The sequence below is a fragment of the Oreochromis niloticus genome, linkage group LG6, assembly GCF_001858045.2.
Source record: "Oreochromis niloticus isolate F11D_XX linkage group LG6, O_niloticus_UMD_NMBU, whole genome shotgun sequence".
In the NCBI taxonomy this organism is placed as follows: Eukaryota; Metazoa; Chordata; class Actinopteri; order Cichliformes; family Cichlidae; genus Oreochromis; species Oreochromis niloticus.
This window is the reverse complement of record NC_031971.2, coordinates 37,161,211-37,305,389: the sequence shown is the minus strand read 5'-3', so window position 1 is coordinate 37,305,389 and position 144,179 is coordinate 37,161,211. Positions and strand designations below refer to the sequence as shown.

Genomic DNA, 144,179 nt, shown 5'->3' with positions numbered 1-144,179 from the left:
TCATAATATTAGTCATCTCTGACTGAGGTTTAAGGATTTACTCATCCAGCTAACACAAAGAAAGCCTGGCTATGTTGAACTTGGACTGCATTAAAGTCCAGCAGTTCTTTTCTTTTTTAAGCACAGCACGGATGTTGCTCAGTGATTTAGTTGGTGTCCTTTGTTAAGCTGACGGGTAGAGTTCAGTGTTATCGAGGTTCTTGTAACTGGCTGGGCCTCTTTAATCTCATGTTTGTATGTTTCTCCTCACACTGCTGTTCTGTATCTTTGGGCAGGACGGTCTGCTGTGGGTCTTTTTTTAAATACTTGCAGTTTTAAAAATCATTCTGATTGCTTTGAGGCAATAAAATAAGTTCTCCAAAAAAAATCTGATTTTATGCTGGTTTTAACTGGAAAAACTATTCAAAATCTGATTGATGCAATAACATAACAAAGATCGTGGCACACTTTTAGTAACACAAAACATTTTTGCCTCACCTGGGTCCCGATCTGTCTCCACTTCCTGTTCATTTCCCACTTCCTGCATGATATAGGCCTCATCACCATACAACAAGACTTGGGCTGAGTAATTCTGCTCCTCAGCCAGGCTGGCACTAGGAATCTCTTCCACTATGACTGCTGGGTAGTCCTCAGCCTCCTCCCTTTCCTCTTCATAGGCCTCCTCGGCTTCACACTCACCCTCCACCTCTCCTTCCAGCTCCAAGTCCACCTCACACTCTCCCTCCTCCTGGAGAAAGTCGTCGAGGAGAATAAAGAAAAGAGAAACTGTTACAAAAAGATTTTTCTAACTGAAAGAGTAAGATAGAAATGAGTTTGTGTCTGCCGCACCTGCTCAGGGTCCTCTTCAGCTGTGACATACTCCACCACTGTCCCACCAGTGTCAACCAGCACCACTGAGGTCATGACTCATGCTCGTCTGCAATTTGCCACAGCTGCTCTGCCTGGTGGGCTGGAAAAAAATAGAAGCGGCAACAAAAACAAAAACTCCGTTAATACAAAAAGTCCACACACCAGTCTCACTAAAAAGCTCCCAAAGCTGTGAAAATCAGAGTACAAATCATTACAAAACAGAAGTAAACTGGCCAGCTCCTTGCTACACCTTCCTTCTTTGTCCAAACTACAGGCCAAGATCTCATTAAAGGGAGCAATCTCATCTCACTCATCTCCACCCTTCTGGCTTTAGCCTACAGGAAGTGCCTTTCTGCTGTAACAGGAAGAAATGCGCTGACAACAAGCCAAATCCATCCCCTGAAACACATGCACAGTGTCCAGTGGAAGATCAAGACAAGGTGGAACCACAGGGCCCTCACTTTCCCGTCAGAGCTGCTCTGCTGGGCCAAAACATATACAAACATGAACACAACAGCAGGAAGTCATTTAAATCTTTAACTGCCCACTGTTTAAAGGGTTGGTGTGGTCTCATGTTGTCAAATGGAAAGTAAGGAAAGAAAGGTACTTCAAACAGAAAAAAAAACGCAACTCAACTTCTCAGTAAAAGTAAAACTAAAAGCATCAAAGTATCTCACCTCCAACCCTCCCTAAAACAGTCATAGTTCACCAAGTATAGACACTGAAACCCCGTCAAACTTCCTCCATGTACTTGAAAGGGGTTTAACTCTAAATACACTAAAAAGTGTAAGAAGTGAATTAAACAGTGCTTTCATATGCTCTGCAGTGCAAGCATTACTATGTCTGGCTAACTAACTATGTCTGGGTAACAGTAGTAACCAACCCGCAGGGCTTTTACACTGTGTCTGCAACTGCATGTGCAGGACTAGTATATCCACTGTGTGGAGAGCAGTCCTTAAGGTGGACGTATTATGGTTTTCCTTGTTTTTTAACGTGATATAAACTGTTACAATACTTGATGCTCATAACACAAAAGAAAATCTCTTCTGAGGCGAGCTCGACTCATGGCAGCTGATAGTTGTTGCAACTCAGAAAAAGAAAAGAAGTCACCACTTCATCTCTGGAATATTAACAGATGTTGAAATAGGAAACAAAGCACTTGAAGCGGTTTCCTTAAATGTTTCTGCAGTAATCTCCCTGTGTGCTAGGAACCTCTGAGCTTCTGCACCCATATGTCATTGACATGCTGGCAGATAGTGGCACAGTCATGCCTCTAGTCATGAGCAGTCGGTCACGATGCCTCACTTGTTGTAAGAATGACAACAGCGAGCATCAGCTGCCTGCCAGTCTTTAAACTCCTCTAAATGCTCACTCTCACTCACTTTTTTCTACTCTTGGATCTGTATAATGTCAAAAAGGAGGAATAGTTTTGTTATGATCATTTCAGCACATAGCTCTAAGCCCCACCCAACTGTTGGTTAAACGTTCTGTTTACAGGGGACAGCCAATCAGAAAGAAAGAAAGAAAGGGTGGAGAAGAGCTAAAAATGCTTCATGTTTCAGATACAGGATGAACTGAAGGTATTATTTTGAACTGAATAAAAATATAGAGCATAATAAACATAATAGGTCCCCATTAAATGCCACTAAAACAGAGTGTTGGTTAATATTCTGGCCGTAATTGGCTAGGGGTTGTTTATCCTCCAGTTATTCCACCCAAACTCACTACACAAACAGCCTGTCATCACACGTTCAGTCTCATGCACATAGCCATCGAGTGCATTTTAAAACAAACCACGTAGCTGGTAGTTAGGATGCTAAAACTTGGTTTTGTAATCTTAAAAACTTTCAGATGTAAGTAAGTATGCATTTCAATACATGTTTACTAATGTTCTGTGCAAGAAAGGAAAGCCAGGATGGACAGGATTTTAAAATAAATATAGGATTTTAATGCAAATATAGCTTATTGCAGATATATTTTATACAAAAAGGTTTGTCTGAAGCATGCACTACACTCTATTTTCAGTATCAAAGAGGACACAAACTGAGCAGGTCATTAAGTACAATACACAAGACATGGGATTCATGCATGGACCAGGGCTTTTTGCACCATAAAAGGCTGATGGGGTATTGTCGTCACCCTGATGGGCAGGTGGGCACACAGCCTGGACACCCAAGTTTGTGAATCCGAGAATGAAGCGATTCATACCATAGGGGCATCTACTAAGAGGCTGAGGGGTACCACTGGCCACTGCTAGTATTTTATAGTTTTATACCCACTCTGGTGTACCAACCTGACCACAAAACGCCCTCTACAGTGTGTTTCAGGTCACTAGGACATGCTCGGTTACTCTGAGTGCTGTATAATGGATGAGCCATGCTGTGCTGGTGTTCCCTCGGCTACTGAAACCAGAATGCTATCAGCTCAGATAGAAGTCCTCTGCTCAATTATTCAGCATCATATGGCAGACACTAATTGGGAGAGCTGTAAGGGCTACGTTATCCTCACAGACATGTTTAGCAATCATGTGACCCCTCTCAAAGAAGGACATTTAGTGTAGAGCCTCCAGAAATCAAGACACCGCAGGTTTCCATTCTGATGTTAAAAATCAGAAAGTACAGATGAGTAAACCTTCCTTTACTCTCAAGCAATCAGGCTACTTAACAGCTAAAATGATTGGGCGACCCCATTGTATTCTATACTGGAATACTTTTTAATGGCTTTTTGGCGTTATCATAACTGTTTGCTTTATCTGTAATAAAATCATAAAATTTCCAGTGCACTTAAAACGAGACGTTAGAGACACTGTACCTTTTCAGGTTTGAGGTTTCATGCCTCCTGCTCTCTGACACAGAAACAGGGTAACCAAATATAGGTGTGTGTGCATGCGCGTCTCTGTGTTTCATTACTCCGCTCAAACTGTCAGACGTTATTATGCAAGCTCATAGAGAAGTCAGCGATTGTGACACACAGGGTTTTTGTAAACTATCCAAGTTATCTCGCTCTGTCCATCAGAAAGCGACTGAGTGTCAAAGTACAGACTCCTGCGTGTGGCAAGTGTACTGTAGGTTTTCACTAATATGACAACACAGATCAGCAAAAACCCTTTCACCTACTCAACTAAACAATCAGCAGTGGTATTGAATACGTAGGTTGCAGGGCCAGTTCCACAGTGGGTTAATTACATGCACACACACACACACACACAAAAGAGATCTGCTAAGAGCCGGCTCTATCAGGCCGGTTGCACTGATTCAAACAAGTATTACAGGAGCTGCCACACGACACGTGGCTGTCTTTCACTTCTCAGCTCAAACATAAATGAGTAAAAAGCTAAAAATCGTGACGTCTCCACAAAACTGAACAGTCATTTTAAGTCAAAAGCAGCCAGTGCAATCTTTTCATTCTTACAGTTAACAGTTAGTCATGCTGGTATTCCAGGAATGGAAAATCTTTGCGCCGGTCTGCATTTCCTCTGCATGTGTGCGAAACCCACCTTTAACTTCATAACCGATTGCCAGGATGAGAGCAGAGTAGCAGCTAAATTTAATTACAAATGTTGTTCTGGATTCACAGTAAGCGAAGTCTCCAGATTTTGTGAGGTTAAGCAGCCATTGTGACATCAGGTAAGCCATCCCACCACCACCACCCAATCTCAACGAACTAAAAAGAAAACTAGAATAAACTTGCCTCGCCGCAGAGCCGATGCGAAATGCTGTGTTGCATCTTTACTGAAATCCAAAAAGAGAATCGAGGACAGTGAAAGAAGGATGTGATGTTTTCTTGCTGTAGAAATGAGAAAGCAACAGAACTTATTCTGAATCTCTCTGCGTCTCTCAAAATGTGTCTGTCTTCTTCTCTGTCCTGACATCCATCCACCCGACCGGCACTCTCCTCTCCCTGTGTGCATGCTCGTTTTCTGCCTGCTCCCTGGGTGGAAGGAACCTCTCAGAGCGACTCAGCACTTCTCAGACCCTGCCCTGAGCTCACATCACATGACAAGGGTGGAACACACACACACACACACACACACACACACAGTCACATGATCTCTCAACAACAGCCCTTTTGTTCCAAGTAACTGGGGCTGCTGGTCACGATACAACGCCATGCCTTGTGCCCTGCCCTGCTGGCCTTCGCCAAACACACACAGATGACAGAACAAGCACATACACACCAAGTATGACCTCAGGATTTACTTGACACCCACCCGACTCCATTCATACAGGCACACAAAAGAAAAATATACTCCGCTCATATAAAGTATTAAACAGCCATTAAGTTACTGATTATATATTTAATGTTTAGTTTGCTTTACAATACACAAGCCAGCACCGCCAAAATGGTGCGATGTAAATCAGCTACGCTGAATCTTTAACTTCTGGATGTCAGTTATTCAAATAGTCAGTTTGTGAATTGATGGTGGAGAGTTTAAGTGCCACGCTTCACGGGGGGAAAGCCATTAACAGCCAAGTCCTTGGTCGACCTCTGCTGCATATGAAGTATCTGATATCTCCGTGTTGGTGTTATTCTACCAGATCATAAAGCGGTTCCAGGACTATTGTTCATATCATTATCAACATGGAAGATAAGAGACGGACGTAGACATTATGATATCGCCTACTAGTTCTGGAGGCTGCATTTTGAAGCTTGACCGTAATTTATCATGTCAAACTCTAACATGCAGGTGCAATGCACACACACATTCTAGTTAATTATTTGCCAACTAAAAAGAACTAAAGACAAACTTCTCGGATGATCTATACGTCACAACAAACTATAATATCAGTCAGACAATCCATTAAAAACACTCCAAGTCTCCAACCTGCACAAACTGACTCAATGTAGTGAATGAAGCTCAATAAAAAAATAACACATAAAAACGGATAAACAATAAATAGATAATTCATCTGTATTTCTGACAGACTAATCAAATATTTAATTCAAGTTTAACTTGTTTCAACTTTCATTTTAAAACTACTTAAAACTGCCTTTTATAAATGTTAGAAGGATTGAATAACACGATTATTACAGAGATATTTATCACAATACAATTTATAAATGAGATGGAATTGGCAGTTTAGAAATGCATTGTTTATTTGTATCCTCTGTGCAAATAGAATAATGCATGTGATTCAGAAAACTCATCAGTTACAAATATGGTTTGAACAACTATAAGAACATAATAACTGAGATAAAAATTATTTTGCTTTGTTCCTTTTATACTGTTGATCTTTTATTTCTTTAGGCTGAAGCATTTTCACTCTTCTCTGAAACCCCAAATTCACTCCCCCTACAGGCTGTTGGAGCTTCAGATGAAGTAAAATGACTTCATCTCTTTTGAAACACTTTGGTTTCATGTGTAGTAAGGAGCAAGAGCACAAGTGCATGATGTCCCCAAAATCAAGTTATAACATTAAATAATAATGAGCAGAATTTTGGCCACAGTCACACAACAAGTGCAATCTTTTGTGATTTAAACTTGCACACCTCTCTTGTATCCCATTATACATCATCTTCTGTGGCAACCAACCCTTTGTATTCCAGGGTCCATGTTTGCAGTGGAGAACATTTGTGGAACCTTCAGACCACACAGTTCAACTGTTGACTCAAACTGCAGGATACGCTGTCTGGTTAATGATGAACGAGCACAAAGAGTGGACACTCCCAGCCTGTAGCATTTAAATAGGTCCTTTGCCCCCACACAATCAAACTGTAAATACCTCCACACACCAACGCACACAGCTGCGAGAAAGAGGGTGAATTCTTTGGAAATACTAATGTAATAATTACCCATACAAATGATCTCAGATCATTTCAGGAGCTCTAAGAACAGTCGGGATATGTTTAACCTTTCACAGGTTATTCCTCAGAGTCTCAGATAGATTAAGATCAGGACGTTAGGCTGATGCATGCACCAGCAGGGGGGCACATGCTGGGCCAGAATCAGGCCAGAGATAAATTTAAAATAAATAAATAAATCCATTTATCCACTCGTTCACTCACAAGGCAGAACCCCAAAACCATGATGCTACCTCCACCATGCTTCACAACTGCAATAAGGTTTTAGTGTTGGTTTCATTTTTGTCCCACCTGTCCAAGAACTGTTGCAGAAGAACGAGGTGCGACACAGATTTAAGAAAATCTGCAACATGTATTTATTATTATTATTATTATATTTATTTTATGTTATCGTATTTATTTATTTAAGTCTTGTAAAGCAATGCACCCCACCCCCCTGCCACTGTTGTGTCATTACATTTCCTATTCAGGATATTTGTAGGGCCTACATAAAATAAATAAATTAACAACATTGATGGCAAAATGCATTACAGCGTGTAGAGAAAATCTTTCAGTTGTCAGCTAATCACATTTTCTAACAGGAAATGAGGCAAAAAAAAGAATAAATACATGAGCAACAATGACCTACTTGTGACCACAACACCTGTTACAACATCATAATGCAAATCTGCCTCTTAACCCGCACACTCACCTGTGTTGACACTATTCTAAGTTTGCTCAATGTGGCACCTCTGACGCATAAAAAGCAGTGGAGTCAGATCCAAGATTATAGTTTATATGTTACATGCATGTAGTAGTTACCAGATCCCAACAAACTAAATGTGGAAAAAATTACTGATGTCAAAGGTGTATATAACTTTAAAAACAAACAGCTGCTGTATTTTGTATTATTGTCTGATGCCTTTCCGAAAGCAAATTAAAACCTCATAAAGACAACATGTTGGTGTGTAGATCTATAAAAGTTATAGATATACTGCATTTTATTTTTATCCAACTTTTACAGCTTCTCATACATATAAATGGATGCTAAAGTCGGGGTTTTTTTACGTTGGTGTCTTACAATTATTCTCTGATTGTAACACAATAACTTAAACATGTCAACTGGACTAAGGCTGAAGGTGCTGTGCAGTCCCACACAAACTGGGACACCTGCTAACCCTAACCTGTAGTCAAAGACTATGTTGGACATAAAGAGCAGCCCACAGGAGAGAATCTGTTATTGAAATGATACCTCCCTAAACTAATAGTCTACTCAACATGTAACGCCCAAATCTCTTTGAGAGCCCCGAGCAGAAACTGAATGTGGAGCATTAACTTTGCTAACGCTAGCTAGCTAAGTTAGCATTGAAAGAAAAGCAAGTAAACAGAGGATAACAACAAACCATGTGGCTAACGCTGCTACAGTCAGCTCACTCACCGTCTAATCCTTCCTTTCAGCTCCTGATCGGCTCACAGGCAGCAGTGTGTGGTTAGCTGGGTGCTAACCCCCTCCTCCTCTGAACCCGCCGCTGCTGTAAACTGTCAGCCCGGAGGAGTCCCGCTGTTAGCGGACACTGCTCGGCTAGCGTTAGCTGGTCGCCTTCATGGTGAGGAGGGGGAGGAGGAGACCTCCCGGAGCCTCTCGGCCGACCAGAATCAAGTCTTCCGCGATTCTGGGGTGTAAATGCGGGTCAGTGAGTGAGCTGCGAAGCGGTCGTTCGAGTCTGCAGAGGCTCATGGAGACTGGCTCGGTCAGTTTACTCTGCTTGTTCAGGCAAGTGACACTAGTGACGTCACGCCGTATCATAAACAATCCCAGCCCACCAACACATTAAAGAGTCATTCGTTACAGCAGTACACAGTGGGGTTTAAATCAAACAGTCCACACGTGACTGAAGTGCAGACCACATGCCGTTTCCTCTCATCAGATGCTTGTTTGTGGATCTCTGCCTTCGGGTTTGTCTTCAGCAAATGAAAAGCATGCTCTGTTTGCATAGAGAACATGAGATCATTACTTGGCCACTGAAGAATATCTGTTTTTTTGTTGCTTTTGCAGTTTGGGTCATTATCCATTTGCACTGGATCGTGTTTGCCACCTTTGCCAGAATCTAAGCAGAGATTATAGCCCTGTACACTACAGAATTCATCCTGCTGCTTCTGTAAGCAGTCACATCATTAAGGAACTCTGTCCCAGTGGCACATGGCCATGCCATTACACTACCTCCACTATCTTTGAGTGGTGATATGTTCTTCAGATCATGAGCACAAGTTTTTCTCAGTTTAATCTGTCCAACCCTCTGCAGGATCTTTTAGGTGTTTTCTTGTAAAGTCTAATTTTGTCTCATGTACATTAATGTATCTCTTGATTGTAGACTTTGACGGGATATTGTGAAGTTGTTTTTCGTAACCAAGTAAAGAATTCAGCAATCACCCACCTTAGATGTCTTCTGTGGTCTTCATGGCCTTTTGTTATTGCTGAACTGGCCAGTGCTCAGCAATAACAATAATCCTCCTTTTTTAAGAATAAAGTAGACTGTAGATTTTGGCACTCCTAAAGTTGACAACACATCAACTTGTTCTGCACCACAAACTTGAGCAAAGGGGACACATAATTTATCTTTCTTCTGTTTGCCTTTGAGCAAGTTAATCCAAAAAGATCAAAAAGAACAGACAAATGCTCAAAAACATATGATCTCATGTGTTATTACATCACTTTATTTAAAATTTGAGCACATTATCAGACAACAGAGAAGTCATTTGCAGAGCAATTTGCTAATTACAAGCTTTAAAGTTACTGTTTAATATGCAAATATATTAAACAAAGTTTCAATCTGTATATCTACAATCATTTTCTCTTATTCTCTTACCCAGTCTGCACATAAATGGAGATTTGTGTAAGTATAGACAGGTGTTGGTATGGATGTGGAAGTGTGTTTACGGGATATTTTCTGGCATCAGGTATTTTTCACCTCCGTATGTGTGTATATGTGTCTGTGTTTGTGTGTTTAACCTTTCAACACTTTTTTCTAAACTATTTTAGGTGCTAGTGGTATCAGAAAAGAAGGAAAAGTGCATCAATAACATGTTTATTTCTGTATGTAAAATAAAGCTTTTGTGTCACTCTTACATAACTGGAAGCACTGACGTTCACATACTTAATATTTAAACCACTCAAAGCAAACTTTTGTTGCAGAAGCTAAAATATAAACAACAACAATATTTTTCTGCCATTTGACAAACAAAATTCTTTTTTCCTTTGAGTAAATAAAACCCCACTTATTTTTTTTATTGTAGTTGTAGAGGAAGACTAAAACCTAGAAAATTCTAATATATATGGATAATAAGACAGTCATGTAAGTACCTGCCTTTGTATTATGAGAAAAAGATTGTCTGCCAGCCAGCCATCCATCCATCCATCCATCCATCTTCTGCCACTTATCTGGGTTTGGATTGTGGGGGAGCAGCTTACACAGAGAAGCCCAGACCTCCCTCTACACAGGCACCTCCTCCACCTTATTTATGGCGATAGCAAGATGTGTCCAAGCCAGCTGAGCGATATAATCTCTCCAGCGTGTGCTGGGTCTGCCCTCACCCAGAGGGCACCCAGGAAGTATCGTAGTCAGATGCTTGAATCACTTCAGCTGGCTCCTTTCAATGCTGAGGGGTAGCGGCTCCAGTCTAAGCCACTCATAAATAACTGAGCTCCTCACCCGATTTCTAAGTTAGAGGAATTTCCATTACTTGTATTTGAGATGACATTATTGTATCCACTACCTTGAGCTTGTGACCATAGGTAAGGTTGGTAACTGGTAAATGGACAGCTTTATTTTCATGCTCAGCTCTTTCTTCACCACAACAGACCGGTACAGTGTCCGCACTGCGGATGGAACACTGATCTGTTTGTCAGTCTCCTGTTCGTTTCACTTGTGAACAAGACCCCGAGATACTTAGACTCTTTCACTTAGCACAGCAACTCATCTCTCACCCAGAGTGAGCACTCCACCCAGGCTCAGAGGAGATCATTTTCATTCTCATTGCTTCAAACTCAGCTGCGAACCACCCCAGTGCGAGATGGAGGTGGTCACCTGATGAAGCCAACAGAACCACATCCATAAAAAACAGATATTAGATGGTAAATAGACTGATTCTTATATAGCACTTTTCTACTCTGCTTGAGCACTCAAAGCACTTGAGATCGATCAGCCACAAAACCGGAGACTTTCCCGTGCTTGCCTACACACAGAAATCCTGTCCATAGAAATTAGGAATATAATCCCCGACAGAGGACAGCACTGGCTGTCAAACTGCGATCAGGACTAAATCCAACTTATTATTGGCAATACGGACCAAGCTCTCACTGTGTTGTAAAAGAACTGAACAGCCTGTAACAACAGGCAAGATAACTCACACTCAAATGGATGGATAGATGGATTTCTCACATGCTTACTTCCCTCAGTGTTTCTTCCTGTTTTGTGGATTGTTTTTTTATTTTATTTTGATAGTTTGTTTTGGGTTTTACTCATCTGTCTGAATATCCTGATTACTTTCACCTGTGTCTCATTCTCCTGTTTTAGTACCATTTCGTTAGAGTAACACAAAACCGGTTAGCCCCGGGTGTATAAATAGTCCTGCCCTTCTCTTCTCTTCTCTTCTCTTCTCTTCTTTTTAAGTAACCAATATTTGACAACAGCATAATAAAACTGGAAATTCCCAATATTTTTAGTGGCCCCCATATGGCCACTCCTATGAAAAAAAATTCTGAAGATGCCCCTGCTCTTCACTTCATTGTCTGTGATTTGCCTCTTTTGGATTTTGTTATCTGTTATTAAACCTGATGCTTTTCCTCACCTTTATACATCTATTTGTGCAGTTCTCATTTTATAAACGTTCTACTGTTTTAAGATTGTTTTTTGTAAATATTTTGAAGAACTTTGTAACTCTGGTTCTGAAATAAAGTTATTACATGTATGTGAGCTGATATGAGCAGGTAAATCACACTGAGGTGACACTCCCATTAAAAAGTCTTGTCCACATTGGCAAGCTTATTATCTATAAAAGTGGTCTATCACAGTACTAAAATAAAACACAGTATTACAGTAACCCACTTCCACTGCCTGCTGAAAGATTTAAAGAAGCCTCAGCTGATCATGAAAGGTTTTGCAACAGTGGCACCTAGAGGACATGATAGGAATCACCTCACAAGCACTAATACAGAAGACAACTCTGATAACATTTCAGAAAGGACGTTCGAGTCAGTTACACCTGTGACTACCTCTATTCATGTTTTTTGTTTTCCGCCGGTCGCTCTGGCTTGGTTGACAGATAGGCGAGTGTTGTGGAAGGCACACTGTCTGTCCCGTCACGACTGGGCTATCACCACCACCGTCGCCTCCATGGCTGCAAGAAAACAAGCACAGCTTCGATTTAAAGGAGACAGAAACGCATTCACTCAGTGTACATGACTGTAGGATTTTGCAGTGCAAATATTGAATTCACAGCTGTGCAGCTCGAACTACATCTTCTAACATTTGAAGCAGAGAAAAGTGTCTGTGAATGTTTATGAGACCCACTGGAGCTGTTACAGTGTGAGCTGCTAAAATATGTGCATATTTGTCCATTTAACTCTCTTTAGGTCCGTGTACAGCTGTGCTGCTTTACCTTCTTAACTGTAAAATTACATGACTGAGCAGCGTTTTACAGTCCAGTTGGACTCCTTTGTCTCTGTGGATACAGGCAGAAATACATCTGGTCAGAGCCAAATACAGGAAAGGCTTTACTGCTGTCTTTGCTTGCTTGTTTTCGAGGGCAAACTTGAACAGGGATAAATTTAGCGTTGGGGGAGTTCACAAAGTTTTCATGAATGAGTGGCAAGGAGGCTGTTAGGGAGCTCATGAGTGACCTACTACTTTATTTATTTACTGATAATGTGTTGTATTTGGTGATCTGGGAAGGTTCGGTCAGCTTTGATGGCCATAACTTTGGTCTTGTTCACCTCTGAGAACCCGAGGTTTTGCCTTCCTGTGGTGATTCTTTTTATCTCTATCTTAGCTTTATCTAAATGTAATATAACTCCCTGCATTTGTCCAATGATTGTGTTGTTGGTTTCTTTTTTTTCTTTGAGATTTGATTTTTGTGTTTGTTGAATTTTTGGATTCCTGTTTTGATTTTTCTTCATTCCTTGTAGCTCTGCTTTGGTTCTCGTGTTTCTAGCATCCTCATAGTTTCCCCCTCTCTTTGTTTCTGCATGAGCTCCTCTGATCTCTTGTGTTTCCTTTTTTATGCCATCTTGTTTGGTGTTTGTCTCAGTGTTCTTTCCTTTTGGCCGTTTTATTTTAACAATTTGATAATTGTTTTCTTTTATGTGATGTTTTGGGTTTCACTTCCCAATATTTTACCCTTCATATAGTCACAATTCCTGTTCCCGATCCTTAAACAGCAGTAAAGTGCACACAAAACCTGAGAACATATATTAATACACATTACAAACTAAGTTCTAGAGCTTTTTTATACTAAGAGATAAAACTTGTTTGTTCAACCTGATAGGGAAGTGCTACAGAAATATCACCAGACAGAGCTGTAAGTCTACTGAATTCCTCCCCTGTGTCACTGTGGCTGCACTTCAAGTCACGCCACTATGAAGCTGGTCATGCCGTGCACCAACATTTGCAACATACCGACTTATCCTTATTTTTATGTACATATTACATAAACATACAAATATAAATGATCACCGTTTATTTCATATATCATCACTGCTGTTTTTGTGTCTTTGCAATTATTGTGCCGTGTGATCAGCCAATATTTACAGTGCTGAGAAACAGTATTTGTCCTCTTTTTGATTTCTTAGTTTTTTTGTTTGTTTTTTGTTTGATTTTTTTTTGTTTCAGATCATCAGACAAAGATAACCCAATGAAATACAGATTTTATATTTTTACATTTATTAAGGGAAGATAGTATCCAAACCAACCTGACACCTGACAAAGTAATTGTCCCCTCTTGTTAAATCATGAATTAACTGATTCACTGTGTGCATGCCCAGGACTGACTGCTGGCAGACCTGCTTAACCGAGAAATCACAAAAATAGAAGCTGCCTGACAAGATAAAGTAGGCTAAAAGCAACAGATCCTGCACTCGAAGTTCCTCTTTGTCTTTTGTTTGTTCAGTTTTGTTAGAGAAGAACTAAACTAAACCTAGGATTTTAGTTTTTGTCTGATTTTTGCATTTTGAGGTAAAACTAAAACCTATTTGTTTCAAAACTACAATTTGTTCCTCGTGTATAGCCAGCTTATTCCCTCACAGTCACTGTAAAATATTTTTAATAACTAAATCCTTTGCTCTTTATTAACCTTTTGCTAGTAAAGTAAAAGGTGCAACATCTGCAGCTTTCACTTATAATTGGAGAAGCTCAGAAGCAATAACAGCAACATGAGCTGTGAGCTGATCAGCTCTATCAAGTCCTGTCAGCATTCTTAAGAAGTAAATTAATTGATCAAAAATAGATTCAAATAACAGGATTGATTACAGACTCCCAGGTATTTGACATAAATAACGAAAAATATCTAACTAAAATGTTGTGCTTCCTAAAATTAAAATGCATCTATTATTAATGGCACTTTTATTTCACTCACCTTTCAGTCCCCTTCACGTTTACACCAGCCACTTTGAGCTTTTGTTACCTCTGCAGCAACACTTTAAATGTGTACTTTGAATTTATAGGTGTTTTAACTTTATGTGAAGTGGTAAATAATTCTCACTTCACAGTTTCGCTACACTGTTGATCCCTTGCTTCTCAGACCAGGTTGGAACATTTCAGCTGAAACAGTGTTTGAGTGGAGGAGTTTTTATTCTTACTTTGTGCTGAGGCTGCGTCCTTGGCTTCTTGTGAAGTATCCACAGCTCCATCGGCGATCAGCTCCTCTCCTACAGCAGCAGGTGGCGCCACCTCCTCTCCTGCTGAGGGAGCAGAGTGGCAGGAGTGGCAGGGTTTCTCCTCATGCACAGGAGATCCTGATGTAGGCTCTGTTTCTGCAACTGAAAGAACCTCTAGGTCCGCTCCAACGGAGGCTGCTGCCAGCTGAGTTGTGCTGACAGCAGCTTCAGCTGTCTCCTCTGCAGATGTTTCAGCTGCTGCCTGGTCAGCTGATGAAATCTCATCCAGTGGGGCACCTTCACCGGTGACTGTGGCCTCCTCGGGAGGAGCAGCATCTTCAGAGGAGACAGCCTCATCTTCAGCAGCATCTTCAGCAGCGATGGCCTCCTCAGGAGCAGGTTGAACTTCAGCCTCTGCCTCGTCCACAGTGGGCATTGGAGATGTTGTTTCCTCAGGATGAGATCCAGCCGCTGCCTCCTTGTCCACAGCTGCAGCCAGAGCAGATGTCACCTCCGCTATCACTTCTTCAGCAGCTGGAGTCTGAGCATCTTCTGCACTTTTCTCACCTTCTCCAGACTTCACCTCCTCCTCACCTTCTACAACTGCTCCCTCTTCAGATGCTTCCTTGGCCACTGCCTCTGAGGCTTCTTCCAAAGCTTCTGTTTCGAGCACCTTGTGTCCCTTTCCTTCACCTTCAGTTTGTTGGACAGTCTCCATCGGATTCTTCTCACCAACAGAAGCAGCAGCAATTTCAGCTGTTGAGCCGGTCAAGAGCTTAACATCTGTGAGCAGCTCTGGTGCAGACTCTGATGGAGGGAAAAAGACATGAGGTAATGGCTGAGAAACAGGTTTTGATGAAAAACCTTCAAGCTGTTAAAAATCAACAGATTTACTTCAATGCCAACATTTTAATATCTACTTTAGTTTTGCACTACATCACAAGTGTGACTAGAGTTTATTCTAAACTTGTGTTGTGCTTATTTAAGACCTTTAAATGGAATTTAAACCCTTCTCACTAATTTTTATGAATATAAAACATAATTTATTACATCTTCTATTAATTCCACTTACCTTGACCAGGAACTATTATTGGATGTTTTACAGTCACCACAGGTTCAGACACTCTACAGGAGACTACAAATCCCAGGTTTAATGCAATATACTCTTTTCTGGTATTGTAGACACTGACTAATTCCTTATTCACATTCTTATATTGTTCTCCAGATGAATTTCTTTTTCAAACAATCAAGCGTTTAATCGAGTATTAGTCATATCCCCTCTGTGCACTTGTAACCATGTGGTTATTTTTGCATTCAAGTTTATTTTTCAGCACTTTTCAAACAGATGTTTCTTTCTGCTCTTTATTCTGTGAGTGGGAGAAACTGTGAAATCAATTATGAAGGCTGGAAAAACTTATTAGTTTGATGGCATTCGAGCTGAAGCCTGACAGGAGCATGAACACAGCACAGGGATTCTTCAGGATAAGGAGCGTTTCTGCAGGAAGTAGGTGTTTCTACTCCAAATACAATATTAATGGTGTGGAGCAACAAGCAAAAACATCTGAGGACTAAAGAAAATCTTTATTACAGCTGTACCAAAGACCATTTTCAATTCACGGACATAAGGCTGAATGCATTTTCTGTAGTGTTTCCTGAAAGACTAAAGGTTCAGAGTAAAAGAGGAAAGAGACAGCAGTAACAAAAAGAGAACTTTGAATTTTTAGGGAACGAACTGGCAATGAAATAGAAATGTGTGCCAGGCAAATAAAGTGAGTGCAGGCCGATGTAGCTGTAGAAGAATAAGATGGATATGTGGTAATAATGAATATGAGAAAGCATCTAACTGCACGAGATTAAAAAAAGAAGACTGAGAAAAAGTAGGAAATGAAGTTTTAACCACGTCGCTCTCTGTGCAAAAACTGTTTTATAGTTTGAGAACACAAGACCAGCACTGCAGTCTGCTAACAAAGAGCTAAGTGGTTCAGGTAACTCTTCACAGTGAGTTCAGAGGTTGAAAGAAAACATGGCTGAACACATAAAATACCATCTAAACCTGCTGGAAAAGAACAAGAAACAGGGCTGTCCTGTTTTAAGAGCACTTAAAATCAGATTTTTCAGAAAGCATTAATTACCAACTTAGTTCTGTCCATTATATTTACCCCGTGTACTGCACAGTATCCAAATTATAATTTGGATTTCTTCCTTTTTGTGATAGATTTTCTATACAGACATAATTTTCCACAGTGGGTCTAATCACACAGACTAATTCCAGATGTTTCTGGATGTGAAGCATTAGGAGAGCTAAGGGAAGGAGGGCAGCTGAAAACTGGACTGATGAACCCCCAACAGATTTTTCAAGAACGACTGAAACTGCATTTTTTTCCCCTCAGTATCAAAAAAATGGGGTTAATGAGTCCGTTTTTCTGGGGCAGGGAGGAGGGACAGAGCACATCCAACTGGGTGAACTATCGAGCCATCACAGGTTTAAGCAGCCACCTCTGCAGCAGGGGCGACCTCGGCTTCAGCAGGTGGAGTGGGATCTACTGCTGCCGTACCAGCGTTTTCTGCCACTGGTTCCTCTGCTGGGGCCTCCAGAGCCGCTTCAGCAAACACCTCTGCCTCCACAGGTGGAGCGGCGTCCTCCGTCTCTGCTGACTCAGCTGCCGTCTCAGCTGCCGTCTCAGCTGCTGCCTCTGGAACGACCGCCTCAGAGACGGCGGCAGCTTCTGCTTCTTCAGATGCAGCTTCCACAACAGGTTCAGCAGCTGTCTCTCCTACAGGTTCTGCAGCAGCAGCAGTGGCCGACTCAGCAATGACCTCAGCAGCAGGGGCTTCCTCCTCCACTGGTGCAGGCTCAACTGCAGGTGGAGCTGCCTCTGGTGCTGCCTTTGCTGAAGAAGCTGCAGCGTAAGAGGCCAGAAAGAGAAACACGTGAAAGATTTCTCTCTAGTACATGTTAGCTATGTGATGCTTGTTTTATCTGTGCCTGAATAAAGTTTTAACCTCTGGAGATTAAAGGTGAAAGCAACTGTGCACTTTTATTACTGTAGGTTTAATCTTTCCAGAGTATGTTGCTCATCTGTGCATTAAAAGCTATTTGATATGAGACTTCCAGCAGCAGATAAAGAAGGCTTAAAGGTCAAGACTTTAGGTCTTTGAGGACTAAAAGGTGACATAGCTGCTGTTAAAACTGTAAACATGACAGAAATATATTATTACCACTCCTATAACTGCTTATTGACGATTGTGGAGTGAAAAAGTCAGAATCAATGCTCAGTACGACTTCAGTCAGCACTTCAGAGATAAAGTTTAACGTCTCAGGCTCCGAATCTGAGCTAATATTATGGACATTTTGGGCTGTTGCCATTTTAGATTTCTGAAACCAGTATCATTAACTGGGAAACAGAGCACATGCATAGAGTACTGAGTTGTCACTCATAAGGTAGACTGGCCTTACATCATACACTGATTTATTTTCCTATTTTCCTCTAACAGCGACCAATCGTACAATAATGATTTTACCACGTATGTGTGTGCGTGTAATATTTTAGAAATCACAGTTATTTAGATTTTTGCAGCCTTCATCCTGACGTGCGTGTGATGTTACAGTCTCCGTGTGTGTTTCATTCACGTGTCGCCCATGGTCACCCATACATAGCTTAATGGTCACCAAAATTTGTATCCAAGATGGAATTTTGTTCGAGTCACCACTAAATATGTGATGAAGAATTTAAAAGAGCACCACAGGATTTTTAACTAGTTTAAACATAATGTGGTTAAATAGCAGGAAAGCTTTTTCGGAGGTTATACATCACGTGAATGGTAGGTTTGTTTTTTCGGATTTATGTTTACTGTACTGGTTTTTACAGCAACACAATTCACCCCCTACTGGCCATTAGAAAGAATGCAGGTTTAACTTGCACCTTTCAAACCCGGAAGGTACGTCAATCTTTTAGTCTATACTGTTCTTTTCTGTCCAGTTGGTGTCAAGGAACTTATACTATTTTGCCAAACGTATTTACTCGCTGAGCTCAGGTGTTCCAATCACTTCCATGGCCACAGGTGTATAAGATCAAACACCTAGGCATGCAGACTGCTTCTGCAAACATTTGTGAAACTCTCAGGAGATCAGTGAGTTTCACTGTGGTACCGTGATAGTCCAGTCGTGACATTTCACAGTCAGCTGTTGGCGGTATTTTAAGAAAGTGGAAGTGATTTGGAATGACAAACTCAGCAATGAAGTGAGGCCAAGAAAAATCACAGAGCGGGTTGCCAACTGTCGGACTCGTCTGACTGCATTGTGCCAAGTGTAAGGTTTGGTGTAGGGGGGTTTATGGTGCACGGCTCGTTTTCAGGAACTGGGCTCGGCCCCTTAGCTCTAGCAAAAGGAACTTAATGCTTCAGCACAAGGCAAGGTCCATAAAGACATGGATGAGTTTGGTATGGAAGAACTTCACTGGCCTGCACAGAGTCCTGACCTCAACCCGACAGAACACCTTTGAGATGAATGCACCGATGTCGGCCTTCTCATCCATCATTGGTGTCTGACCTCACAAATGCACTTCTGGAAGAATGGTCAAAACTCCCCTAAACACACTAAATGTTATGGAAAGCTTTCCCAGAAGAGCTGAAGCTGTTATAGATGCAAAGCACGTCAGGTTAATGTGTGCATTCAGCTCCTTAAAGACCAGAGGTGGTTTCCTCTCCATCGATGTAAGCAGCAGCACTTTGACTTCTTATTTCGGAGTGAAAACAACACTTCCATGCTGCATGATCACAACTAACCCACTGACAGCTGCTGCTTATCAGCATTACAGCACAGTTGACAGCTCTGGGCACAGCGCCATGGCCTCTCCGGGCTGAGTAGACAAAACTTGCGCAGACAGAAATCAAAACAGACAGGCACGATGAAGCCATTCAGAGTGATCAGTCTACCGTGCAGCTGGTGAAGCTGGAATCAGCCCTGAAATAGATTCACTTCTTCTTTTCTGCTTTCTCTGTCTTCGATTAAACAGTTACAGACTCCAACATCAGACTTCTGTGGTCAAACAGCTAGTACGAATTACTGCTGCGGCTGTCACATCATAAAACCGGTCCTTTCACAGTCATCGATGGTGTTTCGGGGCTCTTCACTCATCGCTGTGTTTGAACCCACACACGGGAGCTCTGTGGGGAGTTTGCACTCTCTCACTGTGACTGTGTCAGTTTCCTGTAGGATCTCCAGTTTTTCTACTATCAAAAACAAGCTAGGTTGGTGCTGCCTATCCTTGAGTTTCACATACTGGTTAAATAAAAGGTTTTAAAATCCTTTAATTTACAAGAAATTAGTGTTTTAAGTTGCATATCAGACCTTCGCTTGCTTTAGCTGCGATAACATAAGTTGAAATCTGTGTCTTGTCTGTGCAGCGTGTACGGCTTGCACAATGTCATGTTCACAAAGCTGAGTTGTGGGTGACGGTGTTTGTTTTTGAGTGTGTGTGTATGAGAAAGTAGCTGACCCTTCGCCATGGAGCCCATGTTGGCGAGTCTTTCCTCGTAACGCTCGGTATCATCGTTGACCGTCTTGTATGCCTGAAAGAAACACAGCAGACATGTACTCATTACATTCCAGCACACAGCTAATGATAACGGCGCGACTCAAAATCCAACCTCAAGCTGACATTTTGTCCAACATGGACTAACACAGTCAGACACACTTGTTTGCTTTGCCAAGAGTCTGACGGTGAATGGGGTACAAATCTGACCGAACAATGGCTGCAAAAAGGGAGAGATTGTCAAAAAGCACAAAGAGCCTCTTTTGTCCCGTCCAGCGTCTGAGCTGTGGTAACGTCTGCAGACCAGGCTGGCTTCAGACTACATTGCTCCCAGTTTGCACCAGCAAGGACAGAAGCCTGTAAAACTACCAGGTAACTGCATCTATCCAATACAGCAGCTTATTGTTCTGGTTTTGAATGAGTATTAAAGTTCTATGAAGATGTAAAAAGAGAGAGCAGACCTTTTTTACACTCCTGTATAACACTGAAAAACACGGATTTATTGAAAAGTATAAAAGGGGATGAGTTACTTTCATTTCCAGCTCTGTGTTTCTATTCTTGCACTAGCTTTGCATGACTAACACTTCAAAATAATCCTCAGTCATCTTGTATTGGACCTTGAACCTCTCAGTTCATCCTCTGTCTTAACCCCATCACCCCCTCCCTTTTGGAAAACTTTCTTCACATAAACAACTAGTTCAAAATCTTTGCGCATCTGAACACATGACAAGTCTTTAACGAAATAACTGAATATAACTGCTGCACATTTAGCTAAACTTTGTGACTTAGTAAATTTATTCTCATTGAGAATGTGTGCAGCAGTAATATTTAATTATTCTGTCTCCTGTAAACCACGTGTTTAAGCAGCAGGTGACTTGTGTGCCAGAGATGACCATATTAGGGATATCCTCTCCCAGTGACATCACACAGAGCCAAGAATAGAAACAAACTGTGTGAAACAAACAAAGGTAAGGATTGGTCAGCAAGTGTTATTTGATCTTAAATTTAAAGGTTACTTGTAATGTTGTAATTCATGTTAACTACAGTGGATCTGTAGTACTGATGGTGGTTTTGTGCAGGTTAACCTCATTTTGCAGTGATGAGGAAGGCCTGGTGCAGAGCAGGCAGTGGTTCTTATAGGTTCTCATTCTCTGGGATGGGCACCTCTGATCGGACATGAACAACCAGGTGAAAATGATTTTCTTTGAAGGGGAAATAAATTAATTTAATGATGCTACTGCACTGATGACATGCACCTCTATTTATGTGAAATTTAACATGGATTTGCTTATTGTTAACTAAATGAAATATGTGACAAAAAGTCACAAAAAAACTGGGTTAGATCAATGTTAGCAGTCATCAGTGTTCAATTTAGACATGAATCCCTTTGTGGTGGCATCAGGAAGGGCATCTGGAGTAAAAAGTGCCAAATCAGTGTATAACACCTGCTTATTACTGAATTACATTGTCTAAATCAAGAAAGAGCAGTAAACCTCAGAGCAGCAGCACCGCAGGGCAGCTGATCACGGCTCATATAAAGGAAAACAACACAAATAACAGATATTAATACAAATGATCGCAAAGATTTTCTTTTCCTCACGCTGTAGCACAAGTTCAGGTTCCTCACCTGAAAAATCCATGTGTAACACCTACTTACAGCAGTCAAAACAGTACACACATGGTGAAAAGGTGGACTTAGAAACCATCGCCTATAACCTGATCTGATACTCACATAAACAACTGCCGCAGTGAGGCCGCCGCCACACAAAACAAAGTACGTCATGTTGGTGGAGCCTCCGGGAACACCGAAGGCCATGTGTCGCACCGGAGCTGTGGAGAGACACACACGGGTACAGTTATCCGGTGAGCTTGTAATAAAGACATTTATTCATATAAACACGTAAGTGCATTTAAAATAAGAATCAGTACTAATACTGGAGAGTCATGGATAGAAACCACTACAGCTCTGATACTTTGTGAGTTTATTTTGTTCAGAAAACTGTCGCTCCATCAGAAGCACGACGGGCACGAAGAACAGTGCATTCTAACAGCGTCAACATGTCTCCATCCCTTAATCCAGTTACACAATACAGCCCGGTCATTTGTAGCAGAGGAGATGGAAAGATTTAGCAGCAGCCAAGCCAAACACTGAATCTTTGCTTAAATTAAACCCCCGATACGCACACACACACACACACACTACACAAACACTAAGACTTCCTGAATGATGATCTCAGATTTGCATCAAAACAAACAACATAAACCAATGGGTTCAAATTCATATGGAATAGTCCTTTAGCACATATCAGGACTGCCGCTGTGGTGTTGGTGACGAGTGCAGCTGCAAAAAGATCAGCTGGTGTTTAAAGGTGGTGCCGGTGGTGCAAGCAGGGTGGCATAAATAAAATCACACTGCCTCAGTCTAATCTCTTCCTATCTGGACCTCTCACTCTCACACACTCTGTGAGACTGTGCAGTCACAGAACACAGGGTGCAGCACATCTCGCCCCTCTTTGTTTGTGTGTGTTCATGCAAATCCTAACCCATCCTGTCACTTTTGACTTTTCCACTGACTGACATTTAAACTTTATCGATTGTTCTTTGTCATCCAGCACATACCTCAGCAGCCACTGCTTTTCACAAGGTTGAAACTGGTTTAATCAGAAAGACTGAAAACAGAGCCTGCGAGACTCAACCTCAGCTCAATAATACAAGAAAAGGGCTTGTCTTATAAACGTCACTTTGTTCTCACAGGTTCAGAAGAACTGTGCCAAATGGCGTAGGTACATTTTGAAATCTTAAATGAGATCCACTATGCATTTGCATATTTTCTGTCATATATTAACTGTTAGAACGGTGGATGTGCATATTACTATTTACAAAAGTTTGAAAACAATCCCTGTGAACCAAAAGTTAAAGCTTCAGCCTGCTTCAAAATATTTTCTACAGTTGGCTCTGGATGATGTCAGTGAAAGCAGACATCCCTAACATCAGGCACACAGCTCTGGAAGGAGGGATTGTTTTGAATTGTGGATCAAGCAAAGCTACTCTCGTAGAGCACTAGAGGTAAAAAATAAAAGCATAATGTATTCCTTTTAAAGTAGCTGAAATGACACCATGAACCCAGAAAGCACTAAGGCTTAAATCTATCTACAGCCTCTCAATGGCTTCAAAAAGCTTTAAACTGAATTTATGTAATTGTTTAGCTGTCCTGCCTGAACCTAACCAAACATGCTTTTCCTTCAGTGCCTAAACTTAACCAATGAGCTTTCAGAGCTTAAACCTATGATGGTAGTTTTGAGTGAAAGTAAACAGTGAGAAAACACATAAAAGACCCAACAGGATATATGCATATAATACAAAGTCTGTGTGATGTCCTGTTAAACTGTCTGACTAAACCAGGGTTTTTCTAGCATTGATAGTATGTCTGACCATCATACAGACCTTTTCCATTTATATGCTACATGTGAGAAATCTGTTTCCAGCATCGTCTGGAGTTCCTGCGTGAGCTGTAAAAATGGCTTCAGTGAGCTTTAGAGGTGCTTTTAGATTATTTTTTATCTTTGGACAGAACCATTTCCCTCCTCTTCCCACTCTTTGCGCTAAACTGCAGCTTTATTTAACGTCCCATCAACCTTTTATCGAAGCCGACTCGCTGTCTCTGTTTTTGACTTTATATTTAAGAGCACTGTGCAAAGTTTCACTGCTGCACCGCTGAATTACAAACCCAAAACAGAGCTGAGGTTTGTCCTCCCTCCTGCTCTAATACCAATGACACAGCAGCACAGTGCAGGGACAGGTTACTTATACAGGTTATTTATACAGGTAATCACTTAATCCTGGCTGCTGGGTTCAAGCCTGTAAACATAGACACGCATGTCAGGGAACAGCAGACAAGACAGACATGTCTGAGGACATGATGGTCAAACAGGAAGGGACCTGCTGCATACTTAGGATGCAGTGTGTCGAGCTGGTGTGTAGTTAGAAAGCAGTAGCAGTATCCACCTCCTTTCTTTCACGTCACATCTTCTGTTTTTTTGCCTGCTTGTAACTTCAAAAACACAAAAACCTTCTATCGTGGCCAAATGTAGTCTGGCTTGCAGCATTTTGCCACAGATTTCTCAGCAGGAAATTAAAGCAGAAGCAGCAGCTTTGCCTCGGGCTGAATTCCACAAAGCTCTGATCCCAAACTAAAGGATGATCCGGGCCAGGCAGGCAGGCATGCGTGAAAACAGAGCCAGTCTGAAATCTCCGTCATTGCACGCACTCCAGATTCAGATTTGAAAAATAATTATTCTGAAAAACAGATGTTTTGTTCACTAATAGGTTATAAACGTTGTTATCCAGATAAACTGCATTTAGGACATGATTTTATCGTCTACACTCCTGAGATGCATCACAAAGAATCGCCTTTAATTGTTATTTCTGTTCAAACATTGCATTATTTATAAGTTATTATTTTTTTGTAACAAAGTTAAAATATGTGATATTTTAAGTGGTACACTTCTCTGTGTTCCCAGAGCACACGCCTTCTTTATCAGACTGCTGCAGCTCGACTGGAAAGCCCTCAAGTGCGTCTCTTTATGGGACTTTTACTTTTCCCTTTCTCAACCCACAAAATCATTAAAAAAAATAATAAACTGAACTGGCAGAAAATAAACGAGCACAAACTCCTCTATAAACTCTACTTAATTACTCTAATTAACGCCACAGTAATAATTCCTGGAAAGTCCCATTAAATGTCCTGACTCACCGTATCTGTGTGTCGGCTTGAAAGACCTCCGTGCCAGCGGCCCGACTCTCTGCCATGCCCGTCTGCAGAACATGATTGCTCGGGTATCAGCTGCAGCTAAACGAGTTTTTCTCCGGCAGGTTTTACAGAGAAATGATGGGAAGCGCTCAGCTGCTGCTCACCAGTGCTGATGGGAACAGAGCACACCCCCATTCAAAAGCAGACAGCTCCACCAGCACGCCCCCTGCAGACGAGAATCTAACAGAACAAAAATAGCAGGAACTGAAGCGCCAAAGAATGAGCAGAGCTGTGATTTTTATTTTCTGCTCGTGTTTGGATCCTTCTGAGGCAGATGTTGACCTGCGTATATCATATAATCCCCCTCTTCCTTCATTAAATCATTCTGCTCTCTCTCTCAGCTGTGACTGTGAGAAGGAGAGATCCCGCAGGCTGGATTTAAGCGCATCACATCCTAGTTCAGTTGCACGAAAACGGTCAGCTGTGGTTGCGTAATGCGCACTCTGCCAGAGTGTGCACGGAGTGACAGAGCCAAGGACAAAAGACTGGCCTGTAGATCAGATCTGGACATCCATAAAAACACAACGCCGAGCGTGAGAGTTTATCAAAGTTTGACTTCTCCTAAATCTACTGACAGTAATAATGTGTTTGCAAGGTTTGTGTAACATCCCATGATATGTCCGGTTTTATTCATTTAATACCACCTCACAAAAACAACAGGTGCTTTATATTCAAAGGTGTAAACCACAAAAACTACAATATTAAAAAAAAAAAAGAAAACCTCATCAGTGTTCAGCTGATCCTCCATGAGCACTTGGCGATGGCGGGGAGGAAGAAGTCCCTTTTAATAGGAAGATTCAGCAAGGCCATCTGCTGTGAGCAGTAAGGACGTGTAGGGAAAGAGAGGAGAAAAACAGATCACATAAATACAAAACACTAAGCACAGAAGAAAAAAGACAAAAGTTAATGACATGGAGTAATAAAAAAAATGGAAGAGAAGTGATGCATCATGGGAAGTCCTCCAGCAGTTTGAGCATATAGCTCCCAGGTCCCCCTTGGATCGGCAGATATGAATGTAAGGCACAGGAAAGAGACAAAAACTGAGGTAATTGATGTGCACAAGTACTCGAACTCAAACAAATATATATTTAAAAAGTATTTTTCAGAGTTCAGCTGAAGTTGAATAAAATAACTTATAATAGTTATTTTATTCAACTTCAGCGCTAATTAACGCTAGTGTTTACTTCCTGAAACTTTTTCATAAATATCTGACATGATGTGTCAAAATCATATTTGAGTTTTTCTAGTGACCCACTGATATTCTGAAGTGATGCGGGGATCAATAAAGTACACATTATTATTATTATTATTTATAAGGAACCCCATTAGCTTCCACAGTAGTGGTTGGTAGTGTTCCTGGGCCCAAGCCATCAAGTATAATCTGATGAAACATTACCCCAGAACGTAGATGCGAAAAAGTCCACATAATTTGGCTCTTACAACCACCGTAAGGTTTTACAATTGTAAAAATATAAGCATGCAAATACCAATAACATTGAGGCACAATACACACGAATCAAAAACGGGTCACAACTTTGCAATCTTAAAATATTTACAATAAATAAAAACTATGTAAACAGGCTTTTAAATGTTTTTTTTTTTAAATTATGAATAGTTTATAGTTAATAGGACTTGGCCTGTTTGTGGCAATAACTTTATATTATTTTTTAAGTAAAATAAAATTATTAAATGTTTACAGTGTGCATGTCGCGCCAAAGCCTTAAACCTGTAGCTGAAGTGGAAATCTGAGATAAAGTGAGTAATTTTACTCTGAGAGGTTTCCTGTACAACCATCATACGTTGCCGGTTAGGTCAGACTAAGAAGTGCCAAAATATTATCTCATTAAAGTCAGACTTAGCATTTTTCTGATATAATGGACATTGTGTTATAAGACTTAGAACAGACAGGTTGTAGTAGGGCTTTAAACCTCAAAACATCAGACCCTACACTCGCTTTATACGGAGTCCCCAAGTCATGTTTTAGTCCCCAGTTTAAAACTCATTAAAAACTCTGTTCAAAGTTTACATGCTCCAAGCTAAACCCCCACTATGAAATTATCAGGAGGCATTTCCTCTCTTATACCACCTGCAGGAGCTTTATAGAGCTTCTTTTGGTACAAAAACAGCAAATCAGATTTTACTTAAAAATGTCAGAGTAAGGAAAGCAGCCTCTCCTCCTCTGGTTCCACTCCTCCCTGCATTCAGAGAGACACACCTACCGCTGAGCTGTTGAATGTTGCACAGCTGTGATACTTTCATGTGTGCACACGTCCTTAAACACCAGACGCTGACTGTTGTTCAGCTGTAGGATCTGCAGAAGTCTGGCTGTTTGACTTTAATCATGTGACAAGCTCTGAATCATCGATTAGACACAAAGTCGTGAAAACACATGTGATGCACTTTTCCAACGCCCACATCATGCACAAGACCCGAGCATGACTGCTGCCGAGTCCGCGTGCAGCCAGGATGAGATGGTGATGTATCAAAACAGCACCAGCTCATATTACACAGTTAGTGAATCACATATGTGTTACATGTTTTATCCTCCTGAGAAAAGGACGAGTTCACCACAAGATTACATTTAAGCAGTTTTGCCCCAGAACCTCTAACTAATCTGATCTATCGGAAAAGAGCAGTTTAGATAAAACAATAAAAATTAATTTGACCTTTCTGTAATAAAGAAGCATATTCTGAAAACATTTAATGAAGCATCCGTTTATAAACAGCCTGAAATGTCTTGAGAAAAATACGTATTATTTTCCACATTCGGTGAGTCTGTACATGTTTACCACAAATCACAGATCTCAGAGGAAAGGCAAAACCCGCCATGTTTAATGGTTTTGTTTTTCCAATAAAGTGTCCAAATATTTTCACGCCTCCTTCTTCTCATCTAATTGGAAATATTGGAGTAAATTTTAACTTAACTACAAATTTCACTCTGTGACCCTTGGATGGGCTGCATGCTTGACACCCCTGGCACAGGATGATTTGACTCAAAGTTTTTAAGCACTGGAGAAACCAGAAGCAGAGATGTTTGTTTTCTTTTGAATATTATTGAACCAAATGACACGGTGACTCATTATGGTGAATGGAAGCACAGTGCCAGGGTTGGTGGGTGACAGTAGGAAGAAAAGACGTTGCACAACATCACACTAAGTTTGTTCTTTTGAGTAACAGAGTCAGTTTTTCCAAAGCCTGGAGTTATTTTTTGGTGCCATCACATCCCAGAGAAGACTCGCATCTTTGCAGCTGACATTTCCAAAACAAGGAAACTCACAGAAAGAACATCCAGACCAGCAGGGTCAAACTTAGAGCCCAGTTTGGTCTGGAGTGGGACAGGCCACTGAAACCACAGTACACACACCTGCACCGCTCTATGGGTTTACACTTTGAGTAATAAATACACAAAAGCTCATCAGTGAGCCTGATTGGACCCTTTGACCGGCTTGTTCTCTGTTTGACACCCCGATTGATACAGATAAATAGCACACATATCAGGATATATGAATTTGTAATTTTAGGGTAAACTGCTTTTTTAAGAGCTCATTCTCAGAGCTATGCACCTTGCTTCAATGCATCCAGTCATATTGGACATATTGGATCTGTGGTATCAGTTCCTGGGTGCACATTCAGTTTGAGTCAGTGAATAACAGCAGCTAAAGAAGCTGTAAGTTTAATGTGACTCGTGCCAGGTAGGAGTTTAGGATTTGGGCTGCTGCTCTGGGTCACAGAACTTTCTGTTAAATTCGGTGAAAGTTGAGCTGCTCGTAGACGATTGCATTACGTTGTATTTATGTCTGAGAAGTAATCGCCTGACACTTTCTAAATCCACAGTAATGGCTCCAAATTTTCATCGCTATTTACTCCGTGTTGGTATCCTTGGCAGCCCTGTTTCGGAGCTGTTATTTTACATGAATTAAACATGGCGTGGTAAAGCAGACCGTTATAATTCACGATCTGTCACGCGAGTGTATCAGAGTTCCTGATAAATTATCTCTCTAGCTTTAAATCAACTTGCAGAGTGGGCACAATGTGACGACAATGTGTGGATATCATGCATTTTTATTATTTTATTAATTGTAAAAACAGAAATAAAACACCTGTTTTTAGAGTCCTCGTCCTGCCGTGGTTTGCATATTTGTGCATACGTCACAGATGGAGATTACACACCTGTGCTCGTCCTGCAAAGCCTCCTCTCTCCTCGAGACGCACTGTAGGCACTGAGATACAAGAAGGAAAGAGGAGACAAGGAGGAACAAAACAGGGAAATGAGAAAGCCCTGAGCTCAGCCAGTGAGACCACACACGCTGAAAATAAACAGCGTCACTGCATCGAAAGCTCACTCGCATGTTTACATTCACAGTATTTTATTTTGCAGCTTTTGTAAACACTGAGATCACAAATATACACTAAATTTCCGAGTGGCACGTTTTGCATTTTTAAGAAGTTAAATATTAAAGTTCTGTGTGGGAGTGACTGGATTTGCATGTCCTCGTCCTCCTCACTCTCAGCAGCAGGCCATCGGCTCCTTCTCCGCCTTCTTCTTGTTAGCGAGTTTAAAGGAGCCGCTGTACGCCAGGGAATTCGCTGTCGGGAGTTTCTTCTGTCTCTTCAGCTTGAGGCTAACAGCGGTGACGATGTCCTCCACATTATCCTGCTGATACAGCGCCTGCTTGCTACCTTGCTGTCCGCTCATGCCTTTCTTTGGAAGATCCTTGGCGGATGTCTCAAAGAAGATCATGCCGTGGGCTTTGGAAAAGCTCATTGCCCGCTCCTGGCTCACCTGGCTGTCAGTCTTTTTGGGGTCACGGAGGTCGCTCTTATTGCCCACCAGGAATCTGAGAGGAGACGAGGAAATGAAAGGTCACAAAGAGTCTGGTCCAAGTTAAACAAACACTTTGCACACAGAGAACTGATGCAGGTACCTGGGTATGTCCTGGCCGAGGGAGTGCTGCCGGCATTCTTCTACCCAGGAAGTCATTCCGCTAAAGCTGGCAGGACAGGTGACATCATAAATGAAGAGCACCGCGTGGACGTTACGGTAGTAGTGTTGCACCATGGATTTACGAAAGCGCTCCTGTCCGGCTGTGTCCCACAGCTGGAGCTGATGTTGAGGAGGGGAAGTAAGAAAGGAAAGAAAGTGAGAGGCTGATTCTTCTTGAAGGCTGGTGCTGGCACAAACACGAGAAAAAGGACGGAAGGAACAGAGAGGAAGTGTTGAAATTCGTTAAAGTCAGTGACATGCACAGAGACGTACAATGAGTCATTTCTGAGAGGGAACCAAAAAAAGGAATAAACAAGCCGATCCTGTTTTTTGTTTTTAAACCAACGATTTCTCTTCAAGGCTTTGTCGAGGTTTATTCAAAGTTTCAAAACAGACCACCCTGACCCCTCAGACATACAGTCCTCATGTCCTCAGAAAAGACAGTAAAAAATAACAACATTAATGCAAAAATAGGGAAGAAACTTGACAAAGAGGGGCACGCAGACCAGGAGACATGGCACGCAAAAGAAAATCCTGAACAGAAATCTGTGGAGGAGCTCTGAAATGCCAAAGTTGGTGGCCCCTGGCCTTTCAAAGCCAGTCAACAGCTGAAACAGGAAATACATTAGCCAATCATCCCATTGCACTGCACGCCTTTACATGTGATCTTAGTAAAGATGGTGGTGAGTTTATTAATGTAACTTATTGGGGCTTATTGGATGCACAGCTCTTCAAGAGTTTTAAACCCGAAACAAAACATGCCATTTGTTCGGTTCTCCTGTGGGACGCAGCCATAACGGTGCAAACCTGTGTGCATGTGTTGTCGTTTAGGGGCTTCAAATAACTGTCTGGATTCGGACCAAGATGGCTGCTGAGCTGCAAACGGACAAAACCAAAGGGAGCCCAAGGGTTAGACGTGGCCTATAGACCAGACCTTCTCAATCTGGACACTGATGTCCTGCTACAGTCGATTTACCGGTCAATCTATTCTTGCCCACACCTATAACTGATAAGGAGTGGTTAGTAACACACTGAGGAGTGCTGGTTTTCTTTTAGAGACAGGGTGAGGAGCTCAGTCATTCAGGAGGAGCTCAGAGGACAGTTTCTACAGGGGCGCCTCCTGATGCCTCCCGACTGCTACATGAGGTATTTCAGGCATGCCGGAGGAGACCCACGAGGGCACGATGGAGAGTTTCTGCTTCTTAGATTGCTCAAAGGCACATCAGGTTTCACCTAGAGGAGCAGAAGGAAGTGAACGAGGTCTGGACATCTCTGCCTAAACTGCTTTCACGTAGATGGATGGATGCTTCATCAGCAACCTAAGCAGTGGTGCATATCAGACTTTAGACCAGATGTATGCCAAATTACATTTTGAGTTCAGTGATATTTTTATCCTCTAACTTTCATTTGAAGTTGTGATCTTTTTGGATTCAGTTGTTAGCACATTAGCTTCAGTGAGTAAGTCAGTTTGGGGTGGGGACTCTGGCCACTCCTGATCCCAGTGACCCCTTAAACAGAAGCAAGCATCCCAAGAACCCTACTGTTGGATCAAATCAGCATTAACAGGCGCAGTTTAAGCATATTCTTACTAAAATATATGAAAGTGTTTACTTCCTGAAACTTTTTGATAAATATCTGACATAATGTGTCAAAATCATATTTGAGTTTTTCTAGTGACCCCTGATATTGTGAACGTGAGGAATAGATGTTGGCATCCTGTGTGGATATATGCTTTCTAAAAAATTATTTTGCAGAAACTTCGGCACCACTTTGGAAGCCTCTCGTGTACAGAAGTTGAGTATTTTAGGTAATTAGATCTATGCTCTGAAGCTCCGAAAGCAACATTTAAAATATGCTTACTACCCACACCACCAGGATCTAGTCTTTACTTGTTGCCACAGAGCTGGGAGTCTGAACAGACCTGGGAGTCTGAACAGACCTGCTTGAGACAGGACCTGCAGTAGCTGCCTCTAAAGCTCTGAAACACTTCTCAATCATTTTGGAGCTGCTTATAGGAACATTACTAAAACATAAATGATTCATCCTGATTATCTGGTTTTCATTATCACTGAAATTCAGTTCAACTGAATCTTAGGAGTCGCCACCCGCTGGTCATTAGAAAGAATGTCCATTTTACGGTTTGACTGCACTGGATGGACCCGAAACACTTATGTCGACTGACTTGATCACGAACTTACGGTTTAAGATCCTGGGCTGTTGTTAAACTGTGTCAGATACTGGTAACTAAATGCACCGCTAAGCAAAAGGAAAAAAATATCCTAAGGTTACAAATCCTGTGTCACCACTCAGACACACTTCCTCTATCATGTGGTCATTTCAAAAGACAAACTGAGACTCACATTTTTAGTAAATACCGGATTCGATTTTCATTTCAACAAAACAAACAAACTTTCTCCACATCCTACAGCCTAAACATCTAATGTGTGTTTTTGTGGCTGTGGACGCTCGCAGTGATTTAGAGGCTGACACAGGCCTGCAAACACAAGCAGGTCTGCTGATTTTCTGCCATCCAGAGAATTTTTCAGTCGTCCAGTCTGGGACAAATAAGTGTGTGTTAATGCAGCAGAGCCACACTGCAGTGTAGACACTTACTGACAGCGATCCTGAGATCCAGGAGCTGACAGAGGAGATAAAAATGATTTAACTACACATAAACACGAGGGATCGAAGCCGTGGTTGTGTATTTTTCCTTTTATCATGAGGCTGATTTAAAAAAAAATACAAATGAACTCACAGAAATTATTTCTAAAACTTCAACAAACCGAAAAGTTACTTAATTGTTTGGGGATTTTCAAAATAAGAGAGTGTTAGCTATGCGTAAAAGTTGCCGTTCAGAACCCTCATCAGCGCAAATATCTCCAACTTGGTTCATTAATGCTTGTTGTTTAGTGCTGGATGACCGTCACCAGTTACCTTGATTTTCTCTCCATCGATTTCAAGAACTCTCTCCCGAAAGTCCACGCCGATGGTAGCCTCCGATCTGCAGGGAAACTCCCCGCCGCACAGTCGGTGGGTGAGGCAGGTTTTACCCACCCCGGAGTCTCCAATCACAAGCACCTTAAATGTCCGACAGCGGGTTAGCAGTGAGGAAACACTACCCAAAGAACCGGAAAACTCGAGAGACGAATCCATTTAGCCCGAGTCCTTCAAGGTAATAACAAAGCGCAAAAAATGCGCAGTTGGCTTCAAACGGCGTCTCCAAAGATGCAGCCTCTCCCCGTCTGACCAAAACTTCTGCAAACACAAAATCTTCTGCTGGTTTCGTAAACTTTTCCAAAATCTCCGTGCAGACTATCCACAGTGCTGCCCAGCGTGGGTGTGAGGAGGAGGACCCGGCGTTTCAGTGTGGTGATGAGGGTGGAGAGTTCAGGGTCTCAGCTTCCTGGCACATTAACGTGATTGGCTGATTTTAGTTCCTTTCCCTTTTAAGTGTCTGTGAAGGTTCTCAGTCATCCAGGTCATCGTAGTCAAAGGAGTTTGCAAAGAAAAGCGTCTGGACTTCTTTAAGTTGCTTGAAGACGTTTCACCTCTCATCCGAGAAGCTTCTTCAGTTCTAAGGTCAAATGGCCGAGAGTCCCAGATTTAAACCCAGTGGGAGTATCCCCCCCAAAGAGGGACAAAGGACCCCCTGGTGATCCTCTAATCACATAAGTGTTTTCACTTCACAACAGCGCGGGACATGGTGGTACCTTCTCCTGCCAGTGCTGGAAATGACAGGTCATCTTTTTTGGGGGGGTCAGAGGATAAAGAGGATAAAGGTGTCTCGTCTTCAGCACGATGCTGCCCCCTCCTGGTGGGCAAGTGACTCCGCATCCTGACCATTCATATCCATGAAGTTTGGTGGTTCCCTTTAATGCTCTGTTTCTTCATTTCTGGTTAATTATACTTTATATTGTACATAATACTTATGATGATTTGGTCAGGAATGACTCCTCACTCTGTGACAGCAGACGGCTACATTTTAAAAACTACTAGATTTTATAGGAATTTTAGGATAGCAGAGAAAAAAAAAACTTGTTGAGAATCACAGGTTTCCTGGTTTGTAACTGACAAGTGCACAAACATTAAAACTTTATTAAAATCACAGCTTTAAGTTAAATCAGTGTTTTGGAAGTGTTCAGTGCCAACATGATGGATCAGAGAGGAGGTCTACTTTTGTGTTTGGGAAAAAAAAAAAAAAAGGTGTTTTCAAAGGACTTTTTCTAGCATCTACACCAGGTTTTGCCATTCAAAAACTGCATGCTTGGATTAACCATCAAACATGATTAAAAAAAAATAATAATAAAAATAAAAAAAAAATACTGATTTTTCCCCCTCCTAAAAGGTTTTCACTCTTAGTGACCAGACATCATCTTCATTGTTACAGTAGGGAGCACTGACATCGCACACCAAGAGGGTCACAGGTTCAGGTTTTCAGTGTTCTCTGTGTGACTGTGAAGGCTCTGTTTGAGGATATTAGGCTATTTGGTGATTCTAAATTAACGTTCTCTAAATTAACGTGCCCTCTGACAGTTCGAGTAGGCTCCAGCAACCGTGAACTTCATAAGCGGTTTCAAAATAAAACATATTAGACTTCCCAAGCAAGGGAAGTCAACAATGTGGCTATAAAATGATTTCTTTAACCCGTTTTGTTAGGTGGGATTTGATGAAAATAAGTGAAAGCACAATTTTCTGTCAAATACAGTGTAAAAGCCTTTAAAGCACACAGTGTGATCATGCCTGTATGAGCAGGGAAAGGCTCCGATATAAAGTACCAAGACCTAATTGTGGGGTTTTCCCTACAACACATAAGCACTGATCAGCACAGAGAGGAAGCATAAAAGTCTGTTATCTGACAGAAGTCTGTGCATTGTTCTGTTGTTTTTGGCCATTTGATAAAGTACTTCTTTAAACTCTGTAACTTAAAACCAGCTTGTAAAAAACCTGGCCAAACATTTTCGTTTTTTTAAAAGCACAGTCCTGGTGAATTCCCTTTGGTACGAGGCCAAACCTGTTTGGTTAAAGTGCAGGAAAACCCCTGCACCTTCCTACTTTGTGACAGGTACGAAATCACCTTTGTTACCACTGAAGTGTCTCTAAATAAAGAGGTAGTGCTGACACGAAAGGGAAAGCCCTGGTGTTGGATAATCAAGCCAACACAGCAGTAACAACAACTGCAGTTTTTCTAAAGGCCACACGAGTCCACACAGACTTCGTCATGGTTGAGTTTGTGCTTGAATTTTCTGTGAATGAAATGTTTATATTGCATTAGTCCTTTATTCTGTCCAAGGTAGAGACGGAGATGCCCTCTTTCTCGTAAAGGCTGCTGCATTAAGATCACCGACAGGAAACTCTTCCTACTCTGATCTGAAATGTTCTCACTTGTCTTCTTTTTTATTATTATTGGGATTTTTAACACTTGACACTATGAAGCACCATTTGAAAAATCGTGAAAGCCATTTTATTTTATTTTATTGGTGAAACAGTCCTCCTGAAATAATCACACAGAACAAAATTTTTTGCAGGCGTGTGGATTTTCCTCCAGCTCACACAAAACAGGTGCTGCACATTCTTGATGTTTGGTTACCAAGCCCGCATCGATGTCAGAGGGCTTCATAACCCACTTCCACTCAAGGTTAGTTTGTTTGAAACAGCAGGTAAAACCTGGTCCTCACAAAAGCTTTACCTAACCCCTGCAAAGAAAACACGGGCAGCTCAGGGAGGCTAACAAGCATTTTTTTCCTGTTGGTTTTAATACAAAAATCCAGAGATATCATACATCACCATCTCAGATTTCATCTTTCACATTAGAACCAAAATCAGAGGAAGAAGGGGAAGAAAAACAAGATGTGGGGGTGGTACAGAAGAAGTAAAACAGCTTCCAGATGTTTGTACGTTTACTCGCCTTTGTTCAGGTCTTATTTTGGCAAAAGGGGGGCAGTGGATGTTGACTTCAGACTTTCAAAGTTAGCAGAGAAGATCCCTCTGAAAGCACTACAGGCTCGTAAACGCCTTCATCGAAAGAGTCTCTGTACATCATGCAGATAAAACCATTTCTAAAGAGCAACAACACAAGTGACTCTGCCTCGTCTGGAAAGCACCCGGGGCCAAACTCCTGTTACTAAATGTGCTGCATAAATAAAAGTGACCGCCCGGAGGCTCCGTGTAACCGCTTCAACCAGGTCCTGGAATTATTATCATCTGTAAGAGTGTCTGTGGTATTGCTTAGGTCTATCCATCTCTCTCAGAGCTATATAGAAAAGTTAAGAGTAGCTGTGTGTTTGAAACAGAACGCATCACACAATCTTTACAGTTTTTATTCTGTGCTACGAGGTGCTCCACGAGGACAGAGGGTTACGTGTTCCCATGTTGGACCTGGAACTGCGAGGGAAGCACTTTTTTAGGGGGGAAACTGTTCGACGTGCGAGGCGGCTTTCTCCGGCGTTTTACTTGAGTGAGCGTCACAGCAGATACAGAAACACCTGTGGTCGTCCTCAGTGTCCGTTTCAGGTAACTCTTCCCGCTCGGCTTCCTGCGGACCTGTCAGAGATCAGATCCGCTCCACTCAGTCCCCCCATCCCCCGTCCCTCACCGACAGCCGGGTCCCATATTCATTTAGATTAGCTTTTATTTTAAAATAAGAGGAGCAGAGTATGCGTCGTGTTGGCAGTCACGCCCGAGTGGTTGCCGTTGCCGTTATTGTTATTAATCAGAGGAAAACCAGCGCTCAGTTTCTCCTGATTCTTTATTTTCATGTTCAGCATTGCCAGCTCTGTTTTAAAAAAGTAAAATGGACACTCTGTTATCTTCTTCTTCCCCTCCCTCCTCCTTCTGTTTCCAACAAATACACAACCGCACACATGCACGCACACAAACACGCCCTCCAAACACACACACACGCACGCACACACACACACAGAGTCCTGATTTTCACCCATGTGGGAGAGAGCCGAGCCGAGCCAGGTCAGAGCTGAGCTGAGCCTGAGGACGAAACACCCATTTTTCGCTTCCTGTGTCCGGCTCTACAAAAATGGCTGCCGCAGGCGTACCACAAGGCTCCGTGCTCGGCCCAGTTCCTTTTCTCATCCGCTGCTGTACTGCCGTGCTCACATCTCGTTGGCTAGCTCCTCCGTTTCCGTGGAAACGTCTCCGTTGGCGATCTTGGTGTTCTCCTCGTATCCGGGGGGCATGAAAGCTAACGTGTAGGGATAAAGCTTGTGGCACTCGGCGCGGTACGACTCGGCGTGCTCCTTACAGTCGCCCAGGGCGCCACTGCGAAGACACTCGAGGACCTCTGTGCAGATCTGAAGACGAGAGGACAAAGGTTAAAAGAAGCTACGTTCAGGTAGGGAGGAGTGGACAGTTTATCACAGTCTGTCACAATCCCAACTCAAAAGGAACTGCTGTACTTCCTGACGTTATTGGTTACCACGGTTTTTATTGCAACTTCTCGATTGCGGTCGGTCCTTTGACCAACTTTTTAGGAAAACCTGTCTGGCTGGTTTCACTTCAGTGAAGAAACTTGCTTGTTCTGCTCCAGCCCTTTTTCAGGTCGATCCAAGAGAGATGGACACACTCAGCATGTGAGCCATGAGGACCTGGTACACTAACTTTTATTCCACAACAGCAGAGAATCCAGTGTGTGTTTAGCATAAGAATAGTTGTAACTGTTTCTTTGCTTCCCTCCCATCTTCTTACATGATGTCAATACGTACCTGTATGGTTCTGTTGTTCAGGGACTCATCCAGTGCACCGGCCAGTTCTGCTGCTTTCGTTTGCATCGAGGAGTCCAGATACACCATCATCTTCGCAGCTGCAGGCGGGAGAGAGAAGGTGAGTCTGAGAGAAAGTGTGTTCTTAATAATTCTACATTTTAAGTTCAATCCATCGTAGAGATGTTGTTTCTGCAGCATGAGGCTGGTCCACAAACCTTTAAAGGCATGTTTCAGGGGTAAGTCTTGGTTTTGGGTTTCATGTTAGGGCTGAGGTTGGAGTCGGGAGTTTAGTAAGGTGATTAATATTAAGGTAAGAGGTAAGGGCATGCATGATGTGAATCAGTGACTAAGGTAGAACAGGTTGGCCATTGTCTGTGCCCATCTATCATTCTTTAGGTGCAAAGTTTCCACAACGGGACCAACGAGCAGCAACGCCCGCCCCCAAAAAACCTGGTTTGCTTAAAATTTAAATAGAGTACTTGTAAGTAGGTGCCAACTTTCTCAGCTCTAAAATATTTGAAAGAATTAGTACTCAGAGTGAGGATACCTATGACTGACATAGGAGGCGGTAAATGAGTCTGAGGGTTACCTAGGCAACAGGAACCTGAAATGTCTGCTAGTGACCACCCGGCAGCTACAAAGCCCTGTGGACAGGGCTTGAAAAATTACATTTTAAGGGATCGTTGGGTGCAAAGATGAACTAAGAAGGGGGGGAAAAAAACAAACAAACAAACAAACAAACGGAGTGATATTCAAGCAAAAAACATTTGCAACAATGGAAGAAACAGCCTACAGGTCATTTCAAATATCCTTAAATGTTTTCATGAGTACGGCTCTTAAGAGTCAATTGAACTGTTGTTGCATTAAGTACCAAAGTATTAGAAGTGACGGTCAAAGAGGCTTACCAGCCAGTCGGTGTGGTATGGAGTTGGAGTGCTTGGTGAGGTAGGCCTGGTTGAAGCTCTTAGCGTTGCTGTCTCCGAACAGCCGGGTGATCTCCTGCTTCAGCACCGTCCTGACCACCTCTGGAAGCTCCTTGCTCTCTGAAACTGCAAAGAGGGATCAGAGAAAAAGGATGATGCAAGGATGAGGTGGAGACAGAGGAGAGAAGAAGAGCAACAGCATAGAGAGGCAATTAAAACAGAGTGCTTAAGAGCGTGCGCTGGTAGTGTAATAATGAATCCTCCCATACCTCCTTTAAAGAAGCGTACGAGACACTGGTGCAGCCATGGGTGGTCGGGGTCGATTGCCAAAGCTCTCTTCACTGACTGGAGCATCAACAGGTATTTTTCTGAAAGGAGAACACAGTAAATGTGTAAGGCAGAAATGGGGACGAGGGTGATACTGGCGGAGTAAAAAACAAAAGATAACATGTGTGCGCCAACCTTTCCTGAAGTAGATCTCAAAGGCCAGTAGGTGGGTGTCAATCTTGTCTTTGACCAGGTGTTTGAGAGGCGTCAGGAACTTGATGGCTTCTTCCAGTGGATTTTCTACCTGTAAAAGCAAATGTGCAAGACAAAAAAGTAAAACTCGAGTCCAAAAAACTGATACACAGACCTTGATACTTCAGGTATCGGCCACTGACCTTCACCAGCTTGTCAGGAATGAGCTCTTCTTTGGGCCCTCCGATCTCCTCGTCGTCATCCTCCTTCTTCTTCTTCTGGTTCTTGAGTTGCTTCTCCTTCTCCGCATTCTTCTTCTCTTCCTCCAGCTGGGCCTTCTTCTGGGCTCTTCGCTGCTTGTTCCTCAGCTTCTTCAGCTCTTTGTCCGACAGGTTAGCTAGAGAAGTGAAGACAAAAAGGACGGTCAGTGAAGGCCTTCCCTTGATAAGAGCCTCGGTGACTCAGAGCTTGATCTTCACTGTGCGTCTCTTACCAGTGTCCGCCTGCAGCTCTTTGCTGTCATCCGTCAGCGGATTGTCGTGGAGGCTCAGGTAGATCTGGATGGCCGTGATTGCGGCCTTGTAGTAGAACGGGTGCATCCGGAGCACATCCTCCAGCTTCAGCAGGTCCACATATGAGCGTAGCGTCATCTTCCGCATGCAGTAAGTGTGGAAATCAAACTGATCGTCTGTGATCTCCACAAAATGCTGATGAGAGTGAAAAAGGAACAAGTTTAGCACCCAGACAGACTTTATGTGGGCGGTTAGGGAGCATGTACTTTTGCACCGAGTTTAAATCCCGTCAGCCTCACCCTCTCAATCTCATGGCACTTCTTCAGGGCGTCTCCAAACTTGTTCATGGCTTTGTAGGCGAGCGCGCACTCAGTCTGGAACCACATACACTGCATCTCATTCAGGTTCTCCACTGCGGACGCTCCCTCCTGCAGAAACATGAGACATAGACATGAGCACTGGCAGTCTGACCATTACTGTATGTGTTCCATGGGGATCCATTCTTAACTGAATGCTACTGATGAGGTGAACTAACAGTGTTGAGCCTATGGTCTGCATTAAAACCCTCCATGAGTGTTGCGTTAACTGGTCAAGAACATTAGAATAGCTAGAATCCTGCTAATGTAGGATTATTTTAAAGTCCACAATTCTGCGTGTGCTTGACTATGGAGATGTTTGTGTGTATGACTCATCCTCCACTTTAAAACGATGTTGGCTGCGATTGATCACAGACAATTACTTTGCCATTCATCACTACAGCTTGTACAAAAAGTGTGAATCTATATCTCTCCATATCTCCAGCACTCTATCAGAGATCTAAAGATAGAAAGTACTCATCATCACTTGCCAACATTTTGTTTTGACATTTTAAAAGTCCTCATCGGTTGGTCAGCTGTCACTCTGCACGGTTTCTCTCACCCGGGTGAACTTGGAGCACATTTCCTCGGCCTCTTTGATCATGGTCGCCTTCAGCATGTACTTGGCACACTTTGAGTTGATGAATCTGTCAGCAGTGTCCAGAGCCTGGGCCTCATCCATCCACTGGGCAGCCTCTTTGATGTTGCCAGCATGCTGCAGGAGCGAAAAAGGTCAATCGAGAACACCACCGCAGCAGAACTACGCGCCTAAAATAGTACACAATCATACAAATCAGACACGCGCGCCACCTTGTAAATCTTGGCTTTGATGAGGAAGAGCTCGATGAGCGTGGGCGTGCTCTCGATGGCCGTGTTGATATATTCTAGAGCCAGTGTCTGCTGGCCAATCATGTCATAGTGCTGTGCCAGGAAGTACTGCACCCAGAGCAATGTGGTTGGAGGCTCCTCCTTACCGTCATCTGGAACAGCAGAAGCAGACGCTCGTTAGGGTTGTAACCAAACGACTGCAACAGCTACACAAAAACTTACAGCTGGTTTAACTTCGTCTGGTTTGTTAGGATGCTGAAATGTTTCTCTCACCGTTCTGGTTGAACATTCGGCAGCTTTTTAATGAGGTTTCATAGCCGACCACCAGTTCCTCTATAATTGCCACCTAAAAGGAAAGGAGGACAAAGTAAATATGAAGCATGACGCAAAGGGGATTTTTCAGAATCGTGCAGTTAATACAGTGACTTATTGTTCATAAATATTTCTTACAACGGTGGATGCTAATTTCATACGTTTCATACAGAGGATGAGCTGAGGGGCTTCACTGAGGCCCAGGATAAGATAATAAGGGATAATTTTGAACTCATGCAAAGCTATTCCAATTTTTTTATTTATTTATTTTAAATGGAGCTGGAATTGAGCCTCGTTAAGACTCTTTTGGTCCGAGGATGTGACTGTGGTTTAAATTTGGATCAGTCAGCTTCAGCAGGTGGCCGTCACCTTTTCTTTGTCGTTGTACAGCGATTTGAGCGTGGTGAAGACGGGCGGGCAGCCTTTACTGAAGTTCATCCTCAGATACCTGTCCAGACACTCTCTGAACTTGTCACCTTCAGAGAAAAACAAAAAGACAAAACAAAAGAAAATTAATCTTTACTCTGCAGTTTTATTCATTGTTAATTTCGTTGACTAATAATTTTGGTCAGTTTTCATTAACAAACCTTTTTCCCTGATGAAAAAAGCCGATAACTAAACAAAAACTAATGCACGAGGACAAGAGCTATGATGAAATGTACTTACACTTTCATCACTAATAAAAATGAGATGAAAATACGCCAGTAAAAACAACCAACCTCTTTATATTTTAGTCACTGAATAACCTTCAGATTTAGTCTACGATAATCTTATGATATTTAGTCAACTAAATATAAACTAAACTAATTACAGGCCTAAATTATGACTAGAGCTAAAGGGTGTTTTAGTCAAAAGGCTGACTAAAACTAAATCTAAGTTAACACTGGCTTTATTCTGTTTGATTTAGCGGAGAAAGGAGCTGCATACCAGAAAGGAAGTTGAGGGGTAGGCGGCGAGGCACCAACCCTTTGGGAAATTTCTCCCAGGCTTCTTCAAAGATTTTGTATCTCTCCTCTACAGTACCTGAAAATAAAATAAATAAAAATTGAGAGGAATTCAGGATTCAGCTTCAAAACTGATTTGGATATTTTAGAAGTCAGCGATGACAAGACTCGTGTCATACTTGGTTTGAGCGCCTTCTCCAGGCCGTGATAATAGGACCAGTTCTCTGGGTTCCTCTCCAGCAGACGGCGGTAGACTTCTGTTGCTTCATCCAGACGCTCCAACTTCAACAGTAACTCTCCTACAGAAACATGAGCGCAAACACTGTTAAATCGAGATAACAAGCCAAGAAACATCATGGCTGCCAGCAAAAACAAAACAAAAAACCCAGCAAACTTCTGCTCACAGGAATGTCAGAGATAGAAAAATTAAATCAGCCTCAGAAAAGTTTTCTAGACAACTTATTGAAGCTTGTTTGCCCTTCTCTCCTGCAGCTGCTTGCTGGAGCACCTGCATTATGCCAGATTACTGTTGGCATCACTGCTCCCCCTAGTGGCAGCAGGTTTTATCACACCATTAACACCATTCCGCCACTGTGAATGAAATGTGCTCTTTAAATAAAGTTTTGCTTGTTTGGTGTTACTTTGGTAAAGATGTTTGCACTTTCAAGGATTAACAGAGAGACTCTGCAGTCACCCACCTCGTGTCTCCTCCACTGCCAGTTTATCGCAGATCTGCTTCTCGTAGTTGGACAGATGCTCGAGGGCCTCCTTGTGCAAACCTGCTTCTCTCAGCACCTGGTTCTGGTAGAGCAGGAGCTCGCTGTACTCGTAGTCCACTTTGTCCGGAGACGTCTGAACAGACCAGACCACTGTGAGTGTCAGTAACATTTTGTACCAGGCACGCATGACTGAAAACCTCCAGGAGCTGCTGTGCTTTTCAGGAAACTCTGAATTATTCAGTGTGTGTGTGCACGGTCACACCAGCTCACTGTATTACACAGATGGCACAAAGACAGGAAGCAGGCTGGTCTTATCAGGAGCACGCCAGAGTGAAAGCGAGTGAGCTCTACTGCTGTTGTGACCAATGCAGAGACGACAGAAAAAACACCCACCGGCTGCGAAGCTACAAAGCACTCACTGTAAATCAGCGAGTCAGACACCTACAGCGTCACGAATACGAGTAAGCCTGTTACTCATCAAAGCGTGGAGCAGTGCATGGTGTCTGTAGTACACAAAATAGTTCATATCCAAGCTTCTTTAGTGGCAGGGGTTCTCCCTTGCACAAACTTTCCACACAGCAGGAGTTATTGGTCCACACTGGTGTGCGTCTGCGTACCGCCCCTGCTGCGTAGAAACAAACACTGCAGGAATGTGGCCAACGCAGAAACTATGGCGACGACTCGGGTGCAGTGCTTTAAAAAGCCAACAGGGTGTAGCCAAATCAGTGTGTGCTGATTGAATGACAGGAAGGTTCACCACAAAGGAGGAGAAAAAAGTGCAAATGAGCAGCACAAACAGCAGCTGCAGTGAACAGCTTTAAAGTTCTTTGTCTTTGTGTTCTGTTTTAGCCGCAGCAGGTGGAAAGCTAAAGCATCAACAACGCCACAAGCAAATAAGATCAGCCCACACTCTGCCAGCAATTTTCAGCCGATACTCACAAACTAACCTCAGCACAATCTCAGGTTTTTAGACTGAAGGATTATAAGGACCAGTTGGCTGTAACAGCTACTTGTACCCCTACTTTTAAGGATAGGTAAGATGGTCTTTATCAGTGATAGTGCAACTTTTTAATTTTTATTTTTTTAAATGCCAGTCAAAGATATTTTTGGACAAAGAAATTAAGGGAAAAACTACAAATTTTGCTTAAGGTAAGCTGTTAAGATTTATCTTGGGTTCTTGGCCAGAGCTTGTACTGAAATCTAACGCACCGACTCCCGCTGTGCCAGCTCTGAAACACTCTCTAAACAGAAATAGGTGCCTGGTCTGTGTTTGCAGTACTGGCCTCTGCACAGCTGCAGAGTCTCGACTGAATAGTCTGTGTTTGTTTCATTTACACTGTATCCCACTGGTAGCTAGCAGAAGGTGCTACTGGTGTGAGCAAGTGGCCACTCTATCTAAAACTGCAACATCAGAAGTAAAAATACTGGCAGCCTTCGGTGCATCTCCCTCAGCCTCCTAGCAGATGCACGTATGGTATGAATGTCAAAGTCCAAGGTGACTTCCTTCTTGAGTTCTTGCATTCACAATACTGTCAGAAAGTGTGACCTCTGACCTTGGCATTGAGATCACTGAAATTCAAACTGAAATTCAGGCCAGCTGCACAATAGGGTGACAACAAAACTGACAACAACTGAAAGTCGTCTCCTGGTTCGGGTAAGACAAATCCGAAACTGTCGCTGTGTCTAACCTGTTGTGTTTTCCTGAATTCCTCAATGATCTTTGCTGCCATCTCATAGTCTTCCAGGAGGTGATAGGCGATGGCATAGCCGATCCAGGAAGCCCGCTGGGCTGGACGCAGCTGCAGCAGCTGGTACCGTGTCTCCTGGAGAAAGACAATTTGCCGGCATTGGGTTAATTTGACATCAGGTGGAAAAATACTACGTTCCCTATAAGCCCACATTATCTCAAACCTGAGGCAGTGCTGGGAAGATAAACAAAGAGAAAGTGATTGTGCTGACTCATGGTAGTGACACCAGGATGTTGCTAGCTGGCTCAGGGAGAACTAAAATTAACACCTAATACACTCCGAGTGGGAGCCCCTCCCTGTCCTCTCATCCATATTTTTTAATCCTTTCAGCCAGACTTTCCTCTTGCCATTTCATACCTCTCACTATAAAAGCATCTAAATCCCAGGAGAGCTGTTCTACATTGTGAAGACTGACTGCAATCTGATATCTGGATGCTGATTCGCCCAGTCCTCTCTAATTCAGAGCCATACTGCGTCCTGGATGAGGCAGGGCGACAGATGGAAGTGTGTGCTTCTCTTCAGGAAAGTTCTTTCCCCACAAACTGAGGACTGTTTTTGTTTTCCTTTATAAAAAGTTTACTATTTTTTAAAAATATGCCTCCGCCAACAAGGTTTATCTCCTGTGGCCAAACTTTTCATCAAAACCTCCCAGCTTTTGATTAAGAACATGCAACATCTCTCAATTACTATTTAAAGAGACATAACCCCCCTCTGACTCACCCTGTAGCCCTCCAGGTCCCTCATCTGGATCTGCAGCAGGGACAGGTCTCGGAGGATCTGCAGGTTGTCCTTGTCCCACTTGAGAGCGTTGCGGTAACACTTGATGGCCTCATCGTACTTCTTATCCGAGCGCTGGAGTAAACCGTACACATGCCAGCCTGGGACGCAAGGCCAGTTAAGGAAGATGCACAATTCCCTTCGTATGATGCAATCAAATGAAGTACAAAAAAAGGGTAGTGGGGTTCAATGGACCTCTTCTCTTGTGGTTGAACTGAAGTGATGTGATCTTTTAAAAAGCTGCTTTCAGAGCAAAAGGATTTCAGGAACTAGGCACCTTCCTGCATTTTCTGTTATATGAACTCTGAAGCCTTGTAATAGCTAAACACTAGTTATGCATCATGTGGTCTTTCCTTTACTTGCAGCCCTGTGTCATCCTCTTCATTGTGTTGCTGCGTGGTGGGAGCCACTGTGATGCCACCATGTTTCATTTTGTCTGATTCATTTAAAACCTTCACTGGTGATTTCTGTCTCCTTGTTTTGTTCCATCATAATATCTACATTTAGAAGAATGTGAAAGTAGACTTTGTACGAGTAATTACATGTATATCAGTTTAAAATCAACAGGGAAACCAAATAAGAAGTGTTTGATTGTGTTTATAGATGTTGCTCAAATGTAAAAATAAAAACCTTGTCCCAAGTTTGAAGCACCTTTGACATACAAGCACTTCTGACTTAAACTGTGAAGAGTAATTGTTATTCTCAAGCCATTTGTCATCAAACTTGCTTCTTACCCTTTCCGTAGTCCAACAGCCACACTGCTGGGCCAACATGGACCTCGCATAAGATAAAGTGCATCTTATTAAACTGCTGTTATCTTTAACCAATTTTACCCACAAAAATGTAAGTGTGAGGATTTAATAAAACAGGCTGCGCTGAATGATCTACATAGAGACACACAACAAAATTATATTTAAGCTAATTTAATACTTTTAGTTTAGAAAACCAACTTTAAAAGCTGTGTTTTTAATGGCTGCTTCTGGTGCTGTATTCATGTGTCCCAACAATCCATGAACATTAGGAGCTGGACCAGTAACCTACACCTACACTCAAAGGTCTCTGAATACTGGGAAATTTCCTATCCTTCTGCAGGAGCTAAAAAAAGATCCTTAAATAGAGTTGTAACAATTATGGCTTCTACAGTTCCTCCTGCGCAAACAAAGGGGGGGAAAAAAAGAGGCTATTACCTCCAACAGTAGCTAACTATGAAGTTGTTCATGCTGTTCAAAAATCATCTCAACGCTGTGTTCAATGTGGGTTGAACACAAAGTAAAAACTACTAGCACTAGCTGCTGTGCTGCCAAGTCCAAATTCTGTGTAAACAGTGTTTTGATTAAGTTTTTATCCAGCACCACTGAAACTAAAGCAGGGAGAGGCAAATCTAAAAGGCTAGTAAGAGATAAATCCATAAAACATTTATGGACAGGATAATGTTTCTGAGGCTGTTCACGCTTCGTCTCCAATGTGGCTGAACATGATTATTTTTAAAACTGATTAATGACAAAGGAATGATCTAAATGAACTACCACTCATAATTCTGAGCTTATGCAACGCGTAACGCCGCGATTTAAAATCCTGATGTGTTGCAAAGCCTCGGCTATTTTAAAAGAACACACCTTTTTTTTTGTTTTTTGCATACGTGGCCCAAAGCACGCCCTCTGAGGGACGGAAACATGCCCCGGATACCGAATTACTGTGGAAGCTAAAGAGATAGCAGTGTATCTGCAGAGAGCTGCTCTGTCTTGACTTTAGGCGGGGTTTAGGTTCAGATAGACCTCATCCACCAGCAACGTGCACAGACTTCACTCTCTGCAAGAGAGTAACAGAGAGAATGTGCTGACAGTGCTCCACCGAGAGCAGAGCTCTTCTACACAATGTGAGGCACCTCAAGGTCCTTTTAGCATCTCTCACACACACACACACACACACACACACACACTGCAAAAAGACACTGCTAATAGTTCAAAGCGACAGCTGCTTAACCCAGAGGATGCAGTGCTGCCTATAAGGATACAGACATGGCTCTTGAGGTCATTGCGCAGGCCTCTCCTCACCAGGTCGTATGCCTCCTCCTTCTTCCCCAAACAGTTCAGGGTCAAGCCTTTCATTGCCAGGGTCTCTGCAGCAAGAAAAGGATGCAGTAGATGGTGAAAAACACATTTAAGAGAAAAAGAAAAATTCCGTACAGCTACATTTTTGCTGCTTACCTCCATGCTCAGCAAACTTGGGGTTGGACAGGATTTGTTTGCAGAACTTCAGCCCATTTCTGTATTGTTTGTGTTCGTAACATCGCTGTGAGAGGAAGGAAAGAAATCGCTTTAGGCCAAAGTGACTTTTAAACAGGTCAGCGGGTCAAGCCCGTGTTCTTGGTCTCTGCTCGTTCTGCTTTTGCATCTACTTAATACCAACGGACTTCATCCAGGAAATGGATTTTTCAACATTGCTAAGACACGTTCTGTTTTATTAAAAGTATAATAACACATTTTTTCCAGAGTCTGTGAGTGATCAGTCTTGCCCAAAATAATCGTGATTAAGATTCTTGGACCTAATCATACTCACGTTCATTTCCCCCCCCCTTACACAGAAACTTCTGGCGCCGTTTTAATCAACGCCAAAGAAAAATTGTGAGAATTTTTTTTTGAGTAATTTAAAATGCAAATGTTTTTAAATCACAGACAGCGATTGAACATGCAGCACATAAACATGAAGTATTGTGTCCAACTTCCAACACTCAACTCTCCTCTTATCTACAGCTACTATATTTTACACACAGGCCGGATCAGCTGGCTAAGCTGCAGTGTTTTAGACTTTTATCGCCCACAGTCCGAACGCTCGTCAGGAAACGCTGTCGGTTACAGCCCAGATTCTCCCGGTGGCTTTATCAGTAGTACATTACAGGCCTGCCGACTCTCGTGACATGTGCCTTTGCATTGTTCAAGCACCGGTGCAGGTCCGTATCACCCATTCCAAGTATCAGAGAAACCAAGGACCAACTTTTATTTCCTACAGTAACGTCCCCACAACAACAGGAAACCCAGCATGCTTTTCTAGTCCACAGCAAAACTTTTCTCTCCTGTTTTCTTTGCACACATTTTAATTCAGTTAATTTCAGAACAAAGCCGTTGTAAAGGCTATTACGGCTAAAGCAAACCAGTCTTTACTTCAAAGTCACTGTTAGCCTGCTTCTCTTTGCTGATAAAGTCCACACAATGAAACTGTCTGATGACTTTGACTATATTCACAAGTTAAATGACCAATCGGAGAGAAAGTTTGAAGTCACATGAGGCTAAAGCTTCTATTTAGTGAATATACTGATGGTCTTTTATTATTAAAAAAAAACAAACAAAACAAAACAAAAAAAAAAAAAAAACACAAAAACAATGCCAGCCTTCTGGAAATAGAAAACAGGGGCCAAAACATAGCTGCTGCAGCACTGTATAGTACAAAGATTATATCATAGCATGCAAACTTAGTCTAGTCTTCAAAAGGACGGTTCACCAGTTGCCATATATTTAAAAATTCCTTTCAGATAAGAAAAACCAACAAGGACTCTAAAAATTTAACTTTTTAATTCACAAATCCAACTGTACAGCTGTTTATCTTTACCCTGTAACACCCGTTTAACACCCGTTTAACACTGACAGCGATGCTTTCAGTGCTTTATAATGTAGGAATTGAGTTTAATCAGTTGAATAATAATGATAAATAACACAAGCTCATTGCAGTCCAATTTGCATTTACTGCCATCTACTACATACTACCTGTCTGAGCCAGGAAAAGCCTGAAAAAATACAAATGTGTGGTCACGCTGCCCAGCACTGTGTGTACTGCACATTTAAAGACCTTGAACAACAGATTTCTGGTCAGTCAACACTTCAACGTTGTAGTCATAAACTACCAGAGTCTCCCTGTATTACTGCAGCGAAACATTATCAGACATAGTTCTGAGCATCTACGATTTCCTTCCAAAAATATTAAAAACTAGCTACACTGGTTCTACATTTCCAATAAGCAAGCAGCTGCTCAGTCAGCAATAAACCCCCTCTGCTTTTTAAGCTGGTGGTCAGAGGAGACTGTGTGTTTGTGAGGGAGGCAGGAAGAGTTAAGCTGGCAGATGGCATTGCGTTGTACCACCAGCACCAACAGTGAAAAAAAACAAAACAAAACCCCAGAAATGACGTCAACGTCACATATGGGTGCCAAGGTTGGTTACGAAATTAAGCAATTCACTGTTGAACTATGGGGACAGTTACACCACCAGCTGAGATGTGGAGCTGGAGGACAGAAAGAGGCTCAGGTCCTGCCTGCGGCTGGAGTGTAAGGCTCCATCTTCTTATTGTACTCTGGAACAAAAGAATACCTGTTCATGGCTGTAAGACAGTCTTCAAGTTAATCCTGCATAAATATGATTTCAGGTTTATTTTCATTAAGGTATACTGAAACCATTCGTCGCTGTATGTAAATGAGCCCATATATGGCAGCGTGCTTGTTGTGGATATGTAGTCATTACTTACTCTTCATGCTGGAAGTGGGAATTAAATAAACCACCTGATGTCTCGCTACTCTCTTCACCTGTGTGCAGATGTGCACGTATGCAGCTCCACTTTTTGTCTGTGCTGCCATACAAAGGACACTAGGGATGGGTACCGGTGTCCTGTTCTGACATAAACGGTAGTAACCAGACCGAAAAGCAGCGCACATTTCGGTGCTTTTTTTTTCCTGAGCCAATTCTAGCCAATCATTTTACGTTTCCGAGGATAGTAGGCGGGGCCAGGTACGTACGTTCTTTTAGAGCAGAGCTACAGATTAAAAACGCCCAAGGCGAAGCGATCAAAAGTCTGGCTGTACTTCACAGAAAAAGATGCAAACTCAGCAGCCTGCAACAAGTGATTTAAGCTGATACTGTGATACTGTCAAAGGAGGTAACACCTCAAATCTGATGAAGCACCTGGCGACACAGTGTTTTTTTTTTTAAAGCCGAGAAATGCGCCGTGTTTGATAGCTTGCTGCGAGACCTCACACCGTGCACATCTACTGCGGGTGTGGTGCCTGTTATCGGACCCGGAGTTAGCAACATCCCCCAAAAACCCGACGACTAGAGTCCTGGCCCCTAGCCCTGCCAGCGTAGCAGAAATGATGATGATGATGATGGCAGCAGCAGCCGTTCTCCTCTGCGTGAGTAGCTTCATGTTGTTCGTGTGTAATTTACGTTGAGTACGCTAACCACATTATTACATTAATGCATGTAAGGTGAACTAGCAAACACCGTCGTAGTTACATGCGGCTGTCTTCTTGTTTGATGGCAGATACTCCCTTCACGCTGGCCAAAAAGGCTAAAATGACCAAAGAAAAAGTGGAAAACAGTTAAACATGAGAGGTTTTTGGACAAAGTTCGTGTTTTTTCCATTGTTTAAGCACTGCTTCCAGCCAAGAGTGAGACCATATATGCCCTATAGCTGCAGAAAAGGCTAACATTGTTATCTTTTTACAAAAAAACACAGCTGAACATGAGAGGTTTTTGGACCAATTTTGTGTTCTCCATTCTTTAAGCACCGGTTTGAGCACCGTTTAAGCACCGGCACCGGTATCGGATAAAACCTAAACGATACCCATCCCTAAAGGACACTCAAACTGTGTTCAAGGTTACAGAATGTCATGCATCTGTCCTGATGCATGCTCAATCACTCAGGTAAGGAAATCCCAAAAGTTGATTCTGTTCATCTGGACGTAGCGTTTTCAGAGGGAGAAACGTTTCATTGCTCATCCAAGTGACTCTTCAGTCTCCGCTGACTGCAGGTTTCCTCAACCTTATAAACGGTACATTTACATAATGAGTGAAACTAGGCCTCCTTGACTCCGCACTCAAACCAGCGTTCCTCCCTGTCCAGGATGTGTACATTCCCATCATTGAAAGAGTGTCCACTGGCCTGTAGGTGTAAATAGACTGCAGAGTCCTGGCCTGACGAGGCAGCTCTTCTGTGTTGTGCCATCGGCTTAGCTAGAGGTTGTTTGGTTTCCCCGATGTATAAATCACGGCAATCCTCCTGGCACTTAACAGCTTTCACTATATTGCTCTTTTTGTGTCAGGGGACCCGATACTTTTGGTGGACCAATTTTTGGTGCAGCGCGTTTTTGGGTTTGAAAGCCACAGAGACTGTGTTTAGAGAAAATGCGTCTCAGCTGTTCCGATACTCCTGACACATACTGAGGGTTTTCCTTTAGGCAGCAGTTGTCCTTTTTCTCTCCTGGAGCTTTCTTTAGGTGCCTCCATGTAGTGCACCTCGGTGGCACCTCATAGCCCAGTGCTAAACACATTGTCAGTCCTTTGTTTAATAAATCCATTTAAAGAACATGCAGCAGGCCCAGTTACTGAGCTCGCTGCCTGTGAGTAACTTTGTTCTTTAACAACCTGTTTATTCGCCGCAATGATCAACGTGATGATTTACCAACATCAGTCTCTTGATTTAAGATAAAGGCACAGGAGACTTTGAATTAACATGATATGATCAGCTCATGCCTCCGCTGGCACTCAAAGTTGAAATTCTGTTGACTTTCGGTGTCCAAGCACAGGATCCGAAATTCAGTTTGACAATACATGACACAACCCTACTTAAAGTGAACAGTAAGCGAGAGCACTGAAGCCCGAAACACACCCGTGTAGATCCTGCCTTCATTTGTTTTACTGCAGTTTTATTTAAGGATCAACAGTGCACCATCCCTCCTCATTATCAGGTCATGTAAAAGAGGCAGATCTGGTCTGCAGTCTGAGTTCTGAATGACTGCTTTCCTGCCATAACACATTAATGTGTACAATGCAAAAAACTGAAGCCAAGCTTTATTTAATTCAATATTCTAACATATGTTGTGTTTTTACTGGAAGTCTAAATGAGATGCTAAATATTGGTCTCGTCAATTACTAATAATCAGAAATGCTGGTTTAATTGTAGAACAACAAATCAAAATGACAGCGGCTTGTGCCCTACATTGTCTTTTAATAAGAGCTAACTGTTCCTCTAGGAAAAATTCCCAAAGTTTCCTACAAGTGAAACTGGAGTGGAAATTATGATTTCTCTTCCCTGGAAATCCAAAAGAGAAGGAAGAGGCATGTAACACAAGCCAGAGTGAAGAACACAATGTTTGGTATGTATTTAGAGAAATAATATCAAGAATGCATTAGGCCAATGCCAGACTCAAGTGGGTATTAATCAATGAGCAGTGCAGACTGGTAAAAACTAAAGTACAGTCAGTCACTTTTAAACTGTGTCTGCTGGTTCTCTGAGTCCTTTCTATATAAAACTATGTTTTAAATGATTCATTTATAAATGATTATGATCCGTTGACACAGACAATAAGTAATCAGTTCTCTGAGATAATACCATGTGTGCTTCATATAAATTTAGAAGCATTAAGACCATCAGCTGTGCTTATCAAGAATACTCTCTGCCACCACCAGAGACGTAAGTCAGAGTCTCAGCTCTAAGCTGCACAGATCGCTGCAAGAAGTCCCAAGTGCCAATGCTAGATTTCAATTAGACATTTCAACGCATAGTTTGATTATTTCAGATCAAAATCGTGGTGGAACGGAGGACGTGAAAATGAAGGCCCAACTCACAGGAGTTCATGTCAGTAGTGACTTCTTACTCAGTGCTGGGGTGTGAACTCACTTTATCATCACAGGCAGAGCCCTCAGAAAAAACACCAATCATTAGTAATCCCGCTAAAACTTAATCTTTCCTTTAAACTCAAAATATTACCTATAATAAAGCCAAAGAGGCGTAGACAAAGTTTAAAGTTCAGCAGTTGGTTGAACTCCATGGACGGTGAGAAAGCTCTGTTGCTCACAAACAACTATTATTAATTTAGCCTGATGTAATTAGTGAAAAATCAGAGGATGATATCAGCTGAACAGCTGAAACAGTTTATAACAACAATTGCCTGGCTCTTTACTTTCTTCATGCTCTAATTGTTCAGTCTGTTTTTATACATATGAAATGTCTCCCAGGTTTTTACTCAGCTCTTCACCACACACAGCCATGTCTTTCACAAATGCCCTGTGGAGATATACAAAATCTCTGCTCCAATTTCAAATCAAATCAACAGACATAAACACCCTCCTTCTGTTTTCACTCATTTGAAGATGATGGATGAAGCTGGTCACCACACACTTTTATTTCATATAGGGCAAAAATTTGAGGGAGATTTTACTATGAATCTCACAGAACAATATAAACTCAATGAATTAATGGGGCATTAAACTAAATATATACTTGATTTGTGACCTACATATCATGTAATTTGGAAGACAGAGCAAGAAGAACTGTAAGAGCAAACCCCCCTAGTTTGACAACCCTAGAAACCCTTTTATCCACAAGTCCCGTAGCTGAATGCATCCCAGGACAACACACACGGCATTTTTTTAGACCTGAAAAGTGCAGATAAGTTATAACAGCATAGATAGTACAAAGAACACATGTGCTTGCCACTGGTTTTTTTTCCTTCCTGTGATGCACTTGTTAGATGGATTGCACTGCCCTTCAAATTCAAAAGCATTAACAGGACAGCTGATGAAAACCACCATTACATTAAGATTACCGGTACAGGGCACACTGTTAGGTGAGGCAGGAAAATAGCAGCATGTTTGTGAATCCTGAAACCACAAAATGGAAACGTATCCACCTCAACTGTCAATGAAAAGCTAGACAACTGCCAAATTCCAATAATGCACTTGGGAATTCACTCTGGGAAGGCAATAATAAAGAGAGGTGTGGTCTGCTCCTGGCTATAGCCAGAGGGGGACAAAGCTTGCATCACATCTCTGCAGCAGGAAGAGTAATAATAGTAATTTCATTTTCTACAACTCCACCAAATGATTTTAAAGTCCTTGTTAACTCTGAAGAAGACGTAAAGTTCACCTGGTTCTATTATAGAGTTTTTGTGAAAATGACGTTTGCAGTATGTGAAATGTTTACCGTACAGAGATTGTACAAAATTAAAGACCACTCAAACTGAAAAGTAATTCAGTACTGCACAAAGTATAACAAGAATGTTTCTACTTGTTATGTGATGACGTAACAGCTGTTGCTAAATCAAGCTTCTACTGTGCTGGATGAGGCCCTTACTGTCTCGCTCTCTCTCTTTTGCTGTGTATTCTTTTTTTCTGCAAATAATTAAGTCAGAACATTGTATTTAACCTTTTATGTCAACATAAATCCTCTTTTTATGGACGTCAGAGTGTTAAAGACGCACTGATAATTTTATTGGAGATGAAAGAAACCAGATTGTTTGTAACTCTCTGCGGTGCCTGAGTGTTTGTTTTCTTTTGGGTAATGAAGGTGAATTTGGACCTGGCTCATGACATCAGACTTAACAAGCAAACACTGAGTTTGTTGGTGGAAGATTTTCTGTTAACCATTTCCTACCTTAAGAAACATCCAATTATTTATACTACTAGTTGCCTAAATTAAGAGTTTTTGCAGAACTTCTACATTTTTTAAAATATGGAAAGTATGTAATTTCATTCCTTTTCGTAATTACAAGTCAGCTTTAAAATAACCGATTATCACCAGTTCCATGAAAGGCTAAACTCCCACCAAGGAATGCAACACGTACAGCTACTAACGTCTCAAGTTCAGGTGCAGGTCACACAGGTTTGTTTTCTGTGCCAGAATTATAGGGACTGCCAATACTCAGATAAAGAGCCGCTAAGTCCCAGCTGAGTCCCTGCCTTTTAAAACAATGATGTTTATCAGATCCAGTTTGTGACGCTGAAGTGCTCACTGCCCACAAGGCTCCACAGTTCCTGGAAAGTGCGTTGCTAGATGCCCATGCAGCACTGTTTAGTGGTACACACCGCCAAGCACCAGGCATGATGGCAGAGAGAGGGGGGGACTAGTTTGGCATGCAGCGCACAGAAAGTTAACCGCACTTCCTGAAAAATACTGTGACAATCCTTAACTCACGCTTGTTCAGCCACACGTGTGGCCCACGTAAAACTGCCCGCAGATAGGACATGAACAACCCAGCAACACGGGAGAAAGGGAAGGATGGATCAGTAGCTCAGCAGGCCTGGAGTGGCTACAGATTTGCTGACACGGTCACACCGGTCCTCCCCGGACTTCCAGTGGCTTTCACACATCATACACATCTACGTCGGCCTATGCTAGCCTCTAAGGTTGATCATGACGGAGCCTGCAGGCCCCCACAACTCAGAGATTGCTACTGACATTTGTTTAGTGCCTCACATACCAAGATAACTAGCTAGGTAGAGTTAGCCGATTAAGTAACGCCAGGTGGCCTGCAAGCACGTTACTTTGTCAGATGGCACACATCTGACCAAGTAAACGCAATCCGGCTAAGAAGACAGCAGCTATGCACGCAGCCAGGAACTAAAATGCCACAACATTCACAAAACTGAGTGAGAAGCTAAGTAAGTGCAAGCTAATTCAGCAGCACACACGGCTAACGGGTTAGCTGTCGCTGAAAGGAGCATTAACGTGCTTTTCCCAGTGCTAAGGCCTGTCGCAAATAAACCACAAATACCGACTATTTAATCCAAAATCCAGATGTTTGTAGTGTCATTTAACCACACTGGAAGCATATATCGGAATAACATCAAAGTCATGAACAACCATTTTGGCTTTGTACCGCAGTGACAGCGCACATCAGGGGCCGGGCTAGCCAAGCTAACCCCATTCAATGATGCCATTTTGCTAACAGGCTAAACGCTACCAGCCGGAGAGCTCCGGTAAGAGCCGGACTGCGCCAACAGAGCTCCAAACTCGGCTGCAGTCGCTGTGCAGCTCCTTAAAAACCAACTCACCAGGATCCTCTTGAAGAGAGCGTTCTCTTTCGGCGGTAAAGTAACTGTCGGCATGGTTGCAGGTGAGATCAGTTTCCCCCCTCGACCTCAGCACATGTAGCTAAAGTTAGCCCGGGTAGTCAAGACGAGTTGAGTGATGTTTTTTAGCCCTGGCTCGCCCGCTTCGGCCGCTCCGCTCGATTGCTCCGTTTTCTCTTTTCACTCACTTCCTCCTCACATTGACGGAAGCTCCGACAGCTTCCAAAATGGCGGGGAAAAAGCTTTCAGGTGGACTGATCATGAAATATTTGAGATAAATAAAATGAAAAGTGTCGTTTAAGTATCCTTTAATGCATAAGACAGATAACATTACTTGGGCCATTCTACAGCTTCACGTAAAGAACATAAAGAAAAATCCAAATACCGCGGAGCACCTTATTATAAAGAAGAATTATGAAAGATAAAGGACACTATAGGAATATAGATAAGACATAAATATTTAAATCTATAAACAGAGCTGCTTGTGAGATGTAGTGCAATAGCCAACAGGTTTGACAGTAGTTCAAATGGTTGCAGTATTCGAATATAACATTTATAAATCCATTTTTTTTTGTTTTGATTTTGTTGGCATGTCTCTGATAGTTATTAAACTGTTGTTTAACATCAACATATTTTAAAGAACGGAAATTATACTGCAAGTTGTGTCCCACTCCACATGTGCAACCCTGTTACCAAAACATATTTAGTCTGGAAAAGGAAGAGTAACATGACGGCTACAGCAAAAGTCAACGCTCTTTGATATATTTTGTATTTTTCTATTCTTGCCCAACTAGATTGAAGGTGTCACTCTAACCAGTGCAACCTGTATCCCATGTTACCGAAAGAAAACAAATTAACTTAAAATTTTCCTTCTTTTGTTTCTGTAACTACATTTATTCTTGACTTTCACAGTCATTGAAAATATGTACTGAAATTACCCTAAAAAAGCCCCCAAAGCACTTTCTAGTACAAGTTTTCATTCACCCATTCACACACAGATTCATGGAGGGCTTTTATGTAGACCTAAGCACTTCTACCTAACATTCACACACACATCACGGGTACCTTGGGGTTCAAGGAGACTTTGATACAGAAAGAGGAGTCAGGGATTGATCCACTGACTGATCCAGTGACCTTACAATATATAGATGATCTTCTCCACCACCCGAGCTGCAGCCACCCATAATTGAGATATGTAATGAAAACGTAAATATTTCCCAAATGTTTTGGCAACTTACAAGACAAAAAATACAGAATGTAACAGAGCTGGGAAATTGGACTAGTATGTTAGCTCTTGGCAAGCCCAAGTCCTTGACTGGTGTTTGTTGTTGTTTTTAGATCAATAAAATCTTTTTTGTGATTTTGGGTTCTGATTTTTGTCTCTTTGAGGTTTTAACTCAACTTGTAGAAGGCCATTGCTGAATGGTACACAAAGTGTTGCTTCCTTCCTCTTTTTGCTTTGGCAGTTTAAAATTTTCGCCACGTATGATGGTTGGTGTGTCGCATAGTTGATGCTTTAGATTAGGGGTGTCCAACTCCAGGCCTCAAGGGCCGGTGTCCTGCAGGTTTTAGATGTGTCCTTGATCCAACACAGCTGACCTTGAGGCTTGGAGTTGGACACCCCTGCTTTAGATCAAAGGCAAAAGCACTTGTGACCTACAAAGCTCTTCCAGAGTTAAATGAATCACATATTGCTATCTGTTCTCTGTCACCGCCACACCTTGTGCATGTTTACCCCACTCTTTTCATCATTTATAGGCTGCAAAGCCCTCACCTGGCTTATGTTGTTGTTGTATGGGTAGGCAACTCCAGGCCTCAAGTGCCGGTGTCCTGCATGTTTTAGATAACGCCCTGGGTCAACACACCTGAATCAGATGATTAGTTCGTTCCCAGGCCTCTGGAGAACTTCAAGACATGTTGAGGAGGTAATTTAGCCATTTGAATCAGCTGTGTTGGATCAAGCACACATCTAAAACCTGCAGGACACCGGCACTCGAGGCCTGGAGTTGCCTACCCCTGATATGTATGAAGGAACATAAGTGTGTTGGCCTGTGTGTTTGCAAATTGGGGTATGTGCACTTAGTAACACATGTTTTATCCATACAAGTTGTAACTGTCTGTTTTTAAAAAGTGCAATACAAATAAACTCATCCATATTTTTTTTAGGTCTGAAGTTGTTTTTAATAAAATAAATTTAGTTCAGACACAATATAGAAGGAAAATTATTTACATAAACACAAAGACAACAGAAATACCAATCATCACTGAATACAGCACCAAACGACATTTTTTTTATGTTACCGGAAGTAAGTGCAATGTGCTATAAGTAGATTCAGTAAAAGCCACCAAAACAGTGTTTGTTTGTTAAAAAAAAAAACCCAACAGGGTTAAACAACACGTAAATATGTTTGTGCATACAATTTCTGAGCACAGCATGAAAGGCAGCAACATTCCAGCGATAAGCTTCAGATAAAATCTAATATGACATAAATTTCCTGTGCAAAAGGTTGGCAAAGTGCAAAGTGGACAAACGTACAAGGAGCCACTTCCCATTTCAGCCACTAGAGGTCACCAAATGAATATAAAAGAGGCGAAACTTATCATTGCCCTATCATCGCTCACCGCCAGGTAATTTGTTGTCTATTTGCCAACAAGCAGACTACTTCTGCACTACTTTAAAGCTGAGCGAGTGGACACTTCACTAAGCATGTGATTAAGTACACGTATATATTTATACATCCTGAACATGCTGGGGCGGCGTAGAGAACACTTTTGCACAGTCCGATGTTTTTCATTTAAATAACTCAATGAAACAGTGATAAAGTCATCTGAAGGTAATTAGAAATCTGTGTGTTTGCGTGTGCGACAGAGGGGTGCTTTATTCACGGTGTGAGACAGCTTAGGCCTTGCTCTGCTGTTATCTGGTGGCCTCCTACTCCTCCACCGCCACAATGTCTTCTGCTACCACATTTATCAACTTGACAGGCACACTTTTCTCTCTCTCGCTCTGCACCATCCTTTCCCCTGTTCCCTTCTTCCCCTCCATATGTCTTTCCACTCCACACTTCTCCGGCTACATTTCTTCACCTTATTACTCTCAGAGAGGGGAGAGAGTGAATGATTCTTCTAACTCATCTCCCACTCTTTGTGACACTTCATTTGTCGTTGTGATTAGAGCCCATAACAGTGCCTCTGGAGTGTGCACAAGGCTGACGGTGTGTGTCTGTAAGCGTTTGGCTACAGGAGGAAACGCGCTGTAATTAACTCGCTGTCTGCGCCGCTGACGATTTTTGAGGACCGATGAAGACATTTGTGAGAGTTCATGAGGCCTTTTACCACCTCCCCTGCGCAATAATGAAATTGCACTTTGTTAATCTAACCAAGAAAGAGATTAGGTGCTTTTTACCTACATCTTTAGAAATATAACATAAAGAGAAGTGCAGACGTTTATACTCCCTGGAGGATAAAGAATTTTCATTTTTTAATCCTTGGATTTTCCACTATACTAAAGGTATACAGGCCCAAACTAACTTAGACACAGTAAGCAAAAGGCCATGCACCGAAAAACTGAAGTATTTCCACCATTCGCAGTACACACCTAAATGCTGTAATCAGCATTTTCATTACTGAAACTGGAACAAGACAAACAAACAGCAAAAAGCAGCCTCCAAAGTAAAGAGGGAAACACCCAGCAGAAACAAGAAGACTTTACACTGAACATGACAGCAGAGGCAGGAAACAGACACTAACAGATAGCTGAGGCAGGGGGAAGGAACACTGAACAAACTTCAAATGCAAGAAGAAATAACGTGACTCTAACTTTGTGATGAACAACCTCCTCCAAACACCCAAAACACTTTGTAACTTAATCTTACTTTTGTTGTTGTTGTAAGTTTGCCTCTGTACACCACCACAGAGCATTTTAAATCAAGCAATCCACCAAACAAGTTACCAAATGCAAGTTAGACACTTGGAATTAACTCTAGATCTTTAATCTGCTTGATTTGTCATAGAATAACAAGAGAGCAGGTCTCAACTGGCCATCAAAGTGTTTATCACTCACTTATCTACTTATGTCTACTTGTCTGCTGTGGAACCTCTGAAAATGAGGGACTACATATAAAGAGGGCTGTAATTCCTAAACAGTTAACACAATACTTTATTCAAAGCCCTTTCATTAAAGCTGAAAGTCTGCACTTCAATCACAGTTTGATTGTTTGTTTTAAAATCTACTGCGGTGATGTGCAGAGACAAAGTTACAAAAACTGTCCCTGTCCAAATATTTACGAGACAATTACTCAAACATGGTAGTATTTTCCAAGTTTTGAGCTGTATTTGGGGTGTGGTCATTATTGCTCATGACATCAAGCTTAAAAGGCCTTTTTTTTGGACTCTAAGATATCTTATAACAGGAACCAGGACTCGAATAATACAGCCAGAGCTAAAGTCAAACATTACTCCCACGATAATTCAATTCAATTTTATTTATACAGCACCAAATCACAACAACAGTCACCTCAAGGCACTTTATATTTTAAGGTAGACCCTACAACAATAAGAAGAACCCAACAATCTTATGATCCCCTATGACCAAGCACTTTGGCGACAGTGGGAAGGAAAAATGCCCTTTTAACAGGAAGAATCCTCTGGCAGAACCAGGCTCAGGGAGGGGCGGACAAAACTCCAAAAGTCAATATAACAAAAATTCAAAAACTAGAACTTCAATAAAAACCAAACAGAAACCAAAACATAGAACTATTTACCGTTTCACGGCCAAATAAAAAGTCTATTTTTTTAAAAGGTATATGCTACTTTTTTAAACAGATGTTAACCTCGACTGGTACGCACCATTTACCGCACATTACTGAAGTCTTCTTTGTATCTGACCCAGCGTCTTAGCTTTTTGGAAAATGGACCCCCAATACAGACACTTCTTTTCACTTCTTATTGTGTGAAGACCTTAAATTAACAGTGTGCCTCTAATCCATAGTACATACTTATTCTAGCAGGCTTTAAGTATGTGTGTTGAGGATGAAAAAATGACTAAATTAAGTATGAATTAAATCCACTTGAACTAGATGGCATGCATATTAAATGTGTAATAGAAGATTATCTGTGAAACTAAAATGTGGGTGATGGTGAAACAGCTCTGGGGGGAAAAAGATTTATTGTATAATGTCCTGTTAGTATAAAAGTATATTTTAAAATGTAGTTTGCTGTTACTTGAATCATGTAGTTCAGTTATTTTTCTGACATATTTCGGATGCTTAACTGGCCATAAAAGAAAACGTGATAGTATTTATCTTACTGTTGCTCTTCTGCTGTTATTGAGCTCACTTTGACTCCACTGACCTGTTTTTCTCTTTATCCTGATGCTGTGAAAAAACCCGTCCAGACAATGCTTTCATTCAGCCAGCCACAAACTCACTCTTGACCTTTGTGTGCTTTTTGTATCAAAAGGGTGGGCAGCAACAATTTCAACATGAATAAACTTCCTGAATCTCAGCCTGAGGATGAATCTGTAAATGTTTAGAGAAGCTGTTGCAAGCTCATTTAGAGGTTACTGGCTGAGTAATTCTGCTCGGTGAAATGAACCCATCTGAAATATAGTTGGTTTGTTTTGTTTTTTTTGATGGACATTGAACACAAAAACAAAGCTGACACCTCCACACTGTCCCACAAAACGTGAGGCATTTAAATCATTTCTTTATTGCTTCTTTGTTTTTGTGTGACCTGCGAATAAGTGGGCACTTTTTTTGGTATTTTGTTTCTGGCATGAGAACTTTTTGCTCTATTGCAAGTGTGTAGAATCAAAAAATAAGAGACAACAGGCTTTTCTCATTTCTCTGAGTTGGCCTCCTCGTCTCCTTTGTCCTTCCTCCTCTTGCCTGTGACCCAGAAATCAATCTCAGTGTGTTGTGCTGACGGATGTCTCAACTCCTAAAATGCCCATAGATGAAAGAGGAAAGATGGGTGCAGGAGGAGATTAATTGAGGATGCTCTGGTGTATCCTTTGCAAAAGTGCTTTTACCTTCAGAGTGAAATAGATGTAAAGCGCACAGCTGGAATGTGCACCCCACCGAGGGAGGACGACTCTTAAAATTTCTTTTCACAAAACAAACAAATTCTAATATTTTTCCACATTGCACAATTTTTTTGTGAATTTAGTTAAGATGGCTATAAATTTAAATATAGTGCACTGAGCACTGTTACATCATAAAATCATAAAATCCAGCACTAGTCAAAGTTAAATGACATCACTTTGAAATGAGGATGTCTCATCTTGTTAAACGTCTGCTGCCTTCGCTTCTCTCTCCTCGTGCCTCTTCCTCGCCTCCTCAGCTCCTCCTCCTCCTCGTCTCAGGTGGGAGTGACTGAGATGCAAGAAGAGGAATCGGGCATGTGCACAGTGTGATATGAGAAAGGTGGATTAATGAGAATAACACAATAAAAAGAGATACTTATAAAAAACATGATGGGGAAACCAGCCCTACCACCCGTTGTATTTTCCAGACTCTAAATTCCTCTCCTTACATCTCAGCTCCACCTACCGGAGACCTTCCTGGTATGTATGGATGTGCTATCCTGGAAGAGCTGGACTACCTGTTCCAACTCACAGGGCTACAGGCACCATTTCATGCTGCAAGGACACTAGCAAAAAGTAAAGCAGAATATCAGGAGAGAAAACCACACAGGAAGAACACCAAGACTTGACACAGACAGGCCCTGGCTGGTGAATGGATTTGTACCCAAATCCATAGGGGATATCCCTAATATGGTCATTTCAGGCATACAACTCTAACTGTGAAGCTCCGCCTACCTGCTGTTTATACTTCTATAAGTATGAGGGGCAGCCAATCACCAAGTTAGCCTAATAGAGGAGGAGAAAATCAGCTTCTTTCATACAAAGTAGGAAGTGAGAGGCCACACCAAGGACCAGTATGAAATAAACGGCATTACTTTGAACTGCAAATCATGCAAAGTCACTCTACTAGAGCTGAAGATGATAAGGTCTACTTATAAAATATCCTGCTTTTAGGCATAGTTCTTATTAAAAATTCACTTCATTCAGAAGGAGTTTGTTTTGATCTCTGTTGATATCTGACAGATACTTTACTGTTGAGATTTATACAATAAGTGACCAATTAAAAGATTTCTTGACAAAGAACATATTAGTTTCTTGCAGCTTTATTTGATTTATGTCTGAAACTGATTACTTTCAAGCGCTCAGATGCTACAATCCACAGTTATTCTGCTTTTCACATCAGTAATGATCAGCTCAACATCGTGCTCTCTGGAGATGTTAACATTTGTAGCAAACACCTCCAACTGCAACCTCTCTTCTCCACCCCCTTCACTCACCATCTCCCTCCCATCCTGTCCTTCATCCTCCCTCTTACTCTCGTTTTTTTTTTTTTTTTTCCTGTCCTAGGTGGTGTCGCTGCTGAACATGAGTAATGATGCTGTCATCTCTGCAAGTCTCCATTTATCAATGTCAGAAGGGAAAGCCGGAGTGTTTGGTGGATATCTGCGTGTGTGTGTGGGGCGATGTTGGGTGGGGGATAGTGAGTGGATAAGAACCAAAGCAGCATGGGAGAGAAGGGAAAGATGTGGCAGAAATATGGGAGGAAGAAGAAGAGTATGGTGGCCATGGCAAAGAAAAGGGATGAAGACGAAGAAGAGTGGCACAAGGAGGAATAAGGAAGAGTTTGGAAGGGATGGAAAAGATGAATTTTGACCAAAAGGTCGTGGCCCTGCATGTGGTCTGTCTGTCTCTCTGTCTGCCTGACACCAACAGGGTGTCCCTGATTCATTGTCACACTTACAAGCAGACAGCATTAAGGCTCTGCTCTTTAGCATATTCCAGTCTAATTATGTAAATTGGGTGTGTTAGACAAAACATTACTGAAGCAGTTAGTCAGTCTGCTTTTAGGCGCCACATGATTGTGTGTGCATTTGTCTCTGTCAGTCTTACAACCTTGGAATGAAATGAGCTTGTCTACTTAACAGAGTAAGTATGAATGTTCCCTGTGCACACACACAGGGTCATTGTATGCAACCACCAACTACCACCAGCCACGGACCAGCCTGCAGGAGAACCTGAACGTGTTGAAATCTATAGATGTATAAACAGAAAACCTACATCGTCACCCGGGCTCAAATTAATTTTACACCGTGGTTTTGCACGACCGAGTTTTATCTTTAGTGAGATGGACAAGTAAAATTTTGGCCTAATAACCTATAGAAAAAGAAACCACGTCCAGATTGTTCCCCTTTCCTACAGTGTAAAGAATTTTAACTACACGTTTAAGCTCAGAATTGTCTTGAGAAAAATATGTCTCCGTTTTCTACCTTAGAAAGAAATGTTGCTGTAGTAAAGAAGCTGATTCAAAGAAACTCTCCAACACAGCTCCCTGGGCTTACAATATAAGAAAAAGGACTTTGAGAATAAATGCATACTATTACAGAAAAGGCACTGGCAGCTCTTTACCCTGACTAATACATTTTCTGTGAATTCATAAAAAATGTATTGTACTGTTGTACTGTTTACAAAACAGGAAATTCTACAGCGAAAAGTGAAAAACAGGAAGTAGGTTCTGTTATTTTATGTAGCATTAATAATATTAAAAACCACCTTTATATCTTTATTTCTGTCATTTAATGTTGTATTCCTTATTTCGCTGCAGGAGAGGCTGTGCAAAAAAATGAGAATGCACTGTACAGTCCAGTCTTTATGTCCTCTTTTGCAGTTTTCATTTTTTCCAAAGCCATCCAGTGGGCCTAACTGGAGCGTTTGGTGGGCTGGTTTGAACATCTGGGAAGGATGTTTGACACCCCTGTTATATATATTAGTTTTACCTTCTCATTTCCGTCAGGTTTATATCCATCCATCCATCCATCTTCATCCGCTTTATCCGAGGCCAGGTCGCGGGGGCAGCAGCCTAAGCAGAGAAGCCCAGACCTCCCTCTCCCCAGCCACCTCCTCCAGCTTATCCGGGGGAACACCAAGGCGTTCCCAGGCCAGCCGAGAGATATAATCTCTCCAGCGTGTCCTGGGTCTGCCCCGGGGCCTCCTCCCGGTGGGACATGCCCGGAACACCTCACCCAGGAGGCGCCCAGGAGGCATCCTTGTCAGATGCCCGAACCACCTCAACTGGCTCCTTTCGATGTGGAGGAGCAGCGGCTCTACTCTGAGTCCCTCCCGGATGGCTGAACTTCTCACCCTATCTCTAAGGGAGAGGCCAGCCACCCTTCGGAGGAAGCTCATTTCTGCCGCTTGTATCCGCGATCTCGTTCTTTCGGTCACTAGCCACAGCTCGTGGCCATAGGTGAGGGTAGGGACGTAGATCGACCGGTAAATTGAGAGCTTCGCTTTTACACTCAGCTCCCTCTTCACCACGACGGACCGGTGCAGCGTCCGCATCACTGCAGCCGCAGCACCAATCCGTCTGTCGATCTCCGGCTCCCTTCTCCCATCACTCGCGAACAAGACCCCGAGATACTTGAACTCCTCCACTTGGGGCAGGAACTCATCCCCGACCCGGAGTGGGCACTCCACCCTTTTCTGGCTGAGAACCATGGCCTCAGATTTGGAGGTGCTGATCCTCATTCCCGCTGCTTCACACTCGGCTGCGAACCGTTCCAGTGCGAGCTGGAGGCCTTCACCTGATGAAGCCAACAGAACCACATCATCCGCAAAAAGCAGAGATGAGATTCTGAGGCCACCGAAGTGAAAGCCCTCCGCCACTTGGCTGCGCCTAGAAATCCTGTCCATAAAAATTATGAACAGAACCGGTGACAAAGGGCAGCCCTGGCGGAGCCCATCACCCACCGGAAACGAGTCCGACTTATTGCCGGCAATGCGAACCAAACTCTTGCAACGGTTGTATAGGGATCGAATGGCCCGTAGCAATGGGCCAGACACCCCATACTCCCGCAACACCTCCCACAGGACCCCCCGAGGGACACGGTCGAATGCCTTCTCCAAGTCCACAAAACACATGTAGACTGGTTGGGCAAACTCCCATGCACCCTCAAGTATCCTTGAGAGGATAAAGAGCTGGTCCAGTGTTCCGCGACCAGGACGAAAACCGCATTGTTCCTCCTGTATCCGAGGTCCGACTAGCGGACGAACTCTCCTTTCCAGCACCCTGGCATAGACTTTCCCAGGGAGGCTGAGGAGTGTGATCCACCTGTAGTTGGAACACACCCTCCGGTCTCCCTTCTTAAAGATGGGGACCACCACCCCAGTCTGCCAATCCAGGGGTACTGCCCCTGATCTCCACGCAACATTGCAGAGGCGTGTCAACCAGGACAGCCCTACAACGTCCAGAGCCTTCAGGAACTCGGGGCGGACCTCATCAACACCAGGGGCTCTGCCACCAAGGAGTTGTTTAACTGCCTCAGTGACCTCGCCCCTGGAAATTGGCGGGTCATTCCCCTCATCCCCAGACTCTCCTTCCACCGCCTGACAATTTTCTCAGTCGACGTCAGTAGCGCTCCGCCAGCACTATACACAGTGCAGGTAGAGCACCGCTTTCCCCTCCTGAGACGCCTGACGGTTTGCCAGAATCTCTTCGAGGCAGTCCGAAAGTCTTTTTCCATGGCCTCTCCGAACTCCTCCCACACCCGAGTTTTTGCTTCAGCCACTGCCCGAGCCGCATTCCGCTTGGCCTGTCGATACCTGTCGGCTGCCTCCGGAGTCCCACAGGCTAACCAAGCCCGATAGGACTCCTTCTTCAGCCTGGTGGCTCCCTTCACCTCTGGTGTCCACCATTTGGTTCGGGGATTACCACCACGACAGGTACCAACCACCTTGCGTGGTTGGTTTATATTTAAATTATTTAAATTATTTTTTTCTGTCTTTTTGTCAGTCTGAATCAATTTTATCCAGCATCACTATATTAAAATATTTTTAGTTGATTATTGTAAATTTGTTCAACTTCACGTTTCATATTTTTAACTTATTTTTTTCAAGAATTGTTTCATTTTATTCAATTATTTTTAGTTTTTTTTAATGATTTCTCTTCTTAATCCATTTGCAGGATTTCTTAATTTTACCACTTGTTTAATCCTTTCGTGTTTTATTTTTTCCAGCAACACATTATTAAATTACTTTTAATTTATTGATAATTGCAGATTTTCTTATATATTTTCTTATTTCATGTTGGCTTTTTATCTTTTAATTGTTTTGTTTTGTCAAGTTTGCTCTTTCTTATTATCAGCTTATAACTGTCAGTTCAAAGAAAAGCCCTCTGAAGTGCACTAATGTATGAAGGGGCGCAGTATCAAAATAAAATAGGATTGATTGAAAGCTAAAGGCTCTTAAACACCCTAGGAACCACAAGTTAGACAGCAGTCTGTTGGGGTGAAACAGTGCTGTGAGTTCTTTAAGATAAGATCGGACCTGAATATTCAACACATTGTCTCTGAGGAGAAGGATTTTAAATTCAATTCAGAATTTAACAGGGAAAGAAATCAAGAGAAGCCAATGTGAGAGGAATATATGTAGTAATTTTAAATTATTATAAATTCGAATAAATATAAATGATATAACAATATATGATAATAATAATTTTGTCCATCTGAGAAGTAATAAATGCATGAGCTAGTTTTTCACCACCATCCTGAGACCGGATGTTTCAATTTTTATTGCAAAAGAGGACACAAAGAACCCAGCGGGTCCTCACCCATCTGTGGAAGGAAAAAAAAGTAATGTAAAAATATCAGGGTTAAAAAAAAAGGCATACTGTCATATTACAATGGATGGACTTAATTGCTTAGCCAAGATAATTGCTGGAATTTTGGGAATAGGGGCAGTGGATCCAACCACCGCCTAGCGTCTTTGAAAGCATGAACATGTATTATTTTGCATCTATAACAAGCACAAGCGCTTTATATTGTAAGGTAAAGCTTACAATATAAACTTGCCATACAATGCTACAAAGAGAATCCCAATGATCAGAAAGTTCCCTATGAGTGAGCCATGGCAAAAGGTGGGAATGAAGAACTCCTTCTTAACAGGAGGAGACCTCAGCAGAACCAGGCTTGTTCTCCAATCAGCTCCCCTTTGGAGGTGAGAGAGGAGAGACAACAGAAAAGATGGGTATATGAGTGTACCCATACACCAACTATGGTGAGAGTACACAAAGTTATGGCAAAGAAATACTGGCATATAAATGCATGGGGATCACTCGGTGAATGATGGTAAATCTCACAGGAGCCTGAGGCTAAAGTAGCATAAATAAAGGATGGTTCAGGGTTACTTTATCAGGCCATCAAGGTTAGGCTTCAAGTTTGAAGTCTAACCTTAAAAGTAGAGATGGTATGTATCTCTGCAGTCAGAGTGAAGTGCTGTATTCAAATAACATGATTCCAAAAAATTTTTATGTTACAAAAAAGACAAACATCTGTTGCTCAAAGTTTAGTTGAGCCTTTATGTTTAGTTAATTTAGCCTAATGGATCAGTCTGGCTGTGATTGGAGCAATACTGAGTGAATTCAAAGTAAATGGTTATAAACACTCACCAGCCACCTGTTCTACTGCTCGTTAACGGTAATATTAACACGGTCAAGACGAAACGCTGACGTTCAGAAACCTCGTGGATGTGCTGCAGACGCCATCATGTCAATATGGACAAAAACCTCGGAGGAAGTTTTCCAGCACCTTGTTAAATCAATGCAATTAAGAACTAAGGTGAAAAAGTGGGTCCAACCCAGTACTAACCAGGTGTACCTAACAGTGTCCAGTGAGTGCACGTTTCATGTCTTGACAGCTGCTGTGTAAATGATGTAAATGAACCCAGTGTAAACAGAAGCTTTCATGTAATATGATCAGCGAGAATAGTCTCTCTTTATTTTATCTTTTTGAAAAAACAAACAAAAAAAGTCTCTTGTAATTATCTTTTGTTAACATTTTCAGAATTCTGTACAGGATAAAAAGAAATAAGCACTGCTTAAGAACCGAGTCAAATCTCAAACTAGAAAAAACAACTGAAAAAAATTCCAAAAAAGAGAGGAGGTTTACAATACAAATTAGTAGTAAGACATTGTCTGAAGTGCAATGGCATAGCTCAGATGGGTTAAAAGTGAAACCAAAAAACTTCAAAATAAAAATACTTCTCTATTTTCCAACAAACAGTAAATTCTTTACAGAGTAGAGACTGTATTATCTGATGTATTTAAACCTGTAAAAACATATTTACAAATAGCCATTATCTTTTATATACTTTTTTTTCTCATAATCACATATATGTCAGCACCAGTAAAAAAAATAAAATAAAACAAAGAACATCAATAACAACAGTTTTCGTTAAAATGTTGTCTACAGACTTGGTCCCGGTACATAATGATATTTGGAGGAAGCTTCCTTTCTCTTCCTGAAGGGATTTCAAACCAGGTCACGCTGCCTGACTTTGGCTGTGACCTTAACACTGACCCACACATGTTTCTATACCTTCCTGCCTCCGCGTTGGACTCGTAAACCTCAGGTGTTTTCCCACAAACTGCCTCTAACATGTGATTTATGAGCCTGCCTGGACTGGCATCAAACTTTTGGAAGCATGAGCATCGGAGCCCCCGCAGGTTTGGGCGCTCCGCTGCTTTTCCTACACGAGGCAGGCTCAACGACCGAGAGGGTTTTAAATTTGTGACCGTGCTCCCCCTGGTAAAACTCGGGAATGCTATAAAACCCCTACATATCCGCCCATCCTTGACATTCAGTCTCCACACAGTGAGATGGAGGACTTCCCAAAGGTGACAGAAACCAAAAAAAAAGTACAGAAATTCATTCGCGGGTGCTGCCAAACGCAGCGGCGTTTACAGGACGACGGGCGTGGTGGTTAAAGTTTGTATTTAAAGGGTTGGATTATACAACACCAACAACCATGAGAACAGATGATGACAAGGAGTTAGTTTACAGAGAAGAAGGCTTTTTTGGTTTTGTTGATTACAGCATCGTCCTCCAAACTTTCACTCTGATGAGCTAAATACAAAGTAATGCAGACACGCTTTCATTCATCTTTTAAAGCGTTAGCGATGTAAGATGTTACCAACAAGTACAGTAATAAAACCTTTTTGACACATATTCATTATGCAAACATCAGGGCAGAGGAAGTCGACGGGGAAGGGAGACACTAACTTCAGTGGAAGCACTGATCATCTCGATACTAACTGCTGTCACACTTTAAAGGGACTGATCACCCCAGCCTTCATTTTATATGTTTTTCCTTCAGCCTCCAGTTTTCTTTATTCATCTCTATGAAACAGCACTTTTTGCAAACATTTTTATTCTAGGAATCATGAAACGGTTACCTCAAACATCACATAAACCGTGGGTAAAATAAATAATAATAAAAATAATAATAATTAAAGTTGCAGTTCCTCTAGTGGCCACTTGAGGCTGCCTTCAAATATGATTCAGTCCCCATAGACTCCCATGTTAAAATGCCCAGCTTTACAGCAGAATTAAACATGTTTACAGCCTGATGCAAAACAACTGGGGTTACTGAACTGCACCTCTCACCATTCGGTGTCTTTTGGAGCAACCCATGCTTCAGTTTTGATGAGTAAAATGCTCATGTGTTAAATCTGTTAGTTGTCACTAGCTAGCCGGTACCTGTGGCTGTGCAGTGCACCTGTACAGTTTAATGATGCGGTTTCCTAACCAAGCATGCAAGTGTGAGCTCATAGCTTAGCAGTCCACTGTCTCATACAAATAGGGTCATATTTGGGGTCCGAAAACCCTTCAGAGTAGTGGCCACAAGCCAATATTAGGACTTCAAAACCAACAGATTTTCTTTCTTTATACTGAATTACAGCTGATAGAAGTTCCAACTCAACTCCATCACTACTATGTGTACAAGTAGTGATGGGCTGACGCATGTTTGCCTCTTACTTCTGCACATTGATGTTGTTGGTGGCTGTAGTTTGGTAAAGCACATGGTTTGTGGATGTTTTCTGTGTAACCAGATCATGATTTCTGCAATGCAATTTATTTCCATTACACTTAAGTGAAGGTTGAAATCTCTGCAGCTGACCGGAGGAAGGACAAATAAAACTACACACCTGATGAAAAGTATGAGAATTTTATCTTTGGGGTGAGCTGTCCCTTAAAGGCTATCTGAAGCTTCTCTCTCTCCTTAAAACAAACTCAAGGCTTAGCAGTGGTTCATTTTCCTTGTAAAGCGCCAGAAGGGCCCGACTTGTATTTCTTCACAGTAGTGTTACAGTATAGCACAGTTATAGTTTGAAACGAGGGCGTTTTACAGCTGAGAGAAGCCACGATGTAAAGCAGGGCTACGGTGACTGACGACAAGCTGAGCCACAGTGGAAAAGGAAAGCTGTGCTGCGACTGGAGGACAAACAGATTTTCAAAAGATGATGAACTAAGAAAGAAAACTCAGCAAAAACTAATTTAAACTTTCTTTTCCGTGTGTAATTGACAAACTACCAGCATCACTGTAAGAGAAAAACACAGCGACTAACAAAACACTGCGGGCGGGCTTATCAATGAGCTTTTTTTCTCGTCTCTTTAAGACGAAGAAGTCACTTGTGGTGCTTGAATACATTCAGTGCCCAGCGATCGTTTCTGTCTGCCTGATGCATGCGATGTGGTTTGTGTCACGCAGACAGAAGGTTTAATGTGTAGCCTAATATTAGTTCTGTTTGCTGCCTCTCACACATCTGCACATCCTCCCGGGCTGACGCTTGTTTGTCTGTTTGTTGTTGTCTACGTGTGCTTGCTTTAGCTGCCTATTCTCTCCTCCTTTTCGCTGCTTTTTACTGCCTTCGTCTTTGTCTACATGTGCAACCACAGCGACACAACACAGGAAATGAACCACAACCCCCCTTTAAAAAAATAAAATAAAAATGCCACTCAGGTCGGTTGCCTAGCAAAAGCACTAGAGGGCAGAGCGAGCTTGCGTGGCACAATAGAGGAGCATCATTTGTTCTGTTGTGATGTGCACAGTTTAAACAGAGAAAGGAGCGTTGAGAGCGAGGAACGAGTCTCTGGAGAGAGGGTGGGAAAGACGGGAGGAGAGAGGAATGGAGGATGAGAGGGAAATCAAGTGAAAGGAACAGAGTGAAGGAGCGTGAGGGAATCAGATTTGTGAGTGTGTGTGTTTGTGTGTCTGTACGAGGGGGGGCTCAAATCTAAGAGGAGAAATGGGAGCGTTGAGAGTGCTTTCTACTCCCTTCAGCTCCTCACGTAGTTGAGAGATCTGAAGCACTGATCAGGGTGGCACAAACACACAAACACAAATAAATTGCTGTCTTGAGAACAAGTCTTGCTTCCCCTTCATCAGTCTACAGTTTTCAGTCAGCCCCTGCTGAAGCTCAGGCTCAAAGCGCTGCTGCGTAAATGGGCCTCGCTTTCAAACACTGAAGAAAAATTCATTCCATAGAGAAAAAAAGGAAAATTAGGAAACACACCTCTTAATCTCTATATTGGTTTTTCATTAATATGCACAAGACAAAATGATAGCTCTCTCCATCACACACACATACATACGCACAAAACGTAACACAGGAACTCATTTATAACCTTGCTCATGTTTTACAAAACAAAAACATGCCAGTCCACGTCATGTCGTCGTTTTTGTTTTACTTTCTCAGGTTTTAAAATTTGTCCAACTTTAAACGTTTTTAGTTCATCCAGTAAAAACTTTCCCCGTTGGCTATTAGCTCGAGAAAAACTCCTCCATCCAACCGTCACTTGAGTCCAGCTCTGCCCCCGAGCCGTCGCCCAATCCGAAGGCTCCTCCGCCTGAGGGCCCGCCCCCGTATCCATAGGATGACATGTCCTGATTGGCTGTCCTCTGGTAGCCCTGCGGCTGACCTCCAACCCCGACTGCCCCTGGTCCGTAAGATCCACCTCCTCCACCTCCACTTGCCCCTAATCCTGGCCCCCCAGGTCCTGGCACGAAACCCCCCATCCCAGTTATTCCCTGGCCCATCACCCCCTGGTTCATTCCCTGGTTCATAACCATAGGGCGGGGTTGGTTGGTCCTTGGTTGACCACCCATGTGAGGGCCCATCATTGGGCCAGCCATACCCGCAGCTGGGTTGCCCAACCTAGGGTCCATCCCCTGGCTCATCCCTTGTCCCGGGCCCTGAAAGTGTTGCTTAGCCATGCGTGGGGGTTGACCCGGCTGCATCCCATAACCCTGGGCAGAGCTGAACCCCACCATATCTCCTCCCCCTCCTCCTGTAGTCCTTCCAACTCCACCCCCCATGGCCTGCAGACTCTGTCCTTGCTGCTGCGGCCAGCCGCCCGCTGCCATTCCCCCACCGCCTCCTCCCAGCATGCTCTGCAGTCTCTGTGTTTGAGCTTTGGCATTAGGAGGTCCTTTAAGAGGTTGTTGGGGCATGGAGTTCATTAGCATCCCTTGCCCTCCATAACCTCCAGCTCCACCACCTCCGGGTCCTCCCGGCATACCTCCGACTCCAGGACCCGCACCTGCCTGCCGGGGTGGCCCCCCGGTGGGGTTGTGCTGTGGAGGAAGACCCATGGAGGCTTGGACGCTTTGGCTCTGGTGCTGCTGCTGGTGGATCATTTGGCTCATGGAGGGGTTGAGCCCATACAGGGAACCCTGGTTGGATCCCTGGTTACTGTAGGGAATTCCCATGTCAGTTTGGGGTCCCACAGAACCACCCTGGGCCTGAACAGAACTCATCTGGACCATCTGCTGCTGAGTTTGCGGCTGCTGCAGGAGGCGGGTAGCCCGAATGTTCTGGAGAGCCTGAGGGGTACCTAGGAGTGGAAAATAAGAGGAGTTAGCAAACAGATTCAGGAAATAGTTGTAGGGGAAAATCTGAGAGCCTACACAGTAGAGCCACTTAAATGAACCAAAGGCCATAAGACGGCTCTAATAAGTCATCGCTGAGGCAAAGATTTATGTTGGACGACAACCCCTTTACTCTGGAAACGAATGCTTCCCATCCAATTTGGCTGAAATCCTACCCCACCAAAATAAAACTAAACACACTGAAGCACCAACATCTCACTCCTCTACTTTTTCCTATTAGATGCTCGGAAGCAGCTGAGCTGAGGAGGTCTGCTAGCGTGGAAATGGCTTTAAATCCTATAATAAACCCACTTCTGACATCATTCCACTAATCCCCCACCTCACAGCTCAGGCTGAAAATGTAACAGAGGAGCGAGAATGAAGAGGATCACTCACTCCAGTAAGTAGGAAGTGAGTAGAGGTGCAGGTAACTGTCTATATACTTCACAGATCACAAATACATCGAGTGTGAGTTTTGTAGGTGATATGAGCACAATCACAGATACACTGCAGGACAGCTGAGTTAATGTGTATATCTGTAGGCCGGAGTTTCACACCGGAGCTTCCTCTTCCTCTCCATATTATCTCTTTCATTTGCAGACACTGATGGCTATAAATGGTTTTTCAGCCTGACTCTCTTCCTGATTCTCCTCCTCTCTCTCTCTCTTCCTCTGTATTTTCTTTGTCTCTCCATCATCTCTCTGTTCAACCTCTCCTTCTGCCCACCGAACCATCTACCTTTTCCTCTACTTGCCAGCCACCCCGCTCTCACTCCTCCTCCCATTCTCTCCCACTTCCCCTCCTCTCATCCATCTCTCCGACTTCACCGGAACTCTGGGGGATCCAGGACAGACAAGTTGCCGTGGTAACAGGCAGAGCAGGATTTTTTATTTTTTTATTTTGTATTTTTTTTCCCGGAGAGAGGAGAGAGAGAGAGGCTGGAGAGCATCTGAGCGCCAACTGATGTATCTGACAGAGACAGACAGAAAGGACGAGGCTTGGTTTCAGGGTGATGTTTGGTCAGTGCTGTTGTTTGCATACATATCTGTCTGTGAACGTGGCACCGAGTGAACTGCAAAATCTGTTACGTCCCTAAATGCCTTGGAGCGCCACCATGTATACCATACTTGTTGCTAACAAAACATGCGCGTGTAATTGTAGCCATCCCCCCCCCACATAGCCATCTGGGTGCTAAATCCATTTTCTAATTTTCCAATAAAGAATAATGTGTGAGAAAATCTTGTGGGGTGCTGCCATTCTTGTGCGGACGCATGCCGTGTGTGCATTGCTGCACAGGTGAAACGGACGCACGTGCTCATGTGTCTCACCTTGGTACTGATTGACTTGGGGATATGGATTCCTCTGGCCCTGGCCGATTTGTCTGGGGAGATGTTGCTGCTGCTGGAGCTGCAGACACAGACAGATGGAAGTTGTTAAGCATGTACGCTGAAAGCGTGTTACATCTGCTCATACCTATTTCATGAATTTTGTATCATTAGAGCGTGAGATACACAGAAGAACAGAATCACACTTGACAGTAAGAACAGTTTAGCAGAAGAACCTTTCTTTTGCTCCTCTATAGCCGGATTGAAGCCAATGTGGTAAAGTGCTAAAAGCTGCACTTCCTCTAATGGCCACCTGAGCTGGACCCATGCCTGCCCTTAAAGAGCCAATAACAGCCAAAACTACAGAATATAAAGATGCAGGTATTTGTCCTTAGAGTATTTCCTTCTTACTTATTAACCACATAAATTCGCATGGTGTTTTATCAGTGCTCTGGTGGGAGGAGCCAGAAGTGTGTTGATCCTCTTGTTTAGAGCCCCTAATGAAGCCGGAATTTTATGTATAGATCACGGTACACAAATGTTAGATGAAGGAGATGTTAAGTTACAGACAGATGTAGCTGAGAACAGATAGATGCTTGTTACAGTAGATGTTAGTTAAGTCCAGGTACAATAAGGCTTCCGGTACAGTGAGGCAGTGAGACTTGAGACAGTTGTTCATACTGTCAAGATCAGGCACAGATTTTCCACAATACTGATACAGTTAAAGTTTGCTGAAGTTATATAGATGCTGGGAACAGCGGAGACCTCACATACAAGGTCTCGAATAATCAGGCTCCTTATCTTAAAGAGTTCATATTACTGTATCCTTCGGTCTGAGACTGCAGGCTTACTTGTGGTTCCTCGAGCATTTAAAAGCAGAATGGGAGGCAGAACCTTCAGCTTTCAGGCCCCCACTCTGTGGAACCAGCTCCCAGTTTGGATTTGAGACAGACACCCTCTGTACTTTCAAGATTAGGCTTAAAACTTTCTTTTTTGATAAAACATATAGTTAGGTCTGGATCAGGTGACCCTGAACCCACTCTTTGTTATACTGCAATATGGGGGCATAAAATCTTTCTGATTTAATTTGAAGCTTTATTTAAACCTATGGACAGAAGCCATTTTTAGTTTCCTGTTTGCACGTTATTTTTTTGTTTAAATACTAGCATTTTAACTTGTTTTACCTAATATTTTTATTTATTTTATTTTTAATGTAATGTTAAAAATACATTTGATTATTTTCAAATTCATGTGTTTCCTGCTGTTTTGCTGTGGGACGAGACAACTGGGTGCTGTTCACAGGTGGTCAGACTTAAGCAGGTGAGTCACTGGAGCCTAGAACAGAAGGTTGGCCCACAGGAAGCAGAGATAAGAGTCAAATAATCATTGACTAATCGACTAATCAAAGAAAATTGGCAGATTAGTCGACTACCAAAATAATCTTTAGTTGCAGCACTACTCTGCATTTAATCATCAGTTAATATTTATCTCAGGTTCTCTTCCACAGCGTGTCTTTGTCCTCTCTTCCTCCCCTCATCCTAAAGAAAGTCACCAAGACTCAGGGAGGCCCCCTCTACCTGAGCCTAGGTTTATTCCTGTTAAAAGGAAGTTTTTCCTTCCCACTGTCGCCGAGTGCTTGCTCAAAGGTCCTTTGAGTGTTGGGGTTTTCGCCCCATTATTGTAGGGTCTTTACCTTACAATATAAAGCCTCTTAAGGCCACTACTGTTGTGATTTGGTGCTTTGGGAAGATGTGTTGGGTAAACGGCGTTGGGGACAGCAGAAGAAGATATCAGAACAGTTGAGTTCAGACAGATGTTGGTATAACTGAGTTAAGATAGATGGTATAATTGCATTAAGACAGATGTTGTTACAGCTGAGTTGAGACAGATGTTGGTACAGCTGAGTTAAGACAGGCACTGGTACAATTGAGTTAAGATGGATGATATAATTGTATTAACACAGATGCTGGTATAATGAAGTTAAGACAGATGTTGCTAGAGTTTATATGTTGGCCACCTGATACAGTGGAGTTAAAATAGATGTTGGTACAGCCGAGTTCAGGCAGATGTTGGCACAGCTGAGTCAAGACAGGTTCTGAGTTGAGACAGATGCTGGTACAGCTGAGCTGAGACAGATGTTGGTCGAGTTAAGACAGATGCTGATACAGCTGAGTTAAGACAGATGTTGGTATAATTGAATTTAGGCAGATGTTTTTACTGTTGAGTTTAGGCAGATGTTGGGTATAACTGTACTAAAACAGATGTTTTGGTATAGAAGAAGAGAGGAAGATGTGTGCTGACGGGGTTAGATTTGCGTACAGAACCTGTGTGATGCTCTTTTGCATTAACAGCATCATAACTGATTAGTGTAATGATGTAGCCACAGTTTGTTTTGCAGGTATAAAGAGAAACCTGAAAGGTCTGATTATTAATAAGCAGTCTGCACATTTTAAAGCAGGTCCTGAATGTATGCATGGACAGGTTGCTCGTTTTATACTCAGTTAACAACATACACTAAATCCCAGCAGGATGGCGTTCCTTTTGGGCACCTATATTTGCGTGTCTGTGTATGTTTTTGCAGATCCAATTAAAACCCTTCGTAGTGGGTGGTGACTTCAGAGTTCAGAACTCTTTTAACACTTGATTCCCTCACAGAGAGAGAAATAAAAAGAAAACACCATATTATCACAGCAGGCGGCATGTGACAAAAACACATCTACACACACACAGACACACACTGAAGAGATGAAAAGGAAGTAGTGAAGAGGGGGCTGGTTGAGGGTAATTATACATGCAACCAGACAACAGTGAGGAAGAAGAGAGGATGAGCTGCTCTTGTTTGAGCTGAAGATGCTGACAAATCTACATGGATGTATGAACAAACAAGGCAAACACACACACGCACACGCACAAATTATAATTTAATGGGTGACAGATGAGTCACAGAGGCCTTCCTTCCTGTTTAATCATCACCCCACTGAATGACATGAACATAAACTCACCTGTTCAGCCAAGAGTTGCTGCTGCTGCTGCTGTTGTCTCTGCTCTCTGAAGAGCTGCTGCTTCTGCTGCTCCATCATGTGCAACTGCGCCCTCTTCTCCTGCTCTATCACCATCATCTGCTTCATCACGTCCTGCCGGTAGACCGGAGGTGGACCTGATCCCTGGTTGGGGCCCACCCCAGAGGCAACACCGCTGGCGGGGTGAGGAGGTGGTATGGCGCCAGGTGGTCGTGACATCCCCACCACACCTTGCTCCTAGAAAGAAGAAGGCAGTGGGTCAGCTGGGCAATCAGCTAAGAAGACATCACAGCACACTTGCACAACTGTCATTTAAATATGATGCAAGCAGCCAGCTGGCTTAGCCTAGGATAAAGCATGGACTGTATATAAGAGATGAAAGTAGCCACTATGATGTCATCAGTTGGCTCCTCCCTAAAGCAAGCCCTTCTCTGTCACCCTTCTTGAGTTTAATAATGACAACAATTAACAAAATACAAAGAATTTAATGAGGTCACAGAGTAAAGTGGATAGTCAGAGGACTTGACCCCTGCTGGCCTTTAGAAAGAATGCAGGTTGATGATGGTTCTGCATCATAAACCTTCTCATATTCAGAAGCTATGGCAACTTTTTATATACAGTCTACAGAATAAAGACAGGAAACAGTAGGCTGTAGCTCCACCTTCTGTGTGAAAAGATAAAAAAAATCAGCCAACTAGCATCTATAAAGCTCTATAAAGCTACAGCTGCAATAATATTATTCCTAACCAGCTTGTATGTATGTTGTCTATTTGTCTGTCAGTATATCAGGATAAATTACACGAAACTCGTTGACGGGAAGGCAAAGAAAGAACTTCCACAAGGTCACCGGTGAATCACTACATGCTGTATAGCTAGGTAGCATTTAGCCACATGGTAAACAAACTCCTACAGTTTTTCTGTCAAGAATTTCTCTTTAGCAGTGCCAAGTGAGTCAAAAGAATACACGCGAAGGTGTAATTGTAAACCATACAGGTCAAAACTCTCAGTGCTAACACTCTCTTTGCAAGAAAGAAAAGTATATGTATTTCCCAAGATGTTTAAATATTCCACTGAAGCCATTTTTAATCATGTATGCTCGGTTAAAGGCGTAAAACCAAACAAAAAGGAGCCGCATTAGCTTCTCGGCATCTAACAAAACCATTTCAGACTCTAAAAATCTCCTCTCCACTGAGTCATTGTTATCGCTCTTTATCACAAGTGAAAGCCACACAATAAGATCAGATACATAAGGAAGGCATATTTGATACACTATCAGAGATGCAGGCATTTAGACTGCCGGCTTTGCATGGTCCTTTTTTGGCATAACGCTGCAGTCGAGCCTTGTGATGTATTTTAACTCACAAAGACACAGTCCAGCTGTCTGTGAATGACAGTGAAAAACAAGATAAAGACAAGACTGCCTCAAGATTCAGCATGCTGGGCCACCCTGAGTCCTCCCAACGGGGGCACCGGCTTGTCCTCACTGTGCTGCATACATTATCTCCTCATTAGCATATAAAGAGCACTTCCTCCTCCACTCAGGCGTATGCTAATCTCTAATAGGATGAAATAGCCTGCTCTGGCCAATGGGAGTGGAGTGTTTATGGATCTATTAAAGGTTAGACAGCTGAACGAGAGTGGACATTGTTTAGGCCTGCCAGCAATAGAAGGGGGGAGGACTGAGAGGAGAGGAAAGAATGATTCAGGCCAGTAAAGAGTGTTTGCTCGCATAAAAATGCACCAGCACACAGGAACAAAGAGTGTACAACAAATCACATTTAACTACAGGGCAAGAATGAAACAGCAAACGCGGGATTACAGCACCAAATCACAGCGCTGGCTTGAGTCAGTAACACACCAGTATACTCAATATGTTTTGAAAGAGCCAAAGCCTCATAATCCGCATTGAGGCTCGGCTCTTCTTAGAAGAGAGTTACGTGTAGATAAACCTCGTATATTAGAGCACAAAAAGCCCTGTGGAGCAAACAGAATCGGCTGCTTAGGACTGGCTCACCAGACAGCCAGACCAGACTGATCGATGTTCAGAGCTACGTGTCTCATCTCCGGATGGCATGTTTGTGCCCGGATGGCAGCGCAGCAGTTAGACAATGCATGAGAGCGGAGAAGAGACGGCAAGCTGTAGTGTTGGGAAATGACCAACGGGTGGCAGTGGTGATCTTTAAGCACAGGCGTGTGTGTGCGGGTCTCACTGGCCTCCTCTCAGCAGATGGCTCAATCATGACGGCTCTGATCTACGATCTCTCCCTCTCTCACTCTACCACTTTTCTTTCCTTCTCTCTAAACACCCCCCACCCCCCCATCAAAGTCCTTTTTTCTCCACTCTTTCTTAGGTTCCATCTCTTCTCTGAAGAGAGGGGGCCCTGAGTCATGTCCACACAACTGCAAAGGAGTGAACAAACGGAAGAAAGACGGGTTAGAGAGGAAAGAGGAGAGGAAAAAGTCTTAAAGATTTTCCTGGAGGTGGTGCAAAAGCAGCACAGTGGCATCTTCCTAAAGAAAGCACAGCTCCGACACATCTTCTACTTAAATAAAGAGACATGGAGAAGACAGACACGAAGAGTGAAATAATGGAAACACAGTAAATGAATTAGTATTAGTAATATTTCAGCGCTGTTAATACTTCGCTGGAGCATCGCTAATATACAAAGAATTAAATCTCACGCCAATAAAGCTCATTAAATCGAAAGCAGGTATCCTCTTCAGAATGAAAAGGCAAATTAAATTAATTGGAGGGAAGAGAAAAGAGCATGTGTGTGGAGAGAAACGAGGCATGAGAGCAGAAGGACAACCACAGGAGGAGGATTTGAGCGTAGATCTTGTTTGGGGAGAAAAATCGAGAGGATGCGATGGAGGTGATGAGCCAAAAGAGGAGGAGGAGTAAAAGGTGGGCTGGAGGGGAGGAGAGGAGAGCAGGTACCCTGGCAACAGTTGCTGCAGCGCGGAGCAGATGGCGCTCGGAGGAGCGGTTATGGCCGCCGCGCCTGGTCACCCTCCGCAACAACCGGGCAGACCCGAACAAACAGCATACAGTACACACGGGTACAAACGAGTCTCCCGTGCAGCATTAATATGTTCGACCAATCTTCCACTCTCTTTGTCCTCTCTTGTTAATAATGTAACAAAGAGCACGCTCTGTGTCTGTTTTCTCTGTCAGCCCCGTCGATCCAACTCTCTCTCCCCCAGACGCTTCGTTTTGGCACCTCGGACCGGCTCGAGTCAGCCCCCAAACTCTGAGCTGTTCAGCAGAAATGGGTCAGTGGATAAAGTGACTTGAAGCTTAGCTGCTAACGAATAAGAGCTCAGTCAGAGGCTGAAGTTTGTAACTGAAACAGTTCCTGTAAGTCGGACGGTTTGTGGCAGAAAAGATGAGGCAGAAAGGAGAAGAAATCAAGAGAGAGTTGAATGTATTCTGGAGCATGTGTGTGTTTGTTTGTGTGTATGTAACTGTGTGTTGGAGACTGTCAGCTTTATTGGGTTAGCAGGCATGGAGAGCCTAGGTGATTACATTACACATGAAGTGAGCGGAAATATGTGTGTGTGCATGTATGTGTGTGTGTGTGCATGTATAAGAGAGGCTGAAATATGCGTCTGCTGCATTAACTGTATTTGTGTTTATGTGAATGCATTGGTATGCAGGGACTGGCACCCAGTTTGTTCGGGTCTGATTGAGTCACTGCAGTCTGGTGCTCTATTTTAGGGTCATGACTTTCTGTGCACAAAGTGAGTACGCCATATATCAGTGGTATCTGTTCACATTGGTTTAGTCACTTTATTGTTTATTTATTTATGTACTTATAAGGGTTAATAATGCATTAATTCGTTTAGGTAAATACACTTTGGGCTACTTCATTCGGTAAAGCTGTACTGGGTTGGACCCCTTTTGGCTTCAGAACTGCCTTAACTGTTTGAGGCTTAGATTCAACAAGTTGCCAGAAATATTCCTCAAAGATTTTGGCCTCTGTTGTTGTAGATTTGTCTTCCGTGCATCCATGATGCAAACCTCCCGTTCCACGACATCCCAAAGGTGCTCTATTGGACTGAGATCTGGTAACTGTGGAGGGCATCGAGTGAAATTTAGTTCAATTCAATTCAGTTTTATTTATATAGCGCCGATTCATAAACAACAGTCCCCTCAAGCTGTTTTTTTAATGTATTGTAAAGACCTTACAATAACAGAGAGAAAACCCAACAATCAGATGATCCCCTATTGAACAAGCACTTGGCGATAGTGTGGAGGAAAAACTCCTTTTTGAAAGGAAGAAAGCTCCGGGAGAACCAGGCTCAGGGAGGGGCGGCCATCTTTCCCAACTGGTCGTGTGTGAGATGAGGTAGACAGAACAGTGAGTGTTCAAGAAAGCCGTTTGAGATGTTTTGAACTTTGTGACATGGCGTGTTTTTTCTGCTGGAAGCAGCCATCAGAAGATGGGTCAGCAAAAACACCCAGAGAGACCTTGGGTGTTTAAATGATGTTCACTTGGTACTAAGGAGCCCAATCTTCTACTGTCCAAATCTTTTAGCCAAAGTTTCCTGTTATTGGCACCTGGTGTAGTGTTCTGCTGCCGTAGCCCATCTGCTTCAAGGTTTGATGGATGCTCTCCTGCACACCTTTGTTGTAAAGAGTGAAATTACTGTTGTCTTTCTATCAGAAAGTCTGGTCATTGGCTTCTGACCTCTGATATCAACAAGTCATTTTCACCCAGAGAACTGCAGCTGATTGTTTTGTTTTTTGTTTTACCATTCTCTATAAACCCTAACGATAGCTATGCAGGAAAATCCCAGTAGATCAGCAGTCTGAAATGCTCAGACCAGTCCGTCTGGCACCAACACCCATGCATGTCACTTAAATCACCTTTTTCCCCCAACTTTAGCAGATCATCTTGTCCATGTCTAATGCACTCAGTTGCTGCCGTGTGATCTGATGATTACAGTAAAATAAAGTTGATTTTTTAAAATTTTTGTATTATTATTAGTCATTTTGCCCTTAATACATTTTTTTTGTGAAAGTCAGCACTGTGTGTAACACATTACAGTAATCACATTACATTTTTCTATATGGCAGTAATGTAAGATATTTCTGCCCTAAATTCAATAATCACAAGACAGATGCAATTATGGCTCCTCAGTCACCTACAAGACAAGTAGATACAAAACCCCTCCAAACATGCAATTTTCTTTCCTCATGCTGCAATCATCCAGCTTCAGTTTGTGTGCAGGTTGGAGGGAAATGGCGTCACAGTCAACAGTTTTTAAGGAATTTAGATACGAACAGTAGCTTAACTATAATTGCACGAAAGGGAAAGAACACAATAGCAAACTGTATCCTGTCTAGAGATCACTGCTGCTAACACAAAACCAGCTCTTTGTGAGCATCTGCATAAAAGCTGATAAAGAACTCAAAATGACTTGAACGGTGAGCGCATGCAGACCCCAGCCAAGCAGCCAGAGGCTGTAGGGTCTACCTTACAATATAAAGTGCCTTGAGGCGACTGTTGTTGTGATTTGGCGCTATATAAATAAAACTGAACTGAATCATCTCCACCAGGTAACAAAACAGGTAACCTCTTGGGCTTTTTATTTTATTTTTACCGACTTTGCTGTCGGCTTTGTGTGTCTGAACTGGTTAGGACTGGGATTTGTTTTTGTTCGTATTGTTCACTGGTATGATTATGTGACAACGTATTTCAGACCATGTTACAGTAGCAGCAGTGAAAATTATCTTCTTGACAGAGTACTTAAGTAATGTGAAGCATTACATTTTCTAAAAGTAATCGATGTGTACTGCATTATTTTGATTAACGACCCCACATTGGTGAAAATTGGACATTGTGACATCTGAAGCTGAAGGACGGCAGGCAAAGCTTTCGATTTATCAGATGACCAACCCTCCAACCTGGCCTGTGGTCATGAAATGTGAGATATGTCCGCAAAAGTAAGGTTGGGAATACAAGCAGCTAAAATGGGTTTTCTCCACAGGGTGGCTGGGCTCAGCCTTAGGCCTTGATCATACTCTGTTACGGACACAGATGGCTGAAGATCCAATGGCTAAGTAGTTATTCCTGTTATATTTCTGAAGTCAACTGCCTGGGGCGCATGCCTAGTCGCTGCATTGTAATATAAATTCTCTGCAGATGAGTTTACGCAATCATTGAAACAGGCAAGCAGGTGGACATCCGCAAGGACCTTCATGTTCACTGTTCATGAAATTTACCTCACTTGGACCAGAGTGGACATGAAAAGTATAACTGAGGCTTTAGTGATAAGGTGAAAAGCTCTGAGAGCTGTAAGGGCTCAGGATAGAGTTTCCTTCCTGGGAGACAGGTGAGGTGGTTCAGGCATTTGATCAGAGTGTTGCCTGGATGCGTCCCTGTGGAGGTTTCCGGGTACGTACAACTTGAAGGGGACTGCAGGGAGGACCCAGAACCTGCGGGACAGATTACATATTTCATCTCGCCTGGAACATTTTCGGATCCCCAGGAAGAACTGCAAAGTGCTGCTGTGAAAAAGAACATGTAAAATATCCTGTTTGCCTCGCTACAACCATGACCTGACTTTGGATAAGTAGAAGATAATAGATCCATCCATTTTCTATCAGTTATCTGGGTTCAGCTCACAGGGGGGCAGCAGTCTAAGCAGAGAAGCTCAGAGTTTCGTCATCCTGGCGACCTCTTCCGGGGGGATACGAAGGTGTTCCCAAGCTAACCGAGAGATATGTTCCACTCAGTGAGCCCTGGTCTGCCCCAGGGACTCCTCCCAATATGACATGAGCGAAACGCCTTGCCTAGGAGACGGTCCATCCTGGACGAAAATGGACTCCCCCTTAAACGCGCCACAGTGCCTTGGGCCACTTCCTGTAATTCTCTAAACCCTTTATTTAGCTAAACTAAGCTAAGCTAAACAACTACTTCTACCACCCAGTACAATAAAACATATTGACAGTTGTAGCAATTCTGCATTTTCTCAGCTTCATTACTGAAGCATCTGCTGCCATATTGTTAAGCGGCAGCCATGCCTCCGAATGCAGGAAATTTGCTCATGAGCTAACAGGACTCATTTTTTACCCAGTTTTTAGGTGATTTATTTTTCATGTTCTGGTTCTCGGTCCCCCACCCATTTCTACACCATTTAGAAAATACTGGAAATACCCCTGTTGGCATGAACATCTACTCTCCAGCTGAGATGAAAATCCCATCTGCGACCACACAGCAGTGAGATTAAAGGCTGCACTTGCTACACTGAAATAACACACACACCTAAACACATGCACCCACACTGGAAAAGCAAAGAAAAAAGGACAGATTACTACAGCACTACTACAAGTTTATGCAAAAAGAAACACACACACACTCACACACAGCCTATAAGAGCATCGGCGCCTGGCAGCCGAGCGCTGGGTGTCTGCGTGCTCTCCAGAGTGGCTCACATCTGTCACCCGCTTGTGTAAGAGGAGGAGGGGGAGGGTGTGAAGAGGAGAGAGGAGATGCAAAGCGAGGGTTGGGTGGATAAGGAGATGCTTCATTAGTCTGTTACAGAGGCTACAGCTGCAATCAGACTGAGACAGTGAACAGGAAATGTATTGGGTTTTTTTCCCCAAGTCTGTATTCAGATGAGTAGAAGATCTGCAGCAGGTGAAGGTTTATGGGCAAATCCAAGCCGTGTCCCTGGTTACCGTAGCCAGCTGAAGGTCACAGAAGGCGCTTTCGCAGCCAGGGCTCATCCATGCCTGAATGTCCTTGGGATTCATGCTGGCTGACCTTAAACTGTGACCCCCTCCCATGACGCATGAGAGGTGTGGCAAAATATGCAAATCAAAAGCACTGCATCGTGAAGAATGAGGTGGCAATGTGACTGCCAAATGTGCCTGTTTGCTGGAGTGGAGTTTGTTATTTTCAAAGGTTTCAGCCTGAATGAATGGAGATGTAGACAGCTACAGACGCATGAGGGATTATATTTCAAAACCTGTGAAATGGATGGCAGAAGACACCGTATGCTCACATACAGGCTATAGCACACAATTTCCCTTGTGTTGTAAACCCCCAAAATTCCCACAATATGCAAAAACATGGGGACAGAAGACAGAATTTTCCTTTAATTTGAAAACCAGAGTTTGTTTTTGAGGATAAAAGCAATAATTATGTTATTTAGTCTATAATCCACTGTTTTCATTTGCCCACTCTTTGTCTTAAACTTGAGTGTCATTTGGCTTTTTATTACCCATCATCAATTTCCATTCATCAGTACTAAAACATTGTTACTTTTTATGTAATTCAAACATAATTAAGAGTAATTAACTCTAATTAAGTGCAATTAAGTCTAATGAATCCAATGCCGAGTGAGGAAAGCCACATATGAGACTGATAAACAACAGGAAAAGATAAAGATCGGAAACAGAATTGGACAGAGGATGATTAAATCATATACTGCATATAAAACTGGACATAGCAACCATGACATGACCCACTAGTTTTTGGACCCTGCATGTTGAAACCTCAGTGTTTTTAATAACTGCAGTGGTTTTTTGGGGGTTTTTTTGGAGCCAGAAGTCACCATATTTGGACAACAGGTAGGAATGCTAAGCTGCTGTATCAGCTGATGCTCAGTATACAAGAATTTCTGCTAATTAGCACTAAGCAGTAAACTATTAAAATACTAGAATCGAATTCAACTAAAAGAAAAACCTCTTGGAAGGGCTCTACCGTACCACAGGCCAAACAATTTCTCAGGAACCCATTAAAAATGCTCCAAAAGGCACTGACAGCACAACCAAGGCAGAAAGCTCTGGTTCCAGCTGATTCTCAAAGCTGCTGTGGCTAATTCAGAGAAAAGATGTTCTTTGGCTTCTGTGCCCTAATTCGGTGCGACTTTTTCAAAAATTCCCCATTCCAGCCTCCCAAACCTCTTGAATTGTTCTGAAGGAGCGAATTAGCTTCGGAAGCCTAAACAGTTTTTTGATTTCAGGCTACAAACACGTTTATTTCTGTTGTAAAGTTTGCATGTTAACACATGAATCTGTAGGGAATGACAGTGTTGGCATGTAGCCTCGTGTGGCCATTAGTGGAACTGCACTTTGACACCAGTATATTGATTTCTGCGTCAATAAAATCTTCTATAAAGGTCGTCTTTAGCTTGTCGTCAGACAGACAGCTTGCTATGCTTTTAAATATGTGTTTAACACAAAGATATGAAGTCAGTGACTTGGTGAAGAAAGTATTTGATTAAAAATAAAAGATGGTGCACTGCAGCTTATGGTTAAACGCAAGATTTATGCATGTTATGCAGCTCCTGCTGAGAGATTCCCATGCATATACATAATCACACATACACACTAACACCAAGCAGATGGTGAAGCCAGACCTTACAGTGTTGAACTATCCCCACAGCTTCCAAGGTAAAGAAGACGTCACTTCAAGAAACACACACACACACACACACACACAGTCACGTTTCCATCGCTTCAGAGGACATTACATCGCTTTACATGAATTTCCCGGAAGCTTAAACTGGCCCAAAAACAAGTCTTCATCCTAAAACATGAAGGTTTGCTCCCACAGGGAAAAATAAAACCGAATATGTAAACACATTTGGCCCCAAAATACAAATATGCGCTGAGCAATAAGGACAGATCAAAGTTTGATTCTTAGCCACATATTTTTCACATGTAGAACAACACATACACCCACTAACCCAGCCCGGCCCCCTCAAACACACATACAGGCACACACACTTGTAGACTTACTCAGTTTCTCCCAGAAGAGAGTTATATTTAAACTGCTGGAGAGGAGTTTTGCTCCCCACAGAGGTCTGTTTAATCTCTAACATCTCTCTACTTTAAAACCTAACTGGCCTATTTCAGAATCTTTTGAATCTACGCACACTCATCCTCACGCACACATAATTTACGGATCAATGTCAAAGTGAAACACACTCAACCCTCCACTTTCTTTTTTCCCCCTTCATAAAATTCACCTCACAGGCTCAAAACAATCGGCTGGGTTAACAGGGTTTCTTGGGGATCATCCTTTAACCATAACTGAACCGACATGATGCCATGCAGCGACGCTGTGAAATGCATGTAGGCATGCAGGAGTGGATCAGTTTGACTAAATGAGTCCCTGCAGCATGAACGCTGTTTGGAGGCTCTGTGTTTAACCGAGGGATTTCTGTGCAGACACAGGATGCCACCCACAGACAGCAGCAAGCCTGGAATGTCACTTCACGCTCGTTTGCAGTCGTGTAGCGTGAAATTCCTTAAACTATGATCTCTGCAAAAAAACACTGTATTGATTCACATTTACTTTTACAGTTAAAAATGAGAATATTATATGCATTATATGCACACTTTAGACTCAAACTCTTATTCCTATAAAGTTGGGATGCCAGGGTTTCCACTAGAGTGTTGGAAAACCTCTAAAAATGAAGGTTTTTTTTCCTTTTAAATGTAGCATATTTTAAGATGTTTCTTTAAGCTACTGTCAGGTTAGCCAGTGTGTGAGTTTAGCTTACTGTTACCTTAAAATGTCTTTGCACTTATAAAAACTGCCTGATAAAGGAAGAAGAGGTTGAAAAAATACAAAAGAGCCAGGTTATTGAATTAATTACAGTTTTTTTCCTCAGACAGCACAACTGTTCTGGTAGAAATCCTGTGTGGGGATTTAAAACAGGCAGCACATGCAACCCAAAATGTACAAAGCTGGGATTCTGAGTCTGGTCCCAGATAAACTTCCATGCATACGTTTTTTAAATCTAATCAAACAGGCCAAACTAAACACACAAATATCCACTGCCTACACTGTAAGCCCCAAAAGTATTCCCCACTGCCCCCTCAGGCTAGGACAGCAGACTGGATTGCACACACACTTTCAACTCAGTCTTATTTACACAGAGCTAATTCACAACAACACTTGCATCAAGGCGCTTTATACTGCAAGCCAAAAGCCCTGTAATATTAGAGATAGAGCACAGAAAATCAGATGACCCGCTATGACCATCACTTGACGGTGACAGTGGGGAAGAAGAACTCCCTTTTAACAGAAAAAGGCCTCCAGTCGGACCAAGAGGAGGGGCAGCCATCTACTGTGACCAGCAGGGGCTGAGGGGAAAGAGAGGAGAGACAAAAAGATGAGCATAGAGAGACAAGGACAAAGTAGGAGAGAGAAGACAAAAGTTGATGCAGTAGGAGTAAAAAGACAGGAGTAAAGGAGAAACGCTCAGTGCATCATGGGAAGTCCCTCAGCAGCCAGACCAATAGAAGTGCAACTAAGGGACGGTTTGGGGACCAAATCCATATAAGCTTTAGGAAAAAATGAAGGTTTAAGGATAATCTTAAAGGGAGGCTGTCACTAAGCACACCCCTCATTGCAAAAACACTCTCAGATGGCAGAATCCTCCCCCAGCATCACAAAGATGTGGAAAAGGATGTGAAAAAGAGCCCACAGAGTCCCATCAGCCCAATCTGACGGAGTGCCTGGAGGACCAGAAGAAACCCGACCCACCGAACACATCTGCACTGATCTGCAGCCAAGGCCCCGGTGTCAGACAACAGAGGACGCTCATGTAGTTCAGAGCTGCTGTGGTAACACAAACGAGGCCTACACAGTATTTGGCAGGTGGTTTTAGTGTTGTGGCTGACTGATATACCTTTAAAAAGGAACTAAACAGCTAAAACCATCGACGCAAAGGAGTTCCTGCTGCTCGTGGCTCCGTGGTTAGACAGTGTCGGTTCAAACCCAGGCCAGGACTCCCTCACATCTTCCTCCCTGAGCTTGGGGTGATTATAAATTTTCTGTTAATCATCTCTAATCAATTAAGCGTCTGGTTCAACACTATTAATCACTAATGTTTGTTGAACCTTGTAAAGCATTTCATAAGCTCATCTAATGAGCTCCTTCTTATGAATACCTTTATTACCACCTCTATATCATCCTGATGCTTTATATAAGGTGAATAAACGGTCACGGACGGCTGAACATGACGAGCGGCGAGAGGACAGAAGACGGGTGTAAATCACATCTGCGACAACACGGCAGGAGGAGAGGAAGAAGAAGAGGAGGAGGAGAGCGGAGCACAGGGATGAGATCATTGGTGGCCGGGGAGTGATTGAGGCGGGCAGGCGAGTGTACCACCCTGAGAGGGACCAGGTGCTACAGTAAATCACCTTGGAAACGGTCGCCATGGAGACCTTAAAGACAAAACGGGGAGGCAGACGAGAGGGAAGCTGGGATCTGACGGTGTGTGCGAGTGATTGAGCGATGTCAGCGCGCGCGCGTGTGTGTTATGAGAGAGAAGACTGATGTGTTCCTGTGTAATCTAATCATGGCGGCTGAGAATGGAACATCTGAGGGACGACTTTGAGCTGCAGCAGGCGGGACCGCTCTGTCTCTTCTTTTCACTCGTCTAGATCACGACATGCGTTGTGCACACACACAAACACGAGCGCGCGTCTCAAAGGCGTGCGAGTACGTGTGATATCGCCACGGCGACTGCTCCGTCTCTTCCCTGAGAGAATTCCCAACTAGAGGTTTTGAATTATTCACAGCTGTGATCAGTGCTATTACACGGCTGTTAACGGAGGTGAAGATACGTTCCACGCATCCGTCCATCCTCCCATCTCCGTCTACCTCCCCTCCCCTCTCCTCCCCCTCGTTGTGACAGTAAACTGCCTTTTTATCCGTACAGCCATCCTCCATCTCTCACTCAACAGCCTCCTCTTCAATTTCCTCCTCTGCTGTCACACCAGCTCTGTCTTCCATTCTCTCAATCTCTTCTTCATCTGATTGCTTTTCCACTTTTTTTTCTTCACTCCTCCACCCCATGCCACCATTTCCTCCCTCCCCCTCGTTCTCCATCCACCCCTTCAGCTCCATCCATCTTCCCATTTATTCCTCCGCCCTGCTTTGTTTGCACCCTTCTCGTCCGCCTCATTCTTTCACGCTTTCATTTGTTTTTTCTACCTGTTTCACATTTGTTTTTCTTCGTCCACGCTCATCCATCTTTATTCCCGCTGTTGCTCATTTAGCGGCTGTATCCGTCCCTCCCCCCCACCTCAGCGGCCATCATTCACCTCCCTCGTCTCCACCTTCTCCTCCCTTTCACCATTTACCGTTTTTCACTCTCTTCTCCTGTTTTCTTTGACTCCATCTTTACTGAGCGGCCGTGTAACCTCCACCTCTCTTTGTCTCTCTCTCCATCTACCTCTCTAAATCTATCTCTGCCTCTGTCATAGCCCCCTCATTATGCCTTCTCCTCCCATCTCTCTCTCCTTTTCCCTCTCTCCAGAGAAGCCATTAGGTGCTGCTGTAAGGCTATCACTCTTCTGCGCTCTCCCTTTCTTTTCACTCTTTTTCACTCTGCTTTAGTCTCAGGGCAATGGGTTCCCCTTCCCTCCTTCCCTCTGTCATTCTTCCTCAGTTTCTCCTTCTCTCTCCCTTTCCTGTATTTCTTCAGGCGCTCTTTTCTCTCCTCCTCTCGACTTCACATCCTTCCTTCTGCTTCAATCCACTTCACCTTCCCTCCATCTTGATTCCTCCACCCCTTTAACTGCCCCCACCTTCTATCCTACCATATTCCAGTGAGATCGTCTTCTGTAGCTGTGGGCTTATAAGCAATCTATACTGTGCTGTCTGTGGCTGCTACACTTACACCCACAGTTATGTACGTGCACTCAATCTCTCCATCGGTTCAATTCTTAGCATATATTTCTATCGTAGGAATCAACTGCAACACCGAAGCAGCGATGAATCAGGCCAACAACTAAATATCACTTTCTCTAATAATGGAGATCTTATAGTGATGTCTTCAAATCCACTGTTGCAGCCAACCAAGAGTCCAAACCAACCCATATATGTACCCTGTTTATATGACTGTGTCATATTTTACTGTATCTGAACAGCTGACGACGAATAATATGCAAAGTAAGAAGGAAAACTATAATGTTTGATTGTGAAGGAGAAGATTACAAGCTCATAAACATGGATGTAAATTGAGAGGTCTGTAGCTGCTGTTCCATCTTCCTGTTTAAGCTCAGTGTAAAAATGCAAACAGAGATACTGGATTATGGGACTACTGTGACAGCAAACTGAAAGGATGTTAGCCAACCATGCGGTGAAATAAACAGTTTAAACGAGAGTCTGTTTACGTGATTTATTGGTGTGAAAGGCACGCTTTTTAAATATATTTAGAGAAATGGCTTCGGTGATGTGCCATGTGGAGCTGTGGTTAATGCCTCGTTAAAGCATGCTAGTCTAGTGGAAGCTGTGAGGAATTTGAGAATAATTACAGCCATAGACTCTATAAAAGATGGACGAAGCTTCCATTTTCCCTTTTAAAAGTGAAAATACACAGAATGTGAAAAACTGTGTGAAAAACACAGAAGTGCGACAAACCTGCATGCTTTTTAATGGCCACCAGGGGGAGAACCCCGTCACTGTGGAAAGATTGCAGCCCTATTTAAATCTGTGATAAAAGAGGCCTCGGCCCTGACCTCGGTAAACACTTTTCAGATAAATTCACTCAGTTTGGGTCACATTAAGTACAACTTTGAGTCAGTGATATAAATTTCAATGGCTAATGACTTGTTCACTCAGCACAAGGGTTCATGGGGAAGGAAATATATTTAGCATATACCAATGATGCGACCCATTGGTTTGTCGAGTCCTGCTATGCCTCGATCTGCAGTTTTGGCATTTTAAAAGTGTGACGCGTAAGGGGTGGATCCAATTGTGAAACTATTGTAGCTAATGTCTTAGAATGATCACAGTTTCCTAAAAGTTAATGTTTGAACCTGAAACAAGTGAATGACCCCATAAAGTCATCAGGAAAGTGTTGGCTGAGGTAACAGAGAAAAGGGCTGAGGGGCGTTTTCCTTTTTACGCTGTAAAACCACAGCTATGCCCCCTGGTGGTGATTAAAAAGAATGCAGATTTATGTAACAGTTTGGTTTTATGTTTCAGAACTGGAAGCCACGCCCCTTTTTACACCATTTACGTTTAGACAAAAGGATGCACTGTGTGCGACTTTATGCACACTATATCAGGCTGGTGTGCAGAGTTTGGCTTAGCTGCTAGCATTAGCAGCCTTCCTTTCTTGCCTGTACTTTAAGTCGAGCAGTTTTAAATCATTTTACAGCCTAGACAACCACAGTTTTTAAACTGAAGAACCAACCTTATGAGATGTCGTCTGTCTCACTTTCCCTCTTGCTCCATATGATGGGAGCGGGCTGCTGTCTAATAGTACATTACCAACCTTTTTTGCATGAACAAATTAAGAATCATTTGTTTAAATGACAACAGTTTTTGGTTACAGCTAGTGAGGGTGGCAATGTTGAATCCACTATTTGAGTAACTGTGCACATCCCTAACAAAACTAGCAACCGATGTTAATACTGTTATTCATCTTTTTGGTGATTTCAATCCCATTAAATGCTGCAGCTTTCCTCAAAAACATACTTTTTATTCAGAGATGCAAGCAATCTGTGGATAAGATAGTCAAAAAAGCCAGATATTTAAGATAGTGTGAGCCTTTAAGATATGAATTCTGGTGCTTTCCTTGCTCTGGAGAAGGGATATAATGACGAATAAATCCAATTTTCTGATCCACTTATTGTATTAGAAGAAAACATTCACAAATCTGTCTGAGCGTGCACACAAACACACAAACTACGGAGCACAACCCATCTCCCCCTCGCTTTGTCTTACACATTTAGCTGCCTTTCTACATGCTGCACTTTCTGCTATCTTCATCGCCCCCAACTCTGCCCATCTTTGTATGCTATTAATCTCTCTCCTCCTCCCCTTTGCTTCCTCTGCCTTACCTCTCCCTCTCACATGCAGGGGAGACAGAGAGCGAGGGAGAGTGACCATTATCTAAGGCAGCATCTCCAATAATTCCACAGCAGCCTATTATCCACAATAGAGCCAAAATGGCCTTTGGTAATATGATGAAATCTGCCGTAAAAAGTAGAAATGGGGCTAAAAGCGTCAGAGTGTAGAAAAACCTCCATTCCTCAGCTGCTTTATCACATTATTGCATTCTACTCATCTCCCTCTGCCCGCCGCCCTCCCTCCCTCCCACATTCAGAACATTACTGTGTCTTTCTCTAAATTCTCTTCATTTCACTCAGTTTGTCTCTTTCTCGCCGCGTGTTTAGTAAAACCCCTCCCTTCATCAGTCACACAACTCTGTCTCTTCCCATCTATTGCTTTCCCTGTCTCTTGCTTTCCCCCCCCCGTCTCTTCATCGCTCGCTCTCTCGGCTCTCTATGCGGCTCTCCGCGAGAGCGCGTTGATCCGTCATCAGATAACACCGTGCTCTCAAAAAAGTAGAAAATGGAAATTCCATTAAACTAAGTGTTGGTCTCAGTCTCTTCCTAATGCAGCTAAAACGCTAATCCGGCTCGCGCACGCATGCGGACGGACCGGCGTGGACGTGACCGCTCATGCACGCAAACGCAGGAGAGAAAGGACCTTGCAATCAGTAGTGTGCCACAAATAGGTGCAGGGAAAACAATTTGCAGTCATTGCTAACAGCTGCTGCTGGTGCTGTGAAGGCGGTTTGAGTGTGTGTGTGTGCAGAGAAGACAAAAAAGAGAAAGAGAGATAGAACCAGTCCAATCTCTCCCCCTTTTCCTTTTCTCCCCTCCTCCACTGCGTTGTTCCACGGGAGGTGGAGAGGTGATGTATAGACCCTCTCATGATCGCACGACTCAGCAGAACAGATGGACAGAGAGAGGGAGAGAAGGACAGAAAGAGTTAGAGGTATACTGTAGTAGACAGAACAAAAGGGTGATGCGATGTGTGTGCAGACTGAAGACGATGTGGAGAGCTAACGTGCTGTTTTTAGTCACCCTTAAAGCCAAGAACCAAAGTGTGTATGTGTATACACCATGGTAGGACGTCTTCTTCCAACTCTGTGGCAGGAGACGTTCCCGATGGTCTGGTCCCGAGCAATATTGATCAAATGAATGAAAGACAGCTTTTTGCTCATACTGACAGTAGATATGTTATATGCAGATATGTAATTAAGGTGGAAATGTTTCGCTGTCTCTGTGGAGTCCTTTTAGAAGCAGGTCTTGCCATGTCCCACAACTATAACTGCAATCATATCTGCCACGCTGCTTCTGTCACTTTCTTTTGTTTGTTAAAAGAACTACTCATAAAGTTACGGACAGCTTTGAATTAAAATTTATAATAGTCGGGGCTTTTTGGAAGAATCATTCGCCAATGTGAGAGCGCAATATTGGATATTTGGGGTCTTATCTTTGGAAATGCATCTCAAATCGAAATGAGAAAAATTGGGAGATGTCTTCTTGATGTTCTCAGGAAAATATCACAAATAAATCAAAAGCCAGATTTCCTTCTTTGTCCAGAGACTCAGTTCCTGCCTGCTGAGGAGAGATTTTTTAAAAGCCTGGTGGAGGTACGGACCGTTTCAGTGGTTGTTTCGATGGCCATCACAGCACAAAATGTGGGTGTTAGGAGTCATAGGTCAAATCTGATAAATAAAAAAATCTGTCTTTAATAAGGGTTTCTATAACTTGAAAGCTATACTTCTAAATATAAGCAAAACACATCACAGCTTCTTCATAGCTCAATTTAACAGCCAAGAAAAGAAAAACTATCATAAAAACGAAGTACAAATTTTTACTAAAACATCAATGATCCCGCTCATAGAACCTCAAACCTCATAACCATGCTCAAGGATTCCTCAACTCTCATGTCTCTGTAAATGCTTGCAGTCAAAGAGTGATTGAAGATAATGTGGCCATCTGTCTGAAAGCTGAACCAGAGGTGGGCCTCTCAACGCAACAGTTATGCTAAGGCACATTAACCATCCTACCAAAGAACTGCTCAACAAGAAAAAAACTGAGTTTAATGGAGCCATGCCCACATCTGAACCTGACTGAAATGGAGTGGGAGGATTTAAAGGGTCAGGAAGACCCTCAAACATCTTGGAACTGGAGGACTTTTAAAAAGAATAATAAATTAAGCTTTTCTACTTGAAATAATTTCTTCCAAAGGGAGCAAAAGTAACTAGTGAACATAAATTTTTCCACTGGAGAACATGACGTGTTTATATTTTTACATCTCACATTTTCTTGTCCAAACACGTCCCAAAAAGTCAGCAGTCCTCGGGATGTACTTATTTTCCTCATGACTGCAGCTCATGAGATGGATTTGTGACTGTGATGACAAAGCATGAGCAGACTTACTCATCAAATATCCTCCATCTGCTTGTTTTCGTGGACGTATTACGTCTTTGAAAGTCGGCCTGTGCAGATAATTGCAGACCTTTACTGTTAGTTTAGCTGACACGACGTCACTGGGCTCTGCCGTTGAGGCTGCAAAGTCAGACTAAACCGAAGCACTCTCAACACAAAACATGAGCCATAAAGTGGCAATTACCTCGGCTGCGACCAGAGACCCTTCCTCCTCCCAGCCGCCTTATCATTTCTACAAAACAAGAGCAATCGAGGGGTGGTTAAGAGAAAAAAAGAAGGGAGGGGGGCCAATAGAAGGAGGCATAACTTATAAAGAGGAGTGGAAGGAAAGATGTTGATAGAGGAAGGGAGGAAACGGGCACTCCGAGGAGATGAAGACAAGCAGCAGAGGATGGAGGGATGTATTGGGGAAATCGTTTTTGAAGGAGCGGACTGTCGGCCAACCTGGAGGGAGAAATAGATGTGTAAACAAACAGTGGCTATACGGATAAACAAGAGTGAGCCAGGGAGAAAGAAAAGAGAGAGAAAAGAGGGAGGGGAGGGTGGGAGCAGAGTGGGAGGAAGGCACAGAGTGAGAAAACAAGCTCGACCATGTGTTTAAGTCAACAGCGGCAAGAGAAACCTCAATAGAGAAAAAGGTGTGGGCGGGAAAACACTCCACGGGGAGAGAGGAGACAGATGTAGAAAGGAGCCAGGCACTGAGAGATGTAGGAAGAGACGCAGAGGAGAAGGAGGGAGATTAAGAGAGATGTAGAGAAAAAACAGATGAGCGATTGAAATGAAAATCAAGACAAAGTGGAACGTTTAGAGGATGATAGAAGGTGTGGAAACGTCCTATAGCTTAGTGGCTGTGTTGATTGTTGACAGCAAAAAAAAAAACTAGATGGGCGGAGAGGGATGGGGTGATGAGGGGATGGTGGGAATTAAACGACAAAAAGAAAAACTAATTATTCTGTGATTCCTCTAATTAGCTCTGGCTTTACTGACAAACTCTGCAAGGCACCAGACGTTTACCAAAGGATCCGCACTACTCTGATGGGCCCGGGTGGGAGGGACCGAGAATGAGGGAGGAAAGATGGAGGGAAGGTGAGCTGGGGGGGAAAGAAAGGAAGGAGGGCGGGGGTTTGACATGAACAAAGATGGACGGATGAGAGAGTAGAGGAGGAGGTGGAAGGGAGGGAGGCGGCAGCGAGGTGGGTCTGAAGTTATCTGAAATGACTCCATCAAAGTAAGAGAGAGAGAGAGGAAGGGAAAAAAGGAGCTAAACCCCAGGGGACGAACTCGTGACGTCTGTTTACCCATGCATTCAGCAGCTTTTACATAAACTAACAATTAAAAAGCCTCATTTAGTGTTGAGGATAATGCACACACTGGCATGTCGATGAGGGGAAGTCATCTTTAAACACTGACTGTGGTCTAATAACTGCTGCTGAGACAAGACAGGGGCGTTCTCAGTTCTCTTATATCAAACACTGAAGTGCATAATCCGAAAATTCAAGTTAGTCCAGTTGTCTGACGTTAATGTGGATGTTTTTATAAAAAATGATTTTTTTTGTCGTTCTTTAAATGTTGCGCCCTCGCCTTCAGAAACAGGAAGACGAAGAAGAATTTTTAAGCTCAGTACCAAAGAAGCATTACTGTGCAGAAAAAACAGGTCCCGATGAAAACTTCGTGGGTTTTTCTGGTGATTTGTTCCAAAAAACAAAAAACAACAACTTGTTTTTGCTCTTTTTTGTAGTTTTTTTTTCTATAAATTTAAAGAGCAGTAGATGTCTTCTGCTTTCTTTTTATTGTTTAAACATTTATATTACATGCTTTGCCTTTATCTACAGGAAAATGCAGAAAGTGACAGGAAAGTGGGGAAAGAGTGAAAGCGGATAAATGTAAGAAATCGGTCGGTGTATGCTCATCCAGGTGAGGTACTGTGGCACCAACATGTGTGCTTTGTTGGATTTATATGAGAAAAAGAATTGAAAATTATGGTTGAGTCATGTTAGTAAATATGAAGTATCTACTGTTGGCTCATTTCAACATTAAACACTGGAAATATTTAAAGAAAACCAAAGAAGTGCAAATAAAACAGATTCTGCATGAACAGTCGGCTTTCAAATATAATCTGGGCTGGTTAAAGGCGCCTCTTTTGTATATGTATATGTAGTCTATGTTGAGCCCAGGTGGGTGCATTGTAGTGAAGTCACACTTTGATGACAAGTGATGACAAAATATTTTTTACATCCAGCATTTTCTCTTATTACCACAGTCCTGGTGCAAGAACGACACAAAAACTTTCTCAAACCAAGATTACGAAAGCTGAAATGTTAGCATGTGTAGATAAATTATTTATGCTCTTTAATTTAGTAACTAGCATAACAATACAGCCCAAGCCAAACGTTAGCATACTGTGTGGGTTTCTCGTTTGGGTAGAAACCCACAGTGGCCACAGATTCTGTTTCCCTGCATGGAAACATGGAAAAACGGAAATTTTAACAGGCTTACTATGGCTTGTTATGATTGTTAAGGTTTCACTGGATAATTTCTTCCATGCTTTAAGAGCAGTCCAGTGTTTCGCTTACTACTTTTACTGTTCGTACCACGTTCATGCACTGGCTGCAGGGGAACATGTGCCGAACCCACTTTAACACATTTTTCTCAGTGTGATGCAGGAAAGCCTTGTTTTGGACAATGTGGCACTGGTATCACTGAATCAGCACTGACTTTTTGCACTTTAAAAACACTGAATGAAGCAAACAAGTCCTGCTACCATCTGAACACAAGAGGAAAAGCTGCACTCAAAAAAACTAGCTCTAAGAAACATTAATGAAGATGTGCTCGTTTCAGTGCAAACACACACCTCACATCCTGGGCTCGGACGGGTACATTTTTCCTCAGATAGGTAAGCAGATTCTGTCAAGAAAATAGTGTGAAATTCCTGAAATATGAACCAAAGCCTAATATATGGTGTGCATCTGGACTTATATATGCCTGCTGACAGGTACATATAACATACATACTGGCTTTATGCTGGTGTATTCTCCTGGGGATAAACAAGAAGATAAATGTTAAAGAGGAAGAGTACCTGTGCGTGTTTCAGCCTATGCTGAGAGGCTCATTTGCAGTTTTCTTCTGGCAGTGAGGTTTGCCACGTGCCAGGAACGTGGCGCTCAACAAAGCATTAGTTTACTGATCACATACACACACACATATGCGCACACACACAGGCACACTCCAGCTAATGGTTACTGGTAGATCCAAGCATGAGTGAAGGGGGCGAAATGAAAGAGAGGGGTTAAGTCGCTGAGTATGGAGGGATTTAGACCTCAAACAGTTAGGGAAAGAGAGAGGGTGGGAGAAAGAGGGGGAGGGGGAGTAAAGGAGTGCAATGAATGACTCACCGAGCGTGTAAGTGTTTAACTGTGCCGTACTGGTGTTAGTGAGTGATAGGGAACTCTACAGGGACCAGCAGTGAAGGTAATGCTACCAGTGCGCCTGTAACGTCGCTCCTTCTCTTGATTTCGCTCTCTGTTTTATGCTTTTCTGCCTCTCGCTGAGCCTCAGGAGATGCAGGAAGAGAGGAACGTGCTGCGGAAGGAAGGAGGGATATCCCTGCGTATCGTTTCTCTCCTCCTCGGCTCTGACTTTTTATCCTCCTTTCCATCCAACAGCACAAACAGCTGCTTCTTTAAACAGATGAGATATCCCAGATTATTGACCCGCTGTATTGACATGTTCCACATATCTCTGTGTGGATGTGTGTGTGTGTGTTTGTCCTGGGAGACTAATGGTATGCCTCTAGTTTCTACTGCAGAGAAATCAATGACAACACAACCCTTCCACCTTAGAAATCCAATGAAGGGTTGGGCAGCGGCACACGTGTGTTTACGAATGTTTATGCTTGCGTGTTGGTGGGTATTTGCACACACAACACACAAACTTGTAGCTACAGCGGTAAAATATGCTTACTTATCAGCTAATCCTCACCAGCGACGCTGTTGTTCAAACCTGGAGGTGTCGATTAGTGCCGGCTAATGTCGGCCGTGGTGGGCTAATGCGTGAGGTCCTCTGACCGACCACAGAGGCCTGTTTGTGCCACGGCTGCTGAGATTGATTAAGGGTGGGGGAGAGCAGCATAATGTAGCGTCGTTAGCCTTGCTCATTGACCATATGGAGATCAATACTTAAGAGTGGCCTGAGGACAGTCAAACACACACACACACACACACACACACACACACACACACACACACACACGTGATATAAGCATGCTAACATTCCTCAGTGGGCTAACATGGAAGGAGCGAATGACTCACGTCCACAAACAGCTTGTGGTCTAAATAATGTTAATGATTCAACCATTAGGACCGAGGCATGAATCAGTGGTAATGGCTACAAGAGTGGCCGGTATTGATAAATGGTAACACGTGTTGAAGCACCTAGGCAAAGAAACACACAAAATAGTATGGCGGGAACATCCAATCATAGCCACAGCTGATCAGCTGGTCATGAAGAAAAAATACAGACGTGCTAACAGGACAATTAGCAGCTGACGACAGTTTCATCCCCCCCCCTCTCTAACCAGTTAAACAACCCCTGAAAAATGTCCAGATCAAACACTGCTGCAGTCTGAAGCGTATTCTGATCATTTTCATCAAACTTAGTACAAAAATTAGTACAGAGGCCACGTTCCAAACTAATGTCACACCCAATTTCATCACAGCGCACAAAAGTTGAGCCGAGCTCAATTTTGCATTTGCCATATTCTTTTCATAAAAGCACCTGCACTGCAGCTTCCTCACAGCACCGAACGAGAGGGCTGCAGCTTTCACGCAGTGTTTGAAGTCACAGAGAACTGAGGAGAATGATTCTCCCTGTCACGAGGAGAACGGGACTTAAAAGTTCTTCTAGAGGCACGTAGTGCTACTCTGCATTTGAAGCATTAGCTAAATAAACACTAACTCCAACTCACCAATAAAATCTCTTAAAAAACTTGTAGACTTCGTTACAGCTCTACCACTGCCTTTGCTGTTCTCCCAGAAATTCAAATTCAGGATTCTCCTGATTTTTCTCTCTGGTTGAGAGAAATGTTGATTAAAATTGCCCCAACTGCAGGAACCGTTTATACGAAAAAGTGAAGTCAGTGCAGAGGTGCTTCAAAACCTGGATTATTTCCAAAGGCCAAACAACAATAGACCTATGATAAAATGAGCCTCTAAAGGTTGGTTTCAGTCCAGCACGATGTTCAGTTTGTGCAATGTAATGTGAAGTAAAGAGTAACTGCTTTATAGTACATCACTATTACACATGAGGTTTACAATCCCTCAGTTTTTCTATCATATCCACAAATCCCTGGGTGTGTCACGTTCAGGACATCCAGCCAAAGTTAGAACGGATATCCGAACTCTGAAAGATCCGGCAAATTAGGTGAAAGCTAATTTTAGATACTAATCTGATGTTTTACATAAAAATATACAAAATATATTGTAATCACATTACTTTACTCAAGGAACTAGAGTGAGACGCTGGCTACGACCCCATGCCGAGGTCACTATCTGTGCCTAAAGGTCTCGGATACATAAGTTGATGGCGATTTAGCGTTTAGGGCCCGTACTCCCAGGTGAGATTCAAGACACAACGCCTGGTATTTCAGGCTCATCTGCATGGAGGGGGAACAGGAGGAGCAGGAGTAGAGGAGTGGGAGGGGAGGAGAAGGAAGAACGGAAACTAAGGCTCTAAATTTAGCCCGATGCGACATTCCAGAGAAGAATAATACTGTTTCCTCCTCCTCCTCCTGCTGCCGCCGCTTCTTCTGCTGCTGGTGGAGGAAGACGGAGACAGGGAGGAATCGGGAATGGGGAAACAGAAATGGAGAGACCACAATCATCCCATGAAGTTTACAGACATTACACAACAGCCAGAGAGGACAGAAAACTGGAGACAATGTGAGGCCAAAGAGAGTCTCAGATATCCTCTCCTAAGCTGTGGTGCAAAAAGTTTCCACTCGCTGGTGAATGTGGAAGTTTCCGGAGCCCGAGCGCTCCGAGAAACCGTCATGTGATTCTGTGTTTGTCCTCATATCCCTGACCTTCCACAGAGGGAGAGGAGAGGAGAGACAGAGGGAAGGAAGCATGAGGGGGAGGGAGGAAGGATAAGGAAAGGAAAAATACAAGGTAACTGGGATGAAAACATACCCCCCACCCCCCCACCCCACACATGAGTACACAGAAATGAGTACACTGTGTGCGCGTGTTCTTCCGACTCACGTCTCACATGACTAGTCACACAGCTTGGGGTGTGTGACCCACCAGGTATCTGCTCATATCAGAACAGCTGCTACAGGTGTGGCGAGGAGTGTTACACATGACCTTTATATGTCACTACTTTTTCTGTGAGTACGTTTCCATGGTCGTTTGTTTCTCCTTCCAAATGAGTGCAGGAAACATTGCAGAGGCACTGAAAATGATGAATGGTTCCTTCAAACAAACACGTAAAACTGTTTACACTCCAAGAACTGAAACATATGCAGTGAAATTAGCCGTCTACACATAAACACACTGACCGCTTCTCGTTTCCGGGTTTCTAATACTGGCGCTTTGGCTCGCTTTGTTTTTACCGGCCACGGTATTATTGGATGCTGAGAGAAAACCTCTGTTATGAAAGAGCGACAAAGTCCATATAAGGTGTCGGGATGAGTGGCGCTTTGTTTTTAATGGGCTGGCACAAGGGAGCACCAATAACCAGTCAGGGAGGGTGATGGAAAATCTGAAATAAGGACCAAACCATTTGAAAACTGGCTGAAAATTCAGCAAATTAAAATCCTGCCTCTGTTTGGACATTAGGATAACTCACATTAGTGAGTTAGTGTTTACACCATACCTTCCAGGAAAAGGAACTACATGCTACGGCAAAACTAACTGCAACAATGGAATTAGATTGATTTTTAATGTATAAAGTGTGAAAACAATATATTAGCACAGCTCACAACGCTTATTCTTCCATGTAAACATAGTAGTATGAACTCCATCACTTCTAAGGTCTTAATGTCTTTAATTAAAAATAGCTTTTGTTCAGTATTTATTTGCTCCATGTCCAGCATGATCAGCTCAGTCTCATTCAGAGAAGTGCAGACACGCCAGGGCCAATGTGGAGGTAGAACGGATTGTCCACCAATCGGGAGGCAGATGCAGTCCAAAACGTCTGTGTTAGAGCAGGGGTGTCGAACTCCAGGCCTCGAGGGCTAGTGTCCTGCAGGTTTTAGATGTGTCCTTGATCCAACACAGCTGATTTAAATGGCTAAAATACCTCCTCAACATGTCTTGAAGTTCTCCAGAGGCCTGGTAATGAACTAATCATTTGATTCAGGTGTGTTGAGCCAGGGCGAGATCTAAAACCTGCAGGACACCGGCCCTCGAGGCCTGGAGTTCGACACCCCTACGTTAGAGTGTCTGACTGCAGGATGACCGACTCAAAATAGATGAATGACAGCCTGCCCATAGGAGACTGTCCAATGAAAAAAATACACATAGGGCAGCCCACCCAAGTGAGGCCTGCGTGTGGGAAACACTGTTTACAGCCACTCTGACATACACATAAGGTTAAAACACCCCGACTGAGCCGGAGAGGTCGGTCGTCAGAAATATAAACAGCCATATGTGGTTCCAACTCTTCGAGTGAGCGTGTGAGGCGTCAAACGGAGGAAAGAGAGGGCGATAAAAAGAGAGGCCACGATCAAGGCTGATAGCGAGGGAACAGAGTTTGTGCAGCTTCAGCAGGAACTGTCTGTGCTGTCCCGGATCGGGATGACACGGCAGTGGCTGACATTAAACTATCAGCTTCGCCAGGACGTCACGATGAAAAAGTTTAACCTTTTTCTCAGTACACTCGTTCTCGGTAGTTAGATGGCAGAGATGATTGGAGGCTTGGTGACCTCTAAGTTATATGAATACAAACAACCGCACCCCTGCTATCTCCAGGCTCTCCCGCTCGCTTCGTCTCATGAGGCAGAGCTGCAGCAGAGCCCGCCCACATCGAGGTCAGCGAGAGATTTACTTCCTTATCAACTCAAGCAGACAGCTGCCCGTCAGAGGGAAGCGAGACGGACAGACGCGGAGAGATGAAAGATGGAAACGGGGATGAGATGGAGGTCTGCGATGGACAAGGTCACGTTTCTATGGAGATTTTATAGCGGTGTGACATCAGAGGCGACCGCTGTGACTGTGTGACACGAACGCACGCAACAAGGTCTCAAGTGCAGAGGGTGAAAGACAGGAAGGAGGTGGGACAGGAGTAAAAAAAGAAAAAGCAGAGGAGAAGAGGGAGAGAGTGACAGAGGGAAAACAAGACGCATTGGTTCTTTGCTACAGCAGTGACGGAGTGTGTGTGTGTGTGTGTGTGTGTGTGTGTGTGTGTGTGTGTGTGTGAGCGCCGCAGCCCTCCTCTGCCAGATTACAGAGTGACGTAGTGTTATCATTTCTCTGATAGGAGCTCTGCCACAAGAGGAGAGGGAGGAGGGAGAGGACAGAAAAGGGGGAGGGGTGACGATTCTCATTGCTGGAAAAATGGTCTGATAGCCAAGAAAAAAGGGAGGGAGGGAAAGGAAGAGTGAGGCAGAGATAGAGACATAGTGCCACACAAAGGAGCCGAGCAGACACAAAGAGAGAGAGACGGACGGAGGAAAAACAGGGCAAGGGAGAGAAAGTGAAAAGAGGTGGAGAAAAAAAATGGCAGGGAGATTGAAAAGAGAGAGATTTCTTTGTGTGGAAAAAAAAAAGATCAGAGAGTTCAGAAGAAAGGGTAAAATACAGGCAAGTGAAAGAAGAAGAATGCAGAGGTGGCAGAGAGTTGAGGAAAGAAAAGAAAAGAAACAAAAAGGACCCGACGAGATGCCCTCCGGGCGAATGGTGGGTCAAGAAAAGTGTGTGTGTGTGTGTGTGTGTGTGTGTGTGTGTGTGTGTCCACATGGCAGCGGCAAGCAACATTTACAAAGAGGCAGCTGTTCCATTAGCTACTGCCATTGTGTCTAATTACATCCTGGTCTCCTTAGACACACGCACATACACAGCATATGTGCATACGAACACACAAACGCTGCCTCTCCAGCCAACCAAGAAATCCCTACCATGCAGACTAACAAGGGGAGGAACTTGGAGCGACGCAAACACAGTGTGTGTGTGCGTGTGTGTGTTAATCACAGTGTCATGCACACTCCCTTACAACCCCACCCCCCCAACACAAGGCAGAGAAATGACACTTAAGATCTACGAGTGTCTGTGCATGTGTGTTACCCAGCATTTCTCTTACTTACACACACACACACACACACACACACACACACACACACACACACACACACACACACACACACACCTCCCCCAGCCACTGAGGAGAGGAGGATCTGAGGCTTTGTGAAATACCAAACATACCAGAGAAGCCACATGAGAGGGAAAAGGCAGCTTTTGAGAAGCCCTCAAAAGACACACGCACACACACACACACACCAACATGTGCACGAGCTCACTGAGGCACAAGGGCTTGCAGTTGTTACAGGAATCACGCTTTTCACACACACACACACGTGCACAAACGCTTGCACGTAGCAGTTACATGATGTACAGGCAGATTGACAGAATTCACACAAACCACACGCAAACATACAAATACACACACAAACACACGCGCGCACACACTCGTACAGACTTCCTCCCTAATCAGCTCAGCGGTGTAGCATTTGGATAAGAAGCGCTCCTAAGACTCCTTGACAATGGTGAGACAGGAGAGCTTACATTGTATTAAACCAGACAAACCGTACACAAGCATCCTTCAAGCTAAGCACTGCTGCTAACCTGCCGTCTGAAGAACACGGCAGCACAGAGAAAAGAAAGCCCAACAGAGGCCCGGCCAATAAGAGCAGGTTTCCATTCAATCAAGTCAGATTAGATCATCGAATTTCATAAATCTCTTCAGCTCACCCCCACCTGATTTCAAGATACCAAACTAGGAAAAACACAGCACGGAGAAGAAGCAAAGCAGTGATTTTAGCTAAGCTGAAAAACAGCTAAAAGAAGTTCATCTTAAATGTGCTCCATGCAACTTTCGTCTATTGGATAATGTTTTATTGCTGTCCGCCATATTGGGCGTGCCATAACCTACTGAGGCGACCTTTGACGCTGTACTCACGCGCTGTTTACATACCATTTTTATCACAATGCCTAAATCCTGCTGTGCCGTTGGCTCCAGTAATCATCAAGGACAGAAAGAGAATATTTCTCTTTATCGCTTTCCTGCTGATTTGGATAGAAGAAGATATTGAACTGCAGCGGCAAATCATCAAAAAACGGCAGCCTACGTTACAGATTACAGGTTAGATTATGCAGTGAGCACGTGATTAACCGATGTGCTTAATAATGTGTCAATGATGGTCTAGCGACCACAAGATCGCTAGGGGAAAAATCAGCTGGTGGCTGGTGAAATGAGTTGCAGCACCAAAGTCCTCTGTGATTGCACGAAAGATGTCGACTTGTCTGCACACACTGGTCATTCCCCATCAAAGCTCAAAAAAGTGTGACGGGAACGGGAAACAGAGGACGGTCAGATACAACCTGCCTTACTGCTGCAACAAACTCATTTGAAAAGGTGCAACTATCCAGGAAACTTCTTTAAAGTTTCACTACTGTTTAGAGAGTAGTTAGCAAATGCTTGCAGACAATTTGGCATCTTCCATATAAACTATTGGTGCCTGAGGCAACCAAAGTAATTGCAAGGACTTTTTCTGGAGTGTATAACTCTCCAGTAACCTCCAACAACCACTAAACAACTTTTTATGCAATACATTTCCCCAGCCACTGCTTTTGGAGTCCAAGCAACAAAGTACTGCCTGTCAATCCCACATTGGCCTCTGGTGTCATTAATAACAATAGTTTTCTGGAAGTTACGCTTTAAGTGTGTAAGGTGGTTCATTCATTGACTATAACACAGAGCTAAAAAAAAAACTGTGTTTACTTCACTGGTAAGTTTTAAATCAAAGTGAAGCTAGTAGAATTACACAATCCCAACATCTGGTATGTATGAAAACACCCACATGTGTCTCATTCACAGAACAGAGCAAAACATTTTCATACTTTTGTATTTTTTTCCTAAAATATTGTCATGAACAACTTTAATTTAGGTTTGAAATCAATTAAACGGGATGCAAACAGAAAAAAAGGCTTCATATTTAGTATCAGGTAATCTGCCGGAGTTTTCCTGTGGATGTTTTCATGCAGGATTTCCAGACGATTTCAGAAGGATCAGGTCCAGACACGTTCTTTTGCACAGCGACACACAACCAGCGCTTCTCCAAGTCTGACGCATCCTCATTACTTGAAATAAGCCATTTAGGCGAAGGCAGGTCACATGACTTCCCTCCCATTGCTGTTATTTCTATTGACGATTCCCTGATCTATTCAGACACCGTCTCAATCTGACATCACACGGACCTTCTGCTGGGAGTCCGTTTACTTTCAGAACCGAGTGAATCGGATATTTGTGTTTTCACTTCACCTCTGCTGGGTGATGCCTAGAAAAGTTCAGGGTTGCAGAACATGTTTGTCTCATTGTTTTTCTTTATCTTTATGTGATCCCAGTTCACTACAGGATGCTGAGACCCGTGGGGGCCGTAACATCTGCTGCAGGACGCTTTATTCTTATGACTGTATGCTCAAGGTTGCTGCAATGCCGGAGAAAGAATAGAGGACCTATCAAACGCCTCCTTGATGGTATCCCTCGCAGTTCCTAAAACGTTTTCTCAGATCTGTACATCAGCTCTGCAGGATGCAACTTCCCTATTTCCGGGTGTTAACACATGTCAACTCTTTGGAAAAAGTACTTTATCACACGTGCTCCTTGGTTTGACACATCCCAGCTAAGCCACGGTGAATGTGTGATACACCCATTAGTTGACGTGCGCTAGATGACGCACTGGTTCACAGCGTGGCTGGTGTGTGTTGCATTGAAATCCCGCTCAAGTTCATGTTTTATATTCGCCTGAATTTTAAGTCATAGGGTTGATGTGGTGCATACTGAACATCGCTCTAGTTCCTTATGGCATCGCTGTTCTTGAGCAGAATCCATGCAGGATTCCTCTAACTCTAGCATATTTAATAATTACACAATTTGAGCAATCCAAACTTTGCACAGGTGCAGAGCAACTTTCCAGAAGCGCTGCAGAGGTGGACTGACCTGGGCAGATGTAAACCTGAAGGCATCAAAATGTGGACCACGAGCTAACAATGATCCATGACTCCCCATGAACTGATGGGAAACTCACTCAGAAGAATCCACCACCTAAAACCAAAAATACCATCCCAAACAGAAGCCCGAGTGAAGTCAATGTTAACAATGTGAATCCTCAGGATGCTCTTATAGGTAACATCGACGTTACTATGGTGAAGCAGCAGTCCAAGGAGTTTCAGCCTAATTGGCTCAGAATATATCTGCGGCTTGAACTTATGAAGGTGAAATACTGGATTTGTAAAAAATACGATGCTGATGCGACAGAGGAGACAGAAAAAAAGGCACCGAGAGGAAGGAAAGAAACCATCCAGATAAAGACGGGTGGGGCATAAATTACTATAAAGCTGTTGTTTAAGGAGAAAGTCAAAAAAATATCTGAGGTAAAAGTATGAAAATGGAAAACCTATATTGAAGCATTTAGTGAAAGACGAATATCGAGTGCATATTCACATTTTCTCTGTTTGTTCACTGCAGTGTTGGAAAAAAATATCAGCATGTAATCCAAAATGTCTAAAATTGTTTGGTATGCACACTGTTTTTACTCCTTTCATTTGTGTGAGTGTGTTTGTGTGTGTTTCCAGAACACACAACATGCACAAAACAGGCTTAAAATGTAGCATGGGCCAAGCAGGAATCAGGAATTTAGTGAAGGACTTTAATGATATAAAGTCTTTTACTGCTTCACAGTTGCAAGTCATTATTTAATAAACCAGATATTGGTACGGTGCATTTTATTCCCTCCAGAAATCTTTTGCACAGGTCTGCTGCTGCAGGTTGAAAAGCAATCCTTCCACGTGGGGACATTACTGAATAAAATCTGAAAACTGACAGAAACAGTATTCTGATTTGTGCCCTTGTTTAAAGGGGAAATAATGTGCTTTTTCATACTGTTACAGAAAACATAGTCACATTTTAAAATACTTATTTCAGCCCTTGTACAAAGAGCCAAAGGTGAGGCTTGAGACTGCTCTAAGCACTCAGTTTTTGTTCTGTTTGTGGGTCTGTATGATGACAGAAAGCGTGGATCTCTTTAACATGGTCTGCACTGCAAACCTTCAGTTTGCAAAGGGCACCCAGTTAGAAGACAACTGTCTTAAAGGGAGAGGATCTAAAACCGCCTAAAACGGGATAAATAAGGATCATTTTGAATTCTGAACCATGTGGTCGAGTCCAGGAATACAAATATGGAGCTGGAAATGACCATAATGGGCTCAGTGATGGGGTGCCCTTGTAGGTGGTACTTAAGGCTAAAACCCTGAGCCAAGTTGGTACGTTCTGCTTGAAAGGACGTTAAGCAGAAAATGTCCATTTGGATGTGAACAGTCAAACAACGAGGGGTCTCATCAAGCCGACCACTCAAATACACAGTCTGAATAATGCCGTCGACTCCCATACTGCTGTTTTAGATGCTCTGTAAGCAAACCTTTGAGTTTTTAGCACACAATTATTAATTTACTCCACTTAGCTTTACATCAGCATCTGTTCACCTCAGATTGTCAAACTGCATGTTGCAGAAAGTCAACGGGACAAGAGGAGAGCTGGGAGACACAGAGAAACACACAAAGACAGAGATGCGAGATGAAACGGGCAGGTCACCTCACTGAGCTTGTCTCTCACTCTTTCCCTCACACATACACACACCACAGGTTTCTCTCATCTCACACTTTGGAAGGGGACGGGGAGGAGCGAGCCTTATGAGCGACTGCATTACGGTTGCTCTGAGGGCACATTGTCCATTACAGCTCATTAGTTTCCTAAATCGCTCTTCATTTTCAATGGGGCGCCCTGTGGTCTAATCCCACCACGAGCATGAAACAGGAAGCCATGAGAGAGTTCGATCGTGTCACGGACGACCAAAGAAAATAGAGCATCCGAGGAGATGCGCGCACTCCCACTAAGGACAGGTATGAGCTCGGTGAAAAGGCTCTCGTTCGCGTTTGCTCCCATCCCCCACCTTGATTTATGAGCTCAACCTGGGAGATTGCTTTCCACAAGAGGGAAACATACACCAGCCCGCCTTTTGAAAGACAAACACACACACATACACTCGCGCACGCACAATGTCATAAACCCGAGCCCGCCGTCCACGTCAAGGTGAAATGGAGTAGGAAAACAAATAGATGTGCTCGTAGCGAACCACTGGTCCGGCGAGCAGTGACTCTGGAATAACTGTCGGACACAGGATGATTTATTTTTTTCCATCTACCTTCGGCAATCAGCGGCACAATAACGACGTGGAGATGTGCAGGTCTGCAGATTGCACACGAGCCAAAGATGTCGCATGGTGTCACTTTTTCATTTGGTTACCATTTTGAACTCTCTCCCCACCATTTCAGTGTCGGGCTTCTTTTGAATCATACCAGCTCCACGTCTCTGAGCTGCCACCATTAAAGCCTTTTTTTAAATGTAAGGATTGTGTAGCAAGCAGGTGGTTACCTTGCCCCCACTCCCAGCGTGGAGATGAAGTAGAATATACTTGGGTCAAAAGACTGTAGGCCTGATTTTTGCTACTGAAAACTTCCTGGTTTCCATTTACAGTCTTCATGATTCCCGTTTGAGCAGCTTTTGGTTTGGTGTGGAGACTTTTTGCCTTAAGTCCTCTTGCTGTGTCTTTACTGTGTCGCCATTGGCCATTTCTGCACTGTATGGCTATTTTAAAGTCTCTACTCCACCTCACATACACACTTTTTTCCTTTATATGTGATAAGCTTTAGTTTTGTTTGGACTTTCCACCACAGACAGAATAAAGGAAACTGAGAATTTCCATCCTTCGCCATCTTGGGTGTTTTGCATGCGTTGAGCGAGGTGCCGATCTCACTAAGAAACTCACCATCAGCCAATGGCCACAACTTGTATAATCGTCCTTTCTCATTGTGCGAATGACCTAAATTTACAAAACTGATTTACTGTGCTATTTAACTGGAAAGTGTTAACTAGAGGTCACCGAGTAAAGGGAGCCATGGGCTGTTTTTCTATAGACTTCTATGCACCTAGAACCTCCAGAGGAGTCGCCCCCTGCTGGCCCTTCCTTTTCATATCTGGAAGCTACGCCCATCTTTCATACTGTCTATGCTTTCAACATTTTACTGACCAAATTTAATCTCATGTTTATTCCTAAAAGGAGAAATAAATACTTGTTAAAGTGGCAGTTTTTTTGTTTTTTTTTCGGGCATGAAAGCCCGTCGTAGCAGGAGCAAAAGATGGGACAACAATTATCTGCATTTTTAACCACTGACTGATGGATGGAACAGGAATTCTTGGCCTGGATTCCCACTAGAACCCGTGAAAAAATGGCTTCTGTCTCCAGAGGCTAGAACATCAGATGATATCTGCTGGATTCCCAGATTGGGAAACAAAGGAACAGCATCCACGTTTTCTACCATATTGTGGTTTCTGGTCCATGAATAATGGCGGAGATGTGAAGCCGAATGAAGCGAGATCACATTTGGTATATTTTTGCTGACTTCACCGTGTGTGCTTATCAGCCGTGTGACACCTGGTCAGCAGGTGCTGCTGCAAAATTTCTATTTCAGGTCTTCAAGGATGACATTGTGGTCCACGCACTGAGGTGTGTGTGTGCGTATGTGTGTGATGTATATATTTCTGTCATGCGACACTGTCCAAAACGGGCCAAAAGAGACCCAAATGCCCTCTGTGACGCAAAATATAGCAGTCAGCCAAGAGCCCAGGTGTCAAACGGTTACTGAAGACTGATGGTGGCTCTGCATGCCTCTGTGTGTGTGTGTGTGTGTGTGTGTGTGCGTCGCCTTGCTCTCTAAACAGAAACATACAACCTCTAATGCCCAGAAATAGTCTTCTGAATGATACTGTCAGCATGATCCGTAGTCTATTACGGTCCAAACAGCATGTTGGCTACTGCGGAGCAGAATGAGGCTCTGTAACAGTGAACTGTGCTGCTGAGGATTAGCCTACATAACCACACATGTATTAAAGGATGTAATGCAGGTATTTAGAGGGGGGGCACAAAGGGTGGCAAAAGTTTGACTTTGTTATATCACAAATAAAAAATCCAGGGGCTTTGTTTCATTGGTTTGTTGTCAAAAAATGTAAATAAAATGATCATTTAAATTACAAAACTGAAAATGACATATGATTTTCTCCTAAATGGCATCCGGCCATCTCACAGTGTCATCACACAGCAAGAAGCTCCTGGGTTTGACTCATCTGGGGAGCTCGAGTCTTTCTGTTTGCATGTTCTCCCAGTGTCTGTGTGGGTTTTCTCCAGGTTCTCCGGCTTCTTCCCACAGTCCAAAGATATGCAGGTACTGGGGTTGGTGTAATTGATGATCCTACTATGAATGCGGGTGGTTACCTGTCTCTCTGTGTTAGCCCTGCATCAGATTCATCCCGTGGTAGCTGGTATGTTCAGGGCCCAAATTTTGGGGACAGCTTTGCTTTAGGACTTCTGTTTCAATAATCACCGAAAAACACCTTTTGACACATTTCCAGCTTTTCTCCTGTGATTTTAACATTTTGTCCACATTGTGGAGACACGGGAATGATGACTTTCACTGGTTTTGCTCTGGCTCTCTACTTTTAAAAAGGAACACGGTGCCCTCGCCAAACATGACTCGATATCTTGGAAAATAATTTAAAAATGACGTCTGACTTGTTTGTGAGGCAGACCACAGAATATTAACACTTCCAATCATGCACCGTGGTATGTTATTGCATTTCCATTCGGCCCTTCCCCTGCAGCATGGCTTTAGCAGCGCACACACTCACACAGACGCACACACTCTAACACTTTGTATCCCCTACAGGACAGTGTACACTGTGATCATAATTGCTGTTTTGCTACCTGAGCATGAATCCACTACGTGATTATGCCGCATTAACACGCCAGCTGCTTTCACACCAGAACTGTACAGTCGACCAGGAAGCGGTTTCAGAGTTAATTATCGCCACTTCAGTAGGTAAAAGTTGTTCGACGGAGATGGATGGAAACAAAACGCCACTAATGAGCTAATTTTCCAATTTTAAGCCATTACAGAAACATGTCGGCCTTTTTTTTCTTTAAATAAGAGAATATGTTTTTTTTTCTTCGCAAGCAGCACCACGCCAACGCGCTTTTCTGTGCAGCTCATTTATAATATTGTGTGTGTGCGCGTGCCCGTGTGCGTCGCCGCTGCTGTCCGAGGTGCTGATTCTGGGACCGCCGGGGGAAGCGGGAGCTGTCCGGTGCTCTCGCCATCACCGATGTGCTGACAGGCAGGATTCCCGTTGCTAACAATGACAGAATACAATCTCTGCCGCTGAGGAATTTGCTGTTCTACACACTGAGATTATTTTAGGAAGCTTGGCATTAAATTCTGCTGCTGTTCGCCTATTGTGGCTTTTCTTTTCAGGGTACCGCTCTCTTGTACTTTCCATCCCTCTTGGCCTTTTCACTGCTGATAGGTGCTGCAGAATGTGTAATAAACAAAAATACACCTCAAGGAGTTTTGAAAGTTTGATTCTTTTTTTCCTTCACATCAATATTGCCTCATAAAATACACTCTGTACAGACTCTGTGTTTCATGCTGGTTCTCAGAGCCTGTTCAACTTGTTCCTTGTCTCAACTTTATAGAATATAAAGAAGCAGGTGAGATGACTCAGCAGCACTTTATGTAACACCGAGCTCTGCGCAGGGTTTCCGAAGGAAATGAACCGCACTAAACTGTCAATTAACAAATCAGCTCTTCAGTAAAAGGTGCTAATAGAACATCACCTTGTTCCCATTTGAAGGTGCGTGCCCTCAAGGAAGAAAAATCTGTCCCTATTTACACAGAAGCAGAGACACAACCTCACCAAAATATGAACAGGTATTGTTTACTGTACACACACACACTTTTGCTGTTGATGGTGCAGGTAATGCTGTGCTTTCCCAAGCAGTTTGAACTTTGTGTGAGACTGGCAAACATCCCTGTGTGTGGGGTAAGCAGATTTTCTGCTTTCTTGCGCAAAAACTACAATAAAGGATAGTAGGATGGAGGGAGGGAAGAGGGGGGAGGAGAGGCAGGGGAGGGAGGGCTCAGGAGAATGACAATGTGTTTTAGTGCTTACCTTCAACAAAATGACGGTAGACGAGGGAAGAAGGTCAGAAAATGCACAGAGAAAGGGGAGAACTCTTTGCTTTGCCCGTCTCAATGTCTCTAGCGTGGCAGCAGCACAGAGCACGCTCGCAGGTAGAGCTAAATCATGTGACCGCATGCCTGCACCAAGACAAAGAATCTGAACGCAGTTTCTGCTCTGCCACGAGCTGAGAAAAGGTGCAAAGAAGGTAATGACTCACACCGCTCAGCTTACTGGGATACGGTATCTGTACATGAGCACAGAAAGGCCTTTATGGAGTCCCCAGTAATAAACGCCAGGCCTTTACAGCAGGGATGCTGTATATCGACCTGATATCTGGATCTGTGTTGCTGACTGAAAAATAAGACATTAACCGAAATGCAAAATTTCAAAATAAAATGAAAGTTACCTGCCGCTTAATGTGTAAAAGTTCTCATTACATCGGGGGCTAACTGTGTGCTCGTCGACGCAGTCCCCATCCACAGGACTTTTTGGAAGTATGAGTGTTGGATAAACTGAAACGTTAGTACTATTTGGGACACATCTCCTTGTCTGGTTTCACAGACTACGCAAACCAAATTTTGTGAAATTGTTGCTCACACATGTCCGCTCTTCAGTGGCTGGCTGATCATGTGTAAGTGGTAGTTGGATGGTGTGTGTGCAAGAGACCAGGAAACCAGAGAAACTTAACGGGAACTACTGATAAGGGTGAAACTATCTATAGAAACACACACTGTGTTCTCATTTCCAGGACAGCCTTTTTTGTGTTTGTTTTTGTCAAAGCCACTGGAATCTCACAGTGTAATTTGGTGTCAGTGTTTGACGCTCCCGGCAACAGCGCTTTTACTCCCAACTCGGCACGTACGGATGCCCGTAAAGGACTCGCTGGTGTGACATTTGCACGCTAAAGTTGAGAGTATTTTAACACAAACCCACCCTTTTCCCCAGACCGTAATTATAGACTGTATATAAAAGAAGGATTTTGCCACCATGGCATCACCAGCGGGTTTTGGACTTTTGCCTTTTGGTCACCACCATGTTTGATTTTTTGGGGCCAGAGGTTATTTTTAATGTATGAAAGACTAGAGTGTGACGTTTTCATCTAATGCTCACAAGATCGGTCATGAATGGTATGGGTGCAACACACAGACATACAATTAATTAGTGCTAAATACCAGACAAAAAAGAAACAAGTTATGCACAAATGTCAAAAATTAATCTAGAAACTGGTAAAATATTCCAGAGGCCCTAACAGCACAAACAAAGTTGTGGAGCTGAGGTCTAACAGATACTGATGGGCTCCAGTTTCTGGGGGTTTGTAGCTTAAAAAATCACTCACAGTAAAATTCTTATGGTAAATGGCCTGTATTTGTATAGTGCTTTCACTAGCCCCGCCTAAGGACCCCAAAGCGCTTTACATACCCAGTCATCCACCCATTCACACACTGGTGGAGGCAAGCTACAGTTGTAGCCACAGCTGCCCTGGGGCAGACTGACAGAGGCGAGGCTGCCATATCGCGCCATCGGCCCTTCTGGCCAACACCAGTAGGCGGTAGGTGAAGTGTCTTGCCCAAGGACACAACGACCGAGACTGTCCGAGCCGGGGCTCGAACCGGCAACCTTCCGATTACAAGGTGGACTCCAAACTCTTGAGCCACGATCGCCCGGATCATGATGATGGAGGAAACTATCCACAGAGGGTGTTTTTTCCTAGCATGCTGTAAATATGCTTCTTAACCAAGCGGCGTTCAAGCGGCATCTAGAGGAACTGCGCTTTTCCCAACTTCAGCATTTCCACGATTGCGACTTGACTTCAACCAAAACGAGCAGCGAAACAAAATGCAGAAAAAGTGCACTATTCCTAACCACGTGAGGACTGCTATCCATCCCTGTTAAACATGGCTGCGGTCGGTCTGTTCTGCCAACCACATCAAAGGACCCGTGCTGCGTCGTCTCTGACACGGCGTCAGAATTTGACGCCCTGGGACGAGCCCGTGTTGAAACGCAGTGCATACATCCAACAATCAGAAACAATCTAAACATGCAGAAAGGAGAGCAAAAATCCTAAACCTTTAACCCTCAGACAACAGGCAAATGGATTTTCACAGCAGAGAGTAACGTGAAGACTTTGAGACTGACGCTGTCAAAATTACAACTCTCTGTCTAAAGTGAATTATCTCTGGCTCGCTGGGGCTGCCTCTCTCTGCGTCTCCATGTCACCCCCTAAAGTTATAATATGTGGGTGTGTATCCTGGAATGACTGTGACAGCACATCTTTCTGGGTAAGGGTGTGTGTGTGTTTATTTGTGCAGATGGAAGTGAAGCTGGGAAGGAAGCTTGGGAAATAGCGATATAACATTGAGAAATAACAGAGGGGGGGGGGGGGGGCAGACCAAATACACACACACTCATGAAACTCCCGCGTGCGCACACCACTTGTTTGAGTACTGCTTTCACAAGCGTCTGAAAGAATGGCGTGAACAGGCAAACACTTATTTGACACAAAAATGTTTTTTTTCTTCACCCCATTCAAAGAAAAAGCTTTAAATCAGGTGTTTTCCTAAAATAGTTCTAATAATTAAACATGTGTCCCTTCCTGTTTTCACCATTAGTGTGTGTCTCTGTGTTAGACATTTGTGTTACGCAAACAGAACAGTAGTCTGTTTCCCACAACAGACCTCTTCCATCTTTCTCTCGGTGTGACTTATCATGGCGGATGAGACAATAGGACCCCTGATAGGTGTCCTGTGCCATGCCTGATAACGCTGCCTCCCTCCACCACAGCTGTCACGCTGACTGATAGATGGGCTCGGCCAGTACAGTCACACACACACACACACACACACACACACACACACACACACACACACACACACACACACACAAACCTGTGGACTGATGCATTACACTCGCACACACAAACAGAGGATCTGCTTGATGACCAAGGCAACTTTCAACATGCTGACGCATTAGCCTGGAATTAAATATTGATTATTTGCAATCATTTGTTATATTTTTTTCCTTTTATAATATAAGCCGAGCAGTTAAGATGATAATTTTATTCATTTGTAGTAAGTGAGATGAAAAGTGCTGTGTCTACCTGTAACACATTTCTTGTCAAAGACATTTATAAATGGAAAAAAAGGTTAAATAAACAGTGGTTTTGATTGGATCACTGGGAGGGACGCTGTGCTGTGATTGGTTGTTTCCTGACCATCTCCAGCTGAGCAGACAAAGACAGGTCAAAAACCTACATACTCCCCTCACGTCGCACATTTTATACATCCAAATACAGACAATTTGGACTCTTTCACTCAGGGTGACTCACTCATTGCAATTACACTGGCGTTTTAAGACAAATCCCTTCAGAGCTCAGAGTCAGGCACAAAAAGTAGAGATGAATCTCTAATTTAAAAAAGTTTCAGCTTTTTAAATGTGTGAATTTGCCGTTTGCTTTGCAGTAATCGTGAAAGCGTAGAAGTCTGAGGTGTTGCTTGGACAAAGGGAACACTGCGATGGTGTCACTTTGACCTGTGAGAGCAAGTTCTTAGTTTTTACTAACAATTTAGGGTTGGTACAGAGACCTGCTGAAACCCATTTATGCTCTCAGCCATCAGTGCAAAGTCACAATTCAGAGGTTTTTGAAACTAAGTTAGAAAAACCTTTAAAGAGCAAACTTATCCAAACCCATGACCGGCCCTTTTAACTTTCAAATGCCCAGACAGATGCCAGTTATTTGACAGCAGCCATAGCATACAGCCCCTAACTGATCCAATAGTGCGTACAAACAGCAGTTACCTGTTTGATGTTATGATGCCACCCGCCACTAAGCGGGGCTCAACCAACCTTCTTTCTCTCTGTCTCTCTGTGACGCGAAGGTGTAAAGGAGGCAGGAGGAAGCAAGGCAGGTGACAGGTGTGCTAAGGTGTGCACAGTCCTGCAGTACTTTGATGTAGAAAATGGGCAGTTTTATGTGTCAGAGCAAACTGGCGTATAACCACACAACTACAAAGATGTGTAACCACATCCTGCACAGGCGTGTGGATGCTAGCCTGCAAGAAAGAAAGGAAGGGTACTCCTAACATTAGCCAGATCCACAAAACTAATCTGACACTCTGTGTTTAATATACACAACATTTTACACTTTAAACACAACGCCAAATTTACATGCAATTTCTATCTCACCCATTAGAGTATGCTCAGAGTGTTTTCTGACTTTTAGACTAGTCAGCTGCTCAAATTTTTATTCTCTTGCTTGCTAGTAAATTAGTGCCCAGGAACATCCACAGTACCTATGATAATGATCATGGATAACAGGCCACGTTCTGCACATGTGTGCCGGTGTTGGTGCTCAAACTGTGTTTATAAAAGAAGAATGATGCAGCTTCTGGGTCTGACAAATGAAGCTACTATCATTGCACTTAAACTTTCAGTCTTTCAATACGGGGGTAAGTTCTGGTTGCAGAATGAAGTCTGATTGTATAGAAGACGATGAAGAGAGCATCCCCCGGCTCCCTCGCTCTCTGACCTCAGAGAACACTTTGGTGATGAGTTTATGCTCTAAGCTTAAAGTCTCACTGAATACAGCATGGTATTCTTTTGGTAAATTATGGTACAGATTAGGGTGGGCCCGCTCTGTGACTGACAAGTCTGCGTGCAGCATCCCTCGGTTTCTCCGTCAGATCCACCCCTCGCTCGTCACATCAAAACACCGAGATGCCGACAGCTTGAGGCTTCACAGCAGGACGTCACAAATCAATGTGCAGCATCACAGTGGCAAAGCCTCTGTAGGTGCGCCATGGATGTGTTAAACTATCACAACACTGATAATTAATTTGGGGCTGATATCAATGTTTGTTTTTTAAAAAATACACATATTTCCAGTCCAAGTCACAAATTAATAATGCAGCTTTTTTTAAAACATGAACTACTACAGTTCTCTTTTTGTTCCTCATAAAAAAACCCTGAGGTGCTGCAGGTATCTCTGATCTTAAAGCTTGTGACACGCTAACAGAACTTTTTTTCTGCAGGTTACTGTAGAAAAAAAAAATCCTGCACTTTAAGCAAATCAGCCCTGTGAAAGCTGAATGCTTCATAAAGAGAGCTGCAAAGAATATTTCAAGTACAGCTCAAATAAATTCATATTTGTTATGCAGGCAACAGCTGTAGGTGGCGCTCTTGACTGTGCAGTTAATCCATGTTGGGTATTTCCACCTTAATGACTGAGTAAGTGGGTGACAGAGAGCCTCAAAATGAGCATTTATTTATGTGCAAACATTGCTGATGACTGCTTTAACCAAGTAAGCAAGATTTTTTTATTATCAGTAGCATCTGAAATCATCGTGCATCTTGCAGTAAACACTCCAGTATATAAAAATGACTTACATGAGCGTAGCTGTACCCTGCAGACCCAAATAATTAATCAAACTATACAAACTGTGTGTGAATGAGAAGGAGCCGCGGCACCAGTGGGAGAGAGGAGTAGGAGGCGGCAGGGAGTGTGGGAATAAAGACAGGGTGGAAAGGAAAGAGATGGAGAGAGGGAGCTTTGTGCAACCATCAATCACCTTCTTGGGGTTCAAGTTTATTTGGCTTCATTTTTCTTTGATATACACACAGCAGAGGGAGAGGAGCTGGGGGATGGAGAGGAAAGGAGGAAGACATAGGAGAAAACAGCACGGGGAGGGAGGCGGTACCTGGGAGGGAGAGGGTGAGGAAAAGCAGAAGAGAGGGGAAGACATGAGGTAAAAATGCATCTATAAGACGATGAATATGTGGAGTAACTGTGCACAGGCATTAATGTAAGCATCAGCATGCAGCGTGCACCAGGGCGCACTACTGTTGTATTGACCAAACCAGTACAGGAAACGTAAACTAACCCTGGAAGCAGATACTCCCTCCTCACACGAGGAACAAACCTCTCGAAAGAAAGAAAAAGTGCACATATCGATGTGTGTGTGTGTGTGTGTGTGTGTGTGTGTGTGTGTGTGTGTGTGTGTGTGCTTTTGAGCCCGCAGCCCGTCTCCGAGCTCTAATGAGAGACCAGGGCTTCCTCCGTCTCCATCCCCCTCAATCACTACTCCGTCCCTGCTGCTCTCCGCCTGTGCTTCCGTCGCACTTCATAACAATTTGGACATCTGTATGTAGGTTACTCTCACTGTGTCTGCCTCTTTTCCCCCCACTCTCTTGTATGAGCATCTCATGCTATAATCAGCTTCCAGTACTCTGCCATATTCCTTCTCTGACCTGTGAAAGCATATAATCCATGAGTCTATCTTCCCAAGTTCCCATCCAGTTTACTTTTTCCAGTGCAGCCCATTTCTCTGTGTCATACTGTCCTATGACTACGTGACTCACTATTCCTCCTTGCTATTAAACTCTTTTTTTTTTTACCTGTTTATCATCCAGAACTCTGCGCTTTTCTCCCTTTCAGCGACACTATGGCACTGTCTGCAGCTCAACAGAGAGCTGAAAAGCCCCAAATAGTGCAAACAATTATGGCTAATTAGCTCTGTTTGATAGCTCGGTTTTAGCAATATGGCCACCATAAAGAATATTTGGATAAAGTGGTGAAGTTACCAGTGTATGCTTGCAAGCTTGGTTAGCAAGACTCATCCACAAACTGTTCATCACACACACACACACACACACACACACACACACACACACACACACACCTGCTAATCAGTGCTAAATAACATAGCAATAAAATGTTTAATTTTACCACTAAAGCTGCAGCACGGGTCTGTTATCACAATTAACCTCACAGCAAGCCAAATTATTTGTCAGAAATTGGGACTGAAAATGCTCCCAATGCTAAAACAGTGGCTGAGAGGTGACTCGAATTAGCTGACAGCCTTCAGCTTCAGCTCCCTGTCAGTCAAAACTGCAACACCTCTAACTCTGAAATCGCTCCTGTGAACTTTATTAAGTTTGCAGGAGTGATTTCAAACCTGTGCAGTCGTGATGCAGGGAGAAATTCACTACAAGACCAAAACTGACTTTAATTGTGTGCTTTTTAAAGCTTAAAGTTCAGTCTCGGGTGACTGACTCAAGTCAGCCTCAAGAGGCCATTAGAGGAACTGCAGGTTTTTGTACTTTTGGCTTCATTTCAAAGACCCAGATGTTTCAGGTTGGTTTCGACCACATTTTGAATAAAATGATCAGTAAGAGAGAAAATTAGAAGCAGCAGGTGTCTCCAACCTTTCTCTGAGGCTGAGTCAGAGTGCTGCAGCTCACAGAGGAGCACAGAGTGAGTAAGAAAGCGAGAAAAACATCGAGTTCTGGATCACATCTGTCCATAAATAGACAGATGTGCTGCATTTTGATGTAGTTTGATTTCAGTTTCTTCTGATGGCGACAAACAGACAGAACTGCGTCCTGGTTAACCAACAGCCTTAGGTGGGCTTTTTTTGAGACAAAAAATTGCTATAGATGAATAAACAGTCTTAAATCTAGCATCTGTATTGCTAAGCTTACAACAATGGCCAACTGTGCTGATCGGCTGATTTTTGCCTTTGCTGCAATCTAAATATACGTGTAGCAAAACAGGAAGCTGCAAACTTCACTCTGGTGGACAAACCGTGAAACATCAACAATCATACCATGGTTAGCAGGTGTTCCTTGCAGCTCTTCTTTACTTTTTAACTTGGTATTAACCTGCCGTTATAAGCGCAGACACCAATAGATCGGCAAATATCTGATTCTGGCCAATAATATTGGGTAGAATTGGTCAGGAAACTCTAAAACTGCTGAAGCTACGCTCTTAGCTTGATCCACGCTACTACAGCTCTGCTGCTAGCACACAGAACAGATCGCCCCATAGACTGGCACATTGTGAGTGATATCCGATCCAGGTTTTGGAGACTGATATCCGATACCAATATCAGATGGGTGCATCCTTATTCCTGGATTTTCATGTTTTCCCTTGGTTTTCTCGACCATCTCAAAAATGAATGCTGCCTATCTGAACAAGGACAGTCTTAATCTCAAGAGTCACACCTGCTGGTTAGCTCACCTTTAACGATGCTAATGTTTGACAGAGTAAACCTGGATTGTACTTTCGTCATCAGACGGTGAGCGCGAGAGTTTGAGCGGATGCCTGCGTATCTGTGTTTTGTGAAGAGCGGACTCAACCGCGAAGCATTTGCATTATAAATGTACCAACTACACATGTGCCCCAAGTGGTAGACTTCAAAGTAACAGGAATAACAGGTTATACTTCTATTAGCAGGCAGACTTGGAAGTTCCTGAAAAAACTGAAGTAAAACTAAATCAAGAGGCTTAAGACACCTGAGGTGAAAGATACTAACCCCTCTAGGAGTAATTGAGTTCAACATTTTTTTTTTAAATTAGAAATTAACCATTTTGTCCATCTGAAGTCAGTAAATGTGATTATGTCTGGAGTATACATGCAGCACACACAGCTCCCTCTCTGTACTTATGCTTCTCCCACAGCCTCCCGCCTTTTTCTCTCAGTTTTCCTGTCTTCCTTCTGCCACTCTCCTTTCTCTCTCTTCTCAGTATCAGGTACAAGTCTGTTGGATTAGGCTCCTTTAAGAGCGGATTAGCTGTGTCGGAGCCGTTTGAGGTAAATTGCTCCGAGGAGTCGATCTACCCCCTTCCGCCGCTTCCACCACCATCGCTACCTCCTCCTCCTCCCTCCTCTGTAAGACAGAGTCAAAATTCTCAACCTAATCCTCAAAGAGCCTTACCACACCTCCCCCTATCCTGCCCCCCTCCTCTGTCTGCTTTCCCCTTTCTGTTTCACTTTTCCCTTCTCGATTCTGTCAGCCCACACCGAGGAGCGAGATACCTGTGGGAGGAGGCGGAGTGGTGGGCTGGTGTGTGTGTGTGTGTGTGTGTGCGTGTGGAGGGGGGGGACAGACACACGTGGGCAAACCCTATGACTTTACAAGACTGTCTGCTTTTGTTGTGTGTGCGTGAGAGCGTATACCTGCTCGAGCATGTCATCAAACAGTGCTGTTGATGGTAAGTGGCAACATTTGTGTGTGTGCGTGTGTGTATGAGTGTGTGTGTTAGCATCTGACTGAGCAGATGGGGCGGATGGAGTGCATTTTAGGGACAAGGGCGGGGTCACATCTGTGTCGTCCCCTCACATTTGTCTTGGTGTGTATGTGTCACTTGGCATGGCGGCCACATTTGGAGCCATCAACACACAAACAAGGTGATTAGCAAGTTGGGACAAACACATTATTATTATTGCTCTAAACTAAACCGCTGACCCGCTCTCTCTCCCCCTAAGAGCCAGCAGTTTTCCCACCAACCTCTCTCAACATGTCTGGGGGAAAAAAAAAGGCATTCTGTTTATTCTGGGCTCAAATCCAGTTTGTGCAACACTGATAGCGCGCTGTTAATGCAATCTGCAGCTGAGCCTTATGCCGTATTTATCACAAACTATACAACAAGTACAACCTGCTTATAGCCGGAAACATTTGGACGGAGACAGACTGTCGCATGTGTGAACGCACAGACGCACCGTGCGAGCGAGCCTACCCTCGTCTCGGAGCTGCCATTGATTTGGGCTGCAAAGTGCTGTGGGCAACGGTTGCCGTGGCAACCGGCAGCCGAGCAAGGCAGCCAAAGTTTGAGCTGGCATGAGGAGAGCGTGTGTGTGTGTGTGTGTGTGTGTGTGTGTGTGTGTGTGTGCGCTGTTTATGAGCGTGTGCATATAAGAGGTAGGGCACCCAAGCATGCATTGACTTCTGTGTGTGTGTGTGTGTGTGTGTGTGAGGTCCTGGCGGGGTGACAGCAGTCTGTTTAGTATGCAGCCTTCTGACTGCATCTCCCTCTCTTTGGCCCACAGACACAGCATTAGAATGACCCCCACCATCACTACTACCCCTCACTCTCCGCCGTCCCATGAACACATGTGCACATGCTCGGCTGCGACCGCTCTTCCACATATGCACACACTCACACACGCACACACACACACACACACACACACACGCGCACACAGACTCATTGTGTCATGACCTGTTTGCTCCAAGGTGAGGCCTGCAGGTCAATATTGCAGATGAGGTTAATATTAGAGAGTGCTTGATTACAGACACACCACACATACGAACGCCACGGAGTGACATCCCCCTAAAAAAGCAGCCTGTTGGTGGAGGTGAGTATTGATATTTCCTCTCCAACCCTGTATTCACACCCCCAGGGCGTGTCGAATGGGTGGAGATGGTCTGTCTCACTGTGTTTTCTCTGGCGCTGACAAACTGAACCAAACACTTTTGGCAGTGGTGGTGTGTGTTTGGGGAGGGGGGAGGTCCCTGGGAATCGTTTTCTCTCCTGCTGCTACAGATGCTGCTCCCCACACACACACACACACACACACACACACACACACACACACACACACACACACACACACACACATGGCCGCTCTTATCTCCGGGAATTTGCATAATAAACTCGCTTTCATGCATATTTACTCTGTATCACACACACACAATTTTAAATTAAAGTCGCAAACACAGCAAGCCACATACATACAGTATACATCAGGAATATACACAAGCAGTGACACACAAACGCACACACAATATTGATCGGGAGTAGTGAAGTGGAGCTCGGCGCTAACAGCCCTCTCTAAGCACAGGAGAGGTGGAGTGGTTAAGGAGGCGAGCAAGGAGAGGCGAAGGGAGGGAGGAGGAGGAAGAGGAGAGGTGACAGCAGGAGAGAGGAAGCAAAGACAGAAAATAGGAGGGGGGAAAATGGACAGTGGCAACACAGAGAGAGCTGTTTGTCTGGTGTTTGTCTTAACAGGAAGCATCTCAGAGGAGACAGAGAGAGCAAATACACACCAGAACAGTCTCTACCCACCCACCCCTCTGCTTCACCCAAACACCTCTTCACAACCTCCACCCCTCCACCCATCTTCTCTCTACAGGATCTGAGAGCAGCTCAACTCAAGCCCTGACACGTGTGCCTGAGAGACAGAGAGATGGAGGGGTGTGCATGTGTGTGGCGACTCAGGCAACGTGTGTGTGTGTGTGTGGGGGGGGGTTACAGAGCGAACAGGAGATAAAATGTGTGTATGTGAGAGAAGGAGGGAGGGGCGGAGGGAAGGTGATATCTGCTGCTCCTGGGAACAGATGGAGAGAAATTACTTGGTCCTTGGTTGTGCTGTCCTTTCCTCCATGTTTCAACATGAGGTTTGCAGCAGAGCCCAATGGATACTTGATATTTGATATGGACTGACAATAATAAAAAAAAAAAAAAAACCATGTCACACGGATATATCCCCTAATGCAGTTCTTAGTTTTTGAGCATTGCTGATAATTATTTAAAAAACAGTTACAATATATAGTAAAATACGATACATTCTGACTTTGCTCATTTCCAGCTCCGTATTTGTTTATGGAGTCTACTCCAGTGGCTTTGCATGACTTGATGCTCAGTTTGTTTTCTGTCTGAAAGAAGCCGTTTTAGCTCCCTTTCGAATACTTCAAGCTAAATTACTTCTGATTGGCTGTGTGTGTGTGTGTGGGGGGGGGGGGGGGGGGGGGGGGGGCACTATACAACAGGTGTGAGCACACAGAGAAACTCCTCTCTGGAAACAAACCCTACTGTTGTAAAAGGAAAAAATGTATAATTCTTCGTTTTATACTGTTATTATTAATTACTAAAGCCTATAATAGTCAAAGAATTAAAAAACATGTTTGCAAAATGATCGTGTGGATTTTTATTTGTTTTGTTCACGTTAAATTTCATGCACAGGAACAAATCTTTGGGCATCCTTGAGGCATCCCATCATGGTGCATTACCCACTTTGGCACCCACTGAAATACACAAGTGATTGTGCAAACATCCCCTGCTGGAGGCGCAGCCTACTGCACATTAGTACTCTGATTTCTGAATTCAGAACATTTTTTTTTCATGCTCAGATTTGAATTTCAAAGACACAGCTGTTCTGTTTCTGTGACACATGTTTGAGGAAAAATGCTCTCAGAGTGACTGAACATAGAAGCGGACTGTCATAAAATCAGCTGATAATATTTACAGTCCATGGGCTTGAGTCTTGACTGAGCAGTGGAGGGTGTGTAGACACAGTGAGTGGGAGGTTTTGGGGAGCTTCAGATATTTAATTATGGTAAATGTTTTTGCAGCGCTTTATGCCTCTCCTGCTTCGACGCATAGGGAAAATGTCATTTCACTTTTAGGTACCAGAAAACAGTTCAAAATAGGGTGGAATATAATCCACCGAGGCTTATTTTTTCAAATAATTACTTTCAGGTTTTCTCATTTAATATTACCCATGCACATAAGTCAGCACACATACAGGCAGGATATTGTGTTTGTCTGGATTCAGACGATTCTGGGATCATTTCTCCTGCTTAAATGTGCACGTATCACCCGATGGAGTCAATGATTAATCAGTCCATTTTAATTATTCTGCTCCTTACCTTTAACTGCTGATAATTTTCAGGAAGATTTAAAGTTTAAGCAATTCCATTCTAATGTTCAAAACCAAGACTCTAGCTTCTTCCCCGGTCCAACAATATCCACGAGTGGTTGTGAATTAGCTGCGGATGGGAGTTAGATCAAGTGCTGAATGTGTGTAGATGAAAGCACTGTATGAATGAATGGTCAACAAGACTAGAAAACTTTTATATAAATGTCATTTCCACTAATGCTGCAGGTTTTCTAACCCTAGATGAGACAGATGAGGGTGTGTCAAGAAAGTGCTGTCCTGCTGTGACTGATAATTGACTGGCATGGAGGGATCCTCACCTAATGCAGCTCACCTGAATCTTCTCGGCTATAAAAGCTATCCCAGGTGAACTGCTCAGTCTCTCTATCAACGTACTGCTGATGTTTGTCTCTTGGTTAGGTTACAGTGAATAACTTCTCTTTCATTTAAGTGAACTCCCTGCTTATCACTTATTATCCAAACCATGAAGGGACAAAACCATGAGCTGTAAATAAGGGTGGAGATGCATTTCGTGCATTGTCCTTGGAATCTACACTTAGGACCCAGTCCCTGAAATTCTGGGCTCTAGTTGGGTGTACTTAAAAAGTGTGTGTGTGTTTTAAGTCTGCAGCTTTGTGGATGTCCTCCGTAGGAGGATGAAGAAAGGGATGAAAAAAGAAGACAGAGAGGCTTTACCTCTGGAAATAGAGGGGTGGAGAAAGTAAGAAGCTGGAAAGGATTTATCAGAGTGTGCATGCCTGTGGGTGTTTTTCAAACTACGCTGCTGAGTGCGTGCATCTGAGTGGGGGCTGGTGTCGTGACTCACGGGGCCATCAGCAGGCTCCTTCGTGCACCTCGGTTGGTGTGCGACGCCGTGATCTCCTACACTCATTCACACATACATGCAGTCAAACCTCCCGCTCAAATTCATCAGTAGAAGCTCTCCTCTGAGGCCAACGCCTGTCAATCCACTCTCATCCAATCATTACTCAGATAACCCCAGAGATCCGCCCACGAGCTGCTGGCTTCACACAGCTGCACACACTTCTGTGCAACAAGCCACATCCGCCTCTCTCTCTCACACACACACACACACACACACACACACACACACACACTGAGGCAGCCGCGTCATCCACCACATGCAGACATCCACACAAGCATCACGCACACGCCTTTGCTTCCCCCCACTTGCTGCTTCCACTGAGAGATCCGCCACCGTGGCGACGGTAACCGCGACAACGGGCATAAATTAGTGTCATGGCGATATGCAAAGCGAGGGAGCAACAATTAAAGCTTGACTAACGAGCTTTTGAGGAGCGAGGCTGAAGTTTCCCCGAGCAGCTGCTAACTGGATTAGCCTACACACAGAAACAGAGAGAGGGAGAGAGGGAGGACGGAGCAGGGAGACGGTGATGCTTAAGCACCACCTGTGAGCCAACACAGACACACAAACACACACCAAGCTAAAGGCTAGCATCCACACCAAAGCAGACAAAGAGAATAACGGCTAGGAACGGAAAAAAAAGACTCCCATCACAAATACAAACACACATTTTACCGATTTTTCAAGTGAGAAGAAGTAAGTACAACCCCTGCAGCAAACAGACATTAAGAAGGAGTATTTCTACCAATTAAACATAATTAAAGTATTTGAACACTCGAGCACACTTCTACTTGGAAAGTAACAGAACTTCATTAACTGGGCCTAATTTGAGTCAACAACCACCGGCACCTCTAATTCAGCAACTGAGAGAGGATCTGAAAATGAAGCTTAAGCAATATTTGCAAAGCAGGGGAACACCATAACGAACAACGTGCATCAGAGCATTTAAACAAAAAGCTCAAAAAAAATTTGGTGGCTTAGCCTTAAAATAAGGTCTTTGGTAACAACTCGATCAAGATCACTAACAAACAAGGTTTCGACTCCCATTAAAGCACAGAACAGAGCTAATGCTATGCTAAAAAATTCACATGTTCATTTCTTTACTATGATGAGTACACGTGTCAAAAACTGAACGTCTGCTAGTCTGTGTCCCATGTTGCTCTTATAAAGCAGATGATTGGCTCGTCAGGGGAATGATCGGACAACCGCAATGTCTGACATGAAGAAAATTCTCCAATAGTTTAGTGCTATGTAATAGGAAATAGTGCATAGTAGTATTACTATGCACTATTTCCATTCCTAACCCCGTGCCATTGATTCATGGTGAGTTTCACTAAAGGTCCCATCATGGTAAAAGGCAAACAAAAGTTGCTACCCAGGCCTAGCATGCTGTTGTGCTTGTGTACTCTCACATGGGGGAAGCATTAAAAAAAACGGTGGATCATCTGGTAACATGGACTGCTTTTGTTTGTGCTGTTGTTGGTCCTTCAGTTTACATTCGCTCAGTGAGGCTAAGAACTTCTTAGTAAAGAACTAAAACTAAGAAAACTGAAAATGGTCCATGGATGAGAAGCAGAGTCACTGTCTGAGCTTTTTTGATCTTTGGTGTATTTTGGTGCTTCTTCCTCTTTGCGGTGAACTCCACTGTGGCTACCTTTCCTGTGCAAGTGAACTTTCAACCAATCAGCATTCAACTTACGCTGATTGTCATGGCCACCAGGCCGCAAAATGTGTTGTTGCCGTTTTGGAGAACTCACGGGATTCTCTGAACAGGTTGAAATCGCTCTCGCTACATGGACATAGAGCTACACAAACACGGGACTGTGGCCTTACTCCACAAGTCTGCAGTTTTTTGAGCTTCTCTAAACAGATCATCCATCCGTGCTTATTTACCCCAAGCGTTCCGGGTCATAAGTTTGCCGATAGATGAAGTCATAAGAGCCTTTTTAGCATTTATTTCAAAGGTCTTTTATTATAGATTTCTCCTCAAATTTTAAGCCAAACTTCCTCTTTAGTTCATGTCATAATTTGAAAAACGTTACAGATTAGAGTTAAAAACTGAGCTACGACTCAGCTATCAATGCTAAGAGACTGATGGACACTTCAGTCTTGGTTACTTGTTTTTTTTTGTTTTTTCCATCTTTCTGGATCTAAACTCAGAAGTCTTCTGTGTATTCGGTCCTTTCGGTCCTGCTTGCTGTAAGTGTCAGTGGGATTTTAAAAGAGCTTTTCCTCTGGAGCAGAACCCAGATGTTTTGGTTTCACTTCAGCTCTCCTTAACCTCTTCCTTATCAAGCTTTGACAGTCATCAGCAGATTTAACACACTGTGGTTTATCTGAATACGTCAAACACAATCATCTTTAAAGAGCTCCAAGAGCAGGATGATATTTGGTGTTTAACACAGAGTAAATGCTAATACTGGTGCAAAGAAACAAGTAGCTAATCATCACGTGATCTCTGCATTAGCTGCGCGGGACAAATAAAGGATAAGCAGCGATGAAGCTGCTACTAATACTGCAACTGGTTACTCAGCAATATGTTGGCTTTGCAGCGGGAAAACTACCGAATACACCTGAAAGCAATAATTATAATAAACACCGCTTATTATCTGTCTTTCCCATAAAGAGCATGTGCGTTTAATACCCCGTTCAGATTCATAGTAGGGGGATAAGCTGCGATCTTTTTTCCAGGACTATTAATTTGTTGTTTTTGGCATATGCTGTAATTATTTTCAAGAGTTCTCACCATGACATGCTGAAGGAATTTTGCAGCTTTTATCCACTGGGCCTACAGTTTGGGCACAGATGGTTGGAAAGTCCAAAACTAAAAAACTGAGATTCCTAGACATTTTTTTTTAACTGGCACAACAATATTGCCAATTGGCATTAAATCTAATACGACCCACCTCAGTAACACTGATTACAGTTAAGCTATTCTTGAGATTTTGTATAGCACTTTGATAGGTTTGGAGAAATCATGAGAGACCAATTATATGTTGTTTTCACAGGCTGAGCAGCATTATAAATGACCTAAGAAGTGATCTCGGTGTCTGAAATCTGTGAAATTTCCCTTCAAGTGCTACACCTAGTAGAAAAAAAGAAGAAATGACATATTTTTCCCACATGTTTTAACGTTTTATAGTTGATTTTGCTGATTTTATTTGAGACATGTCGCTAAAAATAAAACTTGCTAATTACAGTCAACGCAGTCGGGCTGCACGCGTGTCGCAAAGTGAATATTTTGCATTTCAGACACTCCACTCGGCATTGCTCACTTATTTCTCTCTTTCCAGGCCCTTGACTTTCTTTGTAATATGCTCCATCCTCCCTCCATAATAAATCTTTCGCTTTCTGCATTTGCCTTTCTCCTCTCTCTCTCCCTGTCTCTTCCCGGTCTCCAACTCTCCTCTGCTCACTCAAATAAATCTCTCCACCCTCCCCTTACACCCGTCCCCCCTCAAAAAAAATCTATGCAACACACTCAAACATACATGTGCACGGACGCGCTCATGCACACAAACACACAGCGCTCCAGGCAGCAGCCACAAAGGCCTCATATTAATAAATCTGCTCCTTTATTGGTGCTGAGTGTCTCTGGCAGAGAAAGAGGGAGGAGAGGGGGAGGAAGGAGGAGGAGCAGGACAGGAGACGCAGAGATCACCAGGGGGGAGGAGGAGGTGACTGACTGTAGCCGTATCATCAGGACAAGGCGAGCAGAAGGAGACAGACAGAGACGTAAAGTGCGCCATCAACAAGCACTCGAACACGCAATTTCTATTGATAACCGCACACCAGCCCTGAGATAATGAGGAGCGCCAGAGCCACACAAGTGTGAGGTTTCACTCGAGTATGTGAACATTTGTTAAGATAGAGTCCACCCACACTCAAACGTCCTCCGTCCGGTGGATTATTAAGGACACCTGACACCTGGCTGAACCGCTGGAGCATTCAGAGTGGGCTGTGCTGATCACCAGGCTCAGGAAACAAACTGCCCGAGGTGGGCTTTCGGTAATGACAGCAGCTAGCTTGGCTTAGTGGTCCAATCTCAGCCATCAGTCAGCTGTGACAGATTGGGGATATGAGCTAAGGAGCCGTTTAGCTTTGGTGCTTGCTGTGGTGTGCGCGCGCTTGTGTGTCTGAGGGGAGGAGGTGGGGGGAGGCTATCAGTGCTGCTAGTGTTGCAGAGGCATCAATACACTCTCGACAGGCCATTTTCCTATGCCTATTCCCAGCCCTGGCTTGTTGCTGGGGCAACTACCGCCATTTTACCTTCCCTCGCTGCACCTCTGGAAGGCTTTTTTTAAAACGGCAATCCATGTTCTGCAGTACGTCCCAAGCAACTGGTCAAACAGTCTTAGCTCCTCTATTTTTTTCCCCGAGCCCCTGCCGTTGGGCATTCAGCTTAAAAATGCGGTCCAAATGAATTTCATAGGAAACCTCCAGTGCACGGGGAGTTTATTTAGCTCTTATTCAAAGGATGAGCAGAAGGTCATAGGTTGAATTTTCCCAGACACACAGACTGTATGCAAAAGATGGCTGTAGCTTCCAGGTATGGTAGACAATGCAGAAGCACTTTTTTTGTCTGGTTGCAAAAAAAGTGTGCTATACTAAAGAATTAAATTCCACAACTCACTTGAGTAAACGCTTTCCCAGTGAGCACATGATATGATAACTGATTGTCACAGTCAGAACTGCCCCCACTCATGAAATGCCTCAGCTCAGTACTCAAAAACATGACTTTCCAAAGCGATGGGTGACTATGTACATCTTTCTTATGCAGTCTATTGTAACCTCCCTCTCTCCCTAACATGGTATTCATCTTCACAAAAACCGCTTTCATGATCAAAGCCACAAACACTTTAACAGACTGAGGTAGCCAACATGACGTCAGCCATTAGGTAATTAAGTCCTTCAGCTGAGTGCGTTTGCTGTCGCTATCTCTGTATCTTGAAACTTGATGTAATGATGAGCAATGATTGTATCCTGGTAAATCCTCCTCTTCGATTCTTGTAATGACCAAAGTTTACAAAACTGGCTTGTTGTTAAATTCAGCATGAGCTGAAACGAATCAGTGATCCATAAAGTCATCAGGGAAGTGTTTACAGGGGTCAGGCCAAGGGGCCTTTGCCCACAGACATTGCAGCCAAAGGTATCGCCTTGTGGTCGTTAAAAAAATCCATGTGTTCAGAAGTTATGTCCATATTTTACACTCAAGCTATTGAAAACTTGGGCAATATGTTGAACTGTGTCCAACCAGCCACTCCCAGTCCAATACCTCTTCAACTAACTTACCTAGCCTGGACTCTGGGATCTTACATTGGGTCAGAAACTTCTCAGTGACTTATATACAGTACTTAACATCAACCAGTCAATGCCAGGTCTCCTTGGTGGTACATTTGGTAGTCATATATGGTAAGACTCTTAACTGCAGTTCAACACAAGAATAATGAGGGAGGTGGTGTATAAAGTTCATTATTTACAGAGCTGAATCATTATAAAGGCAGAAAACAGAACCAGAACCTCTGGACTCAGATATTCACTGACAGTCCAAATATTCATCCACTCTCCAAACCACACAACCTGCAGATGATGGAAACTCTCTGGACTAAAGTTTAAGCAACAGTACTGACTGCACATGAACTGCTTTGCAAATAATTCAACCTCCACGTTCTTAAGACCAACAACGGAGCACGCCAAGCCGTCCCCTTACCTGTCCATGAGGCTGCATGGTGTTGTAGGGCATGTTCTGGTTCAACACTTTCTGCTTCATCAGTAACATCCTCTTCTGCTCTTCACTCAGGTGAGCCGTCTGTCCTGGGATTGGCCCTTGCGTCTGCCCTGGCCCCGGACCCTGGCCACCACCTCCCGCACCACCCATGTAAGGTGGCATCATGGGGTTCTTGACCTGACTGTTCCCTGGCATGGGCGGGGTCATTCTCTGACCTATGTGATCCACCCCGCTACCACTGAAGTGACTCAGCGGTTTGGTGTTGCTGTAGGACAACATGCCTGCTGTTTGCTGCTGCTGTTGCTGCTGTTTGGACAGGGCGTTCTGGTTTATGCTGTTTGGCTGCTGCTGGCCCATCATGCCCATGTGGTTGTGAGGGAGGTAGTTGTTCATGGGGGCTTTGGGACCATTGTTGGGGGCCATGCCACCCACTAGAGGGCCCTGTGGTGTATTAAAGGCTTGCGGTGGATACATCATGGGGCTGTTGGGTTTGTCGTGGTTAAAGTGAGCGGAGTTATAGGGACTGGTTGGAGCGGCTGCAGGTGACCAGTTAGCTGCTTGCTGCTGCTGCTGCTTCTGCATCATTTTATTACGCTGCTGAGCAAATGCTTTCAGCTGCTCTGCATGGGAAAGCTCAGGCGTTACTGGTCCTACAGGCTGACTTCCAGGCGGTATCCCAGCTGCTCCAGGTCCGGTGCCCGCCTGACTGACTCCTGGCCCGGGGTTCATCATGTATCCATTCCCAGGCCTAGAGACTGCTTGTGTCTGAGCTTGGGTTGGAGTCTGAGGGGAGCGAGCCACGCAGTTGTGCAATGGCGAACCTGATGCCATAGCAACGGCTGGAGACTGCTGCAAAGGTTGCTGAGGAGGCGTCCCATTGGCAGTGGTGGCAAACTGAGGGCCTGATGAAGATGGTCGCACCTGAGGAGAAACCAAAAGGACATTAGCTCAGGCTAGCACCTTTCAAGTTTTCTACATAACATGTAGTTTAATCAGAATATGAAAAGCAAACTGAAAATGATCATTCGAGACTTTATGGGCCATTGCCACCATAAATTTTATACCGATGCAGTTTGGTACCATTTTGAGTACCAAACATTTTAGACACAAACAATTTGTGTATAGCCATAATAACTAAGCCAACAAGCAGTTTACTGCTGAATGCTATTTGGCTTGAAAAGGCAGTCGCCTTTACCTTCCGATTAAGTTAACTCTTATGATAGTGCATTTGTTCCATTTGTAATGTTTACTCTGTAACTGTAAGTTTTACCCAATTACAGCAAGAGCAGAAAGCCACAGCTGTGGTTCCTGCATTGCTCATTGCTTGCATGAAATGCCGTCAACAGGTCAACAAAGCTTGGTTTCCTGGAGTCTTTGAGGTGCGAGGTGTCTCTAGAAAACTCTGCACTTCTGTGATGAAATAGGAAAAGAAGTCTAAACGGGAATTAACGCAGCTGTTTCGCCCTCTGTGCTATTTGGAAATCTCTGTGCTTCTGAATTTAGGCTTCACAGAGACGCTTGTAACAATGAAGACTGCCAACCCCCGTGCAAAAACAACAATAGCTAGGATAAACTGCTTGCTGTATTTCATAATAACGCCACAGTGAGTTAATCAATCTTGTGCGACCACCACAGAGCCTACAGAGCATCTAGGCCCAATAACTTTAGCTGGCTAGGCAGTTTTCATTTTACTTAGACGCTTCTTTCAGCTGCAGCCTTATTCACGACAGGTCGTCACAGAGGATGAATTTTCATATTTTCATATGGCACAGATTTTTATGCCAGATGCCCGTACTGACACAACACTCCCAGGGACCTATGTTTCCTCCCAAGTTTCAAACTGGGGGTCTTTCACATGTTAGGCAAATGTGTTACCAACTTCACTATAATGCAGTTAGAACAGCTGAGAAATGTTCAGAAAGTTGGACATTTTCTGTGTTGGCCTGCATTCCAGGCTGATTATATTTGGTTGGGCAGTATATATCATTTCTGTACTGAAGTGTGCATCAATCTAACCTCAAAAAAGCATAACAGGAATGACTGTCAGGAATCGGGTCACAAGCTGATGACACAATTTACATCACTTGGATGGTTGCAGAGATTAAAATTGAGGATTAACGAACTGCAGAAATGCAGCAAATTCCTAAGTAGAAGTTCTTAGAAAATATCTGCCAAAGGTTTGCTTACTTTACAGGTTTTTTCCTTTATTAAATTTTTGTGTTTTGCTAAAAGCTGCTTGTTTAAGACCAAAATGCTTTACAGGTAGCTTATGAAACACATCAATACTACATTTAGAAACCACTTCAGGTTTGTTTCTTGTTGATCACATAATTAACGGCTTCATTCACGTATTAGTCGTTTAAAACCAGTTTGGACTTAAATCAATCGGATCAAAAAGTTGAATCAGTGAAGAAATCTTAAAAGAGCATCAGGCATTTAAATTGGCACCAGCGACTGCGCTCTAAGAGCTATAATTACATCTTCAGAAATAACAGTGAGAGACATATATCATATAAATAAATACAGAAGTCTGATTTGCCTGAGGTGGTCATGACTTAGATTATGAGTTTGGGTTAAATACCCCTTCCAGTGGACATCATGTTGACTTTCTTAATACTGACCTGTGGTGAACCCATGGGAACCTGTGGGCCTCCCTGTGGAGGCTGAGGTGGAGGAGGAGGCAGTGCTGCTGGCGCTGCCCCCCTCCCGCTGTTGTCGTATTCCCGGCTGCTTCCTGTGGGCCCGGCGTCTGATTGTTTGCTGGCCTGCCAAACTCAGCCTCTTTCTTTTCGTCAAAGTCCTCGTTGAAGAGGTCGTGCATATCGTCCTCTGGCACAGTATTGGCCAGCTCATCGATCAGCTCCTGCCACTCCTGGTCATTGAGGTTAATGTCAGAGAACAGCTTGTTCTGATTGGACAGAGACTGGGGATCAGACGACTCCATTCCAGCCCCGTCGTCCAGGGGCTCCTGTTTCAAGTCCTTGAGGAGGCCAAAGCTGTCCTCCAAGTCCAGTGAGCCATTTAGCTTCATGTCTGGGAGGTGGCTGCCACCGTTCTTCCCCAGCTCATCCGATGTCCGGCCTACATGGTTCCCGTTGCTGTTTGTAGTGTTGTTTCCGGCAGAAGTGTTAGGCCCACAGTGTATGGGCTTAATGTCCATTTGGTGATGCAGTGGAGAGATGGGCGGCACATTATTGTTGTTATTGTTATTAGGGAGTCCTGTTAGTGAGTCCATGCCGCTGGAGCCTTCTTTCCGTACCCGTTTGGTGGTCGGCGAGTAGTTGCCTCCATCACAGATCCCATTCTGGTCTCCGTTGAGGGGCGATCGTGCGCTGTCCAGTTTTCTCTTTACAGTCTCCTGGAGCTGAAACAGAAATAAAATATGGTAAAGAAGCCGAATTACACTTTTGTTATTTACAGTTGTCTAGATATACTCAGTGTATGTGGAAGTAATCCCTGTGAGCCAAAAGTTTTTCTACTCTTGGAACTGTTTGATATCAGAAAGAGGTGTCCATAACAGAGCCATCTCAAGCACAGATGCTCCAAGCTAGTGCTTTTCAAACCTTCTGGTTCTGAGAGCTAGCCAATTAGAAGAAAGTTGGCTTTAAATGGGAAGAGATACAGTGGCTTATTTCAGTCACTGGATCGACTGAGGGACTATAGGTCAGAATAAGATAAGTAAGGATTATGTTGAACTGTGAATTCTGCAAAGGATGCTAATGTGACCCTGGAAATAAGCACAACACGACCACTTTAAGAAGTTATCTTGGATTATGAGACCACAGTAGTGTGAGATTGGCATAAAGCTCTGTTCTGTTTGGAAGGATGGTCTCATTTGGATCAATTCACATTCAGAAAGCAGCCCCATAATCACCTTATGATTGTGATTATCGCTACAGCATGCTAGCAATACAACAGAGCTAACGTAGCTCATTTCAGAGAATGGATGGCTGTACCACAGCCTAGTTTAAGAAACTATGATTTATGCAAAGCCACTCAAAGCAGAGCACAAGAAGAAAAAACCCCAATGAGTCTCCTTTAAAGCTGGAGGCCACCAGAGATGGAACGTGTTAGTAACAGGAACTTTTCTGTGGTCTTCAGGGGGCTAATCATGAACACAACATGAGATACAAATCAATATAACAACAGGCTTCTTCCTCTCCACACACAGAGAACTGTCATGAGAAGGAGGGAAGGAAGTAAGTGTACTGAAGATCAAAATATCACCAAGACAAATCAATTACATGTTAAGCTCGGATTCATTCTCTGAAATTAGGCGCGCAGGCCAGGGATTTTTCTCAGTCCGTCTTCCCCATTTCTTCACGGATGCAATAGAAAAAAGAAAGAAAGAAAAAACAGAAAAAGATGTGAATCCTGTAGGAGGGTTTCAGGGCATGTTTCCCAACACTCGCCTCGGGGGAAATTCTTTTAAATATCAACTTTACACTGTGGATATATTTTAATCTTTATCGTGACGATTAATGGTAGAAACCCACCCGAGAATTAGAGTAATCTTTCTGCAAAAAAAATCATGTAAGTGAGACAACAGTTCAGAGCACTTAAAATGACAAAAAAAGGAAAAAAAGAGGAGAGTGCAAAGTGGTGTCCAACATTGCATTAAAGTACTCGTTCCCAAATGGAACAAGATAATGAACATTCGAACATTCAATTTACATGAAGAAATTAAAGTTAAGTAAATTATCACAGCGTTGCCGCATTTACTCATACAATTTGTCATGATGACAGTGCTATATAAACAGTGGTGGTGATGGGGTCTGTAAGCGAAAATTAATGTGGTGTTTACTCTCTGCAACTGCTCTTTGGTCAAGTGGAAGACAGGGCTAAGATATTATGCTTAGAAATTGATTTCACAACAACTGTTTTCCCAAAAATGTTCAGACGCTACTAAAAGTGAGCAATTTGGAAAGCAGTTAAAGCCTGTATTTTTTTTTTTTAAAAAGCACAAAAACACCATATCAAGTGGCAAAACTGTCAAATTACTTGCTGTTAAAAAATATAAATGCTAATTTTGCGTTGCAACAATGGGTTTCACAGAAGTTGGGGAAGCTACAGCAAACTTTTCCAGAAGCAAAGGTGGAGATGGGTTCAACGCTCTGCGAAAGACTGTGGGCAAATAGTTCACGATTTAAGAAGAACGCAAAACAGAAAAGAATACATAATATCATTAAAAGATTCAGAGAAATCTCTGCATGTGAGGGACTAGGCTGGAAAACAATACTGAGCTGCCCCGGGCCAAACTGCGATAAAAAGAGACAGGATCTTGTTGTGGAAGTAACTGCATGGGCTCATGAACGCTTCTTAAAACAAATGTCAGTGAGCATCATTTTAAACTGCATCCACAAAAGTTAAAATTCTATCGTATAAAGAAAATGATCATATGAACATGATTCAGAAAAGCTTCACTGGGCCAAAGATGGTGAACTGAGGTGAAGCACAAAAGTGAACAATAAAATCTGCATTTCTCTGAAGAAATCATGGCTGGTGTCCATGAGGAAAGAAGTGACCAGATTGTATCAGCACACAAAAACCAAAATTCCCTTAGAATAATAGAGAAAACCCTGATAGTCAAATGACCCAGTATGAGCAAGAACCTGGCAACAGTGGGAAGGAAAACCAGCATCGGGCAGGATGTGATGACATAGTGGAACAAACTGAAAAAGACATAAAGACATTTCCTGGATATTTTTATTTTTTCAGTTTTGTAAGAACGCAATATCAGTTAATTCTCTTTTTTTATAAAAGTCGCATTTTTATTTTGTTTTCGCACAGCTAGTTTTAGTAGTTCGATAAACCTGCTGATCTGCAGAATCTGATCTACCTCAGACACATCAGAGCCCTCTGCCAGTAAAAAAATGACAGCTAACCTGAATAAAGTTTTAATTCCAAACAAAGGTTTAAACTAAAACAGGAGGAAAGACAAGAGAAGGCCAGCAGCCCTCTTGATGAACAATACCAGCATTTGTTTTTCTGAGGAGGTAAAGAAACATCAGAGGAACATCTGGAGTATTTGGCCCCACATCTTATTGTAGGAAGCCACTGCCGCTCTGTGTCTCACAGCATAAGATAACGACGGGGTGCTAACAAACGCTGGCTGGCAGTTAAGGTAATCACTGTCATAGACCTGTGTGGGAGAGGAGAGGATGTATGGAGGCATGTGACATAACCCGAGTAATGGCAGGAGAGACCCGAGACAAAGAAAGAGGCAGAACACCTACAAAATCCCACCAGTTTGGCCTTTTTTTAATAAAAGCAAAAATGAGCTTTTCAAGTGGATACAGTTAAAAATCGACATTCTTACTGAGCAGTGGTGACGGGGAAGACTCTGCTGTATAATTGTCAGCAGGGGGGAGTTTTACAGTTAGCTAACAACTGAGTGTGACTGATGATAGAGGGCTTTCAGCTCAGTGCAGCAGTGATACTTTTATCATTGCTTTCCCGAAGATATGATATGTACTCTTGAAAAACTCTGAACGTGGATCTATTTTAGTAGGAATGTATTTTTAATTTGCCTCTCTACAACACCCGAGATTGAGTTGTTAAGAAACGACAAAGGTGATGGCCACATGTTTAAATCAAAGCTGAATGCATTCACTGCCCGTGCGAGAAAGCGTTGTCCCCACAAAGAAGTGGGCACAACGCAGACGCTAGTAAACGCTAAGAAATGTGCAAGAATCAAATTGCCATGAAAAAAAAGAGGCAAAGAGAATAACAAGTTAGGTTCCTGTGCAATTTCTGTGCAATTTAATACACTCTCAATCTCAATTTTACCCCCAACTCCTGTTAATTTCAAACCCTAATGAAGTTGGCAGAAAAATAGCTGATGCTATTAAAATGACGAATGGGAAGCGGGGACCTCATTTATGAAAGGTTCCCAGGGTACAAATTTGATGCTCCCACACGAACCTTAGAAATAGTGCAGGATTCAATCAAAAAGATTATCTTTTTTAGTCATGGCTTCACTTTTAATTTCATGTCCAAAGACCGGATGCTATAAATACTTCCATCTTTACAATCGTAAAGGGACAGGTCACCCTCAAATCGAATGTACCTGTTCTTCCTCTGACCTCTGTTTTGGAGATGTCTGCTTCTCTTGAATTTGGAATCAGCTTTGAACTTGAGAAGAGTTCAAATTGAGACCAACCCGCCTCACTTCACTTCATCAGCGCTTATTTCACCCGCTGTTGCTTCAAGTTGCTAAATATCATTGACTTTCTGCATTCTCTGGTTGCCAAATCACAACTAATCGCTTCCTATCTTGATTGTTATTTGTCACCTGATTTGAGAGCACAATTACTAATAAATAAAAATTCTGATAGCATAGGATTAGAGTTCAGGATGGTGACCTCACCCATGGTTTGTATAGAAAACAGCTGTAATCTTATATTGCATTAATGGGTTTTTTTATAGTGGTTGTTATCAACGTGTAGAAAAACTGCTTGAACAAAGATGCAAAGACTCACAAACACACGTGGATAGGAGCCTTTTACAAGTCTTTTATACAGTATGTGTTGCCTGCACATCTACATTTCAAACAGCCTCCTCAGCTCAGAAGCTGCAAAATATTTTGTAAAATCCACACTCTCCACTGTCGCATGTGAAAGAGTCAAACACACACACAGACACACACACTTACACAATGGAAGCACCACCGATACGTGTATGTGTGCAAATGCGCACTTAGCTCTTTGTTATTCAGATGGAACAACAGACAAAATATATTCAGATTGTATTCTGACCCGGAGGTGGACCCATTCAAGCTGGCAGAAACGCACACACACACACACACACACACACACACACACACACACACACACACACACACACACACACACAAACTTTCACACATTCACACTCCAGTAAACCAAGAAAGTTAAAAAAGGATGATGTGTGCTTTATGTTGCAGTGTGTGTGTGTGTGTGTGTGTGTGTGTGTGTGTGTGTGTGTGTGTAGGTTCCTCTTCTGCTCTCCACATTGACTGACAGTCAGCATAATTATCTTCATGACATGATAAACAGTATTAGTATTGGCAACCAAAAAAGAAACTACAGTGTATGCATCTGTGTGTGTGTGTGTGTGTGTGTGTGTGTGTCTTGATCTCTTAGCCATTAAAGCGACAACTAAGGAACAAAAAACAGGAAAACACACGTTTCCACTGTCACGACACAATTTCATCTAGTGTGTGTGTGTTTGTGTGTGTGGTCCTGCAATCAATGGGTTTAAATAATTCAGGCCTCCTCTGTCTGTGTATGTTTGTGTGTGTGTGTGCATGTGTGTGTGTGCGTTACAGGCTTTCCCTAAATGCCAGTGACTCATGTTGATAATAACAGACTCGTCTTTCAAAGCCCACCTATAAAAACTCCCATAATTATCCAGGTGGTGTGAACTGTAGCACCCTCCCACACAGGCACACACACACACACACACACACACACACGCACACACACACACACACACACACAGGTTTTAAATACACACCCACTTAAAGAAAAAACACAAAAAACCATTTAACCTTCTTAATAGGATCGTGAATCTGTAGAAAGAAACAAAGAAAACAAAAAACAGGAGACCAGACCAAAGCACTGTGGTCCTGCCTGCTCGGGGAGTCAGCATGCTACTGCCCGAGGGAACGTGAAAGGATCTGGTGCTGGTGCAAAATACTTTATGTATTAACTGTAGCAAATTTATTTTATTTTAGCACAATTAACAGCCTAATCAAACCTCTGAATTACACCGAACCTGTCAGCGTTTCTTTCTGACAATCACGGCAATGAAATACCTTTGAAGCCGACAGAATCGAGAGGAATGGAGGAGCGTTTGCATGTGTGAGAGCAAGAATCCAGGCCGCGAGAAGAGAGATGACATCGAGACTCATAGACAAAGATTTTTGAAGTAGTTTAATCAAGCTGGAGTGGTTAGCGAGAGCTAGAGGGAAGAAAAGAGCATTGGAGTTCAAAATAAAAAAAATAAATAAAAGAGCAAAGACAGGAGAGGGAAAAAAAGGAGGAGAGCGCTGCTTGTTTTGCCTCCTGCGTCTCTCCGTGTATTCTTTGACATAAACACCTGCTGACTGCTCCTCTGCCTGCTCCCACAACAGACAGAGGGAGAACGACAAAAGCGAGGAGAGACAAAGGTGAAAGAGAGAGACGCGCACGCTGGCGAGGAGGAAGAAGAGATTTATTTGTCAGGCAGATGGTCTTTCTCCTTTGAGCGGAGGAGCTACCAGAACATGAAGATGAAGAAGAGGAGAAAGAGGAAGAGGAGAAAGGGTGAAGCAGAGAAAGAGGTGTGGAGGGGGGGGGCTAGATACGTGGCTTGATGGAAAGGCATAGCACGCCAAATGACAGCAGGGAGCAAACGATGAGAGGGTGATCAGAGAGGGAGAGGGAGGCAGAGAAGAGAGACAGAGATGGAGCCACTAAGGTGCTGTTGTTATAGCAACCTGCTGCTCTGGTGCTTTGTGCGCTGCATCCTCCGTCTTCTTCGTCTTCCTCCTTTTTCCTTCTCCTCCTCCTCCTCTCGCTCACTTACTCACTCTCTGACACCCTGCCTTCTCTCCCTCCCTCTCCTCCTCTCTCTCTTCCCTCCTTCCTTTCTCTGGCTCGCTCTCTTGGAAACTTAAGAGTCGCATCAAATTCGAGTCCCAGCATTAAAGGAACGAGTCCGCGTCGAGACGTATGGCAGTGACGTATTTATTTCAAATTACAAACTATATGTGGAGGGAGCTAGCTTCATATTTCTTAATCTAAAGGGAAAAACGTGAAATCATTTGTCTCTAAAATGAGACTCCCACCGCACGAGAACACCTCATTGCTACTACGACGACATCACTGAAGATACACCTAACCAAAAGACATAACAGTGGCATCTTCTGTGAAAAATAACTGCAACACATTTCATCAGTGCCACAAAGCTGTTCATCACACCTTCCTTTGCAAGTCAGTTCATCCTCCACTCCCGCTTTTCTTACCTGTTCCTGCACATGAAAGATGGACGTACCCCCGTGATGTCACCCACTGGTTTGTAAACTCCAACTTGACCATTTTGGCCATCTTAGTTCTGGAAACTAAGCGTGTGAGAACAATCCGCAAATAGTGCTCATAGGCGTGGTCGGTTTTACAGGTGACTTACAAAAGCTGCACTGATTTCTAAACACAGGCACAGTCCGTTCATTTCAAAGTCAAAATGAATTAAGACATGTTTTTTTCAGGGTTACATATCGTTAAATAGCAGTAAATGGCATGTTGCAAACGTTAGTAGATGAGTAAATTTGTAAATAGTGACAGTAGTGTTTTTTTAAACCCAGTCCACACTGGCACTAAATATCTGAATCTGGCTCAGAAATAGCTAAGACTTGCTGGATATTTAGCTATAAATCTGGCCACAGATAAGAAAATGAAGACCCTGCGGTATTTAATAAGAGTTGAAAAAGCAACTGAGACCAAAAAC

General features: G+C 43.2%; 5 protein-coding genes across 8 annotated transcripts in view; all 5 read right to left on the bottom strand.

The window, feature by feature from the left end:
* The window catches only part of elf2b (E74-like factor 2b (ets domain transcription factor)), a 21,472-nt gene extending 13,045 nt beyond the window's left edge, over nt 1-8,427 (bottom strand). For 2 of the 3 annotated variants that reach the window (XM_005470064.4, XM_005470066.4), the window contains exons 1-3: nt 8,069-8,427; nt 829-949; nt 478-727 (exon numbers count right to left, since the gene is read on the bottom strand). In XM_005470064.4, coding sequence (XP_005470121.1) covers nt 478-727; nt 829-903 — 325 coding nt within the window. In that variant the 5' untranslated portion in view covers nt 904-949; nt 8,069-8,427. Of the gene's footprint in view, nt 1-477; nt 728-828; nt 950-4,539; nt 4,811-8,068 lie in introns of those variants that run through there. The other variant, XM_025908047.1, reaches the window with a different exon arrangement.
* Nucleotides 8,428-9,324: 897 nt separating this feature from the next.
* mgarpb (mitochondria localized glutamic acid rich protein b) lies at nt 9,325-25,287 on the bottom strand. The gene is made up of 6 exons (XM_013273034.3): nt 24,788-25,287; nt 21,767-21,864; nt 19,999-20,071; nt 17,056-17,400; nt 14,483-15,307; nt 9,325-12,027 (listed from the first exon to the last, which is right to left on the bottom strand). Exons 1-6 carry the CDS (start codon nt 24,858-24,860, stop codon nt 11,990-11,992), a joined length of 1,452 nt encoding a protein of 483 aa, XP_013128488.1. The 5' UTR covers nt 24,861-25,287; the 3' UTR covers nt 9,325-11,989.
* A 3,903-nt stretch (nt 25,288-29,190) lies between these two features.
* Nucleotides 29,191-33,273, bottom strand: LOC100691191 (ras-related protein Rab-33B). 2 transcript variants are annotated; one of them, XM_003448018.5, is made up of 3 exons: nt 32,763-33,273; nt 29,770-29,948; nt 29,191-29,682 (listed from the first exon to the last, which is right to left on the bottom strand). In XM_003448018.5, exons 1-3 carry the CDS (start codon nt 32,979-32,981, stop codon nt 29,352-29,354), a joined length of 729 nt encoding a protein of 242 aa, XP_003448066.1. In that variant the 5' UTR covers nt 32,982-33,273; the 3' UTR covers nt 29,191-29,351. The 2 variants fall into 2 exon arrangements, with proteins under 2 accessions (XP_003448066.1, XP_005470120.1); XM_005470063.4 differs by having other exon boundaries at nt 29,770-30,015; nt 32,763-32,926.
* A 3,537-nt stretch (nt 33,274-36,810) lies between these two features.
* Nucleotides 36,811-56,171, bottom strand: naa15b (N-alpha-acetyltransferase 15, NatA auxiliary subunit b). Its single transcript, XM_003447985.5, has 20 exons — nt 55,941-56,171; nt 47,329-47,413; nt 47,136-47,240; nt 45,065-45,222; nt 44,285-44,419; nt 42,576-42,729; nt 42,057-42,176; nt 41,861-41,956; nt 41,303-41,409; nt 40,895-40,967; nt 40,604-40,773; nt 40,356-40,508; nt 39,737-39,865; nt 39,419-39,632; nt 39,129-39,322; nt 38,929-39,037; nt 38,736-38,834; nt 38,449-38,592; nt 37,544-37,641; nt 36,811-37,132 (listed from the first exon to the last, which is right to left on the bottom strand). The coding sequence occupies exons 1-20, from the start codon at nt 55,992-55,994 to the stop codon at nt 36,935-36,937; spliced, it is 2,595 nt and encodes an 864-aa protein (XP_003448033.3). The 5' UTR covers nt 55,995-56,171; the 3' UTR covers nt 36,811-36,934.
* Nucleotides 56,172-68,776: 12,605 nt separating this feature from the next.
* On the bottom strand, nt 68,777-136,493 carry maml3 (mastermind-like transcriptional coactivator 3). The gene is made up of 5 exons (XM_025908046.1): nt 136,334-136,493; nt 133,695-134,633; nt 78,074-78,328; nt 75,075-75,153; nt 68,777-73,712 (listed from the first exon to the last, which is right to left on the bottom strand). The coding sequence occupies exons 1-5, from the start codon at nt 136,346-136,348 to the stop codon at nt 72,640-72,642; spliced, it is 2,361 nt and encodes a 786-aa protein (XP_025763831.1). The 5' UTR covers nt 136,349-136,493; the 3' UTR covers nt 68,777-72,639.
* Between the last annotated feature and the right edge of the window lie 7,686 nt (nt 136,494-144,179).

Coding starts and splice junctions, on each gene's coding strand:
- mgarpb (XM_013273034.3), bottom strand. CDS start 24,860: ATGTTCTGCAGACGGGCATGGCAGAGAGTCGGGCCGCTGGCACGGAGG. Junction 20,072..21,766: donor TCACTGCGGCAGTTGTTTAT/GTGAGTATCAGA, acceptor TGTTTCTTTCAG/GCATACAAGACGGTCAACGA. Junction 15,308..17,055: donor ACCAGTGGCAGAAAACGCTG/GTACGGCAGCAG, acceptor TCCCTCCATCAG/AGTCTGCACCAGAGCTGCTC.
- LOC100691191 (XM_003448018.5), bottom strand. CDS start 32,981: ATGGATTCGTCTCTCGAGTTTTCCGGTTCTTTGGGTAGTGTTTCCTCA. Junction 29,949..32,762: donor TCGATGGAGAGAAAATCAAG/GTAACTGGTGAC, acceptor CCTCAACATCAG/CTCCAGCTGTGGGACACAGC. Junction 29,683..29,769: donor CTCGGCCAGGACATACCCAG/GTACCTGCATCA, acceptor GTCTCCTCTCAG/ATTCCTGGTGGGCAATAAGA.
- naa15b (XM_003447985.5), bottom strand. CDS start 55,994: ATGCCGACAGTTACTTTACCGCCGAAAGAGAACGCTCTCTTCAAGAGG. Junction 45,223..47,135: donor TGACCTCAAGAGCCATGTCT/GTATCCTTATAG, acceptor CTTGCGTCCCAG/GCTGGCATGTGTACGGTTTA. Junction 41,410..41,860: donor ACCCCTCAACTTCCTTTCTG/GTATGCAGCTCC, acceptor TTTTCTCTGAAG/GTGACAAGTTCAGAGAGTGT.
- maml3 (XM_025908046.1), bottom strand. Junction 75,154..78,073: donor AGCAACTCTTGGCTGAACAG/GTGAGTTTATGT, acceptor CTGTGTCTGCAG/CTCCAGCAGCAGCAACATCT. Junction 73,713..75,074: donor CCAAGTCAATCAGTACCAAG/GTGAGACACATG, acceptor TTCCACTCCTAG/GTACCCCTCAGGCTCTCCAG.